The sequence below is a fragment of the Microcaecilia unicolor genome, chromosome 6, assembly GCF_901765095.1.
Source record: "Microcaecilia unicolor chromosome 6, aMicUni1.1, whole genome shotgun sequence".
NCBI classification, from domain to species: domain Eukaryota; kingdom Metazoa; phylum Chordata; class Amphibia; order Gymnophiona; family Siphonopidae; genus Microcaecilia; species Microcaecilia unicolor.
The window spans coordinates 196696866-196841044 of NC_044036.1; the positions used below are offsets into that span (position 1 = coordinate 196696866).

The 144179-nt window shown below is 47.5% G+C and overlaps 1 long non-coding RNA gene across 1 annotated transcript; it reads right to left on the bottom strand.

Moving 5' to 3' along the window:
- Positions 1-3037: 3037 nt before the first annotated feature.
- LOC115473228 lies at positions 3038-101223 on the bottom strand. Its single transcript, XR_003942620.1, has 2 exons — positions 99736-101223; positions 3038-4077 (listed from the first exon to the last, which is right to left on the bottom strand). It is a non-coding gene; the product is annotated as an uncharacterized LOC115473228 (long non-coding RNA).
- Between the last annotated feature and the right edge of the window lie 42956 nt (positions 101224-144179).

Consider the following 144179-nt stretch of genomic DNA (forward strand, 5'->3'; position numbering starts at 1 on the left):
TTCCCCTGAAGCAGCCCGACCCTGTCGGGACTTTACTGGAGTGTGGAGTACAGTGGACGTGAGGCTGGGTTCTTAAAACAGGACAATTCTTCAGCCAAGATAAGTACTCTTTCCAAGCCTTTTGAATTTAAAATTGGATCATTTAAGTCTCCTTTACAAATGTTTTAGAGCACATGGTTAAGCCAAGTGGCATAGGAGTTTTGTGGAGTTTTTTTTGAAGACACATGATTGCTATGGTTCCCTCATTATACAAAAGGCTTGTCCTTTGACAAAGAGGTGTTTCTGTAATACCTGATGTCTTTTTTTCTCCACATTTTTGTGATTGTTGAAAACTTTATTGCCCAGGGGATGCCATAGTTGCTTGCAAACATATTGTATATAAGGTAGAAAGATATATTTTTTGCTGGTAATTGAAATCACCCATTATTATTGTGTTGCCCAGTTTGTTGGCATCCCTAATTTCCGTAACATTTCTACATCCGTCTGTTCATCCTGGCCAGGCGGACATTAGTACACTCCTATCACTATCCTTTCCCCCTTTACACAAGGAATTTCAATCCACAGGGATTCTAAGATGTGTTTTGTTTCCTGAAGAATTTTCAATCTATTTGATTCCAGGCCCTCCTTAACATACAATGCTACCCCCTCCACCAATTCGATCCACCCTATCACTACCAGTGTCCCACTGGTTATCCTCCTTCCACCAAGTCTCTGAGATGCCTATTATGGCATCTTTCAAAGATATCACCAAAACAGGGAAGTTAGGATATCCCGATAGTGAGGTTGCAGAAGAGACTGTAGTAGATCAGGTGTCCTTAAATACAAATCAGACAAAAGATTGCAAATTAATACTGTCAAGTACTGAGCATGATGTAAATAGGAACAACAAGCATAGTTTGAAATGTCTATATGCAAATGCCAGAAGCCTAAAAATAAGATGGGAGAGTTAGACTATATTGCACTAAATGAAAAACTAGATTTATCTCAAACCATGCGCTTTTGAGCGATTGTCAGCCTTCCCTCAGTCTCTAGTTTAAAAGCTGTCTATCTCCTTTTTAAATGCCGATGCCACAGCCTGGTCCCACCCTACTTAAGGTGGAGCCCATCCTTTCAGAATAGGCTCCCCCTTCCCCAGAATGTTACACAGTTCCTAACAAATCTAAAACCCTCCTCCCTGCACCATCGTCTCATCCACGCATTGAGACTCCGGAGCTCTGCCTGTCTCTTGGGCCCTGCGCGTGGAACGGGTAGCACTTCAGAAAATACTACCCTAGAGGTTCTGGATTTGAGCTTTCTACTTAAGAGACTAAATTTGGCTTCCAGAACCTCTCCCCACGTTTTCCTATGTCATTGGTACCCACATGTACTAAGACAGCCGGCTCCTCCCCAGCACTATCTAAAATCCTATCTAGGTGATGCGTGAGGTCCGCCACCTTCGCACCAGGCAGGCAAGTCACAAAGCGATCCTCACGTGTACCAGCCACCCAGCTATCATACATAGAGGGGCATTTTCAACCGGGGATGCCCATCTCTGAGGACGGTGCCATGAAGGGGCGGGGCCAACTGTATTTTCAAACGAGATGGCCAGCCATCTTTCGTTTCGATAATACGGTTGGGGCTAGCCAAATGTTTGAGATGGCCGGCCTTGGTTTTCGCCGATAATGGAAACCGAGGCCGGCCATCTCAAACCCGGCCAAATCCAAGGCATTTGGTCGTGGGAGGAGCCAGATTTTGTAGTGCAGTGGTCCCCCTAACATGCCAGGACACCCTAGGGGGCACTTCTAAACATTAAAAAAAAAATTTAAAATAGCTCCCAGGTGCATAGCTCCCTTACCTTGGGTGCTCAGCCCCCTAAATCCCCACCAAAACCCACTCCCCACAACTCTACACCATTACCATAGCCCTTATGGTTAAAGGGGGGCACCTACATGTGGGTACAGTGGGTTTTGGAGGGCTCCCATTTACCACCACAAGTGTAACAGGTAGGGTGGGGATGGGCCAGGGTCCACCTGCCTGAAGTCCACTGCACCCACTAAAAACTGCTCCAGGGACCTGCATACTGCTGTCAGGCAGCTGGGTATGACATTTGAGGCTGGCATAGAGGCTGGAAAAAAAGTTTTTAAAGTTGTTGTTTTGAGGGTGGGAGGGGGTTAGTGACCACTGGGGGAGTCAGGGGAGGTCATCTGGTCAGTTCAGGCACTTTTTTGGGACTGAAAAAAAGGGACCAAATAAAGTGGACCAAATTCTCGCCAGGAACACCCTTCTTTTTTCCATTATCAGCCGATGGCGCCCATCTCTTAAGCACACCCCGGCATGACCCTGTCCCGCCTTCGCTACCCTTCCGACACGCCCCCTTGAAGTTTGGCCGGCTCCGCGACGGACTGCAGTTGAGGCCGGCCAAAATCGGCTTTCGATTAAGCTGATTTCGCCGGTCTTGAGAGATGGCCGGCCATCTCCCGATTTGTGTCGGAAGATGGCCGGCCTTCTCTTTCGAAAATAAGCTGGATAGACAGCCATGCAGTTGAGATGTCCCAATTAACTCTGGCAGATTGATTTAGCAGTGGCGCTTCCCCTTTCATAGCAATTTTGTGAATGCCGTCCCTTAAATCTCTAATTCTCTATTTTTTTTTCTTTTCCGACTGTGAATCACACTAATGTAACTAGATATCCCGTTGCCTCTTTTCTTTAAATGAAATGCAACTTTGGGAGGAATTTATTCATGATATTTCAGAATTTCCCCACCCCCTCCAAAGAATAAACAGGAAGAGGGTATGTTTTATTTTTGTTTTTTTTTTTAATTAATTTAAGTTTTTTTCAAGCATACACTTGAAGAATGCAATACCGGAATAGGAAATAATAAAACATATTGTTTGACTTAAGTAAAACATTTTCCTTCTTTAGACCACAAATTAAGAGCATTTGTGGGGGGGAGAATATAAATTTCAGGAGAAGAAATTAAATGCAATAAGGAAACAATTAAACATTACAATTTAGCATAGCACTATCACCTGGCATACTATAATACAATCTCTTATCATTAGACAGAAAACCACCAATTACTTTAATACTTTCTTTTGATTTATGAAAGCTTTCAGTTGTTCCGGTTGAAAAAAAGACATATTTTAGACCTAGATATTTTACCACACATTTACACGGATAGTTCAAATAAAAGAAAGCTCCTAAATCTAAAGTGTCTTTTCTTAATGCCAAAAAAGCTTTCCTTCTTTCCTGTGTTTGTCTGGTGACATCAGGATACATCCATACATTTTTCCCATAAAACAGGGATTGTGAGTTTTTGAAGAACATTCTTTTGACAGCTTCCATATCTTGCTCGAAAACAAATGAAATAACCAAAGTTTGCCTTTCAGTATCCTCCGTTATCGAAGATTCCAGAATCTCCGTTAAATTTAGAATATTTTCCTTTGGATCTTTTTGTGTAGGAAATTACTCCAAAGTTTCTCCTTCTTGATTCTTTTTCACAAGAATATAGTATATCCGATTTATTGGGGGAATATGTTCTGAAGAATAATGCAAAGTTTCCACCAAATATTTTGTAAAGATATCAAAAAGGAGTATATCCCAAACATTTAGGAAAATTTAGGAGTTGTAAATTCAATCTGCGATTATGATTTTCTATTTGCTCCAATCTTCTATGAAGTATAGTTTTATCTTTTATCGTCACAACTGAAAAATCTTGGTTTTTTAACATCAGTTTTTATTGCCAACATCTGAGTTGAAGATTCAGTTTTGAATGTTTCAAGCGATTTTGATAGTGAATCAACCGTTGTCACTAGTATGGAAATTTCTTGCGTTGAATTAGTTAGTTTAGTGTCTAGGCTTTGGAGAATTTGCCATATTCGCTCAAAGTAACTGGCTCCTTGGATGGTATAGATCTAACTATAGCCTAGGGATCTAAAAGTCCCAGGCCTCCGCATGCATTTCCCCCAACAGTGCCTCTTACTTGAGGCCTTTCTTCTCCGACTTCGAAGAACTCAACTGCAACAGGGAAGCTGCGGGTGGAGGCGGTGGATTGATTTCCGGGGGAGGAAGAGGGTATGTTTAAATGGTCATTTCTCTCTATATGGGTGAATAAAAAATAAAAATCAGACAAAAGATTGCAAATTAATACTGTCAAGTACATAGCATGATGTAAATAGGAACAAACAGTTTCAAATGTCTATATGCGAAAGCCAGAAGCCTAAGAAATAAGATGGGAGAGTTAGAATATATTGCCCTAAATAAAAAAACAAAATATAATAGGCATCTCTGAGACCTGGTGGAAGTAGGATAACCAGTGGGACACTGTCATACCGGGATACAAATTATATTCTAATAATAGCGTGGATCGAATTAGTGGAGGGGTAGCATTGCATGTTAAGGACAGCCTGGAATCAAATAGATTGAAAATTCTGTTCTATGATTCTGTTAAACAGGCAGGGGAATGGTTGGAACCCACTCTGCTAACAGGCAGGGGAATGGCTGGAACACGCTTCTCATTGGTCTTTCAGGGATTGAGCTGACGTCAGAAGCCAAGATCTACTTAACCTTACCTCTCCCTACAACCTTTGCTTTAGTGTTTGATTACTGTCAGCTGAAGCCTGCTTACTCTCTCTCTGTTTGTGCTAGGGCATTTTCTGTATATGTTGGAGTTTTGCTTACTCTCCTTGTAGCTTGTTGATTCTGTGTGTGTGTGCTGGGTATTCCCAGCATGAGCTTGATTGCCTCACTATACTGCACCTGCGTCTGTTCCCTGCTTGTCTGTAGTAAGCTTGTTCCTTGTATCGTTCTTGTTTGTTTGATTAAGTTTCCTTTCTCTCTGTGTTCCCTTTTTGTGTTAAGCTTAGGCTCTGCTCCCTGTGGTTCTGTCTCTGGTGGCAGCCTCCATGTCCTTGTATTTGCTCTTGCTTGTTTGTATCAGTTTCCCTTTGCTTGCTTAACCTTTGTCTGCCATGTAAACCCTGCTTCCTGCAGTTCGGTGTTTCAGGAGCAGCCCTTTCCCTTAGCCTGTTTCCCCCTTTTGTTTGCTGAGTCTGTCTCCTGATTCCGGTGAGCAGTGCTCCTTATCTGATCTGTGTATGTTAAGGCAACTTTCTCTGTTTGCTTACTCTTCCCTTTACCCTTGAGTGCTGTGTGGCACAGCCTTATGTATCCCTATAAGTAGTTCCCTTTATCCTTGAGTGTTGTGGGGCCAGCCTTGTGCATTCTTGTGTGTGGATTCCCTTTTCCCTAGTGTGCTGTGTGGCAGCCTTGTGTATTCTTATAGGTGGCTCCCCCTTACATTTGTGTCCTTTTTCCTTGACTGCCCTATGGCACAGCCTTGTGTATTCCTATAGAAGCTTCTGTCTGTCGCTCTTTCCCTTGTGTCTTAGATTCAACACTTACTCTAATTCCCCAAATCCAAGCAACCTTCAAGAGCTGCTTCTACTATTTGCGACAGCTACGCTGCCTCTCTCCTTACACCGAGAAGGTAAATCTTGTCCCAGTTGTACATGCCATGATAACATCAAAACTGGATTATTGCAATGCACTATACAATGGTCTGACTACAAAGGGCCTGCACCAGCTCCACTTGATTCAGAATGCAGCAGCAAGACTCATAGAAGGTTGCAAGCGACGTGACCACATCACACCATTTTTGCAAAAACTTCATTGGCTACCAGTACAATACAGGGCTAAATTTAAAACTATATGTCTGATCTTCAAAGCCCTGAAAGGAAATGGCCCTGAGTATCTGAAGAATAGGATGATCCTCCACACATCGCCAAGGACACTAAGGTCCTCCCAAGGACTTTCACTAACTAAACCCTCTCCAAAAGACATTACACGATGTGATACCCGCAAGCGAGCTTTCTCTGGAGTAGCCCCGACACTCTGGAATGCATTGCCTGAAAGGCTCCGCTTAACACAAGACTATCTCTACTTCAGGAAGCGGGTGAAAGCTTTGCTCTTCAACCAAGCCTTTAATGGAAGAAGTAACTAACATGTTAGTCTCACTCACACACACAAGGATTGACTCGGGCTGCACATACTGCAGCGGGACATGTTTATCCACTCCTAGCCTAACTGAGATAATATTTAACCATCTCTCTGACCTCATCTGCAACTTTCTTCAAATCAGTCACCTTACTTTCAAATTCTTCCTACTTTCTTACTCATCTATATGTTACAACTTTGCCTTACCCTTCACTACCAATTATAATGTTCTATTATGTATTGTGTTGTCATTGTAAGTAGTATACCATCCAGCTTATTTTCGAAAGGAGAAGGGCGCCCATCTCCCAAGGGTGCCCAAATTGGTATAATCGAAAGCCGATTTTGGGCGCTTTCAACTGCACTCCGTCGCGGAGACGAACAAAGTTCATGGGGGCGTGTCGGCACAGTAGTGAAGGCAGGACAGGGGTGGGCATGGGACTGGTTAACAGATGGGCGGCTTCAGGCCATAATGGAAAAAAGAAGGGCGCCCATAGCGAGAATTTAGGCCGCTTTTTTTGTACCCCTTTTTTTTTTAGGTCCAAGTCCCAAAAAGGTGCCCGAACTGCCCAGATGACCACTGGAGGGAATCAGGGATGACCTCCCCTGACTCCCCCAGTGGTCACTAACCCCCTCCCACCAAAAAAAAAGTACTTTAAAAACTTTTTTTCCAGCCTTTAAGCCAGGTTCAAATGTCATACCCAGCTCCATGACAGCAGTATGCAGGTCCCTGGAGCAGTTTTTAGTGGGTGCAGTGCACTTCAGGCAGGTGGACCCAGGCCCACCCCCCCCCCCCCCCCTGTTACACTTGTGGTGATAAATGTGAGCCCTCCAACCCCCCCCCCAAAACCCACTGTACCCATATGTAGGTGCCCCCCCCTTCACCCATAAGGGCTATGGTAATGGTGTAGAGTTGTGGGTAGTGGGTAGAGGGTTTTGGGGGGGATTTGGGGGGCTCAGCACCCAAGGTAAGGGAGCTATGCACCTGGGAGGTATTTTAATGTTTTTTTTTTTTTTAAAGTGCCCCCTAGGGTGCCCTGGCATGTCAGGGGGACCACTGCACTACGAATCCTGGCCCCTCCAACAATCAAATGCCTTGGAGTTGTTCATTTTTGAGATGGCTGCCTTCGGTTTCCATTATCGCTGAAAACAGATGCCGACCATCTCAAACCCACCCATCTTTTTCGATAATACGGTTTGGACCGCCCCTTCTCGTATCCGTTCCCGGAGATGGGCGCTCCCTTTCGATTATGCCCCTCCATGCCATATTTTGTATTGTTACTTGAATATTTTTACTGCTGTAATTGCCTACTGCTCATGTTTGATCTATTCTTACTGTACACCGCCTTGAGTGAATGCCTTCAAAAAGGCGGTAAATAAATCCTAATAAATAAATAAAATATCTAGTGCTGTGTGCGTTGCTAGTGCTCCAGTCCCTTTGGGGACCCCTCGGTGTTCTTTCTCCCTTCCCAGTGTATAACTTGGTTCCTGTTCGGCCGTGAGGCCCGCACTTTTGGACTCTGTGCGAGTGGGTCCCCGATAGGCCGTGAGGCCCACCTGAATGCTCTATCTCCCATTTTCTGGTGGTGCTAGTTGTTTGTCCTGTGTGTGCGGGGCTCAAGGGCTCACGACCAGATTAACATTCTGCAGGAAACAAACCACATCTTGAAATCCCTATGGATCAAAATTCCATGTGTAAAGGGGAATAAGATAGTGATAGGAGTGTACTACCGTCCGCCTGGCAAGGATGAACAGACAGATGTAGAAATTTTATTGGAAATTCAGGAGGCTAACACACTAGGCAAGACAATAATAATGGGTGATTTCAATTCCCCTAATATTGACTGGGTAAATGTAACATCAGGGCATGCCAGAGAGGTAAAATTCCTTGACGAAATCAAGGATTGCTTTATGGAGCAGCTGGAACAGGAGCCGACAAGAGAAGGAAAAATTCTAGATCTAGTCCTTAGTGGAGTGCATGATCTGGTGTGGGAGGTAATGGTGATGGGGCCGCTTGATAACAGTGATCATAATATGATCAGATTTTATATCAGCTTTGGCTTAAGTATACATAGGAAATCCAATATGTTAGCGTTTAACTGAGAAGAAGGATGAAAAAAACCTCAGAGGAGCACCTGCAAGGGTCAAAAATTTACATCAGGTGTGGATGCTGTTCAAAAATACCATCCTGGAAGCCCAGACGAAATATATTCTGTGTATTAAAAAAGGAGGGAGGAAGACCAAACGACAGCCGGCATGGTTAAAAAGTGAGATGAAGGAAGCTATTAGAGCTCAAAGAAAATCCTTCAGAAAATGGAAGAGGAACCGAATGAAATTAATAAGAAACAGCATAAGGAATGTCAAGTCTTGTATCCCTCCTTCCTCCCAAGCCAGCATCTCTCCTTTCCACCCCCCACCCCAGCTGCGGTCTGGCATCTTCCTCCTTCACTCCTCAACCCCATTCCCTGCGTCTACCTTCTTTTTTTGTTTTCCAAAAGACAGCAACAGCAGCAATTCCCATATGCTGCTCTGCTGCTGGCACTGGCTTGTTTTCTTTACTGCGGCCCACTTCTCTGATGTAGCTTCCTGAGGTGGGTTGCAGTAGAGAGAAGAAGCTGTACCAATTTCCGTATCATTTATAAATATGTTAAGTAGCACCAGTTCTAGTACTGATCACTCCACTGATAAGGAAGGCAAAGAGGGACTTCGAAAAAAAGATTGCGCTGGAGGCAAAAACAGATAGTAAAACATTTTTTTAGGTATATAAAAAGCAAGAAGCCGGCAAAAGAATCGGTTGGATCACTAGATGACCGGGGGTAAAAGGGGCAATCAGGGAAGACAAAGCCATAGCGGAGAGATTAAATGAATTCTTTGCGTGGAGATCACGTGATGCGGTGAGCAGAGAAGCAGCTTGAGCTGTAGCTCCAGGACACCTGGCCTCATATAAGCCTCCAGTATATCATGTTGCAACATAATTCCTTTCAAAACGTCTGCCAGAGATAGGCAGAGGTGTGCACTATTAATGGACAAATTTGAGAAAACCTCCCCGGCGATGGCACAAAAAACAACGAGAAGAGACAAACTCAGAACAGGGAGTGGAGATCTCAAGATGGCCAACCTGCCGCCACCCGCGGCGCCCACCTTTACTGAAGGACAACTTGAACAACTCACCATGGCTGTGGCTAAGGCGTTCGAACAATGCTGGGACGCACTTATCTTGAAATTGGAAAATTTTCAGACTGGCTTAGATGGAATGGGAATCCGAGATGGAGACTTGAAGACCCAAGTATCGGCTTTAGAAGACGACTCGCGAGAACAGGCCCCAGACATTGCACGCCTTACTACTCAGGTAGCGGACCTAGAAACCAAACTGGAAGACCTAGAGAACCGCTCAAGGCGGAATAATATAAGAATAGTTGGCCTAGCGGAACGCATCCCAGACCAGAATCTAACGACATGGTTGGAAAATTGGTTGGAGAAGGAGTTGGCGATGTCGGACTCTGCGGGCCCTACGGCGGTAGAAAACTTGAAAAACGGAATCGCCCTAGAGTTATAATAGCAAAAATTCTTAATTACCGACATAAAGTGGAAATATTACAGGGATTTCGCTTGGAGGGAAAACTTACAATGTGACGGTCAGAAAGTGTCACGTTTTCAAGGCAGAAACTAGGTTTGTGAGCCCTTGGGCCACTGCTGTGGAGCAGCAGTGGCAGGCAAAACCACCCCACACCAGAGACAAAGCAGAACTCTGACAGGGCCAGCTAGACTTCACCTGCACTTGACCGCCGTTCCTCAGGAGTTGAGCCCCTGGGTGCAGGCGGCCGGCAGGACTTACCGGACAGGGCAGGAACTGAATACCAACTAGGCTGGACAGGGTCTGAGGGTCAGAGGGGAAAGGAATAAACATGGGCAGCAAGGCAGGAAACTGGGCTAGGACTCACAGACAGACAATACTACACAAAGCAGGAAATGGGTAAGCTAAAGGACATGAACTGAAAGCTGACAAGCAGCCACTGAAACAGGGTACAAACACTGACAGAAAAGAGACAGGACTGAAAGCTGCAGAGCAGCCACTAAGCAAGAGACACAGACAAACAGAAACCAGACCAAGAATACAAACCAGAAACCAGACTAAGAAATAAGCAATAAACCAAGTAAAACTACACACAGACTAACTAGAACCGCACAAGAAACCAGACTAGGCAGAAGTGCAGCAAAGTACCAACACACCAGGGACCTTAGACGATGCAAAGGCCAACACAGAAGTTTCCAGCAGGTTAATAAAGCCCATCAGCTGCTGAAGTCTAGCTGCAGGAATCACAAGGCAGCTACGGGTGCTGTTCAGGCACAAACAAGAGAAGCAAGTATGGCAGCCTGGAAGATCCGGACCGGACTGGGTTGAAGTCTGGAATGGGTGACAGTCCATAACAGCCACCGGTTCTGGCCACCAGAGGGCGAGGTGAGCACAGACAAGGAAACATTCACATACGTGACAGAAAGTATTATTCTTTCAAGATTTTTCACAAGCGGTACAGGAACAACGCCGCCAATTGCACTCAATTTGTACAACGCTTGTACACAAAAAGATTAAATTTTTGCTTGCATACCCAGCGATACTAAAAATCTTGATCCAGGGAACCTGGCACAGCTTCAAATCTGGAACAGAGGCAAAGGCATTTCTTACAGAAGGTGGACATCTGGAAAGAACTGATAACAATTAACTATCTGGTAAAATGTATTTGAAGAATGGTAGCATTGTGTGCTTAACGGTGATGGGGATATGGCTGAACATAAGGTAACTTGAATATGTGGGGCCGGGTTCCTTAGCATCAATACTGATCTCGCATTTTCACAGGCAGTGTTGCTGGTGAGGATGGTAAAGGGCAATATAGGGGATGGGAATAGATGGGTAAGGGAGGGGAGGGAAGGGGTGGAAGGAGGGGAAAGGGGGAGGGGAAAGGTAAGAGTAAGGCTAAGAGATGGTTTCACGTCTTGGGACATTCACAAAGAACAAAAGAGAGGTGGGCAATTCCGTAATGGTTCAATTTCTAGGAAATACCACCCCCTGAGAAGGAGAAGGGAGACTCCCAGCACAATACAGTGTATAATTAGAGAGAGGAAACGAATGAAAGAAATCTTATTATGGCTTAGGCCATGCCGGTCCGCATAGTTACTTGGAATGTGGGAGGTATCTCATCCCCCATTAAACGTGCTAAAATCCTGACAGCTCTGCGCAGACATAGAGCAGACATTGCATGTCTGCAGGAAACACGCCTCACTGAGTTAGAGCATATGAAGCTACAAAGAGCCTGGGTGGGAGAAACTTTTGCCAGCTCTTCCCAGGGGAGGAGAGGTGGAGTAGCAGTATTATTCAGAAAGGGTCTGCCATATAGGGCTTCCCTGGTAACTAAAGACACACAAGGGAACAATTTACTGTTACACATCTGGCTGCAGGGACTAGAAATCTATTTATTTGTAGTATATGGCCCAAATAGGCAAGACCCAAAATTTTACCAGTCCTTGCTTCAGACATGTCTTCAAAAAGGAGGGACACCACTGGTGCTGGTAGGTGATTTTAACTTAATCATGGATCCGGAGCAGGATTGTACCAATCCTACTTCGCAGTATTATACCAGATATAGAGCAAATACACGTCCCCTAATAACACAAACATTGGACTTAGTAGACCTATGGCGGGCCCTCCACCCCTCTGAAAAAGATTATACCCCCCGATCCTGAGTCCACGAGACACAAGCTAGACTAGACTACATAATGATAGCTCGCTCCCTTTTCTCTAAGGTACATACAGCAGTGATAGGTCCAGAGGAGATCTCAGACCACGCTCCGGTATGGATGGATTTGGAAACAAAAATAGATGAAGGTGGGGGGCAGAACTGGCGGTTCCCAGCTTACTTATATGGTGACTTATCTTTTCAAAAATATATACATGAGAGGTGGAATGACTACATGATCAATAATGCTGGGCATGAGGATCAACCAACACTGTATTGGTCGGCCTCTAAAGCCGTGCTAAGAGGGGATATCATTGTGTTTGTAAATGTTAGGAAAAAACGCACAGCTGCCAGTATCTTACTTTTAGAGAACCAATTAAAAAAAAGCAAAACAAAGAAATGTTAGGTGCCCATCCAATGCCACACTTGAGATCTTAAAGTCAACACAAATAGCACTTAACACACTACTACACGAAAAAGAGACATATTCACTGTTGTACAGGAAATATAGGCTGAATAGGTATGGGAACCGCCCAGGGCGATTGCTAGCTCGAGTAATAAAGACCTGGGGAGGCCCAAGAACGATAGATGCTTTAAACGATGATAATGGCACAATAACAAATAATCCCCCCAAAATTGCACAAATACTTACCCAATATTTTACGGCCCTGTATGCAAGGGAGAAAACAGTACAACAACAAGATCTCTCGGTATATTTAGCACAAGCTAGGCCCCCCAGCTTGACTATGGCGGAGCAAAATGTCTTAAATGCCCCGTTGACTCTGAAAGAATTACAAATAGCAATAAAAATGTTAAAACTGCACTCCGCCCCGGGTCCGGATGGGTTCTTGGGAGAATATTACAAGTTGCTACCACCTAAGGCCTGGGGAGCTTTACTGACATACTTTGAAAACTCCATAGAGAGGGGTTCCTTTCCTCTCTACGCCAATACAGCGACTATAACCCTAATACCGAAACCAGGCAAACCTAAAGAACAGGCGGAGTCGTATAGACCCATCTCGCTTTTAAATGTAGACACAAAATTAATAGCAAAAATCCTGTCGGAATGCCTGGCCCCCATTCTACCTCGACTGGTCAGACCGGAACAAGTTGGCTTTGTTAGGAACCGTCAGTCGGTCTTAAATGTTAGAAGATTGTTATTGGCCATGGCTAAATGTCAAGAGGATTGGGGGGGGGGGGGGGGGGGGGGAGGCTGCCATGCTGTTAAGCCTGGACGCGGAAAAGGCTTTCGACAAGGTCAACTGGGAATACTTATTTCAAACTTTAGAACATATGGGATTTCTGGGTTGGTACCGGAATGCAGTGCAGACACTATATAGTCATCCTAAAGATGCAATTGTGGCCAATGGTGTAAAAGATAAAGAGTTTAACATCGAACGGGGAACGCAACAGGGGTGGTCCACTGTCCCCTATGCTATTTATACTCTCCCTGGAACCCCTGTTGCAACACCTATATCTGACAGAGGGGGTGAGAAGTGTGCAGGTAGTAGGGCAACATAATAAAGTGTTGGCTTATGCAGACGATCTACTGGTAATAATGTCAGACCCCTACCACTCCCTAGAACCATTGCTAACGACCCTGGAAGCCTATAGACAATTTTCAGGCTTCACGATGAATTTTGGAAAGTCCCAAGCACTGTCAGTGGTAGCAGATGAGTGAATAGATGGGCAAGAAACCTTCCCATTTATATGGGCGATGGGTGTACTAAAATACCTGGGGGTCCTGATACCTACAAACTTAACACAATTGTATACGTATAATATTCAACGTTTGTTAACTGAAACACAGAAGAGTTTGCTTGTATGGGAATCTTTGCCAATAACTTTGCTGGGAAGAATAGCGCTGTATAATATGTTCATAATTCCTAGATGGTTATATGTATTCTAGTTATTACCTTTATTTTTGAAGAGAACGGATGAGCAAAAACTGAATAAAATGCTAAGGACCTTCCTCTGGAAAAAAAAAAGGGCACGTCTCCCCTTGCAGGTTTATAGAGATTTCATGCAGTTTTTCCAACTCGTCAGCTTCGAATATCATTTATGGCACCGGTATCTCTCCCAAAGCTTCCTCAGTGAAGACCAAAGCAAAGAATTAATTTATATTTAAATCTGTTTTTATTGACAGCAATATAAGATAACTGGTACAGTTCTCCAAGGGAAGATACATATATTTATAAATGTCATCCTGTCAAGCTGAAATAATCATGAAATTTACATTTCCTTCCCCCCAACCCTTCCCTCTCACCCACCCAACCCATTCTTATTCTATGGTTCAACTTTTTATGCTTTCATCATCTTATAAGTGAATTCCCCAATAACTAGTCCTTCCATAATACCATGTTCAGGTCATATGATAAGCATCCCAACCTTTCCCTCCCTCTCTTCCTTGATCCCACTTCTCCCCCCTCCCCCACTCTTGTATTCAGGCCATCCCGTCTGACTATCAATTGTTCCAGCCTGTTGAGGATTATCTATTCAATAAACGGCTCCACGCTGCTGGTGTCAAGGTATTCAAAAATGGGCTCCAGCATTGTTGCCACCGTTCTCCTCTGTCTGAAGAGAGGTTTTTTATGTCCATTTGTTCCAGTCTTAAGAGAGTAAGCATCCTCGTTCTCCATTGCTGTATTGTGGGATATCTATTGGTTATCCATTCTGCCAGTATAACTTGTTTTGATATTACAATAGTTTTCCGTATAAAGTTTTTCATGCCTCTCGGGGTATGTGATGATAAGGTGGGAAATCCAAACAACAGTAATGTGTCATAGTGCCACCTCATGCTCCACATTCCGGACACCTGTAAAATCAAGGTCCTCCAGAACTTCACAATCCCCCCGCATTTCCAAAACATATGTCCCAGAGTGGCTTCGTCTGCCCCGCACTTTGAACACGTACCCCATGGGGATATTCCCATGTGAAATGCTCTCCGGGGAGCAATGTATATGCGTAGCGCAAATTTGTATTTCCCAGTGTATAGAAAAAACAGAATGCTTACGAATTGACAGTATATGTTCTTTCAGTTGTTCTGAGGTCAGCTTCAGAGGGAAGTCGTCCCTCCATGCCTTCGCTATCTGTGAGTATTCTAACTCCGGGGTCGTGTCTTTAATATGGCGGTGATGGAACGAGAGCGGTACTTTCTCCTGTGCCTGCAGTGAGAAAGCCTCTGTAAGCTCAACCTGAAGCCAGCTCAACCTGAACATCTTCAGTTAAGTCATTCCATGGCAGAGTATTAACAAAGTGTCAAAGCTGAGCGTAGGGGAAAATGTCTTTGGGCGGAATTGAGTACTCAGCCTGTAATTCCTGGAAAGATTTGAGTTTACCTTCTATTGTCAACACATGTAATAGGTACACTATCCCCTTTCTTTTCCAACCTAGGAAAGCTGGGTATATACAGCCCGGTTGAAACTTTGGGTTATTGCTGATTGTGGGGAAATGTGGGATACAAATGCAACAAATAAAATAAATAAAAATAAATAAACCTAGAGGATGTAATGGGCAATATGACAAATTGAAGAGTAGCAAATCTCCTGGACCGGATGGTATTCATCCCAGAGTACTGATAGAGTTGAACTGGTGGAACTATTGTTAGTAATATGTAATTTATCTTTAAAATCGAATGTGGTACCAGAAGATTGGAGGGTAGCCCATGTAACACCGATATTTAAAAAAAGGTTCTGGGGGGGGGGGGGATCCCAGAAATTATAGACTGGTGAGCCTGACATCAGTGCCAGGCAAAATATTAGAGACTATTATAAAGAAAGTTACAGAGCATATTCAAAAGCATGAATTAATGAGACAAAGCCAACATGGATTTAGTGAAGGGAAATCTTGCCTCAATAATCTATTACATTTCTCTGAAGGGGTGAGCCGGTTGATATTGTGTATCTGGATTTTGAAAAGGCATTTGACAAAGCACCTCATGAAAGACTCCAGAGGAAATTGGGGAGTCATGGGATAGAAGGTAGTGTCCTATTGTGGATTAAAAACTGATTAAAAGATAGAAAACAGAGAGTAGGGTTAAATGGTCAGTATTCTCAATGGTAAAGGGTAGATAGTGGGGTTCCCCGGGGGTCTGTGTTGGGACCGCTACTTTTTAACATATTTATAAATGATCTAGTGATCTTTTTAACATATTTATAAATGATCTAGTGATCGGAGTAACTAGTGAAGTAATTAAATTTCCTGACAACACAAAGTTATTCAAAGTTGTTAAAGCGCAAGAGGACTGTGAAAAATTACAAGAGGACTTTATGAGACTGGGCGTCTAAATGGCACAAGACGTTTAATGTGAGCAAGTGCAAAGTGATGCACGTGGGAAACAGGAACCCGAATTATAGCTATGTAATGAAAGGTTCCACATCAGGAGTCACCGACCAAGAAAGGGATCTAGGCGTCGTCGTTGATGATATGTTGAAACCCTCTGCTCAGTGTGCTGTGGCAGCTAAGAAAGCAAATAGAATGTTAGGTATTATTAGGAAAGGAATGGAAAACAAAAATGAGAACGTTATAATGTCTTTGTATCGGTCCATGGTGCGACCGCACCTGGAATATTGTGTTCAATTCTGGTCACCACATCTCAAAAAAGATATAGTGGAATTAGAAAAGGTACAGAGAAGGGCGACCAAAATGATAAAGGAGATAGGACGACTTCCCTATGAGGAAAGGCTGAAGCGGCAAGAGCTGAAGCGATGAAGCTACAAAATAGTAAATTTAAAACGAATTGGAGAAACGTTTTCTTCACTCAACGTGTAATTAAACTCTGGAATTCTTTGCCAAAGAATGTGGTAAAGCTTAGTGGGGTTTAAAAAAGGTTTGGACAGCTTTCTAAAGGAAAAGTCCATAGACCATTATTAAAAGGACTTGGGGAAAATCCACTGCTTATTTCTGGGATAAGTAGCATAAAATGTACTGAACATTTTTGGGATCTTGCCAGGTATTTGTGACATGGATTGGCCACACTGTTGGAAACAGGATGCTGGACTTGATGGACCTTTGGTCTGTCCCAGTGTGGCAATACTTACGAACAGTGGAGTGATCAGTACTAGAACCGGTGCTACTTAACATATTTATAAATGATACAGAAATTGGAACAGCTTCTTCTCTCTACTGCAACCCACCTCAGGAAGCTACATCAGAGAAGTGGGCCACAGTAAAGAAAACAAGCCAGTGCCAGCAGCAGGGCAGCATATGGGAATTGCTGCTGTTGCTGTCTTTTGGAAAACAAAAAAAGAAGGTAGACTCAGGGAACGGGGTTGAGGAATGAAGGAGGAAGATGCCAGACCGCAGCTGGAGTGGGGGTGGAAAGGAGAGATGCTGGCTTGGGAGGAAGGAGGGATACAAGCAGTTAAGGCTGGTTGGTGGCAACAAAATGCCACTCCAAGAAGAGTGCTGCCTGAGGCCCCCACATCAGTTGGTCTAATGATAGAGCCGCACCTGGTCAGGTTCTACTGTATAGCTGACGTCAGTGGTCACATATTTAGGAGACCAATCGGGCTGGTTGAGAGACCACAGGGAAAGTCCTTAGAATGTCAGCAGTCACATGATGAAGAGACCAATTGGGCAGGTTGAGAGAGCACAGGGAGAGCAGTCCTGAGAATGTCAGAGATCACGTGATGAGGAGACTGATCTGGCAGGTTAAGAGAGCACAAGGAGCAGTCCTGAGAATCTGTAATAGAGCATATACAACAGCCAGATTACATTCACAACTCTAAAGGTAAAAGTAATACACTAAGCATAAAGAATGCCGACTGTGCCTGCTGTAGCCAATGAATGCTTAGTCATTGTCTGTCAAAGGGCTCCAAGCTGCCTCTGTGTGAGCAACTTATTCTCAATTTGCCAACCTTGCCAGTGAACAAAGAATTAAGTGACAGGGCATGGTATTTGTGATGAATGCCTCTGTTCTTTCCCCTTCTAGAAGGGTAAATAGGTGGCAGTGCCCTACACTACATGTACCTCCCTCCTTCAGAATTTTTTTTTAGTTAATAAGCAAAGCAATTTGTAACTGGATGAACTAGCCAAGAATTCTAAAGTAGCATATTTCTTGGGTAATAAAATGCAGGATAATCTAGGTTATAATTAATAAGGGAGCAGAGCATTCTCTCAGGGCCCGCCCTTCCAGCATTCGACATGTATGCGGCGCCAAGTGGGAACTCCTTGGAGTGTCTTTCAGGGAACTGTGGCAGTATTGTTAATATTCCAGGAAATCACAGCATGTCAGCACCTGTAAGCATGTAACAAAAAGATGAGTAAGGGTGGAGAAAGAGAATTTCTTAGATCTAATAGGAATTTCCTGTGAAACTGCAACGTTAAGAACAGCCACATAATCAGAATGAGGGAGGGAAGATGCTTTTTGGCTTTATTTCGCATGGGTGTAGTATGTCTCCAGTAGTCATTGTTAAATCCATTAGCTTTATTAATCCTTTTGGAGCTTGCAGGCAGAGAGCTTGCTGCTGTCTTTGGTTCCAAGCCATTTTGTTTCATTGAAAATCTTAACTCTAAAGAATTAATGAAGTAGGAATGCCTGTTTGTTTTAGCACAAGGATCATTCTTGTCTTTCAAGTCCAGGGCCTTACATGGAATATTGAGAATGGTGGTTCTCAATTCTGGTGGTGGTTCTCAAATCTGTCTTGGGGGACCACGAACAAACAACAACAAGCAGACCAACTTGTAAAAAAATATCCTTTAATTGTACAACTGCCCGATGTGGCCACGTTTCACCACAAGGCTGCATCGGGAGCTTATGATACACTGATGGACCAAACAAACATCAAAACATTTTCAACTGACAAATCAAATCTAAAATGTGGTTGAAACTCACATCAAATTAACATGCATATACAAAAATATGTGTTGAAAATCATTTGTATTTCTCACATGCAAGCACTGTGACATATTTGTGCACAAACCATAAAAATTAAGGAAACCATTTAAAATACATAAAAAACATGCAAAGGTATTGAAATTGAACTTAAGTGGATCAAGGATGAACTTAATAATATAGAAATGGATCACTTCTTCTGACAAATTCAGTGTAGTAGAGTGTTCCAAAACCGTTTACAAATATTTCAAACAAACCAAGCAGGGCACGCTTATGATAAGAGTGACCAGAATTGTTGTGAAATCTTATCCAATATCATGAATAATCTTTTACTCCAAAAAGGACACATACCTAATTGAGGGGTCCTTTTACTAAGCCGCGTAAGCATCTACACGCATCCAACGCGTGCCAAAATGGAGTTACCACCTGGCTACCGCGTGGCTCTTGTGGTAATTTCATTTTTGGCGCGTGTCTGATACACGTGTCTGAAAAATAACTTTTTGGACATGCGTATTGGACATGCGCCAAGTGGCATTTGACGCGCAGGTCATTACCGCCCAGTTACCATGTGAGACTTTACCGCTAGGTCAATGGCTGGCAGTAAGGTCTCAAACCCAAAATGGACATGTGCCAATTTTCATTTTGCCGCACGTCAACATTTTCAGCAAAAATTTTTAAAAAGGCATTTTTTTTACAGGTGCACTGAAAAATGATTCTGCACGTGCCCAAAAGGCGCGTCTACACTACTGCAGGCCATTTTTCAGCGCGCCTTTGTAAAAGGGCCCCAAAGGATAATAAAATACCTCCCCTTAGCAGAATTGTGCATCCAAGACTGCCTATTCAAAAATGAAAACAGTTAGTACTTAAATAGAACACCAGCTTGTAAATTCAAAAGTGAAAAATGGGCTCAGAACCAATTTACCTTCTTCAATCAGCTCTTGGATGACAAGTGATAGCAAACAGCAATCCAGAGCTCCAGGGCAGCTCCTCACCTCTCACAGCAAAGATTCTGTAAACCGCTGTGCTTGAATCAGTGCTCATTTAAATACAGGCTGGGAAGTTCATAGGTCACATGACACACTCTGCTGGTAAAAAAATCTAAAACAGTTGCCAAATGTGTCTCAAAAAGAAGCTAAAATACAAACATTCTGGCAATAATTGTCTGCATTCCCTAACATTGTTGTGAATTAACCACTCATCAGAATGAGTATTCCTTAGTACTTATGTGAATTAGCTATCAGTCCTGCTAATCATCCACTGTATTCCTTAATATTGCTGTGAATTTAGCTATCAGTCCTGCTAATTATCCAGTGTATTCCTTAATACTGCTGTGAATTTAGCTATTTAGCGGATTCTATCTCTAGACAGTCCTGCTAATTAATCGTTTGAATTCCCTAACATTGTTGTGAATTTAACCACTTATCAGAATAAGTATTCCTTAATATTGCTGTGAATTTAGTTATTAGTCCTGCTAATTATCCACTGTATGCCTTAATACTGTTGTGAATTCAGCTATTTAGTAGATTCTCTCTCTAGACAGCTTCCTATTTTTAAATCCTACTAAGCTAACCACCTTTACCACATTCTCTAGCAAAGAATTCCAGAGTTTAATTACACGTTGAGTGATGAAAAAATTTCTCTGATTAATTTTAAATTTACTACTTTGTAGTTTCATCACATGACCTCTAGTCCTAGAATTTTTGCAAAGAGTGAACAAATGATTCATATCTACACGTTCCACTCCACTCACTATTTTATAGACCTCTATCATATCTCCCCTCAGCCGTCCTTTCTTCAAGCTGAAGAGCTCCTGGAGACTCATCCTCGGTGCGAGAGGATATTGAGGATATTGCATTCCCTGGTGTGCTGGTTCTGTCTACAGGATTACTTCCAGCCTCACCAGGGTGATGCTCTCCTTTTATAAGGCCTCCCTTACAGGGGCTGCCAGATTGGAGGTGGGACTTCTCTGTCTCCCACAGCTCCTCCAAGTCTGCTACTCTAGCCTCAAGAGAATGGACTCATTCTCTGAGAGCTAGGAGCTCTTTGCATTGAGCATACACATATGACATCTCACCAAATGGGAGATAATCATACATGTGACACTCAATGCAGAGGAAAAATGATATCTGACCTGATAATTTGTTTTCTTTAGTAGTAGCAGATGAATCCAGAAACTGGTGGGTTGTATCTGCCTACCAGCAGATGGAGATAGAGAGCACTGAAAGAAGGCAGTGACTCTGGACATCCAGCCCCTCATTCCTTCAGTATATATCGTATCCCAAAGCAGAAATGTCACAAAGTAAAATGTCAACAGCCAGGACACAGCTATCTGCTTGTTTGTGTTTATAGATACTGTACCTGAGAAACCTATCTCAAGGAAAAGAACAGCCCCAGAACCAATGGGAGGGATCCTGAATTCATCTGCTGCTATTAAAGGAAAGAAAATTATCTGGTAAGATATCATTTTTCCTTCCATAGCGTCAGCAGCAGATGAATCCAGAAACTGGTGGGATATACCAAAACCACCGGTGGCTACACCAACAGAAGAATATGTTGAAAAAGAAAGATGCGATACTCAACCGAAACCCTACAAAACTCTTGCAAGGAAAGGACACCGAAGTCAGTCCAGAATGCCGACTGTGCCTGAGGCGAAGGAACATGCCATTTCTCAGACAGAGACCACCCTGCCAAGAAGAACGTGGAAACAACCACTACGCTCAGTCACTGTGGTAAAATCAAAGAAGCACTAGAAGATCCGAAAGATGAAACGTCATAGCCAATAATAAAAAAGCCAGAGTCAGACTCTGCTAACATCAGCTAGACTGAACTGAGCAACCAATAAGAAAAATTTTCCTTGCACTAACAAGGAAGAGAAAACCAAAACGACCTGCACAAGACAGACGGAAATGTCCACACAGGCACCCCAGAGTCTGAAAAATCGCAGGGAAGAGAGAAAACTCTACAATGTCTGGATCTCTGAGACTCCACGAGGTAAGGCATAGCCATCAAAAATACAGTTTACAAGGCAGATCCTGCATTGCCCTTAGCAAGAAAGCCCAGTTCCAGAACAGAAACAGATGGCGAAAAACAGGCACGAGAAGGTTGCCTCGAAGAAACTGCCCCAATTCCGAAAGCGTCACTAAGGAAGAGACCCCCTAAAACTTGACCCTGGAAAGGCCAACGCCACCATCAGATCCTGGAAGAAACCGTAAGCTTGCCCTTTCTGCAAATTATCCAGAGACCACCGACAGACGAGCCACAGACACCCACAAGGGCGATCAAGCAATCCACAAAATATGCCTGAAAGACTGCTATCCAAGGGAAAATGCAGTAAAACTGAGCCCTGCAGACGAAAACCACGGGGCTATCCCAAAAGAGTAGGCTTTCCACAACATTGACCTCAAGAGCCAAGCCACAAGCCAAGCGTGAGGGATCCGCTATCAGCATTGGTCAGAGGAACAGAAGATCAGATCCTATGAGACACCAAAAGGATTGGCCCCGAGAAACTAGGCAAATCTGAGAACTAAGGACAGTGCAACCAGTCTGGAGCTCCCCAGAGCGCCAGCTTTGGTACCAACCGATCCATAGAAGGACCCTCTCTAATATCACGGAGAGGAAAACAATGCAAAGCGCCGACACTAACCAAGGCTGCAGAAGGACATCAGTCCCAGGGAAGCCAAGACCCTTCTGTGTACAAAAGAACTAAGCCAACTTGGTGGTCTTCTAGGGTATCAAAAGGCCAATCTGCAGCGCACCCCAGATCTGAGAGAACCAGAAAATGGCTTCAACACCATTCTGATGAAAGAGAAGACAACTGAGAAAAAAAAAACAAGGAGAAGAAAATTCCGACTTGCAAGAGTCTCGGCAAGGAGCCGGGCAATTGCTTGTCTGGCAAATCCGGAATCCACTCAATATCCAACTAAAGACAGGCTCTGGCGGTACATGTAGGCCACTGCCATCGAGATGTTCAAAAGAACAAGAAATGCCTGATCTACCAGGAACTGTAGAAATCCTGTCGAGTACACGTCACAGCTAGCAGAACCGGAGAAAAGGGGAAAAGGATCACCTTGAACTGTGCGGGTGGCATCCGTGACCCCCACCATCTACTGAACATCCCTAGCTGGAGGAGTTGCTATAGTACCCACCCAAGCTGTGACATGTCTAAGATAGCCACGGCAGGTGGTACAGAAAGTCCTGGCATGATAGCCCCACTTGCGGAGAAGCAAAAAACTGCAGTGGGCGCAAAAGCGTTCACACCTATGGCACAACCTGAAGAGAGTGCGCCCTGGGATGGAGCACCAGAAAAGGAAGCCTGGGCCAGAAGACTCGGCCACCTCAAGAGACCGTGTAACTGAGAAAGGAGTAAAATCTCACAGAAATCAGGCAAGAAGGCCCGCCTTGCTCCATTCCACACACCCAGAAAGCACAATGTCTGGAAAGGAACCAAGAGATCCACCGAAAGCGTAGAACCTTCCCCGCACCAGCAAGAGAAAGAGAGAGAACCTAGTTGGAGGTTAGGCGACTCTCCTGTTCCGACTAGTGTAAAACAGCCATGTCGAGGTGACCTCTTGCAGCCACAGAAAGGTCGCCACCACCATCAAAACCAAGGAAAACATGTGGGAAAGTGAAGATAATCCAAAGGACAAGGGGCAAAGCTGAAAAAGCTGTTTCAAGACCAGAAAGTCGAGGCCCAATAAGCATGTAGAAATAGGCTCCCAAGAGGTCTAGAGCTGCCAGAAAACTCCCCCAGGAGCAGTGCAGCCATCACTAGTTAAAGGAGTCCTAGCGGAAAAGGGCGAATTCGCAGGAATTAATTGACCATCAAGAATTAGAGCACAGAAGGGACAGAACCTATTCTAAGGTCCAACTAGCAAAGGAGGTAGTGACTGTGCGCCCCTCGGACAGTAGTATAGTTTGCATAGTCCCCTCCCAAGGAGGTATCAAATCAATTCATTGATTGCTAGTTGCTAGGCGACTGAGGCACCCTGCTACTCCAAGAAGGAAACTCAGACAGGAGAACTCTAATCTGAAAGCGGCCCAGAAAGGCTTGAGAATTTAGAGGGCCGAACTGACCCTGTTCCACGCTAGAGGAATTAGGACAACCGCCCCCCTAATTGACACACAGAAGAGAGGACTGGCGGCCCATAGAAGCCAGGACTCATACCAGCCCGCCACCCTCGCAGACCTCAGTCACCACGAGAGGGATGCTAAGTCGAAAAGAGGCACACAACTAGAAACCAAAACCCATGAAAAGAAGCCTTGTTCCTGGAACACACTTCTACCAACAGCCCAAGCATACAGTAGAAGCTGGAGGAGGGGGAGGAGCGGACTCGTCAGAATCCTCACATGCCCCCGCTGTGTCTTGAAATTCAGTGGACACCAAAATGTAGGCAGAGAGGGAAAAGAACCCACAAGCAGAGGACCCACTGGGCCTGAGCTGCAAGAAATAGCAAGGAATCCATGCAGAACTGAAATATTCAGCACGGCTCAAACCCCCACCGACATACAGAAGCTCACCAAGTCAGGAGATGTGGCATGAGCTGGCACCTGCTGTGTGGCTCGAATTCAGCTGACATGGACCAACCACCAAGTCCAGAGGCGTGGCTGGAACCAAACCATTAGTGTGGCTCAGGAGATGAGGCTGGAGCTACTACCTACAGTGTAGCTTGTACCCAGCTGGCAGATTTCAGTGAGTCAAAGGATGTGGCTTGAGCTATAACCTGAAGAATGGCTTTACAGAAATATCACTCAGAAGGAGACATGACTGAGCCAACCTGTAGAGTGACTCTGGCCGCATAGAGCTCCAAATAGTAATCTGCAATGCCATAGAAAAAAGGCCAGAAAAATGCATAGAAGAAGTCTAGAAATGCCAGCCCAGAATATCCAGAAGTACATTCTACGTTCCCCCGGCAGAGAAGACTTTTGGCGACCGCTGTCACCAGAGTGGTCACATAAGGTAGACAGCACTGACAGGGAAGAGAAAAAAAACCTGCTATGCCTCTCCTGGAAAGAATTGCTATGAGAAGCGAGCCACTGCTCCAAAAACAGACTGTGAAAGGCGACAAGGAAAGCCTTAAAAGGTGTCTGAGCGGTGACCAAGTGCAGACTGACCTAGTTGCCGTTTGCATCTACGAGGTAGGAAAATCCACGCCTCCAAGATACTGAAAAAGAGAGACAACAGTACTTTACAGAGAAGAGCAAAAACCCGAATGCTCATAGGGTCATGTTTTCCTCTAGAGGGGTCACCTTCCTCCCACTAAAAAAGGCTGAGAGGCCAAGAAAGGTTCTTCGAGGCCAAGATCCAAGAAAGGGAGGGGGAAAGGATCTAAACAATCCCCCCTTCAGACACAAAGGCCAAGCACCTACACCACAGAAAGAGGTCCACCAAATGGACTGAAGCAGCTGGAAAACCTTCCAAGAGCCTGGGGAACCTGTGGCAGCCAAGCCAGAAAACACTGTAGGCCGGCCTGGTTAAACAAAAAATAACCACACATCCCCGCTCTCGCTGCCCCCCACTGGAACACTCCCACAAGGTCAGAGCAACCACACAGGAGCCAGCGCCGGTCAAATTCCCCGGCTACACGATCCAGGAAACAGCAGAGAGACGGAGACCCTGCATCCACAGAGGCTGACAAAATGGCACGTTGTCCAGACCCCGTTTGTGTGGGAAACCCTCCCAGCAGAAACTGAAGCTCCTAACCTCATGCTGCTCGTACCTGCAGAGCTGTAAAGGGCTAAAGGACAGCACCTCATTCTGTCATAGGGACAGAGTAAAAGTGCTGCCGCCGCCATAGAGCTGTAAATATAGACCGCGGGGTCAGAAGAAGGGGAAAAACAAACAAACACAACCTAGGAAGGAAGACGCTGCACTTCCAGCGCGGGTCCCAGGAGGCGCCCAACGGTACTCCTAGCTCCCAAGAGCCATTCAGGCACTGGTTTCTGTCAACTTAAATAGGCTGTTGTCTTTTTTTTTTTATTTTAGTGGCTGAAAACACTGCCTCGGAGCTGTTTTGTGTTTTTTTCCTGTGAGGAAGGAAAGAACTGAGCAGTCAGAAACCCAAAGGGAGCATCCTGGAGTAAAGGGAAAGTGTGGGGTAAGGCAGGGACCTGACAAGCAAGTATGCCTTCAAAGCTGGCATCATCAGCCATACACCCCCGGGCTCAACTGGCCAAGACAGCCCAGGAGCCTTTCCCAACAGCTGAATTCAGGAGCTGGAAGAAATCCGTCCACCACCTGCTGGAGATAGCGATATGCTAAAGGAATGAGGGACTGGACGTCCAGGGTCACTGCCTTCTTTCAGTGTTCTCTATCGCCACCTGCTGGTAGGTGAATACAACCCACCTGTTTCTGGATTCATCTGAAGCTGATGCTATGAAAAGACTGGATAGCACCCCTCTCGCTGCTGGACTACTGACTGCATCTTAGTATTATAGAGTTGTTTAATTCTTGAGGTACTAGGGATATCAGATGAATATATACGAGACAGATTTATATGCCTACAACCCCCATTATATGTAAATCTCCCTTATGCATATTCGTTACAGATATCCTGAAAACCTAAATGGCTGGTGGTGCCCCAGCACAGATTAAAGAACATAATAGGGAAAAGGAACACCATCAATTATAGGAAGAAGACACTGCAGTCATGTAAATTCAGCAAGTACACAATAACTTGCTTATGTGGCTGCCCATTGCCAGTTGTGCACTATGCACTTATGCATGTCTGTACAGAATAGTGGTTAGGGTACTTTTGTGAGTCAGTGTTCATTTACGCACCTAAGTGCTAGTATTCTGTCAATTTATGCGTACAAGGAGTGCATAAGTGTGGGCACAGTTATAGAATTGCCCTTCACGTGCCCATCTCATGTAGCTTGAATTTTGCCAATGTTTTGGCAGCCTCCGCTGGAAGTATGTTTCAGGCATCCATCACCTTTTCAGTGAAAACATTTTCTCACATTTCCTTTATGTTTTCCACCTTTCAGATTGAGTCAGACTACTCAGTAGCTTAATGTGCAGTTTCTGGGCTACACAAGCTGTAGTTTCTGTTTTCTTTTCTTCACACTTTTTTTTTTGCTGTATTTTAATCCTTGTGAAATGCTTTGCTTTTACACCTGGATGGCAGGACTGAATTTGTTTTGTAAGGGAAAATTAGGTTCTTACCTTGGTAATTTTCTTTCCTTTAGTCATAGCAGATGAAGCCATTACGTATGGGTTGTGTCCATCAACCAGCAGGGGGAGATAGAGAGCACTCAACTTTTCACAGTGCCTCATGGCCAGCCAGCTCCACTGCCTCTTCAGTATTTGAAGCTTCCAAAGCAGTATGGCAAACCGCAATGGGAATAACATGAACTTTCCTCACAGCGAACGATGGCCCCTTAACAAGGGCATGAACTCAAAAGGAGGGAATGAACACATCCTCCTGGAGGGAATAAACTCGTCCTCCTTATTGTATAACTGGAGGGGATACACGCAACCTCCTGGAGGGAATAAACTCATCCTCCAAAACATAAACTGGAGGGAATGGACTCATCCTCTTATAAGTGAACATGAATCCTGAAGACTGTTTTCCAACTTTCTCCCAAGGAAGGAACTTCAGGAAACATGAACAGAACCTGAAACAGATTCACAGCATACAGACAATCATACAGGGCGGGCTCATGGCTTCATCTGCTATGACTAAAGGAAAGAAAACTACCAAGGTAAGAACCTAATTTTCCCTTCCTTGTCATCAAGCAAATGAAGCCATTACGTATGGGATGTAACAAAGCAATCCCTATATAGGGTGGGAACAGGTCACACCACGCGCTAGCACTTGTGCTCCAAAACGCCATCCCTCCTAGCAGCCACATCCAGCCTGTAATGTCGGGCAAAAGAGAGCTTAGAAGCCCATGTTGCTGCACTGCATATCTCTTGACAAGAGAGTGCTCCAGATTCAGCCCAAGAGTAAGAACTCGCTCTGGTAGAATGCGCCTTAAAGGCTACAGGCGGAGACCGGCCGGCAAGCAGATAAGCTGAAAAGATAGTTTCTTTGAGCCAGCGGGCAATAGTGGCTTTAGACGCTGGAGACCCCCTGCGAGGACCTGATAGCAAAACAAACAGATGATCATAGATCCTGAAAGAGATAGTAACTCGCAGATACTGCAGCAGAGTCCTGCGCACATCCAACAGGTGCAACTGCCCAACAGATTCTGGAAACTCCTCCTTATCAAAGGGGGGCAAGAAAATAGGCTGGTTTAGGTGAAACGCTGAAACCACCTTAGGCATGAAGGAAGGCATGGTCCGAACCGTGACCCCGGACTCTGAGAATTGCAGAAATGGGTCCCTACAGGACAGCGCCTGGAGCTCTGACACCCGTCTCGCCAAAGTAATGGCCACAAGAAAAACGGCCTTTAGTGTCAAATCTTTCTCCGATGCTCATAAGTACATAAGTAGTGCCATACTGGGAAAGACCAAAGGTCCATCTAGCCCAGCATCCTGTCACCGACAGTGGCCAATCCAGGTCAAGGGCACCTGGCACGCTCCCCAAACGTAAAAACATTCCAGACAAGTTATACCTAAAAATGCGGAATTTTTCCAAGTCCATTTAATAGCGGTCTATGGACTTGTCCTTTAGGAATCTATCTAACCCCTTTTTAAACTCCGTCAAGCTAACCGCCCGTACCACGTTCTCCGGCAACGAATTCCAGAGTCTAATTACACGTTGGGTGAAGAAAAATTTTCTCCGATTCGTTTTAAATTTACCACACTGTAGCTTCAACTCATGCCCTCTAGTCCTAGTATTTTTGGATAGCGTGAACAGTCGCTTCACATCCACCCGATCCATTCCACTCATTATTTTATACACTTCTATCATATCTCCCCTCAGCCGTCTCTTCTCCAAGCTGAAAAGCCCTAGCCTTCTCAGCCTCTCTTCATAGGAAAGTCGTCCCATCCCCACTATCATTTTCGTCGCCCTTCGCTGTACCTTTTCCAATTCTACTATATCTTTTTTGAGATACGGAGACCAGTACTGAACACAATACTCCAGGTGCGGTCGCACCATGGAGCGATACAACGGCATTATAACATCCGCACACCTGGACTCCATACCCTTCCTAATAACACCCAACATTCTATTTGCTTTCCTAGCCGCAGCAGCACACTGAGCAGAAGGTTTCAGCGTATCATCGACGACGACACCCAGATCCCTTTCTTGATCCGTAACTCCTAACGCGGAACTTTGCAAGACGTAGCTATAATTCGGGTTCCTCTTACCCACATGCATCACTTTGCACTTGTCAACATTGAACTTCATCTGCCACTTGCACGCCCATTCTCCCAGTCTCGCAAGGTCCTCCTGTAATCGTTCACATTCCTCCTGCGACTTGACGACCCTGAATAATTTTGTGTCATCGGCGAATTTAATTACCTCACTAGTTATTCCCATCTCTAGGTCATTTATAAATACATTAAAAAGCAACGGACCCAGCACAGACCCCTGCGGGACCCCACTAACTACCCTCCTCCACTGAGAATACTGGCCACGCAATCCTACTCTCTGCTTCCTATCTTTCAACCAGTTCTTAATCCATAATAATACCCTACCTCCGATTCCATGACTCTGCAATTTCTTCAGGAGTCTTTCGTGCGGCACTTTGTCAAACGCCTTCTGAAAATCCAGATATACAATATCAACCGGCTCCCCATTGTCCACATGTTTGCTTACCCCCTCAAAAAAATGCATTAGATTGGTGAGGCAAGACTTCCCTTCACTAAATCCGTGCTGACTTTGTCTCATCAGTCCATGTTTTTGTATATGCTCTGCATGCTCTGCCGAAGCGGCTCAAAAAGAGAAGCATGAAGGCCTTCAAAACTAGCCCCAGGTTCCAAGCTGGACAGGGTGCTCGCACGGAAGGCCGCAGCCGAAGCACCCCACTAAGCAACCGTGCCACATCTGGATGAGCAGCTAAAGACACACCTTCAACCTTACCACGAAGGGACGTGAACGCTGCACCCGCAGGGAATTATAGGCCAAGCCTATTTGCACACCATCCTGCAAAAAGTCCAGAATCGGCGAGACAGGAGCCCGCATGGGTATGATCGCTTTTGAAGCACACCAAGACTCAAACTGGCGCCAAATCCTGGCATAAGCCACGGAAGTGGAACGCTTGCGGGCCTGCAGGAGAGTGGAAATGACTGTGTTTGAATAGCCTTTGTCCCTCAATTGCGCCCTCTCAATCGCCATGCCATAAGACCAAAGCGGCAGGCGTCCTCCATGGCTACCGGGCCCTGTGACAACAGGTTCAGTACCAGAGGTAAAGGAAGGGGAGCCTCCACTAGCATCTGTCGGAGGTCCGCATACCAAGGCCTCCTGGGACAATCCGGGGCGATGAGGACCACTTCTCCTGGGTGCAGCCGATTCCGCAGGAGCACTCGCCCTATCAAGGGCCACGGAGGGAACACATATAGTAGGCCCGGAGGCCAGGGCTGAGTCAAGGCATCCAACCCTGCCGAGCGAGGATCTCTCTGTCTGCTAAAGAAGCACGGGACTTTGGCATTTGAACTTGTCGCCATAAGATCCATCACGGGCTTGCCCCATTTGGCACATATCTGCAGGAATACTTCGTCTGCTAGTTCCCATTCTGCTGGATCGATCTGATGCCTGCTTAGATAATCGGCTTGCACATTGCTCTGACCTGCAATGTGAGCTGCCGACAGAAACTGAAGATGCAGCTCGGCCCAGTGGCAAATCTGTTCGGCCTGCGCGGCCAGTGCTCTGCACCGAGTGCTGCCTTGTCGTTATGTAGGCCACTGCTGTCTTGTTGTCCGACATCACTCTGACAGCCAATCCTTCCAGGGTCACTTGAAAGGCCAGAAGCGCCTGAAACACCGCTTTCAACTCCAGGCGGTTGATGGACCATTCCGACTCTTCGGGTGTCCATAGACCCTGGGCATGCTTCCCCTTGCAATGTGTGCCGCAGTCCTTCAGGCTGGCATATGTCACTACTAGACACCAATCGGGGAGCCCCAGCGGCATTCCTCACTGCAGCATGCCGTCTGAGAGCCACCACTCCATGCTGAGTCGGGCCGCAGGGAGCCAAGAAAGTCTGCGTTGATAATCCTGGGACATCAGAGACCATCGTTGAAGCAGGGCAATCTGCAGAGGTTTCATATGCGCTCTCGCCCATGGCACCACTTCTAAGGTGACCGTCATCGACCCCAACAGCTGGACAATGTCCCAAGCTCGCGGGCGGGGCATCCTCAGGAGCAGACGGACCTGATTCTGAAGCTTGCACCGCCTTAGCTCGGGTAGGTATACATAGCCCAAGTCTGTGTCGAACCTGGGCCCCAAAAACTCTAGAGATTGCGAGGGGGTCAGGTGACTTTTGGCCATATTGACGACCCAGCCTAGAGATTTAAGTACTGAGACCACTCTGGCTGTAGCTTGATAGCTCTCTGTTACAGTCTGCTCTGATGAGCCAGTCGCCTAGGTACGGGTGAACCCTGATACCTTCTTGCCTGAGCAAAGCAGCTACTACCACCATTACCTTCGAAAAGGTTCGGGGAGCTGTGGCGAGGTCAAAAGGCAAGGCCCGGAACTGGAAATGTTTTCCCAACACCGCAAACCTCAGAAACTTCTGGTGCGGGGGCCAAATTGGTATGTGCAAGTAAGCTTCTTTCAGGTCTAGAGACGTGAGAAACTCTCCTGGCTTTACCGCAGCAATGACGGAGCGCAGGGTTTCCATGTGGAAATGCCGCACTCTCAGGGACTTGTTTAATTCTTTTAAGTCCAGAATAGGGTGAAAAGACCCACCTTTTCGCGGCACCACAAAATAGATGGAGTATCGGCCGTAGCCGTGTTCGGTGGGAGGTACCGGGAACACGGCCCCTAACTGAATCAGACCTTGCAAAGTCTCCTCTACCGCCGCCCGTTTGGTGACAGAACCGCATCGGGACTCCACAAACACGTCTCTTACTGGGGCGTTGAATTCTATTCTGTAGCCATCTCTGATCAGGTCCAGAACCCACTGATCTGAAGAAATATTGGCCCACTCCTCGGCAAAGAGGGAAAGATATCCTCCGATGACAGGAAGCGAGGAGGGGGCCGGCGCACCATCATTGAGAGGGTCGCCCCTGAACTCCAGGCCTAGAGCCGGTGGCTGCGGAACGCTTGTCCGAGCGAAAGGAGTTCCTCTGCTGGAAAAACGGGCATGAGAAGTGAACCCAGCAGAACGCCCCGGGCGGTACCTTCTAGCTTCACGGAAGCGAGGTCTATAAGAGGAGTGGACCGCCTGGCCCTTGGAGGAAGGCCTCGGCCTATCTTCAGGCAAGCGCTGGGGTTTAGGATCTCCCAGGCCTTTAACAATTTTTTTTCCAACTCCCCACCAAATAGGAGAAGGCCTTGAAAGGGCAACTTCACCAAACTTTCCTTAGAGGCCATGTCCACTGCCCAATGTCATAGCCAAATAAGACGGCAAGCCGCCACTGCTACTGCCATTTGTTTAGCCGAAGCTCTGACAATATCATAAAGGGCATCAGCCAAAAAGGACAAGGCCGACTCCAGCCGCGGAGCCACATCCGAGAAGGGCTCCGCTCCATCTTCGGGCTGTTCCACTGCCTGTTGCAACCACGCCAGGCAGGCTCTAGCAGCATAACAACTGCATGCAGACACCCGAACAGTAAGACCTGCAATTTCAAAGGACCGTTTAAGTGCTGCTTCCAGCCTATGGTCTTGTATATCCTCAGGGCAACTCCTCCTTCCACAGGGAGGGTAGTTCTCTTTGTCACTGCAGTGACTAGGGCATCTACTTTAGGCATTGCAAAGCGAGCCAAATGCTCCTCACGCAGAGGGTATAATTGTCCCATAGCCCTGGAAACTTTCAAAGGTCCCTCGGGGTCAGCCCACTGAGCGGAAATAAGCTCTTGGATGGAGTCATGCAAAGGAAAGGCTCGAGCAGGCTTTTTGGTACTAGCCATCCTAGGATTCACAGAGGAGGCCGTGCCACTGTCAGGCTCTTCAATAGAAAGGACCTGTAGGGCATCTGAAATAAGCGCTGGCAGCTCATCACGGTGGAAAATCCTCACCGCGGAGGGATCATCCATAGGGCCGTGCCTAGGGTCTCTGGCGCCCCCCTGCAGACTATCAGTTGGCGCCCCCCCCTGCAGACTATCAGTTGGCGGCGGCGGCGCCCCCCCCCCCCCCCCGTGAAAATGATCGCTCACCACTTGCCACACTGACAGGAATTGTCAGCAATATTCTTAGAAAGAAATTGCTATACATTGCAAAATAAGATAGCAGATGTAAATTCTCAAAGTGGACATATTCCAAACACTAAAATGAAAATAAAATGATTTTTTTTCTACCTTTGTTGTCTGGTGACTTTCTTTTTCTGATCATGCTGGCCCAGTATCTGATTCTGCTGCTATCTGTCCTCTTAACTCCGTTTCCAGGGCTTCCTTTCCATTTATTTCTTTCCTTTCCTCCTTTCTTCTTCATTTCTGGTCCTCAGCTTCTGTCTATTTTCTTCATCCATGTGCAGTTTTTCTCCTCTCTTCCTTTTCCCTCATTTCATCTCCTTCATCTCTCTTCCCTCCCCTCTATGTCCAGCAATTTCTCCTCTCTCCCTGAGCCCTGCCCTCCCAATCCATGCCCATCCATGCTCCTCTGTCCCCTGCCCCCTCCATTCATCCCTTTCCAGCAATTCCCCTCTCTCCCTGAGCCCTGCCCTCCCAATCCATGCCTATCCATGCTCCTCTGTCTCCTGCCCCCTCCATTCATCCCTTTCCAGCAATTCCCCTCTCTCCCTGAGCCCTGCCCTCCCAATCCATGCCCATCCATGCTCCTCTGTCCCCTGCCCCCTCCATTCATCCTTTTCCAGCAATTCCCCTCTCTCCGTGAGCCCTGCCCTCCCAATCCATGCCCATCCATGCTCCTCTGTCCCCTGCTCCCTCCATTCATCCCTTTCCAGCAATTCCCCTCTCTCCCTGAGCCCTGCCCTCCCAATCCATGCCCATCCATGCTCCTCTGTCCCCTGCCCCCTCCATTCATCCTTTTCCAGCAATTCCCCTCTCTCCCTGAGCCCTGCCCTCCCAATCCATGCCCATCCATGCTCCTCTGTCCCCTGCCCCCTCCATTCATCCCTTTCCAGCAATTCCCCTCTCTCCCTTCCATGACCCCCCCTCGCATCCATGCTCCTCTCTCTCCCATGTCCCAGCCTGGCCCGCCCTCTTCTCCCCCCCCCTTCGCATCCATGTGTCGTTTCTCCCCTGCCCTCCCGCTCCCATTGTTCAACTACCCACCCTCTTCTCTCCCCCCAACATCCCTTTTCTTTTTTTTTTCTTTTTAAATTTACCTCCGTGGCGGTTCCGGCAGCGCAGCGTCAGGGAAGGAGGCGGCGCTCCCGACGTCTAGCCTTCCCTTCGCTGTGTTCCACCTTCTTCTGATGTCATCCTTGACGTCAGAAAAAGGCGGAACACAGCGAAGGGAAGGCTAGAGACGTCGGGAGCGCCGCCTCCTTCCCTGACGCTGCCGGAACCGCCACCACGGAGGTAAATTTAAAAAGAAAAAAAAAGAAAAGGGATGTTGCGGGAGGGCGAGCGAGGTGAGCATGGTGCGGCGGCGCCCCCCAGAGGGAAGCGCCCCCCTGCCATGCTTACCGGGTTAGCACGGCCCTGATCATCCAGATCCTGTGGTAATTCTGTACCAGACTCTGGCTCCTCAGACCACGAAGGCCTGCCAGAACTCTCCGAATCCTCACAGCCCGACCACGGGGGGGGGGGGGGGGGGGGGGGAGGAGGTGCACCACAATCTGAAGGGGAATTAGCCCTTGTACACTTTTCTTTATGCCAATTATCAGGGAAAATAGCCTCAGCGGGCAGTCCCAGGCCAGAATCCACCGGGGGGGACAATAGAAGGGGCCTCAGACGACCCTTGAGGGAGAGCTCTTTTCAGCATGTATGCTTTATGCAATAATAACACAAAATCAGGGGAGAAAAACTCGCCCTGGGCACCCAGATCCCGTCCGGGGCTAGCCGCTCCCTGAATAGCCTCAATTCGAGCCCCCCCCCCCCCGCGCTCAGGGCTCTCCGTCTCTATGGAGGCTGCGCCATGCGGAGAATTCAAAATGGCGTCCACTGCCAGCTCTGAGCGGGAAGAATCATCGCTTGCCATACTCGGGCCGGCTCTTACACCTGTACAGCACGATTTACAGAGCCCGCTGCTGATTTGCGCTTGCCACACCGGGAACAGCGCTTTACATTCTCTGCAGCCATCGCCGAAAATGGCGGGAAAATTCAAAATGGCGGTTTCACGCCAAAAATGCCATGATCGCGGGCCCACCCTGGGGGAGTTAGAAAACACTCTTACCTCACCGGACCGAGTATCAGAGCTCCGGTCCCATAGAAGAATCAAAGGAAAACCTCTGTTCCGTTTACTTATTTATTTAAATTTTCATAAATTTTTACACGATTAACATGCTTCTGTAACACATTGTATAACTTTGAATACATAATACTAAAGAAATCTTAACACAAGGAATTTTCATATATCAAATTATACAATTCCTTAGACCACAACGGGATGTGATGAAATGTAAATTTTAAGGGGCTTTGATGTTAGCTTCAGAACTATATACAAGAACAGTACTGGGCAGACGTCTACGGTCTGTGCCCTGGGAAAGGCAAGGACGAATCAAACTTGGGTATACATATAAAGTATCAATGAGTTTATCTTGTTGGGCAGGCTGGATGGACAGTACAGGTCTTTATCTGCCGTCATTTACTATGTTACTATATTGGGATTTATTAACCGCCTTTATGAAGAGATTCACCCAAGGTGAAGTACAGTAGAATTTAACATCAGACTTACAATTTTGTTAACAGCATAGCAATAGTAAAATAAACTGGTATAAACAGAAATACAATGAAAGAGGAAACCTGAAATGTAATTATAGGACCACCATGAAACAGGATCAAAATTATACACAGGTAACAGCACTGAAATTCAAACAACAAATATATAGTATGATGTAGGTATAATAGTGATGGAATACCTAATAAGCACAAATTAGAACATTAAAATAACATTGCTATGATTCTAATGCTTTTCTACAATACAGCTTACCATATAGATGAGGGGCCAAGTGCCAATATATAGATGGGGACAAGAAGGGTGGTACAGAGTCAGTTGGGATATTTAAATGGGTGGCTAAACTCAAGGTAAATTCTTTGCACAGTTAATCTAGATATAAATCCGCAGGCGAACCTTTTCCGGAGGTGCGAACGAGAGGACATGAAATGAGATTGAAGGGGGGCAGACTCAAGAAAAATGTCAGGAAGTATTTTTTCACGGAGAGAGTAGTGAATGCTTGGAATGCCCTCCCGCGGGAGGTGGTGGAGATGAAAACGGTAACGGAATTCAAACATGCGTGGGATAAACATAAAGGAATCCTGTTCAGAAGGAATAGATCCTAAGGAGCTTAGCCGAGATTGGATGGCAGAGCCGGTGGCGGGAGGTGGGGATAGTGCTGGGCAAACTTATACGGTCTGTGCCAGAGCTGGTGGTGGGAGGCGGGGACAGTGCTGGACAGACTTACACGGTCTGTGCCCTGAAAAGGACAGGTACAAATCAGGGTAAGGTATACACAAAAAGTAGCACATATGAGTTTATCTTGTTGGGCAGACTGGATGGACCGTGCAGGTCTTTTTCTGCCGTCATTTACTATGTTACTATGTTACAACCAAAGATTGCAAGAGGGGGGAGTGATCAGGACAATAGGAGATCCATAAAGAAAAAAAAAAAAAAAGCTATATGGCCTGACCTTAACATTCCCATTAATTCTATGATAATCAGTGTGATAACATTCATATTACTCTTTAGGTTTAGTGGATAGCTTTTTCATTTCTAAAAAAGCTTTAAGGTGTTCTGGGTCGTAAAATATATACTTTATACCCATATATTTAATCAGACATTTACATGGATATGCAAGCAAATATGTTGCCCCCAAAGCTCGGGTCTCCTCTCGAAAAGTCAGAAATTTTTTCCTCCGATCTTGAGTTGTTTTACAGACATCAGGATATACCCAAATTCTTTGACCACAAAAGATTTTCAAAGAGTTCCTGAAATATAGCTTCAACACCGAATTTAAGTCCTGCTCGAAGACAAAAGATACTAAAAGAGTTCTACGTTGCTCTATTTCAGAAAATGATGTTTCTAATATCAATGAAATATCCAAAGGTTCTTGTATAACTTGGTGATCTGAAGGTAGTCTCCTCAGGTGTTCCAGTTTGTCATCACTACCCCCAGGTTCAGCTTGCACAGGAATTGGCAAATAATACTTTTTATTTAAAGGGGGTATAGCTGAAGCCGGAAACAGCAAAATATCTTGAAATTACTTTTTAAACATTTCCGTAGAGCTCACATTTTTTACCCAGGGAAAATTTAACAGTCTCAAATTCAGTCATTAAAATTTTCAAATTGTTCTATCTTCCTATGTATGGTAGTTTTGTCTGTAATCAAAGATTCAGTTATTGTTTTTAAAGTTTTAGCTTCTTGTTGAATTTGTTCCATTTGAGACGCTGTCTCCTGCTTAGTCTTTTCAAAAGAACAAGTTAAAGAATCAATTTTACTCACAAGCTGGGAGGTTTCCCGAGCAGATTTCAAAAGTCTGATTCAATCCTTGTAGTGCCTGCCAAATCACCTGAAGAGTAATCTCCGTGGGAGGGTTGCCTTCCAAAGTTGTTCCCTCGGCGTTCTGGAGAGAGTCAACGCCATGAGAGGTTTGACCACGACTTCCGTACGGGTCTGAATTGCCTCACTCTGTTCTAGAGACGCTGGGCACGGAGGTCGATTATCTGGCGGCGATAATGATGTTTCTAGGTCCGAAAGGACCGAGGCTCCTCCTTCGATCTTCAGCTCGGAATTGCGCACCTTAGTAGTTGGAATGAGCATGGTGAATCGTTCTATCGACTGCTGAGATGGGGAGGAAGTTCGGGCCACTGACGTTTGGCCTTTCACTAACCCCTTTCTTTTTGTATGGGGCATTTTAAAACACGAAAAAGGTAAGGAATTGCCAGCAGATCCGACACGATCGATCAGCACAAACGCTCAGCTCGCCATCTTGACACACCCCCTCGACCCCCCATTTTTTTTTTAACGCTGTGAGGAAAGCAGAGGTAATAAGAACTCTGGAGGCTCAGATGAGTGGGAAAGGCAGGGAAAGGCGAACCAATGTGCCTGCATCCACTGAGTGGGAAAGGACAGGGAAAAGCAAGCTAATATGTCCACATCCACGGGGGCATGGGTAAGGCAGGGAAAGGGCTGACCTATGTGCCTTCAAAGTGAAGCTGCTATAGCCTCTAACACCCCGGCTAACAACTGGCAAGCCAGGAGCCACCCCCAGGCAGATTTTTGTTGGAGCTCGAAGAAGCTGCAGCCACCCTGCTTGGGGAGATAGAGAATACTGAAGAGGCAGTGGAGCTGGCTGGCCATGAGGCACTGTGAAAAGTTGAGTGCTCTCTATCTCCCCCTGCTGGTTGATGGACACAACCCATACGTAATGGCTTCATCTGCTTGATGACAAGGAAAAGACTGCTTTTAGGTCCACTTTTATGTTTTCTTGAGTCTGCTTTGAGTTATTTTTGAGTGTGGTTTAATGATTGTTTTTGATTTTTGTTTTTTTATGTAGTTTTTTAAATGCCATTATGTGCTTTCCTAGGTAGTGACAGAAGAAACATTCTGGGTCCCTGCACCAGAGAATTTCTAGTCAGACTTATGAAGGGTTGGTCTATTCTGGGACAAACGTTCCTTGAGAAGTGATGTATAAACCTGGGTATAGTGCATTTCCTGGGGCTTCTTACTTTCCTTCCTACAGAAAGAAGCAGTAGCTAAGCCAGAAGTTAATTTATGGGCGGGCCCAGGGGTAATTTCAGTGCAGCTATGCATTTCCTTTCCCCTCCCCATGTTAAAAATGGAGAAAGGTAAAATTATGTATCATACCTGATAATTTTCTTTCCATTAATCATAGCTGATCAATCCATAGACTGGTGGGTTGTGTCCATCTACCAGCAGGTGGAGATAGAGAGCAAACTTTTGCCTCCCTATATGTGGTCATGTGCTGCCGGAAACTCCTCAGTATGTCGATATCAAAGCTCCATCCGCAGGACTCAGCACTTAGAGAATTACACCCACGAAGGGACACTCTGCCCAGCTCACCACCGCCGAAACGGGGGAGGGGAATTAACCCAGCTCATCCCCACACAAGTGGGGGAGGGGAATCCGTCCAGCTCATCCCCGCGGAGCGGGGGAGGGACACCACACCCGCCGATGCGGGGGGATCTGGCTTATCCTGCAACCGCAACCGCGGGAGGAGCTGACTGACCCTAACACCGCCGAAGCGGGAGGGGTACAAAGCTGCCCTACAGCCGCACGAAGCGGGAGGGAGTGCCGGCAGAATTTAAATCTCAATCCAGCCCTGTAAAACGGAGGGGAGAGGAATGCAGCAGCTCACTGTAACACAAACTCGTCTCAACTCTTGAAGAATCCAAGTGAAAAAACTTGAACACGAAGTCTTTCTGAAGTAACTGAAGACTAAACTTGAACCTGAAATGCAACCAGAATAAAAACAGTACAGATATCTGGGAGGGGCTATGGATTGATCAGCTATGATTAATGGAAAGAAAATTATCAGGTATGATACATAATTTTACCTTCCATATCATCAAGCTGATCAATCCATAGACTGGTGGGATGTACCGAAGCAGTACTCAACCAGGGCGGGACATTGAAATCCCTGACCTCAACACTGAAGCTCCAAACCGGGCCTCCGCCCGTGCAGCCACAGTCAAGCAGTAATGCTTGGAGAATGTATGAGCCGAAGCCCAAGTTGCCGCCTTGCATATCTCTTCCAAGGAGACGGACCCGGCCTCTGCCATCGAGGCCGCCTGAGCTCTAGTGGAGTGAGCCTTCAGCTGGATAGGCGGCACCTTCCCCGCGGCCACATAAGCCGCTGCAATGGCTTCCTTGACCCATCTTGCCACTGTAGGCTTAGCAGCCTGCAGACCCTTACGAGGACCTGCAAACAGGACAAACAGATGATCCGATTTCCGGAACTCATTGGTCACTTCCAAGTATCTGATGATGACTCGTCTCACATCCAGATATTTAAGAGCAGAGTACTCCTCTGGGTAGTCCTCCCTACGAAAGGAAGGGAGACAGAGCTGCTGATTCACATGGAAGCGAGAAACAATCTTGGGCAGGAAGGAAGGCACTGTGCGAATAGTCTCTCCTGCCTCAGTGAACTGCAGAAAGGGCTCTCGACATGAGAGCGCCTGGAGCTCGGAAACTCTTCTGGCTGAAGTGATAGCCACCAAAAAGACTGCTTTCAACGTCAGGTCTTTCAGAGATGCCCTCGACAAGGGTTCAAAAGGCGGCTTCTGCAATGCTCTTAGCACCAGGTTGAGATTCCACGCAGGCACCACTGAGTGCAGAGGAGGGCGCAGGTGATTAACTCCCTTGAGAAAGCGCACCACATCTGGCTGCGAAGCCAGGGAAGCACCCTTCAGGCGGCCCCTGAAGCAAGCCAGAGCCGCTACCTGGACTTTAAGGGAACTGAGCGACAGGCCTTTCTCCAGACCTTCTTGCAGGAACGCCAACACTGAAGAAATTGGAGCAGTGAAGGGAGAAAGTGAGCCTGCTTCACACCACGCTGCAAATATACACCAAACCCTGGCGTAAGCAGTAGAAGTAGAGCGCTTCCTCGCTCTCAGCATAGTGGCGATGACCTTGTCTGAGAAGCCCTTCTTTCTCAGACACTGCCGCTCAATAGCCAGGCCGTAAGACCAAAGGGGGAGGGATCCTCCATCACCACGGGACCCTGATGTAACAGGCCCTGCTCCACTGGCAGCCGCAGAGGATCGTCGACTGAGAGCCTGATCAAGTCCGCATACCAGGGACGTCTGGGCCAATCTGGACCCACCAGGATTACCCTGCCGGGATGCTTTGCCACCCGGTCTAGCACCCTGCCCAACATGGGCCAGGGCGGGAACACATAGAGAAGCTCTTGAGTCGGCCACTGTTGGAGAAGAGCATCTACTCCCAGGGATCGAGGGTCCCGTCCTCTGCTGAAAAAGCGCGGCACTTGGCAATTGGCCGATGACGCCATCAGATCTAGGCTCGGCTGGCCCCAGCGCTTCGTGATGTCCAAGAACACCTGAGCAGATAGCTGCCACTCTCCGGGCTCCAAGGTATGGCGACTGAGAAAGTCCGCCTTGACATTCATGACTCCGGCAATGTGGGCCGCTGACAGCTGCTCCAGGTTCGCTTCTGCCCACTGGCATAGATTCATAGCCTCCTTGGCTAGAGGGGCGCTCTTGGTACCTCCCTGGCGGTTGACATAGGCCACAGCCGTGGCATTGTCCGACAGGACCCGTACCGGCTTCAACACCAGTACCGGGATGAACTCCAAAAGCGCCAACCGAATGGCTCTGAGTTCTAGGAGGTTGATAGACCACTTTGCCTCTGCAGGAGACCAGAGCCCCTGCGCTGTCCTTCCCAAGCAGTGGGCTCCCCAGCCCGACAAAGAGGCGTCCGTCGTGACGACAATCCACTCCGGGGTCACCAGAGGCATTCCCGCAGACAACTTGTCTGTCTGCATCCACCAGCTCAGCGCCTTGCGCACTGCTGGGTCCAAGGGAAGGCGCACAGCATAATCCTCCGACATCGGAGTCCAGCGCTGCAGCAGAGATTGTTGTAGTGGTCTCATATGAGCCCTGGCCCAGGGCACTACTTCCATCATGGCCGTCATAGAGCCCAACAGCTGCACGTAGTCCCAAGCCCGAATAGGAGAGGCTACTAGGAACTAGTCCACCTGAGCCTGAAGCTTGACAATCCGATTGTCTGGCAGGAACACTCTGCCCACTTGGGTGTCGAATCGAACTCCCAGATACTCCAGGGACTGAGTCGGGCGCAGCTGGCTTTTCTCCCAGTTGATGATCCATCCCAGGGAGCTCAAAAGAGCAACTACCCGGTCCACAGCTTTGCCGCACTCTGCATAAGAGGGGGCTCGGATCAACCAGTCGTCCAGATAAGGATGGACTTGTACTCCTTCCTTTCGCAGGAAGGCCGCGATGACCACCATTACTTTGGAAAAGGTCCGCGGAGCAGTAGCCAACCCGAACGGGAGGGCTCTGAACTGGAAGTGTCGGCCCAGGACTGCAAAACGCAGAAAGCGTTGATGAGGAGGCCAGATGGGAATATGCAAGTACGCTTCCTTGATGTCCAAGGATGCCAGGTACTCCCCTGCCTTCACTGCCGCTATAACAGAGCGGAGAGTCTCCATGCGAAAGTGCCGCACTTTCAAGGCCCGATTGACCCCTTTGAGGTCGAGGATAGGCCGGACAGAACCTCCTTTCTTTGGTACCACAAAGTAAATGGAGTAACGCCCCTTGCCAAGCTGACTTTCTGGCACCGGAACGACCGCACCCAGGTGGATCAGATTGTCCAAAGTCTGCTGCACTGCCACAGCTTTGACCGGAGACTTGCAGGGAGAGAGTACAAACCCGTCTCTTAAGGGTCGGCAGAACTCTAGCTTGTAGCCGTCTCTGATGACTTCCAGCACCCAAGCGTCTGAAGTTATTGTGGTCCACTCGCCCAGAAACGAGGACAGCCGTCCTCCAATCTGCACTGGGGCGTGGACCAAGGCCCCGTCATTGGGTACGAGACCCTGGGGGAGGACCGGAGGGAGCACCTCCGGGACGGCGGTCTCTGCGAAAGGAATGCTGCTTGGGGGAGAAATTCCTCTTAAAGGAAGAGGGGGCAGAGGAACCCGACCTGCCCGGGCGGTACCGACGGGCTTCCTGAAACCGTCCTCTGGAGGTACCGGGACGAGTACTAGCCCGAGCCCTGACCTCTGGTAACTTCTTGCCCTTAGACGTGCCGAGATCGGTCACGATTTTGTCCAGCTCGACCCCAAAGAGCAGCTTGCCTTTAAAAGGCAATCTAGCCTGGCGGGATTTAGAGGCGTGGTCAGCAGACCAATGTTTCAGCCAAAGCCACCGCCGCGCAGAGATTGTCTGAGCCATGCCTTTAGCTGAGGCTCTCAAGACATCATACAGCAAGTCTGCCAAATAGGCTAAGCCCGATTCCAGGGCCGGCCAATCAGCCCTCAAGGAATGATCCGAGGGGGAAGCCCGCTGCACCATAGTCAGGCACGCCCTGGCCACATAGGAGCCGCAAACTGAGGCCTGCAAACTTAAAGCAGCCTCCTCAAAGGACGACCTTAAGGCCGCCTCCAATCTTCTGTCTTGGGCGTCCTTTAGGGCCGTGCCACCTTCCACCGGCAACGCCGTTTTCTTAGTCACCGCAGTGATTAAAGAATCCACGGTAGGCCACAGATAGGCCTCACGTTCACTTTCAGTCAAAGGATAGAGGCGGGACATAGCCCTAGCCACTTTAAGGCTCGCTTCAGGGACATCCCATTGAGCCGAAATTAAGGTGTGCATGGCATCATGCACGTGGAAGGTTCTAGGCGGGCGCTTCGTCCCCAGCATAATGGCAGAGCCAACAGGGGCTGAGGGAGAGACGTCCTCCGGAGAGGAAATCTTCAAAGTGTCCATGGCCTGTAACAACAGGTTGGGCAAATCCTCTGAGCTAAAAAGCCGCGCTGCAGAGGGGTCATCCGCTCCATCCGAGCGGGGATCCGTCTCCTCCAAGGAATCCGCAAAGGACCGTTGGGAGAACTCAGATATGCTGCCCTCATCTACATCGGAGGAGACAAAGTCCTCCAAGGCCTGGGAATCAACCCGAGGGCGTTTACCTCTGGGAACCTCAACCTCTTTACCAGACGAGGGAGCAGGGGCAGCGTTTTGCATAAGGAAGGCCTGATGCAGCAGCAAAACAAACTCGGGGGAGAAACCCCCCAGACTGTGCACTTCCGCAGCCTGGGCTACAGCCCTAGACGCACCCTCAACCGGCGCTCGCAAGAGCGGGGGAGAGACATGCTGCGCATCCAAGATGGCGTCCGGCGCGACACCGCGAAGGAGCCGCGCGGGAAGAACGGCGCTTAACTTTAGCCGCTTTTGTGCCGTCGCCCAAATTAAGGGCGTTCATGGCATTAATGTCTCCAACCTCAAGGGCGGCCCAAGAAGAAGCCGTCCGAGCCGCGTGGCCGGCCAAGATGGCGGAGGCGAGGAGCGGGGGATGGGCGTTTATGGCGGGAAAAACCGCCACGCCGGAGGAAGGACCGGGACATTCATCGGTCACGAAACTGTCACCCAACAAGGGCGAATCAGGCTTTAAGACCCCCGCATCCCCTCTAGAAGCGCTCAAGCGATCCGGGGAGCGACTCTTTGCGCCCTCGCCCTCCGACGCCATATGCCACGAGGAGAAGAATCGGGGAACCCCCTGCCCGCTATAAAAAGGTAAAAATTACCTGCTTGCCGCTCCGAGCTGTAACGACCTGGTGTCCCAGTGAGTAGCTGCAATAAACGTTTAAATAAACGTCGAAATAAACGCCTTTAAGGATGTTCAAAATTTTTTTTTTTTTTTTTTTTTTTTTTAACGGAGCCAGCGGGAGGGGGGAGAAAAGGAGGGACCTGGCACCACCAGGTTTGCACTTGCTCAAAAGAGCCCTCAACCCCAGGCACTCAACAAAGCCTAAGAATTAGGCTTGGAGGCCTAGCCAGAGCTGCTGCTGTGTGTGACCACCACCTGCTGAGATAGAGAACATACTGGGGAGTTTCCGGCAGCACATGACCACATATAGGGAGGCAAAAGTTTGCTCTCTATCTCCACCTGCTGGTAGATGGACACAACCCACCAGTCTATGGATTGATCAGCTTGATGATATGGAATTAGGCCTTACCTGCTAATTTACTTTCCTTTAGTCCCTCCGGACCAGCCCAGACTGTGACTGATGGGTTGTGCACACCTTCCAGCAGGTGGAGACTGAGAATTCTGATTGAACAGAGTGAGCCAATAAGAGCCCTCAGTAGGACTAGAAAGATCCAGTACATCGTACCAAAGCAGGAGAAAAACAGACATGTTCTGTGCGCCTGGGAACCTGAGCAGCCACCAGAACCAAAACACAGCAGCCAGACTCATATTTGGAAAAATGAAATACGAAAGTGCCAAACACCTAAGAGAAAAACTACACTGGCTCCCACTTAAAGAACATATTGCGTTCAAAATTTGCACCCTGGTTCATAAAATCATTCACGGCGAGGCCCCAGTCTACATGTCAGACCTCATAGACTTACCAACCAGGAACACAAAAAGGTCAGTACGCACATTCCTGAATCTCCACTACCCCAGCTGCAAAGGACTAAAATATAAATCAACATATGCATCCAGCTTCTCCTACATAAGCACGTAACTATGGAAATGCAAGTCAAATGCAAAGCGCTGATAAGGAAAGCTAAGAGGGACTTCGAAAAAAAGATTGCGTTGGAGGCAAAAACACATAGTAAAATTTTTTAGGTATATTAAAAGCAGGAAGCCGGCAAAAGAATCCGTTGGATCGCTAGATGACCAAGGAGTAAAAGGGGCAATCAGGGAAGACAAAGCCGTAGCAGAGAGATTAAATGAATTCTTTGCTTTGGTCTTCACCGAGGAAGATTTGGGTGGGATACCGGTGCCGGAAATGGTATTTGAAGCTGATGAGTCGGAGAAACTTAATGAATTCTCTGTAAACCTGGAGGATGTAATGGGGAAGTTCTACAAACTGAAGAGTAGCAAATCTCCTGGACTGGATGGTATTCATCCCAGAGTACTACTACTACTACTACTATTTAACATTTCTACAGCGCTACAAGGCATACACCATTGATAGAACTGAAAAATGAGCTTGCGGAGCTATTGTTAGAAATATGTAATTTATCCTTAAAATCGAGCGTGGTACTGGAAGATTGGAGGGTGGCCAATGTAACACCGATTTTTTAAAAAGGTTCCAGAGGAGATCCGGGAAATTATAGACCGATGAGTCTGACTTCGGTGCCGGGCAAAATGGTAGAGACTATTATTAAAAACAAAATTACAGAGCATATTCAAAAGCAAGGATTAATGAGACAAAGCCAACATGGATTTAGTGAAGGGAAATCTTGCCTCACCAATCTACTACCAGGGCCGGTCTTAGCAAGTGTGGGGCCCTGTGCAGACCAATTTGGTGGGGCCCCATCCTAGCCCAGCCCCTGCCCTAGCCCCACCCCATCATAGCCCCGTCCCTGCCCCATTGATAAGATTATTCAATTTTTAGAAAATTTTTTATTTATGAAATTTCAAATAAAGACAAATGAAGCTAAACTTGTATAGAAAAACTGATTGAAATAATAAGCACAATGCTAGGGTCAGAGGTGCGGACACACAATCTCTCCACTGCAAAACACTATACACAAATTTGTGCAAAAACACACTCATAACCTTACCAAACCATAACCCTTTATCCACATGGCTTTTAGTGAAGCAAGACTTCCCCTTAAAGTTTTTGCTATGAGCTTTTGCCTCTACAGCACGCTGCATTGTATATGTTATGTTATGTTGTAAGGGATTTATAGCCCGCCAACTCCCTCATCTATTCAAGGCATGATTCAACTAAAAAGATACTGATACAATCTTCAGGAATAACAATAGCAAAATTAACACCCAAGGGTCAAAAACTATAACATCATTAACTACAATGAGAGAACAAATGAGTCTTCAAAGCCTTAAGAAAAGTGAAATAACCACTCAAAAGATCAATCCCAACAGAAGGAGTGAGAAAAAATTGCTTTGAATCTAATATACTTAACAGATGGAAAGACCAAAGCAAGAGAATTACATGTCCAAGACTTTGAACTGGTGTTTAAAACTACTACTACTACTTATCATTTCTATAGCACTGCTAGATGTACGCAGCACTGTACACTTGAACGGGAAGAGACAGTCCCTGCTCGACAGAGCTTACGATCTAATTACATCAAACATGATGCCAAATACATTAACAATAATATAATGCCAACCTTTAGGATTTATTTTCTAGAACTTGAAGCAGTAATTTACCATAACCAACTGAAATGTATATTGATTTGAAAAGTTCTTTGCAAGAGGATACAAGTACTACATATAAGTCAAGTTTAAAAAAAAAAAAAGAAAATGTCTCCTCTGGCTTCTTCTATGCCAGGGCTTCCCTGATTGTGGGTCGTGACCCCAAATGATTTTGCGCACATTGCATTTAGGGTACCTCGGCACCTCATTACGATCCACCTCGATGGGGTTGCAGACATTACAGCCTGAAAAACATTAGTAAGAACCGTTCTAGATACTGCACTTCTAGCGGACCTCTGAACCTTGCAAAAGTTGTATCGGGGCACAGACTCAGCAAGATGCACAAGTGCAACTGAAAAGATAAGGGATAGGAGGAGACTCCTCAGTTCCTAGTGCCTGGCACCCCTAAAATACAGAATTACACGTTTAAATAGCATTTCATATCCATTAGAGGAACATGCCAAGGACTTCGGATCCAGCCTTGCTGAAATGCTGCTTTAAACAAAACTGTTCAACCTTTTTTTTCCAAAGAAAGATAATAAGCTAAACCTACAAAAAACATTAGTCGAGCTGCAGAGCTCTGAATCAGCGGGATACCTGCAGCCACCCTCCCTCTGAATTTGAAGTTAGTTACCTCGTCGTCGACATCGGAGTGGCCGGCAGGTAGTAGCAGCAGCGTGAAAAGCGTGTGAGCTGCTGGGTGGCGCTTCGGGAGCCTTCTTTCCCTTCCCTTGTTCAGCTCTGGTCCCGCCCTCAAGAGCTGAACGAGGGAAGGGAAAGGAAGGCTCCCGAAGCGCCGCCCAGCAGCTCGCACGCTTTTCATGCTACTGCTACTACCTGCCAGTCACTCCGACGTCGACGACGAGGTAACTTCAAATTCAGAGGGCGGGGGGACTGGAGCTTGGGCGGTCGGGGTGGGGTGGGGCGGGGCAACTTCAGGCACACCGCGCGAGGCCCTATGCGGTCATCTCGGTTGCCTCGCCCTAAGACCGGCCCTGTCTACTACATTTCTTTGAAGGGATGAACAAACATGTGGATAACGGGGTGCCGGTTGATATTGTGTATCTGGATTTTCAGAAGGCGTTTGACAAAGTACCTCATGAAAGACTCCAGAGGAAATTGGAGAGTCATGGGATAGGAGGTAGTGTTCTATTGTGGATTAAAAACTGGTTAAAAGATAGAAAACAGAGAGTAGGGTTAAATGGTCAGTATTCTCAATGGAGAAGGGTAGTTAGTGGGGTTCCCCAGGGCTCTGTGCTGGGACCGCTGCTTTTTAACATATTTATAAATGACATAGAGATGGGAGTAACTAGTGAGGTAATTAAATTTGCTGATGACACAAAGTTATTCAAAGTTGTTAAATCGCGGGAGGATTGTGAAAAATTACAAGCGGACCTTACGAGACTGGGAGTCTAAATTGCAGATGACATTTAATGTGAGCAAGTGCAAAGTGATGCATGTGGGAAAGAGGAACCCAAATTATAGCTATGTCATGCAAGGTTCCACGTTAGGAGTCACGGACCAAGAAAGGGATCTAGGTGTCGTCGTTGATGATACGTTGAAACCTTCTGCTCAGTGTGCTGCTGCGGCTAAGAAAGCAAATAGAATGTTAGGTATTATTAGGAAAAGAATGGAAAACAAAAATGAGGATGTTATAATGCTTTTGTATTGGTCCATGGTGCGACCGCACCTCGAATATTGTGTTCAATTCTGGTCGCCGTATCTCAAAAAAGATATAGTGGAATTAGAAAAGGTGCAGAGAAGGCCACGAAAATGATAAAGGGGATAGGACGACTTCCTTATGAGGAAAGGCTAAAGCGGCTAGGGATCTTCATCTTGGAGAAAAGGCAGCTGAGGGGAGATATGATAGAGGTCTATAAAATAATGAGTGGAGTTGAACAGGTAGATGTGAAGCATCTGTTCACGCTTTCCAAAAATACTAGGACTAGGGGACATGCGATGAAGCTACAATGTAGTAAATTTAAAACGAATCGGAGAAAATGTTTCTTCACTCAACATGTAATTAAACTCTGGAATTCGTTGCCAGAGAATGTGGTAAAGGCAGTTAGCTTAGCGGAGTTTTAAAAAGGTCTGGTCAGCTTCCTAAAGGAAAAGTCCATAGACCGTTATTAAATGGACTTGGGGAAAATCCACTATTTCTGGGATAAGCAGTATAAGGGAAAATTAGGTTCTTACCTTGGTAATTTTCTTTCCTTTAGTCACAGCAGATGAATCCATTACGAATGGGTTGTGTCCACCTACCAGCAGGGTGAGATAGAGAACACTGAAAACCATAGTGCCTCTAGGACGGCTAGCTCCATCTGCCTCTCAGTATTTTGAAGCTTCCAAAGCAGTGTTAAACCACAAAGTAGCATAATATGAACTTTCCTCACAGCGAACGAACGCCCCAGAACAGGAGCAATAACACAAAGGAGGGATGAACTCAACCTCCTGTAGAAGAACAGAAATACTGAAGACTGTTTTCCAACTTCTCCCAATGAGGGAACATGTCTGCAGGAAAAACTGAACACAAAACAGAGTCAATCAGGGAGGGATCATGGATTCATCTGCTGTGACTAAAGGAAAGAAAATTACCAAGGTAAAAACCTAATTTTCCCTTCCTTGTCATCAGCAGCAGATGAATCCATTACGAATGGGATGTATCAAAGCAATCCCTAGATAGGGCGGGAAGAAGCCACACCACACGCAAGCACTTGTGCTAAAAAAAGCGCGTCCCTCCTGGCAGCCACATCCAGCCTGTACTGTCGGGCAAAAGAAAGCTTAGAAGCCCAAGTTGCTACACTACATATCTCTTGAAGAGAGAGTGCTCCAGTTTCAGCCCAAGAGGAGGAAATCGCTCTTGTGGAATGAGCCTTAAAGGCGTCAGGCGGAGGCCGGCCAGACAGCAGATATGCAGAAAAAATGGCTTCCTTAAGCCAACGGGCTATAGTGGCTTTAGACGCTGGAGACCCTCTGCAAGGACCTGACAACAATACAAAACGGTGATCAGAGGTCCTGAAAGCATTAGACATCTGCAGATACTGCAACAGAACCCGGCACACATCCAGGAGGTGCAACTGCCCAAAGGATTCTGGAAACTCCTCCCTAGTAAAGGAGGGCTAATAGATAGGCTGGCTTAGGTGAAATGCTGAAACCACCTTAGGCATGAAGGAAGGCACAGTACGTACCGTTACTCCGGACTCTGAGAATTGCAGAAAAGGGTCTCGACAGGACAGCGCCTGGAGCTCAGATACCCGTCTCGCCGATGCAATGGCCACCAAAAAGACCGTCTTTAGAGTCACATCCTTCTCTGAAGCTCACTTCAGCGGCTCGAAGGACGAACACTGAAGAGCCTTTAATACTAGCCCCAGGTTCCAGGCCGGGCAAGGGGCCCGCAAGGGAGGCCGGAGCCCGAAGCACCCCTCTCAGAAACCGTGCAATGTCCGGATGTGAAGCCAGGGAGAGGCCAGCGACCTTCCCCCGAAAGCATGACAATGCTGCCACTTGAACATGCAGGGAATTATAGGCCAAGCCTTTCTGTAAACCATCCTGCAGAAAGTCAAGTATCAGCGAGACAGAAGCCCGCATGGCTGTGATCGCTTTAGAAGCACACCAAGCCTCAAACTGGTGCCAGATCCAAGCATAGGCAACGGAAGTGGAATGCTTGCAGGCCTGCAAGAGAGTGGAGATGACCTTGTTAGAATAGTCCTTGTCTCTCAATTGCTCCCTCTCAATAGCCATACCATAAGACCAAAGCAGCATGGATCCTCCATGGTCACCGGCCCTGCGTCAACAGGTTCGGAACCAGAGGCAAAGGAAGGGGAGCCTCCACCAGAATCCGCCGGAGGTCCGCATACCACAGCCACCTGGGCCAATCCGGGGCAATGAGGATCACCACTCCTTGAAGTAGCCGAATTCAGGGCCAAGGAGGGAACACATATAGGAGGCCCGGAGGATAGGATTGAGCCAAGCAAGGATCTCTCCGTCTGCTGAAAAAGGACGGGACTTTGGCATTACGGGCTTTCCCCATTTGGCACAGATCTGAAGGAACACTTCGTCTGCCAGTTCCCACTCCGCTGGGTCGATTTGATGCCTGCTTAGAAAATCGGCTTGCACGTTGCTCTGACCTGCTGTGAGCTGCTGACAGAAGCTTCAGATGTAGCTCGGCCCAGTGGCAAATTAGAGTGGCCTCCACGGCCAGTGCTCTGCACTGAGTGCCACCTTGTCGATTTATGTAGGCCACTGCTGTCGTGTTGTCCGACAGAACTCTGACAGCCAGTCCCTCCAGGGTTTTGTGAAAGGCCAGAAGTGCCTGAAATATCGCTCTCAGTTCTAAGCGATTGATGGACCACCCCATTTCCTCAGGTGTCCATAGACCCTGGGCATAGCTTCCCTGGCAATGTGCTCCCCAGCCCTTCAGGCTGGCATCCGTTACCATCAGACACCAATCGGGAAGCGCTAGTGGCACTCCTCGCCGCAGCATGCTGTCTGAGAGCCACCACTCCATACTGAGTCGGGCCGCAGGGAGCCACATGAGTCTGCGTTGATAATTCTGGGACATCAGAGACCATCGTTGAAGCAGGGCAATCTGCAGAGGTTTCATATGCGCTCTCGCCCATGGCACCACTTCTAAGGTGACCGTCATTGACCCCAACAGCTGGACAATGTCCCAAGCTCGCGGGTGAGGCATCCTCAGGAGGAGACGGACCTGATTCTGAAGCTTGCACCGCCTTTGGTTGGGTAGATAAACAAACCCCGAGGCTGTGTCGAACCGGACCCCCAAATATTCTAGAGATTGAGAGGCGGTCAGGTGACTTTTGGGTATATTGACGACCCAGCCCAGAGATTGCAGTACTGAGACCACTCTGGCTGTGACATGATGACTCTCTTTTGCCGAGTCTGCTCTGATGAGCCAGTCGTCTATGTACGGGTGAACCTGGATACCCTCTCGCATGAGAAAGGCAGCTACTACCACCATTACCTTTGAAAAGGTTCGGGGAGCTGTGGCGAGGCCAAAAGGCAAGGCCCGAAACTGGAAATGTCTTCCCAACACCGCAAATCGGAGAAACCGTTGGTGCGGAGGCCAAATAGGTATGTGCAAGTAAGCTTCTTTTAGGTCCAAACACGTGAGGAACTCTCCTGGCTGTACCGCCGCAATGACGGAGCGCAGGGTTTCCATGTGAAAATGCCGCACTCTCAGAGACTTGTTGACTTCCTTCAAGTCGAGAATGGGCCGAAAAGACCCGACTTTTCGCGGCACCACAAAGTAAATGGAGTATCGACCACAGCCGTGTTCGGCGGGAGGCACAGGGATCACCGCCCCAAGGTGCAACAAGACTTGTAGGGTCTCCTCTACTGCCGCCCGTTTGACGGCAGTACCACATCGGGACTCCAAAAACACGTCTCTCACCGGGGCATTGAATTCCAATCGGTAACCTTCTCTGATCAGGTCCAGGACCCACTGATCCGAGGTAATCTTGGTCCACTCCTCTAGAAAGAGGGAAAGGCGTCCTCCTACAGCTGTAAAGGAGGAGTGGACCGGCGCACCATCATTGAGAGGGTCGCCCTTGAACTCCAGGCCTAGCACCAGCCGCTGCGGATCGCTTTTCCGAGCGAAAGGAGTTCCTCTGCTGAAAACGGGCACGTTGAGTAAACCCAGCAGAGCGCCCCGGGCGATACCTTCTAGCTTCACAGAAGCCAGGTCTAGAGGAGGAGGGAACCACCTGACCCTTGGAAGAAGGCCGCGGCCTATCCTCAGGTGTTTAGCATTCCCCAGGTCTTTAACAATCCTCTCCAACTCCTCTCCAAATAACAGAAGTCCCTGAAAGGGCAACTTCACCAGCCTTTGCTTAGAGGCCATGTTAGCTGCCCAATGCCGTAGCCATAGAAGGCGGCGGGCGGACACCGCCACAGACATCTGTTTAGCCGAAGCTCTGACCAGATCATAGAGGGCGTCAGCTAAAAATGACAAGGCTGACTCCATGCGTGGTGCAACCTCAGTGAGAGACTCCGCACCATCCACGGGCTGTTCCACTGCCTGTTGTAACCAAGAAAGGCAGGCTCGAGTAGCATAAGAACTGCAAACAGACGCCCTTAAGGCTATGCCCGAAATCTCAAAGGACCGTTTTAGCGCTGATTCCAGGCGCCGGTCCTGAATGTCCTTCAGGGCGACCCCTCCCTCTACTGGGAGGGTGGTCTTTTTGGTCACAGCCGTGACTAAGGCATCCCAAAATGGGCCAATTGTTCCTCACTCAGAGGGTAAAGATGCCCCATCGCCCTGGCCACTTTCAAGGGTCCCTCTGGGTCAGCCCATTGAGCAGAAATAAGCTCTTGGATGGAGTCATGCAAAGGAAAGGCTCGAGCAGGCTTCTTAGTACTCGCCATCCTCAGATTACCAGAGGAGGCCTCGCCTTGAACAGGATCATCAATAGAGAGGGCCTGTAAGGCATCATAGATAAGCGCTGGCAGCTCATCGCGGTGGAAAAATCCGAACCGCAGTGGGATCATCCAGATCCAGTGGCAAACCGGCACCTTCCTCTGGCTCCGACCACGGGGGGCAAAAGAAAGGTGCGCCACTCTCTGACGGGGAATTTACCCGTCTATGTTTAGCGTGCATCCAACGCTCAGGGGCATCCACTTCTGACATCTGCTCCAGGCCATCATCAGTCGGAGGGAGACCAGGTAGCAACGCAATGTCAGACACCTGTGGCACAGCTCTTTTCAGCATGAAGGCTTTATGTAAAATAAGCACAAACTCAGGAGAGAAAAACTCAGCCTGACCTCCTGTCTCCGAATTAGGAGCTACGGGGAACGGAGCTTCTCTGGTAGCCTCGGCCCGAGGCGTCCCTCTGCTCACAGACTCCTCCGCAACCGCAGGGGTCGAGCCATGCGGCACTTCCAAGATGGCGCCCGCTGCCAGCTCCATTGAGCGGGAAGACTCATCGCTCGCCATGCTCGTACTGGCTCTACCGTCTATATAGCACGTTTTACAGAGCCCCGCTGCTGATCTATGCTTGCCACAACAGGAACAGCGCTTAACTCCCTCAGCAGCCATCGCCGAAAAACGGCGGAATAAAATACAAAATGGCGGCTTCGTGCCAAAATCACCCCGATCGGAACGCTGTCCGCGGGCCCTCCCTGGAGGAGCTGAGTACCGCTCTTACCACAAAGGACTGAGTCCACCGAGCTCCGGTCACGCTGCACGTCAATAAAAGCCACAGAATAGCAGCGCATAAAAAGCGGGGTTTTTTTTTACGCTGTGAGGAAAGTTGGAGGCAAACAGCTACAGAGGTACTCTGGAGGCAGTAGAGGGTGGGAAAGGCAGTGACAGGGCGAACCTAAATGCCTACATCCACAAGGGGGAAGTGGGAAAGGCAGGGAAAGGGCGAACCCATGTGCCTGCATCCACAATGGGTAAGGCAGGGAAAAGGCGAACCTATGTGCCTTTAAAGTGGGCACCACCAGCCAAAACACCCCAGCTCAACTGGCCAAGCACAGGAGCCTCCCCAGGCAGAAAGTTTCAAGGAGCTGAACAAGCTGCGTCCTACCCTGCTGGAAGATACAGAAATACTGAGAGGCAGATGGAGCTAGCCGTCCTAGAGGCACTATGGTTTTCAGTGTTCTCTATCTCCCCCTGCTGGTAGGTGGACACAACCCATTCATAATGGATTCATCTGCTGCTGATGACAAGGAAAATGTTTTGTATATTTTTGGGATCTTGCCGGGTATCTGTGACCTGGATTGGCCACTGTTGGAAATAGGATGCTGGGCTCAACTGACCTTTGGTCTTTCCCAGTATGGCAATACTTATGTACTTATGAATGCACTATCAAACGCAACGCCAATTAGTGTCAATAATTGCTTAAGTGGTAATTATCAGCACCAAATGCCTTGTTAACTAATTAAGGTCTTTTAATAGGGTGCACTAGAGTTTTTAGCTAGCACTAAACGCTGAGACGGCCATTATATTCCTATGGGCATCTTAGTGTTCAGCACCAGCTGATTTTTAGTACAAGCTAAAAATGCTAGCACACCTTAGTAAAAGACCTAAGTTGCACACGCAAATCCAGAATATAACTGAATTTGCGCACACAGCTTAAGTCATGCTATAAAGAATCCTAAGGATATCGGTTAATAACAATTGGTTTTGATTTGAATATATATGTGCCTACAAGCATTTATATTTTTAGGTGCCCCTATGAACCAAATGCATGCTCATGAACGTGCATCCCTATAAAAAGGCCAATAAGCAATCAAGAAGCAAGTTGACAGGGAAATATCCATAACACAACAGTGAAGGAGAAATTAGGTCTTACCTGCTAATTTACTTTCTTTAAGTCCCTCTGGACCGGCCCAGATCGTGATGGGTTGTGCATGCCTTCCAACAGGTGGAGTCTGAGAATTCAGACTCTACAGAGTGAGCCAATAAGAGCCCTTGCTAGGTAGAGAAAGATCCAGTATATCGTAACAAAGCAGGAGAAGAAACAGAAAAGACCACGTTCTGTGCCCCTGGGAACCTGAGCAGCCACCAGCACCAGATTAATACAGAATCTGTGCCACATGCTTTCTGTGCCCTTCACATTATAGGAACTAAAAGTTCTGAACGAACCTGTCAAGGTTTTTTTGTTGTTGTTGTTGTTGTTTGTTGAAAACAATACCAAGGAACAGTAAATGGACAACACGGCTCTTCATGACCAAACTAAATTATCAACCTGTCGGAAACAAATCAACAGACTGAAGAATGCATGGGAGGGTTCTAGGCGGGCCGGAGGGACTAAAAGAAAATAAATAAGATCTAATTTTTCCTTCCTTAACGTCCCTCCGGACCGGCCCAGATTGTGACTGATGGGAAGTAACAACGCAGTAAATTCATGGTCGGGACCCCAGAAAACCCGCTGTGAGAACATGTGCCCCCAAAACTGAATCCTGATGACTCTGCACATCTAATCAGTAATGCTTCAAAAAAGAATACAAAGAGAATCAAATCGCCACCCTGCAGATCTCTAAAGACAGAACCAGAAAACGTTCAGCCTAAGAAACCGCCTGCCCCATAGCAGAGTGAGCATTGCCTGCCAGGTGGTAAGCAGAAGCTAAAATCTCTTTAAGCCACCTAGAAAGAGTAGGTATAGAAGCCACTAACCCCCTCTGAGCTCCTTCAATCAACACAAACAGACGATCCGTCTGACAGAATTCCTCCGTAACCTTCAAATAATGCTTGAGTACCCTCTTCATATCAAGACTCTTCAGATGACGCTGCTCCTCCAACCCGGAAGAATCACCCAGGACAGGCAAAATCATGGACCGAGACACATGAAAATGACATAAAACCTTGGGGAGAAAGGAAGGGACTGGCCACAATACTACCCGGTCCTTAGCAAATTCCAAAAACGGAGAACAGCAAGGAAGAGAGCAGGGACTGTCTCTCTTTGTTAAATTGTACAGCGCTGCGTAACCCTAGTAGCGCTCTAGAAATGTTAAGTAGTAAGAGCCTGCAACTCCGACACTCTCCTAGCTGAGGCAATGACCACCAGAAAAACTACCTTGAAAGCCAAATCCTTCAAAGTTTAGGACACCAAAGGCTCAAAAGGAGACAGAGAAAGAGCCGAGAGAACCAGATTAAAGTCCAACAAGGGAAAGATCGTCCGCAAGGTAGGCCGCACCAGACCTGCCCCCCTTAAAAAACGGACCACATTTGGATGAGAAGCCAGGGACTTTTCCTGAATGCGCCCCCTAAAACAGGATACGGCCGCCACCTGAACTTTAAGCAAAGTGAGTGCCAAATCCTTTTCCAAACCCCATTTTAAAAAATCCAGGGTCTGTGCCACCAAAGCACGAAAGGGAGAGATACACAACTCGGCACAGTCTCCACGTCCTGATATTTATTTATTTGTTACATTTGTATCCCACATTTTCCCACCTATTTGCAGGCTCAATGTGGCTTACATAGTACCGTAAAGGCAGTCGCCAATTCCAGTATAAACAGTTACACAGTGATGTTGTGGTAGAATGAGGTTCATGTGGAACAGACATATTAGGGAATCATATAGAGGAAGAGTTACGTTATGTCCATTAGGTGCTTTGGTTTCGTAGTGTTGCAGGGTTCAGGTATTTAAGTTGGGTCAGTAGGGTATGCCTTTTTGAACAGGCAAGTTTTTAGTGATTTCTGGAAGTTTAGGTGGTTATACATTGTTGGTAATGCGTTCCATAGTTGTATGCTTATGTAGGAAAAGTTGGATGCATGAGTTGATTTGTATTTGAGTTAAAAGAAGTGGAGTGATGCCTGGACCGAAACAAAGTGGAAACCACATTCACAGAATAACATCTCTTAGTCAACCGTGCCCGCTCAAGAGACAAGCCATAAGACAAAAATTAAACTGGGTCTAGATGAGCCACCGTGCCCTGGACCAACAGACCGGGATCCTCCGGAAATTTGAGAGGAGGCAAAAGGTCAGCATACCAGGGCCTGCGGGGCCAATCTGACGTTATCAAGATCATGCGACCCTGGTGTGTCTCTATCCTTTGAATTAGACAACCTATCAGGGGCCACGAGGGAAAGGCATACAGAAGATCCATCAGCCAGGGCTGCAGAAGCACATCAACCCCCTGCCCCTTCGGGTCCTTTCAGTGGCTGAAGTACCTTGGCACTTTCACGTTGGACGCAGAGATGAAGAGATCCATCATGGCCCGAAATGCACCGCCACTGAGGGCCCACTCCCTAGTGTCATGGTTGTGGCCGTGCCCTTATGTTCAGACCTACTGTTTATCTGTATCTAGCTCTGTGACCTCTCCAGTCTACTTTTTTTCCTGTTGCTGTTCTTCCTGTTAGCCAAGCCTTGCTTTGGTGTCCCTGCTTCATTTCCTACTTGTGACATCATCAGCCTACTCCTTTATAAGGACCCGGGGAGCTTTGCTGCGTTGCCTTTGCAACAGGTCTATTTTCCTTTTCTTGTTGTACTGTTGTTTGATTCTGAGGGAACTGGTCTTCTTGTTAAGCTGTTAGGCTGTGGCACAGCCCTGAGCCCTGTGTGAGTGGTTTTGGTTTGAATCTGTATGGATTACTTTCCTGTTAGGTTTGCTCTCAAGAAAAAAAGCCCTCTTTTGTTTCTCTGTGTGTGTTGTTCTGCTTTAAACCTGTATGGATTACTACCCTGTTAACTTTGCTTCCAAGCAAAGCCCTGTTGTGTTTTTCTGTATGGGGTTCTGGTTTCAACCTGAATAGATTCTTTCCTTGTTATCTAGGCTCTCCAGCATAAGCTGTTTCCTTGTGTGGTTTCCCTTGTTACCTTTCACTGTTCAGAGAACCAGTTGTTACCAGCCCAGCTGCTTTCCTTGATTACCTTGCTCCCGTGCAGCTGGGTGTGCCCTGTCTCTGCCTGCCTTTCCGTTCCCTTCCTGGCTGAATTCTGGTAAGAACATTGTTTGTTTTTCCCTTTGCTTGCTTTATACCTTTGACTGCAGTGTAAGCCCTGCTTCTGATGTGTTTTAGAAGCAGGCCTTCCCTTTAGCCTGCTTTAACTCTTTGTCTGCTGAGTCTGTCTCCTGATTCTTAGCAGTCCTCCTTATCTGATTTGTGTATGTAAAGGCAGCTTTCCCTGTTTGCTTGCTTTTCCCTTTGTCTCTAGTGTCTGTTGTTTGACTCTGTGGCACAGCCTTGTGCATTCTTATGAGTGGCTTCTCTTTACTTTTGAATCCTGTATGGCCAGCCTTGTGTATTCTTATGAGTGGCATCCCTTTACGCTTGAGTGCTGTGTGGCACAGCCTTGTGTATGCTTATGAGTGGCTTCCTTTTACCTTTGAGTCCTGTATGACCAGCCTTGTGTATTCTTGTGAGTGGATTCCCTTGACCCTTGAGTACTGAGTGGCACAGCCTAGTGTATGCATATGAGTGGCTTCCCTTCTCCCTGAGTGCTGTATGGTACAGCCTAGAGTGCATTCTTTTTTTTTTTTTTTTACATTTGTACCCCGCGCTTTCCCACTCATGGCAGGCTCAATGCTGCGGGCAATGGAGGGTTAAGTGACTTGCCCAGAGTCACAAGGAGCTGTCTGTGCCGGGAATCGAACTCAGTTCCTCAGTTCCCCAGGACCAAAGTCCACCACCCTAACCACTAGGCCACTCCTCCACTCCTTATAGTTGACTCCCCTTTACCCTTGAGTGCTGCGTGGCCAGCCTTGTGTATTTTTATGAGTGGCTTCCCTTTTCCCTTGAGTGCTGTGTGGCACAGCCTAGAGTATTCCTTTGAGTGGCTTCTCTTTTCCCTGAGTGCTGTATGGTGCAGCTTAGAGTGTTCCCTCATGAGTGGCTTCCCTTATCCTTGAGTTCTGTATGGCATAGCCATGAGTGTTCCTCTGTGTGGGTGTGGCCTTGTCTTGAATTTTTCCTGTGTGCTTTCTGTTTTGAGCTCTCTTTGTGAGGTTTCTGGTTGTATGAGTGGATTGCTTTCGTTTAGCTGTGACTCCTAGCGCAGCCGTGAGCGGTCTGTGTGGCACGAGTGGGCCATTCTTTCGTTTAGCTGTGTCTACTAACACAGTCCTGTGCATCCTCTCTGTTTGATTCTGTTTGAGTGGGTGGTTCTTCTGTTTGCTGTGACTACTAGCTCAGCCTTGAGCTGGCTCTGTGTGGCACGAGTGGACAGCTCTTCTGTTTAGCTGGGACTACGAGCTCAGCCTTGAGCTACCTCTCTGTGTGATTTCCGTTTGACTTGGGGCAAGATGCACTAAACTAAACGAGCCTTTAACGAGCTTTTAACAAGCCTTTAACGAACAAGTTCTTAACCCTGGCATGTACTAAAGCCCAATTTCTGACGACGGTAGCAGCAAATGAAAATGGAATACAGATGAGCAAATTGTGTAGAAACCCTATTGAAATGAGATGCACTAAAGTTTTCCGCTTGCCCTAACACAGGAAAACTCCGGGAAAGCTAACGGAGAGGTCTGTACCTCTCGTTGGGGCTGCCCGGCTTCAAAAATAATGTTTAAAAAAATCGGGAGGGGGCAAAAACGCTCATCAGGAGCGTCCTTTATGGGCGGCCTTGCCCCCCCCCCCCCCGCCCAAGGTCGCCGCTGCTCCCCGCTCCCCTTGCATTAAAATCGTGACTGTTTTAGGCAGCCCCGGCTCCCCCTCTCTCCCTCCCTTCCTCTCTTTCAGTTTTTTTTGAAAAAACAGCTCCCGCCATCCTCCGCCCCCGTGCCCCCCCGCCCGAGGTCGCCGCTGCTCCCCGCTCCCCCCTGCATTAAAATCGTGACTTTTTTAGGCAGCCCCGCCCCCCCTCTCTCCCTGCTTTTTTAGAAAAAACAGCTCCCACCATCCTCCGCCCCCATGCCCCGCCCCCACCATCCCCCCCTGAGGTCGTCGCCGCCGCTCCCCCCCTCCACCGGGCCCCCTTCCGTCTGAAACCGGGCCTGTGCAGTGCCTGTGTGAAGGCGCTGCACGGTCAAGAACAGCTGATCGCCTCCTCCGAGTCTCCGACGTCCCTCCTTCCTCCTGGGCCCGCCCTCGTCTGATGTTTTTGGCATGCGCAGAGCAGCCAGCATAACGCTTGGCTGCACTTAGAGGTACCTGCTGACAAGCCCAAGGGCTCATCATCCCGGGTTCCGCGACACCTAGGATCTAGAGTGGTGTGACTGAGGAAATCTGCCTGAACATTCTCTACTCCCGCTACATGAGCTGCTGAGAAGTCCTCCAGATGCAACTCCGCCCAGCTCATGAGCTGAGCCACTTCCTGCTCCAATCAAAGACTTCTTGTTCCTCCTTGCTGATTGACATAGACCACGGTCATGGCGTTGTCTGACATGATGCGGACCGATGCGCCTTCCAGTAGAGGATAGAACTCTTAGAGCGCCAATCGTATTGCTCTGGTTTCCAAGAGATTGATCGAGCAGGAGGTCTCCTCCTGCAACCAAAGACCCTTGGCATACTGTCCCTGACAGTGGGCTCCCCAACCCGTTAGGCTGGCATCTGTCATAACTACTATCCACTGCAGAGCATCCAGAGACATCCCCCTGGAAAGCCAGGACGTCCAGAGCCACCAGTGAAGACTGCCTCGCTCCTGCACTGGTAGAGGCAATTTCTGTAGAAGGGAGTCCCTCTGCGGCAACCACCTGGAGAGAAGAGACCGTTGAAGAGATCTCATGAGTGCTCTGGCCCATGGCACCACCTCTACTGTCGCAGCCATAGAGACCAAAACTTGAAGGTAATCCCGTGCGCATGGGAAAGATGTCTGCAGAAACTGACGAATCAAGGACTGCGACTTGAGAATCCTGGCTTGGGTAAGAAACACCTGGCCCCTCTGAGTGTCGAAGCACAGTCCCAGATAATCCAGGGAGACGGCTGCAGACGACTCTTCTGCGAGTTGACCACCCATCCAAGGGACTGTAAGAAATGGACCACCCTCTCCGTGACATGTAGACTCTCACGGTACGATTTTACTCTGATCAGACAATCGTCCAGATAAGGATGGACCAAAATCCCATCCCTCCTGAGGGCCGCTACCACCAGCACCATTACTTTGGTGAAAGTGCGAGGAGCCACTGCCAGCCCAAAGGGCAACACCTGAAACTGATAATGCTTGCCTAGGTGCAGGGGATGAATCGGAATGTGGAGACAGGCTTCGGAAAGGTCTAAGGCTGTCAAAAAGTCTCTGCTACTATGACCGAATGGAATGTCTCCAATCGAAAAGAGGAGACCTTGAGTGCCCGGTTGACTGCTTTGAGGTGGGTCTGAAAGAACCTTCCTTCTTGGGGATGATGAGATAAATGGAACATCGTCCCTGCCGGAGCTCCACAGAGGGGACTGGACAAATAGCCTGGAGGCTGAGAAGTCTTTCCAGAGTCTCCCCAATGACGATCAACTTGAGATGAGACTAACAAGGAGACTCTACAAATGCTTCTGACAAAGGGCGCGCAAATTCTAAGGCATACCCTTCTCGAATAACCTCCAGAACTCACTGGTCAGAGATGATCTGGGCCCATCTCCAGTAAAACTGCGCCAAACGAATTCCTACAGGATCTAGAGGCTGGGCCCGGACACCCTCATTGTGAGGGGCGAGCGGGGGACTGGAAAGACCCCACCCCCAAGTCCCTGCCCCCTCTGCGAGCTCCCCGAAAGGACTGAGTTCTCTGGAAAAAACGGGACCTCTGATTTGGAGCCGCTTTATTCAACTGAAAGCAATGAAAATTGCAACCCCAGCCCAAAAACAAACTGTGCCCAGAAGGCTTTGGCCTATCTTCAGGACGTCTTGGAACCTTTCTCTCCCCCAAACTACGGATTAACTTGTCCAGGTCCTCCCCAAATAACAAGGAACCCTGAAAGGGAAACTTACTGAGCTTAGACTTAGAAGCCGCATCCGAAGCCCAGCCCCAAAGCCAAAGAGACCTCCAAGCAGCTATCCCCAGAGCCATAGATTTGGCCGAGGCCCACAGCAAATTGTACAAAGCATCGACCAGGAATGCTGATCCCATCTCGAGTTTAGCCACCTCAGCATCAATGGCAGACAAATCAGCTGAAGATTTATCAAGAACTCTTTCTGACCAGTGAAAGCAAGCTCTGGCAACTAGGGAACCGCAGACGGACGCCTGTACTGCCAAGGCTGACACATCGAAGCTACTCTTCAATGCCTCCATATGGCAGTCCTGCACATCCTTAAGTACTGTACCACCATCCACGGGCACTGTATTCGCTTGGTGACCGCCAAGACCACCGCATCCACTACATATGGTTTCAAGAGGGATTTGTCACACTTAGGGACCAGATAAGAGACGTACCATTAATTTAGCTGGTCTGAAGGCCGAGTCAGGAACATCCCACTGTGCCTGAATAACGTCTAAGATATCCTGATGCATAGGAAAGGTCTTGCCTGACATACGGACCTCTTTTATTAAAAGATCCACCTTACAGGATCCTCTTCTAAATTGCCTGCCTGAGAAAAATCCTGTCCCTCCAAGGCTGGAATTTCTAAATCTGGGTCAGACACAAGGTCCTCCTCCAGAGCCCAAGCTTCTCTAGACCTATTAGCAGCCACCAACTGACCCTCTGAAGGTCTTTTCCCCGAAGTCCCAGGAGAAGAATTAACCTGCTGCAGCATAAAAGCCTTATACATCTGCAGCACAAATTCTGGATGGAAACCACCATGCAACCCTGTAGGACTGAGGGAAAGACCATCAGAACGAGTCTGGTGTGACTGTGAAAGGACCAGCAAAGAAACAGGCTGCTCCACCTGCCTGGCCGAGCTGTGAAAATGGCAACGGTTCCCACCGAAACTGGGACTGCCGATTTTTTCCTTTATTGCTGCCTCTTTACCCCCTGACAATGGCGCTGGAGACAGCGAAGCTGAAGGACCTGACTCCAAGGGCCCATCAATGGCTGTGCAAAACTTACAACAGCCGCTAGTGCCCAAACCGTGGCGTTGACAAATGGTACAGTGCCGGAGTTTCTCAGCCATGTGAAAGACACAGTGCTTTTTTTTTTTTAACTCGGCACGTCGGTAGTGAGAGGAGAGAGCTGCCAAAAAATACACAGGAGAACCGGTATGCCCGTGTACTCTTAACAGTGAACCCACAAAGCCGCTCACTCTGATTTCTTATGTTCTCTGCATTTGTGCTTTTTCTTTTCTTTAAATAGAAAACGGCTACCTCTCCCTGTCTAGACACTCTTCCCTTGAAGAGGCTAAGGCACAATAGCAACAACAGTAAAAGCCTGTGTAAGGGAGGATTGGGGGGGGAGGGACCCAGCCACCCAGGTGTAATGCCCCCGAGGCTGGAATAGCCTCTGTGGACCTCAGCCTCCACAGGTTCAAATATACAAAACCCGGGTGCACAGAAGGGAAAGGAATAAAAACTCACCAATAAGGAGACAGAGAAGTTAAAAAAAATGAGAGAGACAGAAGGGCTCACCACCTTCCACCTGCTGGAGACTGCGATTACTGGATCTTTCTCTACCTAGCAAGGGATCTTATTGGCTCACTTTGTAGAGTCAGAATTCTCTGTCTCCACCTGCTGGAAGGCATGCACAACCCATCAGTCACAATCTGGTCCGGTCCAGAGAGAGGCTAAGGAAGGGAGGATTAAACGTGAGGATGGGCACTGCTAGAACAGTGACATACAGAACATAAGAACATAAGCATTGTCACACTGGGACAGACCAAAGGTCCATCAAGCCCAGCATCCTGTTTCCAATTCAGGTTACAGGTACCTTGTAAGATCCCAAAACAGTACAATACATTTATATATAACATAGCATAGCTGTCAGATGGAGCTACTTTGCTAGAGTGGTATAGGCAGGGACAACCCAGTAAACTGTGTGGGTAAGATGATCATTATTATGCAGGGGCGTAGCCACGGGTGGGCCTGGGTGGGCCCAGGCCCACCCAGTTTTGGTTCAGGCCCACCCAGCAGTGGAGGCAGCGGAGCGGAGGGAGCAGCTCCGTTCCCGCATCTGCCTCCCTCACTCTCAGGCAGAGGAGACGCTTCCGGGTTAGAAGGAGGCAGCGTGTATGATTCGCTACCGCTGCTGCTGAGTGCTGAGACGGAGGGAGGTAAATCCCGCGATCGTGGCGGTGGTGGGCAGCGTTTGGGAAGCGCTGCCGTGAGAGTGAGGGAGGCAGATGCGGGAACGGAGCACAGCCTGCACTGTAAATTTTTTTTGGGGGGGAGAAGAGGGCTCCGGGCGGGCAGGTGGAATTTCAGGACATGGATGGGAGTGGGAGGGGCGAGAGGAGAATCGCTGATGGCTGGAGGGAGGGGACAGGGGAGAAAAGAGAATTGCTGGTATAGATGGATAGAGGGGGGCAGGGGCAAGAACAGAATTGCTGGGTATGGCTGGATAGGGGCAGGGCAGAGAGGAGAATTGCTGGGGATGGATGAATGGAGGGGGGCAGGGGAGGGAAGAGAATTGCTGGGATGGATGAATGGAGGGGGGCAGGGGAGGGAAGAGAATTGCTGGGGATGGATGAATGGAGGGGGGCAGGGGAGGGAAGAGAATTGCTGGGGATGGATGTATGGATGGAGGGGACAAGCGGAGAGAGAAGAGAATTGCTGGGGATGGATGGATAGAGGGAGGCAGGGGAGAGAAAAGAATTGCTAGGTATGGATGGCTGGAGGGGAGAGGAGAGTTGCTGGACATGCGTGGATGGAGGGGAGGAAAGAGGAGATAGGAAGGTTGCTGGACATGGGTGTATGAAGGGGAGGGCAGGGGAGAGGAGGGTTGCTGGACATGGATGGAGGGAAGGACAGGGGAGAGGAGGGTTGCTGGACATGGATGGAGGGAAGGACAGGGGAGAGGAGGGTTGCTGGACATGGATGGAAGAGAGGGAAGGGAGAGAGAAGAAATGCTGGACATGGATGGAGGGGATGGAAGAGTGAGGAAGGAGATGAGGAAAAAGGAAGAGAGGAGAAAAATTGCACATGGATGAAGAAAATAGGCAGAAGCTGGATCCACTGGACAGTCAAGTCTGCGGAGGACCCAGCTTTTACTTATGGATATAGAGCAAGAAATGAAGAAGAAAGGAGGAAAGTAAAGAAATAAATGGAAAGGAAGCCCTGGAAACTGAGTTAAGAGGACAGATAGCAGCAGAATCGGATACTGGGCCAGCATGATCAGAAAAACAGTCACCAGACAACAAAGGTAGAAAAAAATCATTTTATTTTCATTATAGTGTTTGGAATATGTCCACTTTGAGAATCAGGTGCTCAACATTAAAAGTTTATATTTATTTAGTTATTTATGGCATTTTATCCCACGTTAAACATGAATTAAATTGGAACCTGGGATCATTTAATTTTTTTTTCCTGGAGAGAGTAATGCATTGCCCCCCCCCCCCCCCCAGGCTCTCTCCCCGGCTATAGCCAGCTCTGCAATTTTGAGGGGAGGTGCACAGGTGGACGGGGGGGGGGGGGGGGGTGCAGAGGTGGACCGGGGAGAGAGCCTGTTGTTAAACATATACCACCACACCACTGTCTAGTGCCCACCCATCCAACCTGTTGGCCCACCCAAAAATTGACTTCTGGCTACGCCACTGTTATTATGTATACTATTATTTAACATGGAAGCTTTATTTTAAGTGATTACAGATAATTTGGCAAAGAGTTTGGACCAGTATGAGGTTCTGAACAGTAATCTCACAGTATTCCATGATTTGTGGCAAAAAAAAAGTAGATCTGCAAGCCTCATGTTATTGGAACCAGAATTTGAGATAAATGGTTTGGAAACAAATTTCACTCTCTCTCTCTTTTGTTCCACTTGGATTCTCCAAGTAGCCTCACTTTTCTGTAGGAATGTTTTGATTGTTCTAACATATGTTTCAGAGATACCTTAAGCACTAGAATGCTTTGCTCCTGCCTGGATTTTTTCAAGTTTTCACTAGAAAACATTCTAAGGTTAGTAGTCCTCTTGTCTTTTCTATCCTTTTTCTACCTGCCAAAGGTTGGGCAATCATAGCCCCATCATGGTGCCTGTGACCCTTTCTTTGCAGAAGTTTGCTGCTACCTTTATAGAAAAAACAGCACCTGGTGTTCCCTTAGGGTTAGTTAACAGCCATACCATACCCTGTTTGGCTTTCTGAGAACTCACAAATGCAGGCTCTGCGGAAACACATGTGACTTTACTTAAGGCAGTTAAATAAATAAACCTGGAGCAAAAGGTTCTGATAAGGCATTTGGCAGTAAAACTTGTGTTGTAATACAATTTGCATCACACTGTTGCTATATCCTGCCTCTGTTCTTGTAAGGTAAAAAAGTGCCCAATATAGAAATCTGACATAGATAAAAACAAATATATATGGATACTGGCTGTGGATTCCACAGAAGTCAATTTCCAAATTAAATCTGAGTATCTAAAGTTAAGAAGCAACTGGCATTCTCAGTTTAAATGCTAACACATTGGGTCTTTACTCCCAACGAGTCAGATTTTCAGGATATCCCTAATGACTATGCATGACAGAGATTAGCATGAATACCAGTCTATTTTATGCATCTCTCTTTCATGCATAGTCATTAGGGATATCTTGAAAACCTGACTTGATTGCTAACACCTTCAACACTCTACTTGCACAATATAAAAACAATTGATTTACATTTGTAACCACTTGCTTCTCAAAGAATGACTTTCTGGCCGCTAACAAACATTTCCTAGTCTAGCGTGTCATTAAAATATGTAAAAGAATAACAACTGTACCATTACATACCATTGATGTTTCATTTCACACACTGATACAAACTCTTTGGTGCAGAAACATGTAACATGTCATAATATTTTTTTGGTTCCGCCAATAAATTTACCCTGCCCTTGAAGTCATCTGTTCTTCCAGTTGTTTTTATCCTTTTTGCAGTAAGAACCAGTGCATTTTGTCTAGCAAAAGAGGTGCTGGTACTCAAATGCCAGGCCACCCTTCAGGGGTGGAATGATCATTGAAGGACTCACCCCACAATAGCCAGGACCCCTGCAACCAGTCATAGAATCTATGACAAGGCAGAATCTGTATGTAGAACCTGAGCTCTTTCATTAAAATACGAGAACCATGGGTCGGGTTTAGCAGACAGTGGAAAAGGTGCTGGTACTCAGTACCCCCAAGTACCCCCTCAAAAAAAGCCCTGGTAAGAACTCATTTGAAGAAACCACAGTAGATAACAATCCTTGATACTTCTAATAGCCCAAGTATGATTCTGCTTAACGACTGTACGCTACACAGAAAAGGTGTACAAGGTGTACAATTTGTGGTTAATTCCAAGCTAAAATTCTTAAAGTGCACAGAAAAACTCCAGGTTTCCAGTTCAGCTACAGTGCTTATCTTTGGTTGTATACATAGAAATTTAAAAGAAGAAAAGCTTGTTATATATCCATATATGAAAGGAGCCCCCTTTCAACCAAATATTGCCTGCTGATGTGAAGAGCATTTTAGAATACGCCGTTCAGCACATACAAAAGTGTACACATCTTGGAGCCGAACTGCTCTATGAACTGCAGCCTTACCTTCAGCAGAGAGATCCCCGACTGATAAGATGGAGGGAGAAACAAAATGGCCGCCGTTCGCTCCACTGGCCCTGTGGCGATCGTCGACAGCGCGCCCGACACCTCCGAACAAGCGGAGCCCAGTGGAACGGCGAAGAAACAACAGCCGGCGAAAAAGGCCCCGAAAAAACTGGAGGCAGCACCGGACCCGAAGAAACCTTGAAGGGAGAGCAAAATTTACACGTTCCGGCTGCGTGAACTGCGCGACGCTGACCGACAGCAGCTGTTTGAACTTTTAAGCCATATCGGAAAAAACAGGTGGCCGCGCTTACGCGGTTCGCACCTTTCTTTTTTTTTTTTTTTTTTTTCATTTGTTTAAACTGCCGCCGCCAAAACGCAAGAAAATGGAGGAAATTAAATCTGACGAGAAAATCGCTGTTTAAAGTCACAGATACTGAATTATTTTCTTCTGTTTGTTTTTTTTTTTTTATAACCCCTCAATCATAATAAAACACTGGAGCTGCCTGCTCGTTAGAAGTCTGGGGAAAGAAAGGCTGCTTCTTTGAATTTCCTTTTATTTGATTTAATTCTTTTAAAGCAGCTACCTGTTAAAAGTGGCTGCCTCTCCCAAAGACGGTACACCTTTCCAGAGAAAGGGACGGCCCTTCCCTGCTAAGCCAGGGAGATGGGGAGGAAGGGGGGTGGACTCGAGACACCCGAGTTTAACACCCCCGAGGCTGTCAAAGAAAGAAGAGAAAGGAAACCCTGTCAAGCCTCTAAATAAGATTCCAGGCACAGAAGAATTATCACAAATATCTGTAATATCTAAAGAGAAAAGGAGAGAGACTAATGGGCTCACTTCCTACCTGCTGGGAGACTGAGAAAATACTGAGGCTAAGGTCACATGGCCAGGGCTCCTATTGGCTCTCTAGAGTCAGAGTTTTTTCTCAGTCTCCACCTGCTGGTAGGCGAGCACAACCCATCAGTCCAATCCTGGTCCGGTCCGGAGGGACGCTAAGGAAGGTATCAATTCCTTTCAGACTGATAAACACAGGAGATGTCAATAGTTGAAAGCTGTGAAGAGAGAGAGTTAGGGTTGGAAGAGGAGAAAAATATTCACATTTGTCATTGAATAAACAGGCAGTCAGAGTCTCTCTGTACAATAAAAGAGACTGCCTATATGGGGAACTGTAGCTAGGAGCCTGGTTTACTAAGGCTTCTTCTCAGAGGGACAAGATATTAGAAAATCCTTTAGAAACAAGGCATACTGGAGCTATGGATTTACATGGAGATTCTATATATGGCACCTAGATTTGCACGCCCAAATCCAAATGCATTCTAAAACTACGCACATAACTTAATTGGCCCAACAAGCCAATCAGCGTTTTTTAACAGCACTTAACAAGCAATAATCTTAAATCTCCACTATCCTAGCTGCAAAGGACTCAAGTACAAATCAATTTGTGCATCCAGCTTAAGCACGCAACTGTGGAATGCACTACCGTGAAAACAATGTACGACCACCTTAACTTCCGGAAATCACTAAAGACCAACCTGTTCAAAAGGGCATACCCTACTGACCCAACTTAAGTGCGTGAACCCTGCAACGCAGCAAAACCAAAGCCCGTAATGAACACTATATAACTCTTCCCTCTACGATTCCCTGATGTGTCTCATTCGACTATAACATCACTTGTATTTGTTTAATCACTGGAGGTGGCAACGCCTCACAGTACCATGTAAGCCACACTGAGCCTGCAAAAAGGTGGGAAAATGTGGGGTATAAATGTAATAAATAAATAAATAAATGAGACTAACTAACAATAATTGCAAGTTATGTGCACAACTCGGTAAGATCATTCTATAATGAACTGTGCCTAACTGGTAAAGTGCACAGTTCAAAATAAATGCGTGCAGTTCAAATGGGGCATGTTTGTGGGTGTTACAAAATTTACGTGTGCAGCTATAGAATACAGCCCAGTCTGTCTAAGTCTATGTGCCAGAATTTAAGCCAGGTTTTCGCTAATGTAAATGGTGCATGCAGATTTAGGCGTAATGATATTGACTAAGCGTATTCTATATACCGTGTGTAAATCTTATAGAATACGCTTAGGTGAAACTGAGTTTCAAACAGATTTTTTAGGCGCCATATATAGAATCTGGCCCTTAGTGTTTGCCATCCCTGGAAGACAGGAAGTCCAAGTCATTACTTAATAGAGACCCTTACTAAGAACTTGGATGCATGCATATTAGATTCCAGAGGGCCATGGGAAATTACAGTCAGTGGCACCCAGATATGGACCATTACTTCAGTGGCTGGGTTTGGTGGTTATGAATAATGATTAGACTTCTATGGTCTGTGCCCTGAGAATGGCAAGGCCAAATCAAACTCTGGTATAAAGTATCACATACCTTGTAAACTGAATTTATCTTGTTGGGCAGACTGGATGGACCGTACAGATCTTTATCTGCCGTCATTTACTATGTTCACAGTACCAATGCATGACAGACCTTGATTCTACTTAAACTGAAATGCCAAAGGAGAAAAAAAAAAACACTGCTAGGTAAAAAAAATATATTAAAAGGAAAAAAAAAGGCCATGTGCATCGTACTCTCAGCTGATAAGTCTGAATATTCCTATGAAAAACCTATCTAGCAGTTACATACACCACATTCATGCTGACCATTGCAATATCAGTGCCCTTACTGCAGCAGGCTCTTTCGAGACACCACCCTTGCCCAGAGTTGAAAGCGGGTGTGTGATTTCTTTGGGATGTCTTTCCAGAAAATTCAGGTGATTAACTAAACAGATCCAGACAGAAAAAAATGTCCTTCTTAAATTTGCACATATGAATAAAGGGCTACAAATAAAACGTTGGCAACTCACAATCCCCATTTCCAAAAATTAAAGACACAAATTAAATATTTTATGGAATAAAACTGGGCCACAGCTTTATTTAATAAATTTCAATATATTAATAGTATAATATATGATTCCCTTTTCTAATATCAATATTTTATAAATCTGACTAGATGGTGTCGTACTAGTCAACATGCAAAATACGTGGCTTGGCCATCAATGCCCCTCTCGGTGTCGGCAAGGAACATGCAACACACTAGGCCATCATAAACTATTCATAATATGCACAAATTAAATCCTCAAGTGGTGACAGAAGAGAATTTACATAATCCATGCTCAAATATGAATAATGTAGACTCATTTACATACAAATCCACAGATATCTTAATCTACCACCATGAGCAAATACAGCGACTCACTAGTCTTCAGCTCCCCCTCAACAGCTGTGACCCTGATATCTTTACCAATCTTTTCCAAAATATCCTGAAAATCACTCAATAAAATATTCAGTTTCAGGATGGATGCCATCAGGCCTGTAAAGACCATAACAGTCTACTGTTATCAATTCATGAGTGTACACACAACCACCTAAAGACAATACCAACTTAGGCATTTCGACATTAAGCCTTTTTCTTAAACATTCAATATCTTTAATTTTCTTTGCACCACACCAAATTATCCTAGGAATAATACAGGACCATGCAATTATTATTCCAGGAAACAAATCGTAAATTTACAAAATATTTTTCTTCATTTGCCTAATAAGGTCCGCTCCCTTAAATAAACATAAATGTTGCCTTTTTGCGAATGACACCAAGATTTGTAACAAGCTACTTATAAAATTATTTCGTGTATAAAACTGTGCACAATCAACCCCAAAAAGACATGGGAAAATATTTAAAAGCCAGAGGAAAGATAAATCAAATGCATGAACCTGTAGCCTATAAACCTCTATCAATGCTTAAACTAAAAACTTTCATATACTGAATCATGGTAAAATAGAAGTGAGGCTCACAGATTAAAGAGAGGCAAAGAAATAAATTTGCTTTTGAAGATTCTGTTTATGGATACAACTTTAGTGAACAAGATAAGTAAAATAAAAGTTTTTTGTTATTTCACAATTAAAAACATTTTTGTACTTCATTTCTTTTTACTTCACATTGAACTTTATTTGACTTTCACTTAAAGCATAGGACTGCAATGATTACACATAAGTTGACACTATAAATTATGATCGTATATATAAGAATATAAGAAAAGTTATACTGGGTCAGACCAATGATCCATGTAGTCCAGTATCCTGCTTTCAACAGTGCCAATTCAGGTCACAATTACCTGACAGAATCCCAAACAGTTTCCTCAAGGGAAAACAGGGTCATAACCACTTCTTGTCCTATAGCATTCTAACTTTGTGGATTCTGTTCAATATATTTGTGAGTGACATTGCCGAAGGGTTAGAAGCATAGGCGGTCGGTGGCCCAACTGTTTGGGGAGGCTAAAGGGGGCGGGGTTTGGGGTGGGGTCAGGGGTGGAGCTTAAATCCATAATTGTCTGATAACACACAGAAAAAATAAATAAAAATAAGTCACAATTAATACCTTTTATTAAATTTAGATATTAGATATGTATCATATGTCAAAGAATAAAGTGGTTGCTCAAAGCATATACTAACCACAATCGCTCAACTCCAAAACACTATGCACAACGTTGTGCAAAAACACACTCAGAACCTTACTGTACCATAAATATTATACTGGGCAGAATCTAATACACCAATCTACCACTCATATGGAAAATGCAGACCATCAACAATATGAAACAAGGGATCATAATATCACAATTCTCATGTAGAGCCACAAAACACCCTAATTCATGTTTAATGTATGATAAAATACCATAAATAAGTAAATAAATATAAACTTTTAATGCTGAGAACCTGATTCTCAAAGTGGACATATTCCAAACACTATAATGAAAATAAAATGATCTTTTCTACCTTTGTTGTCTGGTGACTTTGTTTTTCTGATCATGCTGGCCAAGTATCCGATTCTGCTGCTCTCTGTCCTCTTAACTCCGTTTCCAGGGCTTCCTTTCCATTTATTTGTTTACTTTCCGCCTTTCTTCTTCAATTCTTGTCCTACATCTGTAAGTAAAAGCTGGGTCCTCCGCAGACTTGACTGTCCAGTGGATCCAGCTTCTGCCTATTTTCTTCCTCCATGTGCAGTTTTTCTACTCTCTTCCTTTTCCCTCATCTCCTTCCTCACTCCTCCCTGACCCCTCCATCCATGTCCAGCATTTCTTCTTCTCTCTCCCTTCCCTCTCCTCCATCCATGTAATGCAACCCTCCTCTCCATCTGCCCACCCATGTCCAGCAACCCTTCTCTAACCTGCCCTCCCCTCCATCCACCCACTTACGCAGCAACCCTCCTCTCCCCCTGCCCTCCCCTCCATCCACCCACCCATGTCCAGCAACCCCTGCCCTCCCCTCCATCCACCCATGTTCAGCAACCCTCCTCTCCCCTGCCCTCCCCTCCATCCACCCATGTCCAGCAGCCCTCCTCTCCCCCCTGCCCTGAGCCCTCCCTGCCCACCAGCGACTGTTCTCTCCTCTGCCCCCCCCCAGCCATCCGTAGCTTTCGCTCCCCACCCCCACCCCCACCCCCTGGGGTCCTGTCTTTTCCGTCTGCTCTCAACCATCCACGTTCTCCCTCACTCCGACGCCAGCGATTCACATAGAAGCCAGCCATAATCTGCCTGCCTCGGAGCCTCTCCCTCAGACGAGTCCCACCTCTGCATAAGACAGGAAGTTGTATTACAGGAGGCGGGACGCGTCTGAGGGATAGGCTCTGACGCAGGCAGATTAAGGCTGGCTTCTACGTGAATCGCCGGCGTTGGAGCGAGGGAGAATGCTTCACGGAGTGACCATGTTGATAGGTGAGAGCGGCAGGGGCGGGAGGCAGAGACTGGTCATCTGTTTGGGGGAGCGACCGCTCCCCCTGCGCCCCACCTTGGCCAGCAGCCAAGGAAGTCCATGATTTGGCTGGGGAGGCTTTGCCTCCCCAAGCCTCTTATATGGGGCGCCTATGGTTAGAAGGTAAAGTTTGCCTATTTGCGGATGATACTAAGATCTGTAACAGAGTGGACACCCTGGAGGGAGTGGAAAACATGAAAAAGGACCTACGGAAGCTAGAAGAATGGTCTAAGGTTTGGCAATTAAAATTCATGCGAAGAAATGCAAAATGATGCACTTAGGGAATAGAAATCCACAGGAGACGTATGTGTTAGGCGGGGAGAGTCTGATAAGTACGGACGGGGAGAGGGATCTTGGGGTGATAGTATCTGAGTTGAAGGCGACGAAACAGTGTGACAAGGCGGTGGCCGTAGCTAGAAGGTTGTTAGGCTGTATAGAGTGAGGTGTGACCAGCAGAAGAAAGGAGGTGTTGATGCCCCTGTACAGGTTGTTGGTGAGGCCCCACCTGGAGTATTATGTTCAGTTTTGGAGGCTGTATCTTGCGAACGATGTAACAAAAATTGAAGCGGTGCAAAGAGAAGCTACAAAAATGGTATGGGATTTTCATTACAAAACATATGAGGAGAGACTTGAAGACCTGAACATGTATACCCTGGAGGAAAGGAGAAATTGGGGTGATATGTTACAGACGTTCAAATATTTGAAAGGTATTAATCCGCAAACGAACCTATTCTGGAGATGGGAAGGCAGTAGAAGTAGAGGACATAAAATGAGGTTGAAGGGAGGCAGACTCAGGAAAAATGTCAAGAAGTATTTTTTCACGGAGAGAGTGGTGGATGCTTGGACTGCCCTCCCGCGGGAGGTAGTGGAGATGAAAAAGTTAACGGAATTCAAAAATGCGTGGGATAAACATAAAGGAATCCTGTTCAGAAGGAATGGATCCTCAGAAGCTTAGCAGAGATTGCGTGGCAGCGGCGGTGATTGGGAGGCGGGGCTAGTACTGGGCAGACTTCTACGGTCTGTGCCCTAAAAATGGTAGATACAAATCAAGGTCAGGTATACATATAAAGTAGCGTATATGAGTTTATCTTGTTGGGCAGACTGGATGGACCATACAGGTCTTTTTCTGCCGTCACCTACTATGTTACTATCCTGCTCATTTTCGAAAGAGAAGGGCACCCATCTTCCGACACAAATTGGGAGATGGGCGTCCTTCTCTCAGGGTCGCCCAAATCGGCATAATCGAAAGTCGATTTTGGGCGTCCTCAACTGCTTCCCCTTGCTCTTCTCGACTAGATGAAGGTAGATAACGGATTTTATTTAAAGGGGGAATAGCTTCTTGAGGAAAATGCAAAATCTCCAGCAAATATTTTTTAAACATATCCGTCGAGTTTATGCCCGTAGCCATCGGAAAGTTTAATATCCTTAAATTGAGGCGTCGGCTGAAATTCTCAACTTGTTCTAATTTACGACGCATTTTTGTCACATCTGATTAGTAGAAGAATTTAAAGTTTTTACCTCTGTCTGTAGTTGTGTAACTTGATGGGTTCTCTTTTTATTTCTTACATCGATGAGGTTAAAATATCAACTTTAGTGACTAGTTGAGTCGTTTCTTGAACTGAGGTAGTAACCATTGTAGTTAAGCGTTGCAGAGCTCCCCAGATGGATTCCAACATTATCACCACTGGAGCTTCTGTTGCTTCCATTTTTTCCCCTCCACGTCTACATTAGAGGCACTGCCAGCGAAAGCTCGGTCAACAACAACTTCGGATGATACCTTGCTTCCTGCCTCACCTCTAGGAAACGCGGGACGTGGTGGAGGGGTTAGGATCTGGAGGTGCCAATGTTGTTTTGTTCCCCAGAAGGGCCGAATCTCCTTTCTCGGTTCCTTCAGCAGGGGTCTGGCCTCCAACAGGAGAATAAGCTGTTGCATATCGATCTAGCGTCTGCTGGACCGGGGACGAAGTCCTGTCCGATGGCAGTCGGGCTTTCACCGTCCCTTTTCTTTTGGTATGTGGCATTATTAAAGAAAAATCATTGAAGAAACGCCAGCAAACAAACTCTGATCGTTAGCAAACTAGCTCATCCGCCATCTTGACATGCCCCCCGACATCATGTAATTTTATTCTTAATAATAGCCTATACCATTTTGCCCGGTACCGACGTCAGACTCACCGGTCTATAATTTCCCGGATCTCCTCTGTAACCTTTTTTAAAAATTGGATTAACATTGGCTACCCTCCAGTCTTCCGGTACCACACCTGATTTTAGGGATAGATTGCATATTACTAATAGTAGCTCTACAAGTTCATTTTTCAGTTCTATTAATACTCTGGGTATTCATACCATCTGGTCCTGGTGATTTACTACTCTTCAGTTTGCAGAACTGAACCATTACATCCTCCAAGTTTACAGACAATTTGTTTAGTTTCTCTGACTCGCCTGCATCAAATACCCTTTCCGGCACCGGTGTCCCTCCCAAATCCTCCTCGGTGAAGACCGAAGCAAAGAATTCATTTAATTTCTCTGCTATGGCTTTGTCTTCCCTGATCGCCCCTTTAACATCACATTCGTCCAGCAGCCCAACCGATTCTTTAGCCGGCTTCCTGCTTTTAATGTATCTAAAAAACATTTTCTATGTATTTTTGCTTCTAACGCTAACTTTTTTTCAAAGTCCATTTTTGCCCTCCTTATCTCTGCATTGCATTTGGCTTGGCATTCCTTATGTTTTACCTTATTATTTTCAGTTGGTTCTCGTCTCCATTTTCTGAATGATTGTTTTTTGGCTCTAATGGCTTCCTTTACCTTACTGTTTAGCCACGCCGGCTGACGTTTGGTCTTTTTTCCTCTTTTTCTGATATGCGGAATATATTTGTCCTGTACCTCTAGGATGGTGTTTCTGAACAGCATCCATGCCTGATGCAAGTTTTTTACCCTGTGAGCTGCTCCTTTCAGTCTTTTTTTCACCGTTTTTCTCATTTTATCATAATCACCTTTTCTAAAGTTAAACGCTAGTGTATTTGATTTCCTAAGTTCATTTCCTTCAATGCCAATATCAAAACTCGCACCGTTACCCCCCCCCCCCCCCCCCACACACACACACACTAGATCATGTGCTCCACTAAGGCTAGTATTTTTCCTTCTCTTGTCGGCTCCTGAACCAGCTGTTCCATGAAGCTGTCCTTGATTTCATCAAGAAATTTTATCTCCCTGGCGTGTACCGATTGGATATTAGAGGCATCTCTGAGACCTGGTGGAAGGAAGATAACCAGTGGGACACAGTCATACCGGGCTATAAATTATATTGTAGAGATAGGGTAGATAGGATTGGAGGAGGGGTAGCACTGTATATTAATGAGAACCTTGACTCAGATAGGTTGCAAATTTTGCAGGATACAAAACCCCTATTGGAATCTTTGTGGATCGAAATTCCACGTGAAAAGGGGAAAAAAATGGTGATAGGAGTGTACTACCATCCGTCTGGCCAGAACAAGCAGACGGACGCAGCAATGTCAAAGGAAATTAGGGAAGCAAATAAAATGGGCAATGTAATAATAATGGGTGATTACAATTATCCAGATATAGACTGGGTTAATGTAACATTTTTCATTGTGTGCAATGTATTCCACCTCTCCCATCTTATGTCTCAGGCTCCTTGCATTTGTGTATAGACATTTCAATTCATGCTTGTTGCTCAGTTTTATATCACGTTTAACACATGGCATTATTAATATGTTATCTTCTGTCTGGTTATTATTAATTTTAGTTAAGGCCATCTGATCCACTACAGTCTCTTTGACATCCTTACTTACAAGGAACTTTTTCTTCCCTATTTGGGTGATATCCTCAAAAGATACCTTATCCTGAACCATGCGCTTCTGATCGACTGTTGGCCTTCACCCCGTTTCTAATTTAAAAGCTGTTCTAGTTCCTTTTTAAATGTTGACGCCAGCAGCCTGGTCCCACCCTGGATAAGGTGATGCCCATCTGATCGGAATAGGCTCTCCCTTCCCCAGAATGCTGCCCAGTTCCTGACAAATCCAAAACCCTCACCCCCACACCATCGTCTCATCCACGCATTGAGACTCCGGATCTCTGCCTGTCACTTGGGCCCTGCGCATGGAACAGGTAGTATTTCAGAAAATGCTACCCTAGAGGATCTGGCTTTTAGCTTCCTTCCTAAAAGCCTAAATTTGGCTTCCAGAACCTCTCTCCTACATTTTCCTACGTCCTTGGTACCCACATGTACCAAAATGGCCGGCTCCTCCCCAGCACTATCTAAAATCTTGTCTAGGTGCCGCATGAGGTCTGCCACCTTCACACCAGGCAGGCAAGTCACCAGTCGATCCTCACGTCCACCAGCCACCCATCTATCTACATGCCTAATGATTGAGTCTCCAACTACAACAGCGGTTCTATCTTTTCCCCTGCGGGCAGTAATTGGAGACATCCACGGTGCGAGAGGATAATACTGTTGGAAGGTAATTGTATTTTACATGCATTGCCTGTCACCTATTATTTCTCTGTGATTACTCTGTGACCTCTGATGTGAATTACTTAGAGAGGTCACACAGCTATGCAACTTCCTGTGGGGGTTAGATGCAGCAGATGCAGCAGATGCAGCACATGGAGCACATGGAGCTCATGATCTCTCCTAACCTGAGAGGATCTATGGTGGTGTGAGCATCCATTACCATCTAAGCACATGGAAGGAGCTGATAATACAAATGTATAGTAATATGTATATATAAGCCTGTCTGATTATAATCTAACTGCAAACTGTGAGTAAACAGATGTTTTGTTACTTCAACTTTAAAGTGACTCAGCAGTGAATTATTCAGGGGTGAATGAGAGAGAGATGAAGAAAGAAATTAACATTTCTAAAGCTGAAGCTGTGTGTACTAAAATCTGCTAATTATTTACTACAAATAATCCAACAAAAGGGTTATGGGCCCAGGGTCCAGGAATTGAAAAAGAAGAGAAATATTACCAGGCAGAAAAAAAGGCCACATTTTTCTCTTAAGTTTTAAAGGAAAGATTCAGTCTGTCTCTCTCTCCCCCCACACAGCAGACAGAAGGCTAAGAAAATGGCTGAGGGAAGAAATTCACCATTTTTCTATTCTCTCAAGGTGCCTAGATTAACTGAGTTTAATTATCGGCAGTGGGAATTAAGATTCATATGTCTCCTTCGAGCAAAAAGATTAAATATATGCTTAGACCAAGACAGAACAGCTGAAAATATGGCTGAATGGGACAATGCAAACTATTATGTGAAGTGCATGCTTTTGGAAGCTCTCTCAGAGAAACAAGCCATATTAGTGGAGGGAAAAGATACACCAAAGGACATTTTATATAAACTGAGAACTATGTATGCAACTACATATGCAAAGCAGCAACCAATTTGGTTAGCAGAGTTGAATGAAACCAAATTAAGGGATAAAAGTAAATGTAATGATCACATTATGCATCTTATGTCTTCATTTCAAAAGCTAGAACTTTCTGGAATTCCCATGTGTGATGCATTGAAAAGAGCATTTCTTTTTACCTCACTATCAAAGAAGTTTGATGTTTTTAGGTCTGTAAATGAGGCCATTGAAGGGCAATCTTTTGAACAGGCAACATCAAAACTAAGGCAGGAATGCATAATAAATGATTCTGAGGAGAAGTGTTCTCAAAGTCAGTCAGAGAGAAATGAAACAAATTTCTTGGCAAAGAACAGAGGAAGGCGGAGCTATGGGAAAACTCCACCCAAGGGCAAGCTGATTTGCTACTCATGTGGAAAGGAGGGACATGTATCTAAATGGTGTAAGGAAACACAAAACACTCCCTCTAGCTCACCTAAGCCAATGGAACTAAAGAATTTTCAAACCAGGAAATGTATGAAGGACAAAGATAAACACAAGGGCTTTCTAATGGCAGAAAAATCTTTGACTATGGTAAATAATAATTCAAATGAAAGTACTTGGATTTTGGATTCGGGGAGCACATGCCATTTAACCAATTGTAAGGATTTCTTTCAGGAAATGTGTCCAGAGGAAGGTATTCTTAAAACTGCAAACGCAGGGACTGCTCAGATCCAAGCAAAAGGAATTGGATTCTTAAAATGCAAAGTGTCTAATGAAGTTAAAGAAATTCCTGTAAGTGATGTCTTGTATATTCCCCAAGCAGTTTGCAATATGCTTAGTGTATCTACATTAGATAAGAAGGGATTTGTGATTCATTTTGAAAACAGTAAGTGCACAATCTCTAAAAATGATGAAGTGTATGCTGAAGCTTTTATGCATAATGATGTTTATAAGCTGAACATTTCAGGTGAAGCCTCACATATGGCGCAAGTAAGGAAGAATGATGGTAAATGTAGTCTGGAAATCTGGCACAGCCGCCTGGGACATCGTGATTCTAAGGTGATCCAGGATCTTTACAGTAAGCAACTGGCCACCGGCATTCAGATAAGTGCAGATGCTGGTAAAATGGAGAAATGCATAGACTGTGTTACTCAAAAAGGTGTGAGACCCTCATTTCCTGCATACACAGGAAATAGGAGTAATAAAGTACTGGACTTAATACACAGTGACTTATGTGGACCGTTTAATATCCCATCATTGGGAAATAACAGATTTGTGCTAATATTCTTGGATGATTTCTCTAGATATTGTGTGGCCTATTTGCTGAAAGAGAAAAGTCAAGTCACAGACATGCTGAAGAAATACGTAGCCATGGTGAGCAATAAATTTGAAAGAAAACCAAAGGTTCTTCAGACCGACAATGGTGGTGAGTTCACTTCACAAAGCATGCGCACATTTCTAGAACAAGAAGGCATTCAGCATATCACAACAGTAGCTTATACACCAGAGCAAAATTCTGTTGCAGAGAGAAAATTTAGGTCACTTGTGGAAATAACCAGATGTATGCTGTCAGATAGCAATCTCCCTAAAAGACTATGGGGGGAAGCCATTCTCACAGCAGTGTACCTACAAAACAGAATGCCAACTAAAGGCGCTGAGCGCACACCACATGAGACATGGCATGGTAGGAAGCCAAACCTGTCACACATAAGAACATTTGGAAGTACAGCATATGCTCATGTACCAAAGCAAAGAAGGCATAAGCTGGATTCCACAACAGAAAGGGGCATTTTAGTTGGCTATGCTCCAGGACACAAAGGATATAGAATTTTGAATCTGAAAACTGGCATTGTTGGCATAAGACATGTTACATATTTTGATGAAAACAAAAGGGTTGATAAAGGCTGGATTATCCCAGATGAGCCTTATCATCCAGAATATGAAACTAGAACCATAATAGACATGCCAGTGTATATAAATGCCATACCAAGGCAGATGTCTGAAAGCAACTCATCTGTATCTAACGAGGAACAGGCAGAGGAAACAGACACAGAAAGGATCATTGAAGAAGACAGTACAGTTGGAGAAGGGGAATCAATTGGAGAAGGACTCTCAGATTTAGAGGATGCGGAAAGGTCAGACCAACCTGTTGTCAGACGCTCATCCAGGGAAAACAAGGTGTTCCACCCCCAAGACTGTCTTACCTAACAAAGTCAGCAGAAGCTCAAGAGCCCTTAACATGGGATGAGATTGAGAAAATGCCAGCAGAAGAAGCTGCTGAATGGCATAAAGCTGCACAAGAAGAAATTGATGCATTGGATAAAAATAATACTTGGATTCTTACAAAATTACCTCCTGGCAAGAAAGCTATAGGATGCAAATGGGTATTCAAGTTAAAAAGGAATGCACAAGGAAAAGTGGAAAGGTATAAAGCAAGATTAGTGGCAAAGGGATATCTTCAAAAATATGGAGAAGATTTTGATGAAGTGTTTGCACCTGTAGTGAAACACACGACAATAAGAACACTTCTGAGCATTGCAGTCTCAAAAGGCATGCAAGTCAAACACATTGATGTGAAAACAGCGTTCCTTCATGGAGATATAACTGAAGACTTGTACATGGAACAACCAACAGGTTTCATAAATACAAAACAAAGACAGCTAGTGTGTAAATTAAACAAAGGTCTTTATGGATTAAAGCAAAGTGCAAAATGTTGGAATGAAAAATTGCATGAAATATTGACAAATTTAGGATTTAAGCAAGGTGAAGCAGATAAATGCTTGTACACTAGGTGCACAAATGGACAATATGCATACATTTTAGCTTTTGTTGATGATCTGCTCATTGCAAGCAAAAGTGAGCAAGAGTACAAGGACATTGTAAAGTGTTTAAACCTCAATGTTGAGATAAAAGAACTGGGTAATGTGTCATACTATCTTGGTATAGAAATTGAGAAACAAAATGATGGTTCTTATCTTCTAAGCCAGAAGCAGAAAATAAATGAGCTTATTGAAAGTTTAGGTATGCAAGATGCCCAAGTTGTAAGCACTCCCATGATCACTGATTTTCTGAAGGATGAAACAGTAAGAGAACCTTTACCAGATAACATCCAATATAGATCAGCCATAGGTAAGCTTTTATATCTAGCTACCACATACAGGGCTGATATAGCAAATGCAGTAGGAATTTTGAGCAGAAGGGTCAGCTCACCTACCAAATCAGATTGGACTGCAGTTAAAAGGATGGTAAGGTATTTAAAGGGTACCATTGATTGTAAATTAAAGATTTCAGCCAATAGTAATCCAAAACTAATATGTTACTGTGATTCAGATTGGGCAGGGGATCATTCTGACTATAAATCCACAAGTGGATATGTGTTTATGTATGGAAATGTACAAATTTCATGGGCCAGTCATAAACAAAGTATTGTGAGTTTGTCTTCTACAGAAGCTGAATACGTGGCTGTATCGGAAGCGTGCAGAGAACTGATGTGGATTGAAAAACTTTTGCTGGATTTTGGAATAGCTGAAAAGAGACCAATCCAGATAATGGAAGATAATCAGAGCTGCATCCGACTGTCACAGAATGACAAGGTTCAGTCACGCACCAAGCACATCGCAACGAAATACCACAACGTGCGAGAGTTGGCGAAAGAAGGGGTCATCAGTCTACACTATTGTCACACCAGTGAGATGACAGCTGACATCATGACCAAACCGTTACCCAGAGAACATTTTGTGAATCTGCGTATAAAGCTTGGACTTTGTATGAATAAATAATTGCATGACAGTTATGCATGAGAAGGGGTTTGTTGGAAGGTAATTGTATTTTACATGCATTGCCTGTCACCTATTATTTCTCTGTGATTACTCTGTGACCTCTGATGTGAATTACTTAGAGAGGTCACACAGCTATGCAACTTCCTGTGGGGGTTAGATGCAGCAGATGCAGCAGATGCAGCACATGGAGCACATGGAGCTCATGATCTCTCCTAACCTGAGAGGATCTATGGTGGTGTGAGCATCCATTACCATCTAAGCACATGGAAGGAGCTGATAATACAAATGTATAGTAATATGTATATATAAGCCTGTCTGATTATAATCTAACTGCAAACTGTGAGTAAACAGATGTTTTGTTACTTCAACTTTAAAGTGACTCAGCAGTGAATTATTCAGGGGTGAATGAGAGAGAGATGAAGAAAGAAATTAACATTTCTAAAGCTGAAGCTGTGTGTACTAAAATCTGCTAATTATTTACTACAAATAATCCAACAAATACATCCTCTGGTGGGCAGGTCCTGGGTACAGGAGTACTTCCTACTTCACCAGGGCAATGCTTTCCTTCTAAGGGAAAAGGGAAATGGGACTTGATATACCGCCTTTCTGAGGTTTTTGCAACTACATTCAAAGCGGTTTATTTATTTATTACATTTGTACCCCGCGCTTTCCCACACATGGCAGGCTCAATGCGGCTTACATAGTAACACTATAAAGAATTACAAAGTCGAAGAATATACAGTTTGTGGTAAACGCAAAATTAATGGGGTTAATGGATAAGTAAGTTGAACATAGGAGGAATTGAGTTTAGAAGGAAATGAGGAAATGAACGTTGGGAGGTAGGCGTAGAAAGATGGAAAGGAATGGATATGGGGTAGCAAAAAGGATAATGGGAAACATGGTCAATGTATACATGGTTTACATATATTCAAGTACTTATTTTGTACCAGGGGCAACGGAGGGTTAAGTGACTTGCCCAGAGTGTTATGACCTGGTGAATGTGAGCCCTTGTGCCCCGACTGAGCACGGCGAAGATGAAGTGGCACCGCACTCGATCAGGCAGCCAGACAACCCCTAGCTTCACCTGGGGAGCGACCACCGTTCCCTGGGAGTTGAGCCCCCAGGTGCAGGCGGCCACCAGGACTTCTGGAACCGGCGGGGTTGCACAACCGCTGACCAGGCTGGCAGGCAGGCAGACACAGTCCAGGAGCAAAGAGTCAGTGAAGCAGCAAAACAGAGAGCAATCCGAAAGTCTGGGCTGGCAGCAACACAACGCGTGGTCAGTAAACAATACAAGGTCAGGAACACAGGAAACCACTGGAACAGATGAAGACCACAACCTCTAAGCGAATAGAAGCCGAAGCATGGAAGGACTGGAAACAGGGCTTTAAATAGAGCAGGAATTAGGCTCAACCATGAGCAGCTGTTCCAAGATGGCTGCCCCCATCAGCAGAGCTGCCTACATCCAAATATGGGCTTCCTTCCTGACCTCGTTACTCCAAGATGGCTGCCCCCTCCTGAGCTAGCCAAGATGGCTGCTCTCCATGATCCAACCCGGATGACGGCTGCTAGGTAGGAAACAGAAACCAACCCATCCTGGAGAAGTGTAGCAGAGCGTAACACAGAGTTACAAGGAGCTGCAGTGGGAATCGAACTCAGTTCCCCAGGATCAAAGTCCGCTGCACTAACCACTAGGCTACTCCTCCACTCCAGGGACTTAAGAAAATATTAAACAATAGTGGAGAAAGAACTGTGACTTGTGGGACCCCACAGGTCAGTGTCAATGATGCAAAAAAAGATATGAACCATGTTAGAGCTTGGCTGCCTATGTCGCGTTCCGTTAAATGAGAGATGAGAAGTTGATGATAAGATCGAAAGCCATCGAAAGATCTAATGCTACCGGTAAGGCCACATGTCCCTTATCTAAAGTGCTATGAACTTTACTTATGCCCAGATGATCTAATGCATCACGCTGTTCCAAACAACGTTCTAAAAATAATGCTGGAACAGCGCGGGGCTTTACTGCCCCTATGATGAAAAATAATAGCATGCAAATTTATGCGCGCTATTATCTCTGATCGTAGGGTAAAGTGCGGGAGGACTGTGCCTGAACGCATCTCCCGTACTTATTTGACAGGTCCGGGCTGTCAAAAGCCCAGATCTGTCAAACACTGGGGCTGGAGATCCGTGGAACCACAAGACCCCAAACAGCAAGGTCCTGGTGGCCTAGTGCCCCACCAAACCCTAACCACAAGCTAGCGACATGGGGGCTGGAGGTCCGGTGGATCTCCAGTCCCTCCAACCCCCCTGACACAAGTTCTCAGGGGGCTGGAGATCCTAACCCCCCCTTTGCATCCCCCCCCAAAAGCACTGGTGACCCAGTGGGCTGCAAATCAAGCCTCCCCAACCTGGTGGTCTAGTGGCCCTCTTCTCCACCCCCTTGTACCTTTATTGGAGGAGGGAGGTACTACACTCCCTCCACTTCCAGCACCGTATTGAAAATGGCGCCCAGCCCTGCCCAGTGCATTCTGGGATGTGCTAGGTGGGGCTTCACACCATATGGAGTACATAAGTACATAAGTAATGCCATACTGGGAAAAGACCAAGGGTCCATCGAGCCCAGCATCACGTCCACGACAGCGGCCAATCCAGACCAAGGGCACCTGGCAAGCTTCCCAAACGTACAAACATTCTATACATGCTATTCCTGGAATTGTGGATTTTTCCCAAGTCCATTTAGTAGCGGTTTATGGACTTGTCCTTTAGGAAACCGTCCAACCCCTTTTTAAACTCTGCTAAGCTAACCGCCTTCACCACTTTCTCCGGCAACAAATTCCAGAGTTTAATTATACGTTGGGTGAAGAAAAATTTTCTCCGATTTGTTTTAAATTTACTACACTGTAGTTTCATCGCATGCCCCCTAGTCCTAGTATTTTTGGAAAGCGTGGACACTTCACATCCACCTGTTCCACTCCACTCATTATTTTATATACCTCTATCATGTCTCCCCTCAGCCGTCTCTTCTCCAAGCTGTATAGCCCTAGCCTCCTTAATCTTTCTTCATAGGGAAGTCGTCCCATCCCCGCTATCATTTTAGTCGCCCTTCGCTGCACCTTTTCCAATTCTACTATATCTTTCTTGAGATGCAGCGACCAGAATTGAACACAATACTCAAGGTGCGGTCGCACCATGGAGCGATACAATGGCATTATAACATCCTCACACCTGTTTTCCATACCTTTCCTAATAATACCCAACATTCTATTCGCTTTCCTAGCCACAGCAGCACACTGAGCAGAAGGTTTCAGTGTATTATCGACGACGACACCCAGATCCCTTTCTTGGTCCGTAACTCCTAACGTGGAACCTTGCATGACGTAGCTATAATTCGGGTTCTTATTTCCCACATGCATCACCTTGCACTTGCTCACATTAAACGTCATCTGCCATTTAGCCGCCCAGTCTCCCAGTCTCGTAAGGTCCTTCTGTAATTTTTCACAATCCTGTCGCGATTTAACAACTTTGAATAACTTTGTGTCATCAGCAAATTTAATTACCTCGCTAGTTACTCCCATCTCTAAATCATTTATAAATATATTAAAAAGCAGCGGTCCTAGCACAGACCCCTGAGGAACCCCACTAACTACCCTTCTCCATTGTGAATACTGCCCATTTAACCCCACTCTCTGTTTCCTATCCTTCAACCAGTTTTTAATCCACAATAGGACATTTCCTCCTATCCCATGACCCTCCAATTTCCTTTGTAGCCTTTCATGAGGTTAAACGCCTTTTGGAAATCCAGATACACAATATCAACCGGTTCCCCTTTGTCCACATGTTTGTTTACTCCTTCAAAGAATTGAAGTAAATTGGTCAGGCAAGATTTCCCCACACAAAAGCCGTGCTGACTCGGTCTCAGTAATCCATGTCCTCGGATGTGCTCTGTAATTTTGTTTTTAATAATAGCCTCTACCATTTTCCCCGGAGGGACTATATGGAGGGACTATATTGTGGTGGTGGAGGTGGGGGGGGGGGGGGTTCCTTCTCCTGCGGGGCGGGGGCTGTAATGGGGGGGAAATGGGGCCCCTGCTAGCATGCAAATGGATGCTGAATATGGCTCACCATTCCTACCCAATGGTCTGCAAACCCTAATGCCCGCTCCGAGCTGGAGTTGGGTTTGCCATGGACAGCACACCAATGTTTGGCATGCTGCCCACTGATCATTGGGGAGGAATATGTTTAGTATACATTTCCTACTTGCGCTAAGAGTCCTGTTTAGCATGCATTTGCATGCTAGTTGTGGTCAGAGCCCTCAAGTGCGTTTCATGCACTCGGCGGCTCTGATCATGGGGCAGTAGCAAACGCAGGCGTTAGTATGGCGCTGATAGCCTCTAGCGCCTGCATTTGCTTCTAATCATCGGCCCATTAGGAACTAAGTGATTATAGTCTCAGTACTGTATCTTATTCAAAATCCAGACTGTCTAGGATAAAGGAAAATTTTGCTTTCTACGTATGCTACTAACTGAGAAAAGACAGTTTTCTCAGCTATTTTGGATTTTTTAAAAACTCAGTTGTGAGACTGGTCTGTAGTCGGAAGAGATTTCTGGGACTATAGTTGGATTCTTTAAGGTGGGGATGATAATAGCAGTCATAAGGATGCAGGCACTGAGCCTGTGCTTAGATTTATCATCAAAGGGAGTGATGGTAAGAAGACCAAGTGTGGGGAACTTGATCCACTGTGATGAAACAGAGGGTAGGTGACAGGTTGTAACATGCATTGTAGTAATTACAGTCTTCTGTAATTTTATATAGCATTTCCTCACAATCCCATGCACTGCTGATTAGGGCAGCTGAGCGGAACACCTAGAATAGACTTCCTGAGTGAGATGATTATGCTCTCTCCTATTCAAACGCAAGCGATAAGCTTACCTTTTTGAGGCTACTTTTAATGCTTAACTCCTTATTTATTTGTTCAATATCCTCGTTTGGTTAATCATTCCCATAATAAATTAATCTATTTGTGCCATTTGTTTTTAATGCTTAACCCCTTTTTCATTTGTTCAATATCCACGTTTGGTTAATCATTCCCATAATAAATTAATCTCTTATTTATGCTATTTGTCTTTCTTGAACAGATTCTAAGCTCTGTCGAGCAGAGACAATCTCTTATGTGTTTGTCTACAGCGCTGTGTATGTTTAGTAGCGCTTTATAAATGATTAGTAGTAATAATAGTAGAGAAGAGGAATGGATTCTGGTGAAGAAGATTCCGTAAGAAAATGGGTCATTCCATGCCAAGTGGTCTAAAATTAAAAAAAGTTCTCACCATCATGCTCTCCAATTTTGTTCAAATTTTATCTGTTGCGCGAATCAGGTGTTAAACAAAGTTTCCCAAAATTTGAGGTCTCTAACTGCAATAGTTGCAGATCTAGACCCCCTTTTCTGAAAGGTTGTCAGACCATGAGCGCGCGACATTTACCAAAATGCCATTTTTGGGGTCTAATAAAATCCAAACACATTTATAAGAATGGCTAAAAAATTCAAATCCTATACAGTTTTTTATGCTACTTCCGATGAAATACATTTTAACATTATGGATGCAAAATCCAGTCAAACAAGTTGACTCAAAGTGTGCATCAAAACTGGTCAGGTCTCATCGGAACATATTTGGACCAATATCCAGACCGCAACAACTTCCATGCAAACAAAGATATGGACTTGAAATTTTGAACAAGCATTATGCTTGTGCTGGACATAATACTGCCAGATTTGCAACTAACCAGCATCTATAACCGCCCTGCAGCATCTCTTCAAAGTTGGCACTATCAGCACAAATGGTAAAATGTACCAAAGTTCAAAGCCAATTATTAAAAAAGAGTCTGCCTGAATCAGCTTGTGAACAGTATCATCTGAAAGAGAAAATTGTGCTCTACAACACTGATATGTTTTTGTTTTGGAATGCCACCCTTAAGTAGCCATTTACTCAGGTCAAAGTATGTTATATTTAGTATGCTTGATGCGCTAATTTTTCTTCATTTCTAGGAAATTGAGTCTTAATAGTCGCTTAAAAGTATTGATATAATTATTTATTCATTCGTATTTTATTTGTTGATTGTCCAGTCGTTTATTGTGCACTGTTATGGTGGATTGGAAACGTTTGTGAAACGTCAGTTGAACAGAAAGATGCTTTCATAAGCTTTATGCATCCTCATGGTCCCGCTACTTCATTTTATTGGCCGGTAAGACATGATACTTGCTGGATCCCAGAACAACTTATCATTGCTGTTATTCCAGCTCCATCAGTGACATCATCTGGTCGGCAATATAGTTTCCCTGAAACCGTTCTCTTGCAGATCAATGATGCTTTCAGAATGATGAAGTAACTGAAGAAGGCAGGCTTGGGAACCTGCAGTGAAGTACTACTACTACTACTACTTAACATTTCTAAAGCGCTACTAGGGTTACGCAGCGCTGTACAATTTAACATAGAGGGATGGTCCCTGCTCAAGGAGCTTACAATCTAAGAGACAAGTGAACGGATAGTCCAATAGGGGCAGTCAAATTGGGGCAGTCTGGATTTACTGAACGGTAAGAGTTAGGTGCCGAATGCAGCATTGAAGAGGTGGGTTTTAAGCAAAGACTTGAAGATGGGCAGGGAGGGGGCTTGGCGTAAGGGCTCAGGAAGGTTGTTCCAAACATAGGGTGAGGCGAGGCAGAATGGGCGGAGCCTGGAGTTGGCGGTGTTGGAGAAGGGTACAGAGAGGAGGGATTTGTCCTGTGAACGGAGGTTACGGGCGGGAACATAAGGGGAGATGAGGGTAGAGAGGTAGTGAGGGGCAGCAGACTGAATGCATTTGTAGGTAAGAAGGAGAAGCTTGAATTGAATGCGGTATCTGATTGGAAGCCAGTGAAGTGACCTGAGAAGTAACTGAAAAAGGCAGGCTTGGGAACCTGCAGTGAAGTAACTGAAGAAGGCAGGCTTGGGAACCTGCAGTAAAGAAACAGACAATCAGGCTTGGGATCCTACAGTAAAGAAACCCACAATCAGGCTTGGGATCCTGCAGTAAAGATACCCACCCGTGGCTGTTCCTGCATGGCTATCGGGCGTGGCCCCATAGGCGCCCCGTATAAGAGGCTTGGGGAGGCTAAGCCTCCCCAGCCCAATCGTGGACTTCCGTTGGCTGCCCTCACAAACGCAGCACTTTTGAACAGGCGGCGCCGGCGCGGGGCTGTGCTGCTGCTCTTCAGTTGCTACTCGCTGTGCAACACCTTCCAGTGGATCCAGTACGGGATCATCAGCAACATCTTCATGTGCTTCTACAGGTCGAGCGCGCTGGCCATCGACTGGATGTCCATGAGCTACATGTGCACGTACATCCCGCTGCTCTTCCCCATGGCTTGGCTGCTGGAGCGGTGGAGGCTGCGGGTGATTGCGCTGGCCGGCTCGGCCCTGAACTGCACGGGGGCCTGGGTGAAGACGGGCAGCGTGCGGCCCGACCTGTTCGGGGTGACGCTGCTGGGCCAGGTGATCTGCTCAGTGGCCCAGGTCTTCATCCTAGGCATGCCCTCGCAGATTGCCTCTGTCTGGTTCGGCTCTCACGAGGTGTCCACGGCCTGCTCCCTGGGCGTCTTTGGGAACCAGGTATGGCCAAAAGATCGGCAATCAGAACTGGCGCTGTGTACGATAAGTAGTAGTAGTACATACAGCCAATACTTCAAAAACAAAGAAAAATATCTTGGCAGCCCGCAAGTTTTTAACAAGCACCAAACCCTCAAATTAAGCACTTAAGCTTTTTCAATTAGAGATTTATTCTGCATTAACAATATTGCATTTTGGAAAAGGCAACAACAATTTGTTTTCCATGTCATTTCAGGGTTTGGTATCAAAGGGTGGGATGACAAGATATTTTTATATTTAAGGTTGCAAAATAAAGTTTTGTGTTTTTAAAATATTGGGTGTATATATAGTGATTTATGATATGAGAGTTAATACTTGTACAGGGTGATTATTTTATTGTTACTTATTTTTTTTTTTCTGTGTGTTGTCAGACAATTATGAATGCAAGCCCCTCCCCTGGCCCCACCCCTAACTCCACCCCCTTTAGCCTCCCCAAACAGTTGGGCCACCGACCGCCTATGCGTGGCCCCTATGGCGATGGGGATGCTGGTTTCAATGTGATAACCAGTAATGGCTCAGCCATCATGGACCAACGCAATACATCGCACACACAAAATATAACATACTTTGATCTGAGTAAATGGCTACTTAATGGTGGCATTGCAAAACAAAAACATATCAGTGTTGTAGAGCACAATTTTCTCTTTCAGATGATACTGTTCACAAGTTGATTCAGGCAGACTCTTTTTTAATAATTGGCTTTGAACTTTGGTACATTTTACCATTTGCGCTGACAGTGCCAACTTTGAAGAGATCCTGCAGGGCGGTTATAGACGCTGGTTAGTTGCAAATCTGGCAGTATTACGTCCAGCACAAGCATAATGCTTGTTCAAAATTTCAAGTCCGTATCTTTGTTTGCATGGAAGTTGTTGCGGTCTGAATATTGGTCCAAATATGTTCCGATGAGTCGCGACCAATTTTGATGCACAATTTGAGTCAACTTGTTTGACTGGATTTTGCTTCCATAATGTTAAAATGTATTTCATCGGAATTAGCATAAAAAACTGTACAGGATTTGAATTTTTTAGCCACTCTTATAAATGTGTTTGGATTTTATTAGACCCCAAAAATGGCATTTTGGTAAATGTCGCATGCTCATGGACTGACAACCTTTCAGAAAAGGGGGTCTAGATCTGCAACTATTGCAGTTAGAGACCTCAAATTTTGGGAAACTTCGTTTTAACACCTGATTCGCGCAACAGATAAAATTTGAACAAAATTGGAGACATGATGGTGGGAAGGTTTAGACCACTTGGCATGGAATGACCCAAATGTGTAAATTGGGGACCAACAGGAGGGGGCCATTTGGTTTGGGTCTCAAATTAAGACACTGGTGATGGATTGTCAGTTGAGCCGGTGCTTAATTGTATATGTATAAGTCAGTGACACCAACCTCTTAAAAAGCCATACTTATTCACATAACTTAGGCCTGCTGTTTCTGTGGCCTAACCTATGCACTGAAGTTATGTGGATACCCTAGAGGGAGTAGAAACCATGCGAAGAGATCTCCAAAAATTAGAATAATCAAAGGTCTGACAGTTACAATTCAATAGCAAAAATCAAAATCTAGAACAGCATAGTTCAATCCACAAAATATCAACATTTACTGCTCTAAAAATTAAGAGAGACCACCAATAAAAATTACAAGGATAGACATTCAAGATGGCGCCTAAGCAGGACGTGCGATACGGACACTCCTAGAATTTTCTTTTTAAAATGTATATTTCTTATCATAACCATGCCGAAAAGGAAAGGAAAGCCGTGGGGACCACCCCTCCCGAAGCAGATTCCTTCCTTACCTGGGCAGCAGTCCTTGTCAGCATTTTTGGTTTCAACCCAGAACGCAGACGTTTCCATTAGCGGGGCTGGGAAGAGCCCCGCTCAGGAGGGCGAGTTGTCGCTCAGTCCGCTGGGACCCTTGACCCCTACGCTGCCGTACACATCCGGAAAGGCTGTACCGAACCCTGATGGTAAGGTGGATTCGAAGGAGTGGCGCTCTCCGGATGTATCTGCTATGCCTGATATGAACTTGGGGCTGGCACAGGGAGCCCTGCGAATGCCAGAAATGCAGCAGCTTCAGAGAGCATTTTCCATCTCACAGATAGGCTGCAGAGAATACCTTCTCCTGCTTTAGACTTAGCCTGGCCTCAGAATGACATCCTATAGTATATCTCCTATCAAACTGAGCTCTCTTTTTCATCAAGCACTGCCATTTCCTCCCCTCACCCTCCCCACTGACAGTTTGAACTTCGTGGGTGTGGCTTGGATCTCTTTCAGGGAGAGAAAACTAACAACTTATAGCAGCAGCTTCAGAGAGCATTTTCCATCTCACAGATAGGCTGCAGAGAATACCTTCTCCTGCTTTAGACTTAGCCTGGCCTCAGAATGACATCCTATAGTATATCTCCTATCAAACTGAGCTCTCTTTTTCATCAAGCACTGCCATTTCCTCCCCTCACCCTCCCCACTGACAGTTTGAACTTCGTGGGTGTGGCTTGGATCTCTTTCAGGGAGAGAAAACTAACAACTTATAGCAGCAGCTTCAGAGAGCATTTTCCATCTCACAGATAGGCTGCAGAGAATACCTTCTCCTGCTTTAGACTTAGCCTGGCCTCAGAATGACATCCTATAGTATATCTCCTATCAAACTGAGCTCTCTTTTTCATCAAGCACTGCCATTTCCTCCCCTCACCCTCCCCACTGACAGTTTGAACTTCGTGGGTGTGGCTTGGATCTCTTTCAGGGAGAGAAAACTAACAACTTATAGCAGCAGCTTCAGAGAGCATTTTCCATCTCACAGATAGGCTGCAGAGAATACCTTCTGCTTTAGACTTAGCCTGGCCTCAGAATGACATCCTATAGTATATCTCCTATCAAACTGAGCTCTCTTTTTCATCAAGCACTGCCATTTCCTCCCCTCACCCTCCCCACTGACAGTTTGAACTTCGTGGGTGTGGCTTGGATCTCTTTCAGGGAGAGAAAACTAACAACTTATAGCAGCAGCTTCAGAGAGCATTTTCCATCTCACAGATAGGCTGCAGAGAATACCTTCTCCTGCTTTAGACTTAGCCTGGCCTCAGAATGACATCCTATAGTATATCTCCTATCAAACTGAGCTCTCTTTTTCATCAAGCACTGCCATTTCCTCCCCTCACCCTCCCCACTGACAGTTTGAACTTCGTGGGTGTGGCTTGGATCTCTTTCAGGGAGAGAAAACTAACAACTTATAGCAGCAGCTTCAGAGAGCATTTTCCATCTCACAGATAGGCTGCAGAGAATACCTTCTCCTGCTTCCACCCACCCTACCCCTCTACCCACCCACCCCTAGAGTGACATGTCTTATATAACCTCCCTATCAACCCACTCATTACTTTACCTCACCCATTTCTATTCTTCTATCACCTTCTCCCACTACTCCAACCAGAGTTACACCTAATCACACTGACCACCCTTCAACATCTTCTGTCCTTCTGTGACTGTTCTCTTGTGCTTGACTGCTTAAATATTTTAAATTTAAATGCTTTACTTTTTGTCTATTAGATTGTAAGCTCTTTGAGCAGGGACTGTCTTTCTTCTGTGTTTGTACAGCGCTGCGTACACTTTGTAGCGCTCTAGAAATGTTAAATAGTAGTAGTAGTAGAAATTACACCTGGGGAAACCATTGAGATATCGCCGGTAACAGCTACTCAAGAAGAAGGTAAAATTATGTATCATACCTGATAATTTTCTTTCCATTAATCATAGCTGATCAATCCATAGACTGGTGGGGTGTGTCCATCTACCAGCAGGTGGAGATAGAGAGCAAACTTTTGCCTCCCTATATGTGGTCATGTGCTGCCGGAAACTCCTCAGTATGTCGATATCAAAGCTCCATCCGCAGGACTCAGCACTTAGAGAATTACACCCACGAAGGGACACTCTGCCCAGCTCACCACCGCCGAAACGGGGGAGGGGAATTAACCCAGCTCATCCCCACACAAGTGGGGGAGGGGAATCCGTCCAGCTCATCCCCGCGGAGCGGGGGAGGGACACCACACCCGCCGATGCGGGGGGATCTGGCTTATCCTGCAACCGCAACCGCGGGAGGAGCTGACTGACCCTAACACCGCCAAAGCGGGAGGGGTACAAAGCTGCCCTACAGCCGCACGAAGCGGGAGGGAGTGCCGGCAGAATTTAAATCTCAATCCAGCCCCGTAAAACGGAGGGGAGAGGAATGCAGCAGCTCACTGTAACACAAACTCGTCTCAACTCTTAAAGAATCCAAGTGAAAGAAGAACTTGAACACGAAGTCCTCCTGAAGTAACTGAAGGCTAAACTTGAACCTAAAATTCAACCAGAATATAAACAGAACAGATATCTGGGAGGGGCTATGGATTGATCAGCTATGATTAATGGAAAGAAAATTATCAGGTATGATACATAATTTTACCTTCCATATCATCAAGCTGATCAATCCATAGACTGGTGGGATGTACCGAAGCAGTACTCACCCAGGGCGGGACATAGAAATCCCTGACCGCAACACTGAAGCTCCAAACCGGGCCTCCGCCCGAGCAGCCACAGTCAAGCGGTAATGCCTGGCAAAGGTATGGGCCGAAGCCCAAGTTGCCGCCTTGTAAATCTCTTCCAAGGAGACGGACCCTAAGCCGCTGCAATGGCTTCCTTGCCCATCTTGCCACTGTAGGCTTAGAAGCCTGCAGACCCTTACGAGGACCTGTAAACAGGACAAACAGATGATCCGATTTCCGGAAATCATTGGTCACTTCCAAGTATCTGATGATGACTCGTCTCACATCCAGAAATTGAGAGCAGAGTATTCCTCTGGGTAGACCTCCCTACGAAAGGAAGGGAGACAGAGCTGCTGAATCACATGGAAGCGAAAAACAATCTTGGGCAGGAAGGAAGGCACTGTGCGAATAGTCACTCCTGCCTCAGTGAACTGCAGAAAAAACTCTCGACATGAGAGTGCCTGGAGCTCGGAAACTCTTCTGGCTGAAGTGATAGCCACCAAAAAGACTGCTTTCAACGTCAGGTCTTTCAGAGATGCCCTCGACAAGGGTTCAAAAGGCGGCTTCTGCAATGCTCTTAGCACCAGGTTGAGATTCCACGCAGGCACCACTGAGTGCAGAGGAGGGCGCAGGTGATTAACTCCCTTGAGAAAGCGCACCACATCTGGCTGCGAAGCCAGGGAAGCACCCTTCAGGCGGCCCCTGAAGCAAGCCAGAGCCGCTACCTGAACTTTCAGGGAACTGAGCGACAGGCCTTTGTCCAGACCTTCTTGCAGGAACGCCAACACTGAAGAAATTGGAGCAGTGAAGGGAGAAAGTGAGCCTGCTTCACACCACGCTGCAAAGATACGCCAAACCTTGGCGTAAGCAGTAGAAGTAGAGCGCTTCCTCGCTCTCAGCATAGTGGCGATGACCTTGTCTGAGAAGCCCTTCTTTCTCAGACGCTGCCGCTCAATAGCCAGGCCGTAAGACCAAAGGGGGAGGGATCCTCCATCACCACGGGACCCTGATGTAACAGGCCCTGCTCCACTGGCAGCTGCAGAGGATCGCCGACTGAGAGCCTGATCAAGTCCGCATACCAGGGACGTCTGGGCCAATCCGGACCCACCAGGATTACCCCGCCGGGATGCTTTGCCACCCGGTCTAGCACCCTGCCCAACATGGGCCAGGGCGGGAACACATAGAGAAGCTCTTGTGTCGGCCACTGTTGGAGAAGAGCATCTACTCCCAGGGATCGAGGGTCCCGTCCTCTGCTGAAAAAGCGTGGCACTTGGCAATTGGCCGATGACGCCATCAGATCTAGGCTCGGCTGGCCCCAGCGCTTCGTGATGTCCAAGAACGCCTGAGCAGATAGCTGCCACTCTCCGGGCTCCAAGGTATGGCGACTGAGAAAGTCCGCCTTGACATTCATGACTCCGGCAATGTGGGCCGCTGAAAGCTGCTCCAGGTTCGCGTCCGCCCACTGGCATAGATTCATAGCCTCCTTGGCTAGAGGGGCGCTCTTGGTACCTCCCTGGCGGTTGACATAGGCCACAGCCGTGGCATTGTCCGACAGGACCCGTACAGGCTTCAACACCAGTACCGGGATGAACTCCAACAACACCAACCGAATGGCTCTGAGTTCCAGGAGGTTGATAGACCACTTGCCTCTGCAGGAGACCAGAGCCCCTGCGCTGTCCTTCCCAAGCAGTGGGCTCCCCAGCCCATCAAAGAGGCGTCTGTCGTGACGACAATCCACTCCGGGGTCACCAGAGGCATTCCTGCAGACAACTTGTCTGTCTGCGTCCACCAGCTCAGCGCCTTGCGCACTGCTGGGTCCAAGGGAAGGCGCACAGCATAATCCTCCGACATCGGAGTCCAGCGCAGCAGCAGAGATTGTTGTAGTGGTCTCATATGAGCCCTGGCCCAGGGCACTACTTCCATCATGGCCGTCATAGAGCCCAACAGCTGCACGTAGTCCCAAGCCCGAATAGGAGAGGCTACTAGGAACTAGTCCACCTGAGCCTGAAGCTTGACAATCCGATTGTCTGGCAGGAGAACTCTGCCCACTTGGGTGTCGAATCAAACTCCCAGATACTCCAGGGACTGAGTCGGGCGCAGCTGGCTTTACTCCCAGTTGATGATCCACCCCAGGGAGCTCAAAAGAGCAACCACCCGGTTCACAGCTTTGCCGCACTCTGCATAAGAGGGGGCTTGGATCAACCAGTCGTCCAGATAAGGATGGACTTGAACTCCTTCCTTCCTCAGGAAGGAGTTCAATGGCAGAGCCAACAGGGGCTGAGGGAGAGACGTCCTCCGGAGAGGAAATCTTCAAAATGCCCATGGCCTGCACAAACAGGTTGGGCAAATCCTCTGAGCTAAAAAGTTGCGCTGCAGAGGGGTCATCCGCTCCATCCGAGCGGGGATCCGTCTCCTCCAAGGAATCCGCAAAGGACCGTTGGGAGAACTCAGATATGCTGCCCTCATCTACATCGGAGGAGACAAAGTCCTCCAAGGCCTGGGAATCAACCCGAGGGCGTTTACCTCCGGGGGCCTCAACCTCTTTACCAGACGAGGGAGCAGGGGCAGCGTTTTGCATAAGGAAGGCCTGATGCAGCAGCAAAATAAACTCGGGGGAGAAACCCCCCAGACTGTGCACTTCCGCAGCCTGGGCAACAGCCCTAGACGCACCCTCAACCAGCGCTCGCAAGAGCGGGGGAGAGACATGCTGCGCATCCAAGATGGCGTCCGGCGCGACACTCCGCGAAGGAGCCGCGCGGGAAAAACGGCGCTTAATTTTAGCCGCCTTTGTGCCGTCGCCCAAATTAAGGGCGTTCATGGCATTAATGTCTCCTACCTCAAGGGCGGCCCAAGAAGAAGCCGTCCGAGCCGCGTGGCCGGCCAAGATGGCGGAGGCGAGGAGCGGGGGATGGGCGTTTATGGCGGGAAAAACCGCCACACCGGAGGAAGGACCGGGACACTTATCGGTCACAAAACTGTCACCCAACAAGGGCGAATCAGACTTTAAGACCCCCGCATCCCCTCTAGAAGCGCCCAAGCGATCCGGGGAGCGACTCTTTACGCCCTCGCCCTCCGACGCCATATGCCACGTGGAGATAAATCGGGGAACCCCCTGCCCGCTATAAAAAGGTAAAAAATTACCTGCTTTCCGCTCCGAGCTGTAACGACCTGGAGTCCCAGTGAGTAGCTGCAATGAACGTTTAAATAAACGTCGAAATAAACGCCTTTAAGGACGTTCAAAATTTTTTTTTTTTTTTAACGGAGCCAGCGGGGGTGGTGAGAAAAGGAGGGACCTGGCACCAGCAGGTTTGCACTTGCTCAAAAGAGCCCTCAACCCCAGGCACTCAACAAAACCTAAGAATTAGGCTTGGAGGCCTAGCCAGAGCTGCTGCTGTGTGTGACCACCACCTGCTGAGATAGAGAACATACTGAGGAGTTTCCGGCAGCACATGACCACATATAGGGAGGCAAAAGTTTGCTCTCTATCTCCACCTGCTGGTAGATGGACACAACCCACCAGTCTATGGATTGATCAGCTTGATGATATGGAAGTTGCTTCTTGCGCATTGGTGATTCAATCTCTGGTTAGACCTCAAGAGGTGTCGCTGGAGTAAATCTGGAAGGCCTTGGAAACTCTTCATAAGGTCTGTACCTCATTTATCACTTTTTCTCTGAATAATTCCTCACAGATAAACTCTTTAAAAGGACAAATGGAAGGGACATTTAAAAAGCAAGCTAACTTGGAAACACAAATTGAAAAAATAACTCAACAACAAGCTCAAATTTCAGGGGACCAGATACTAATTCACAGGAAAATAGAGAACATGGAAAATCAATCAAGAAACCTGAATTTACGATTACTGAATTTTCCAAAATCTCAATTTGTTGCTCCTAAAGATATGTTTGCTAAATTTTTGAAAGAAGTATATAAATATTCTGAACAATCATTACCCCCACTTCAAAAAATTTATTACTTGGAAACGAAAATCCCCCCACAACAAGATATTTCTAAACAGGATAATCCACCTGAAAAACTGGATTTAACAAATTTTCTCGAACAGTCGATGGAAAATACAGAAACTAGAGCAACTTTAATTGTATCGTTTGTCTTTTTGCAAGACAAAGAATCTTTGTTGAGACTTTATTTCAAAAATATTCATCCAGTATTTAAAGGAAGCAAGGTCTCTGTGTTCCCAGCCATTGCTCGTTGGACTCAACAAAGGCGGAAAAAATTCTTGGATATGAACAGGAATCTTTGAATATTGGGGCTATTTTCCAATTACGATTTCCTTGTAAATGTATTTTTTTTTTAATACATTTGTACCCTGCATTTTCCCACTCATGGCAGGCTCAATGTGGCTTACATGGGGCAATGGAGGGTTAAGTGACTTGCCCAGAGTCACAAGGAGCTGCCTGTGCCTGAAGTGGGAATTGAACTCAGTTCCTCAGGACCAAAGTCCACCACCCTAACCACTAGGCCACTTCTCCACTATTTTGATATTTAAGCAGAAGAAATACGTACTTTTTGAACCTGAACAATTGCGGTCTTTCCTGGATATGAAAAGGGACCAAGGTCCAGCCCAAATATAGAGTCCCCTTAGAAATTTATGGGAAACCACTGCTTGTTTCCTTTAACTTTATATATAGTAGCACCAACTTCCTTTGGTATTATGTACTATCTTGAATCTACCCTATTTGTGGACTATTGTATCCAGTTTTGGAAGTAATGTCTTATGTCGTTTAATTTTCAATTTGAATGTATTCTTATTTAAAAACTGGTGTATCCTGTCAAAGAAATATTCTTTGTATTAACACTTAAAAAAATAAACAAATTATTACACAAAAAAATTGCAAAAAACAAGACTCAATTGCCCTGGGTGAGTCACAGACTTTTACATTACACAATATTGTATAACAACCCTAAAAGGCTACTCTCATTGGCTTCTATAACGTTGTAAAAACAGTAGTGGGAAACATCTAGCACTACTGAAAAAAAAAACAGCCTTTAGATAGCATTAAACAACCGGTGTACTCTCAACTTAATTTTTCAGTAATGTTACTCAATCAAACAGTTCCATAGGATAAAGCCTAGAATGCCAAAAAATATATATATATGCTCCACTTACTGTATAGTAGGATATCCAGCTTTCCAACTTTGATGACTTTGTGGCTATCCAAACCGAGCTGTCCAACATGGAAGTCGCCACTAGGCTCAAATCCAAGACCCCAACAAGGGCCCCTTTGTTTTGCTGAGCTGCTTCAGGAGGAAGAACTTTCCAAAAACAAATTAGTCACAAGATGGCGACAAGCTTGATAAAGAAAGCCAAGATTGACAGCGAGCAATCAGAATCTTCAAAGATTCATAAAGAGATAGGCACCCACTCAAAAGAAAGCTTCCCATTCAACAGGACCATTAAGGCCCACTAGAGCCAACATCTGCACTTGGTAAATCCACTTCTGTTCTCGCTGTCGGACACCCTGACGCTGTTTATCCGGTATATGATCAATACCAATGCATCTTAAGTCTTCAAACTGATGTTTATGCAGCAAACCACAAGGGCAACGCACTATATATATATTTATTTTACTTTGCTGCTATTACAGTTCGTTTTCCAGTTGAGTTGAATCATCTTCTGGACCCTTCTCCAGCACTGCACAGCAATCAGGGCCTTCTGCCCAGGGTGGGGATGGGCTCTGCAGTGCCCAGATTGAAAGAAAAAAAAGTTTTTATATTTAATGCTGTTTAATTTACTGTGTTCAGTGCTGTGATACAACTGCCATTAGCAGTACATCATCATATTTAATAAAACACACACACTTAAATATTTGTAGTCGCAGTACTTTTTAGTCAGAGTATTATATTAGAAACTTGTTTTTTTTTACTGTTACTTGGATAAATTTTAAATGTTTTTCATTGTACTCTTTACTTTGATCGTAGGGGTGCGTGAAACTTGTGTCTGACACTGCAGAACTATTATTACTGTCTACTTGGCAAGGAGGAGAGGCTGCCTACTGAGTGTTGCCAAAATACATATATCTCTATCTATCTATATATATATATATACACACACACAAGTTTGCTGTCATTCTTCCAGGTTGTTATTATTACCAACCTCACTTTTATAGTGACACACGTTTAATGGTCTCCATTTTGCTTAACGTTCTGACAGACGCATTGCAGCTTTATAAACCCTGACTACAGCACTAAAACACAAGGACCATCCCTCAGGTTGTTTTAAATGAACATCATTTTCATTGAGATAACGTTCTTTGTATTTGCGTACAGCCGTGTGGAAGTACATTTTACAGCGAAAGCTGCCAATCCTGTCTTAACCGGTTTCAGCACAAGGGGCTAAAATTCAATTGCCAGAGATGTGAGCACAATACAAGATGGAACTGGTTTATTGTCACTGTGACACACACAAACAACAAAACGCGCTGTTAGGAACAGAAGGAGGAAAACCGAACAATCTGCTGTGACTGATGATTGACGCTGCTGTGACTGTCAGTGTCTAAACGTGAGAAGAAGAGATCATTGCGCGCACGCGCCGAAACCAGCGCGAGAAGTGAACTAACCGTCTCTCCTGTCCTTCCAGACCAGTCCTTGTTGTCATTTTCCCAGAACTTAGGCACACTGAAAAACTGCCCAGCCCAGTTCTTGGGAAATGCTCGAGAGCTCCGCGGCTCCTCTGATTGGCTGGTCGGGCGGCGCGTGCCAAGTCAACCCCGCAGTCCCCGCCCCGATCTGGCTTTCTTGGAAGGTGTCAGCCTCGTCGGCCTTCTTTCTGGTGAAGTGTGGCCAAAAGAAAATGAGCTCCTGCCCCGGGGTCGAGAGTGACTTCTTCTAGAAATATTTTCTTTTATTCTCCTACTTTCACCAGTTTTTAGACAAAACACCGAGGCAGAGGCGGCGAACAGGAGGTTTACCATTCACATGTAATACAAAATTAAACGTTCTACTAAGGGGGGGGAACAACAGTAAGGCGTTACGAAACAATTTATAAGTCTGAGCAGAATAGCGCTGTAAAGAGACGAGACAAAGAGTCAGGATAAAAAAAGGCAGAAAGGGATAGAATGAGAGCAAATGGGAGGGGGGAGGGGGGAGAGAAGCTTGCAGCTGAGGCTGTGACCCAGGGTGTACACTATTGAGTGAATACCTCCAAAAAGGTGGCAAATTAATATAATGTGTGTACAGTCCACATTACCCAGCCTCTGACCTCACCTAGGCCACAGGTTAAGCCTTTTCACCCACCTCCCCAGGCCAGCCTCTCCTCTCCCTGTGGGTCCAGCACTGCTCCTTCACCTGAAAATGGCAAGACCAATATGAAGTATCATTTCATACCATATGTAATGATTTTATCTTGCTGGGCAGACTGCATGGATCATACAGGTCTTTATCTGCCGTCATCTACTATGTTATCTCTCTCCTTCCATATCATCATGCTGATCAATCCATAGACTGGTGGGTTGTGTCCATCTACCAGCAGGTGGAGATAGAGAGCAAACTTTGCCTCCCTATATGTGGTCATGTGCTAAACTCCTCAGTATGTTCTCTATCTCAGCAGGTGGTGGTCACACACAGCAGCAGCTCTGGCTAGGCCTCCAAGCCTAATTTTTAGGTTTTGTTGAGTGCCTGGGGTTGAGGGCTCTTCTTGAGCAAGTGCAAACCTGGTGGTGCCAGGTCCCTCCTTTTCTCCCCCCTCCCGCTGGCTCCGTTTAAAAAAAAAAAAAAATTTTGAACGTCCTTAAAGGCGTTTATTTCGACGTTTATTTAAACGTTTATTGCAGCTACTCACTGGGACACCAGGTCGTTACAGCTCGGAGCGGACAGCAGGTAATTTTTACCTTTTATAGCGGGCAGGGGGTTCCCCGATTGGTCTCCACGTGGCCTATGGCGTCGGAGGGCGAGGGCGCAAAGAGTCGCTCCCCGGATCGCGTGTGCGCTTCCAGAGGGGATGCGGGGGTCTTAAAGTCTGATTCGCCCTTGTTGGGTGACAGTTTCGTGCCCGATGAGTGTCCCAGTCCTTTCTCCGGTGTGGCGGTTTTTCCCGCCATAAACGCCCATCCCCCGCGGCTCGCCTCCGCCATATTGGCCGGCCACGCAGCTCGGACGGCTTCTTCTTGGGCCGCCCTTGAGGTGGGAGACATTGATGCCATGAACGCCCTTAATTTGGGCGACGGCACAAAGCGGCTAAAGTTAAGCGCCGTTCTTCCCGCGCGGCTCCTTCGCGGAGTGTCACGCCGGACGCCATCTTGGATGCGCAGCATGTCTCTCCCCCGCTCTTGCGAGCGCCGGTTGAGGGTGCGTCTAGGGCTGTAGCCCAGGCTGCGGAAGTGCACAGTATGCGGGGTTTCTCCCCCGAGTTTGTTTTGCTGCTGCATCAGGCCTTCCTTATGCAAAACGCTGCCCCTGCTCCCTCGTCTGGTAAAGAGGTTGAGGCCCCCGGAGGTAAACGCCCTCGGGTTGATTCCCAGGCCTTGGAGGACTTTGTCTCCTCCGATGTAGATGAGGGCAGCGTATCTGAGTTCTCCCAACGGTCCTTTGCGGATTCCTTGGAGGAGACGGATCCCCGCTCGGATGGAGCGGATGACCCCTCTGCAGCGCGGCTCTTTAGCTCAGAGGATTTGCCCAACCTGTTAATGCAGGCCATGGGCATTTTGAAGATTTCCTCTCCGGAGGACGTCTCTCCCTCAGCCCCTGTTGGCTCTGCCATTATGCTGGGGACGAAGCGCCCGCATAGAACCTTCCACGTGCATGATGCCATGCACACCTTAATTTCGGCTCAGTGGGATGTCCCGGAAGCGAGCCTTAAAGTGGTTAGGGCTATGTCCCGCCTCTATCCTTTGCCTGAAAGTGAACGTGAGGCCTATCTGTGGCCTACCGTGGTTTCTTTAATCACTGCGGTGACTAAGAAAACGGCGTTGCCGGTGGAAGGTGGCACGGCCCTATAGGACGCCCAAGACAGAAGATTGGAGGCGGCCTTAAGGTCGTCCTTTGAGGCGGCTGCTTTAAGTTTGCAGGCCTCAGTTTGCGGCTCCTATGTGGCCAGGGCGTGCCTGACTATGGTGCAGCGGGCTTCCCCCTCGGATCATTCCTTGAGGGCTGATTGGCCGGCCCTGGAATCGGGCTTAGCCTATTTGGCAGACTTGCTGTATGATGTCTTGAGGGCCTCAGCTAAAGGCATGGCTCAGACAATCTCTGCGCGGCGGTGGCTTTGGCTGAAGCATAGGTCTGCTGACCACGCCTCTAAATCCCGCCTGGCTAGATTGCCTTTTAAAGGCAAGCTGCTCTTTGGGGTCGAGCTGGACAAAATCGTGACCGATCTCGGCACGTCTAAAGGGCAAGAGGTTACCAGAGGTCAGGGCTCGGGCTAGTGCTCGCCCCGGTACCTCCAGAGGACGGTTTCAGGAAGCCCGTCGGTACCGCCCGGGCAGGTCGGGCTCCTCTGCCCCCTCTTCCTTCAAGAGGAACTTCTCCCCCAAGCAGCATTCCTTTCGCAGAGACCGCTGTCCCGGAGGTGCTCCCTCCGGTCCTCCCCTAGGGTCTCGTACCCAATGACGGGGCCTTGGTCCACGCCCCAGTGCAGATTGGAGGACGGCTGTCCTCGTTTCTGGGCGAGTGGATCACAATAACTTCAGACGCTTGAGTGCTGGAAGTCATCAGAGACGGCTACAAGCTAGAGTTCTGCCGACCCTTAAGAGATGGGTTTGTACTCTCTCCCTGCAAGTCTCCGGTCAAGCTGTGGCAGTGCAGCAGACCTTGGACAATCTGATCCGCCTGGGTGCGGTCGTTCCGGTGCCAGAAAATCAGCTTGGCAAGGGACGTTACTCCATTTACTTTGTGGTACCAAAGAAAGGAGGTTCTGTGCGGCCTATCCTCGACCTCAAGGGGTCAATCAGGCTCTTTAGCATGGAGACCCTCCGCTCTGTTATAGCGGCAGTGCAGGCAGGAGAGTTCCTGGCATCCTTGGACATCAAGGAAGCGTACTTGCATATTCCCATCTGGCCTCCTCATCAACGCTTTCTGCATTTTGCAGTACTGGGCCGACACTTCCAGTTCACAGCCCTCCCGTTCGGGTTGGCTACTGCTCCGCGGACCTTCTCCAAAGTAATGGTGGTCATCGCGGCCTTCCTGAGGAAGGAAGGAGTACAAGTCCATCCTTATCTGGACGACTGGTTGATCCGAGCCCCCTCTTATGCAGAGTGCGGCAAAGCTGTGAACCGGGTGGTTGCTCTTTTGAGCTCCCTGGGGTGGATCATCAACTGGGAGGAAAGCCAGCTGCGCCCAACTCAGTCCCTGGAGTATCTGGGAGTTCGATTCGACACCCAAGTGGGCAGAGTGTTCCTGCCAGACAATCGGATTGTCAAGCTTCAGGCTCAGATGGACCAGTTCCTAGTAGCCTCTCCTCTTCGGGCTTGGGACTATGTGCAGCTGTTGGGCTCTATGACGGCCATGATGGAAGTAGTGCCCTGGGCCAGGGCTCATATGAGACCACTACAACACTCTCTGCTGCAGCGCTGGACTCCGATGTCGGAGGATTATGCTGTGCGCCTTCCCTTGGACCCAGCAGTGCGCAAGGCGCTGAGCTGGTGGACGCAGACAGACAAGTTGTCTGCAGGAATGCCTCTGGTGACCCCGGAGTGGATTGTCGTCACGACGGACGCCTCTTTGTCGGGCTGGGGAGCCCACTGCTTGGGAAGGACAGCGCAGGGGCTCTGGTCTCCTGCAGAGGTAAAGTGGTCTATCAACCTCCTGGAACTCAGAGCCATTCGGTTGGCGCTTTTGGAGTTCATCCCGGTACTGGCATTGAAGCCTGTACGGGTCCTGTCGGACAATGCCACGGCTGTGGCCTATGTCAACTGCCAGGGAGGTACCAAGAGCGCCCCTCTAGCCAAGGAGGCCATGAATCTATGCCAGTGGGCGGAAGCGAACCTGGAACAGCTGTCAGCGGCCCACATTGCCGGAGTCATGAATGTCAAGGCGGACTTTCTCAGTCGCCATGCCTTGGAGCCCGGAGAGTGGCAGCTATCTGCTCAGGCGTTCTTGGACATCATGAAGCGCTGGGGCCAGCCGAGCCTAGATCTGATGGCGTCATCGGCCAATTGCCAAGTGCCGCGCTTTTTCAGCAGAGGACGGGACCCTCAATCCCTGGGAGTAGATGCTCCTCTCCAACAGTGGCCGACACAAGAGCTTCTCTATGTGTTCCCACCCTGGCCCATGTTGGGCAGGGTGTTAGACCGGGTGGCAAAGCATCCGGGCCGGATAATCCTGGTGGGTCCGGATTGGCCCAGACGTCCCTGGTATGCGGACTTGATCAGGCTCTCAGTGGACGAACCTCTGCGACTGCCTGTGGAGCAGGGCCTGTTACATCAGGGTCCCGTGGTGATGGAGGATCCCTCCCCCTTTGGTCTTACGGCCTGGCTATTGAGCGGCAGAGTCTGAGGAAGAAGGGCTTCTCAGACAAGGTCATCACCACTCTGCTGAGAGCGAGGAAGCGCTCTACTTCTACTGCTTACGCCAGGGTTTGGCGTACCTTTGCAACATGGTGTGAAGCAGGTTCACTTTCTCCATTTACTGCTCCAATTTCTTCAGTGCTGGCGTTCCTGCAAGAAGGTCTGGAGAAAGGCCTGTCGCTCAGTTCCCTGAAAGTCCAGGTAGCGGCCCTGGCTTGCTTCAGGGGCCGCCTGAAGGGTGCTTCCCTGGCTTTGCAGCCAGATGTGGTGCGTTTCCTCAAGGGAGTTAATCACCTGCGCCCTCCTCTGCACTCAGTGGTGCCTGCGTGGAATCTCAACCTGGTGCTAAGAGCCTTACAAAGCCGCCTTTTGAACCCTTGTCGAGGGCATCTCTGAAAGACCTGACGTTGAAAGCAGTCTTTTTGGTGGCTATCACTTCAGCCAGAAGAGTTTCCGAGCTCCAGGCACTCTCTTGTCGAGAGCTTTTTCTGCAGTTCACTGAGGCAGGAGTGACTATTCGCACAGTGCCTTCCTTCCTACCCAAGATTGTTTCTCGCTTCCATGTGAGTCAGCAGCTCTGTCTCCCTTCCTTTCGTAGGGAGGACTACCCAGAAGAGTATTCTGCTCTCAAATATCTGGATGTGAGACGGGTCATCATCAGATACTTGGAAGTGACCAATGATTTCCGGAAGTCGGATCATCTGTTTGTCCTGTTTGCAGGTCCTCGTAAGGGTCTGCAGGCTGCTAAGCCTACAGTGGCAAGATGGGTCAAGGAAGCCATTGCAGCGGCTTATGTGGCCGCGGGGAAGGTGCCGCCTATTCAGTTGAAGGCCCACTCCACTAGAGCTCAGGCGGCCTCGATGGCAGAGGCTGGGTCCGTCTCCTTGGAAGAGATTTGCAAGGCGGCAACTTGGGCGTCGGCCCATACCTTCTCCAGACATTACCGCTTGACTGTGGCTGCTCGGGCGGAGGCCCGGTTTGGAGCTTCAGTGTTGAGTTCAGGGATTTCAATGTCCCGCCCTGGGTGAGTACTGCTTCGGTACATCCCACCAGTCTATGGATTGATCAGCATGATGATATGGAAGGTAAAATTATGTATCATACCTGATAATTTTCTTTCCATTAATCATAGCTGATCAATCCATAGCCCCTCCCAGATATCTGTACTGTTTATATTCTGGTTGAATTTTAGGTTCAAGTTTAGTCTTCAGTTACTTCAGGAGGACTTCGTGTTCAAGTTTTTTCACTTGGATTCTTCAAGAGTTGAGACGAGTTTGTGTTACAGTGAGCTGCTGCATTCCTCTCCCCTCCGTTTTACGGGGCTGGATTGAGACTTAAATTCTGCCGGCACTCCCTCCCGCTTCGTGCGGCTGTAGGGCAGCTTTGTACCCCTCCCGCTTCGGCGGTGTTAGGGTCAGTCAGCTCCTCCCGCGGTTGCGGTTGCAGGATAAGCCAGATCCCCCCGCATCGGCGGGGTGGTGTCCCTCCCCCGCTCCGCGGGGATGAGCTGGACGGATTCCCCTCCCCCACTTGTGTGGGGATGAGCTGGGTTAATTCCCCTCCCCCGTTTCGGCGGTGGTGAGCTGGGCAGAGTGTCCCTTTGTGGGTGTAATTCTCTAAGTGCTGAGTCCTGCGGATGGAGCTTTGATATCGACATACTGAGGAGTTTCCGGCAGCACATGACCACATATAGGGAGGCAAAGTTTGCTCTCTATCTCCACCTGCTGGTAGATGGACACAACCCACCAGTCTATGGATTGATCAGCTATGATTAATGGAAAGAAAATTATCAGGTATGATACATAATTTTACCTTCCCATGCGGTCCTGAAGAGCTCACACTAGTTACCAGGGTCCTGTAGGCAAGACCTGGGCGGCCAAGAGACCTAGCTGGGCCCCAGAAAGGACTGGACCATTGCGCCTCACCCACTCGGACTGCTGCACCACTGGAGGGATGAGGCCCAGCTTCTCATTTGGATTTCTTCAGCTGCTGTTTTATTGCCAGCTGATCACAAGGCACATGTGAGCGTATAGGTATGTATTTAATGCAATACAGCAGGGTGGGAGAACGAGGGCCAAACTAAGCTGTGTCCTGCCTCCTCCCCCTTTGCATTTTTCTGATTGCAGATGCTCTTTGTGCAGCAAGAAAATTGGTAGGGGCCGTGGTCTCTGTGACCCTCTCCATGCAATACAGACACATAATAACATGGCCAACTAGCACCACTTTGAAAATGTGATCACTACTCCTGCCCTATTTTGATTGACAACCCTATGGATGGCATAAATGGAGTCCAGGAAGAAGGGGGACATAGGAGAAGGCCAGAGTGAGGGATTGAGTGGCAGTACTGGGTTTTGTAGTGGAGGAGAGTAAGGAAGGTTCAGTGGCAGTGTTGGGTTTTATTTGAGTGGGACGTGGGACTCCAGGGGTTTTCATTGGTGGGAAGGCTGTGGTGGTGCAGTAACTTTCTATGGCAGGGGAGGACCCATAATTTTCTTTTGTTTTTTCCCTTTATTTTTTTTTTCAGTGTGATGTTTATTTAATTTTTATGAAATGAATCAAAATAAACATTAAAGAAAACTAATGAAATAACAGAAAAGAGCAAACAACAACAACAACAAAATAAGCTCCAAGGGCTCACAAACCTAGTTGCTGCTTTGAAAACCTGACACGCTTCTCGGGTGCTGACTCTCTGTCAGGCTCTCAAGGAAAGTCTGGAATCGTGAGCCCTTGGGCCACTGCCGAGGAGCGGCAGTGGCAGGAGAATCAACCCAACAAGAGACAAGGCAGAACGCAGACGGTCAGATACAACCAGGACTGGAACAGCCGGACTGAAGCTGCAGCTGAGGCAGAGCAAGCTGGAACAGGCAGGGCAGGAAACAGCAGAATAATCCAGGAAACCAGCAGGGTTAACAGGTAGGCAGTAATCAGTAGAATAATCCAGGAAACCAGCAGGGTCAAAGGCAGGCAGTAATCAAGAGAAAAAAAACAGAACCAAACAGAGTCTTGGGCAGGCAGGAATCAAGAGAACAATCCAGGAAAACAAGTAGGGTCAAGCTGACAAAGAAAGCTTTCAGGGCAGGAACCGCAACAGACCAACAGGGACAAGAACTTCACCGAAGACCTCTGTTGCCAAGGCAAAGTAGAAAGTTTCCAGGTGGTTAATAAAGCCCATCAGCAGCTGAGGCTCAAGCTGCAGAAATCTCAAGGCAGCTAAGGGTGAGGCTAGCTGACAAACCTCAAACCAAGTCTGGAGGGCTAGAATATCTGGACCGGACTGGAATGAAAGTCTGGAATGTGTAGGGAGACAGCAAGACAGTCTATGGCAGCCACCAATTCTGGCCACCAGAGGGAGAGGTGAGCACAGCCAAGGAAAACAGTCACAGTTGTGACACTCTCTCGACGCCCCGGAGCTTCCGGCACCGTGTGTCGAAGGAGAACGATGACGGTGCTTCTTTGCCTTCGCTCGACACCTGTCATTGAGACTCCTCGGTACCAATGAGAAGGACATGGAATCCTCACGTCTCGGGGCCGTTTCCGACGAAGGTCAGTCCCGGGGGGCCTGTATAACAGGAGGCCTCGAGGCAGGTGGAGACCCACTCGATGCCTCACTGCTCCCAGCGCGAGTTGGTCTCTCAGCAGCCATTACCTCTCCTCCCGACGCCGATGCTCCTTTCGATGTTGATGCCGACGTCGAAGGACCGAACCGAGCCCCAAAAAGTTTTTCTCATTGGGCCTCTCGAGACGCTTGGGTCAGTTTCTTCATACGAAGACACAGACTACAAGCAGCTGGGCTATGGTCGGGCCCAAGGCACAGGATACACCAGGCGTGGGTATCTGTACCTGAGATGGTCCGGTTGCACCGAGTACAGCGTTTGAAGCCGCTGGGTGTCTTCGATGACATGGAAGGGAAAATGGCCTCGGCGAAATCAAAAGATGCGATTGTGCCTGATAAAAGAAAAAGGGCACAAAAAATAAGGGAATAACCCGGTCGCGACAAAAAAACAAAGGAAGCTTGAAAGGGAATAAAACTAAATACACTACAGATAACTTCTTTTTTTTTTTATGACAATAAAATAAAATAAAGAAAAAATTAGGAGAAAAAACTCGAAGATTCTTTCCTGGGCCTGAGAGGAGCGCAGAAAAAAAACTACCACACCTCAACGTGAAGAAAAGAAAACTGAGGGGACATGCTCGCGCGACAGGTGGGAAGTCATCTGCACATGCGCAGTATGGGCTGCTCGCGCGCCACAAGACTCTGGCAAAACTTTTATTTTTGCAGGGGAAAAATTTGCTGTTTCCTGGGCCGACGCGGACGTCGACCCACTTGTGAGAATAAGCAGCCTGCTTGTCCTCGGAGAAACACCATTATATTGTTATAGTCTGATAATGTCCATCTATTAAACTTGCCCAAAAGTTTAATATACTAACTTTAAAAGACTGAGCCCTTTGTCCTGCTATTCTTCTTTTCCCATGTCTGGCTGTTGTTGCTCCTCCATACCTCAGATACCATGCCTATATCCATTCTACTGGCCTTTTATTTTCTGATTCCCACCCCCTTCTCCTTATTGGTTTATTTGTGCCTCTCCCCTCCTCCCTGCCAGTTTTCAGTTCTTCTAGCCACCTTCAGCCTCTGCGGAGCCTAGCAGTGGAAACTCCTTTCTGCTACCTAACTGTAGCTTGTGTGATGTGTGTAGTGTATCATAGGGGACGGTCACGGGGCACCGGAGAAGGAAAGCTGTGGGATTGCTAGTGGGCGACCTCAGAGTCAGTTTGCATTTTCTGAGCAGTTCTGCCCTGGTGATTGTTTACAGGTTATGACGACTAATCCCAAACCAAACAAGACATTAAAGTCTATCTGCACCAGCCTGTTCCAGTCCGTCGGATCCAGCTTCTTCCAGCTTGTTCCTGACCTTCTGTCCAGCCAGTCCCAGTCCATCTGATCCAGCTTCTCCCTGCTCGTTCCAGTCCATCTGCACCAGCCTGTTCCAGTCCGTCGGATCCAGCTTTTTCCTGCCTGTTCCAGCCACCTACTCCAGCCCGCCTAATCCAGCTTGCTCCAGCCCGCCTGATCCAGCTCCCCATGCTCGTCCCAGTCCATCTGCTCCAGCCTCCGTCGGATCCAGCTCTTCCTGCTCGTCCCAGTCCATCTGCTCCAGCCTACGTCGGATCCAGCTCTCCCTGCTTGTTCCAGCCACCTGCTCCTGCTGTTCCAGCCCACCTAATCCAGCTTGCTCCAGTCAGCCTGATCCAGCCCTCCAGCCATCTGCTCCTGCTGTTCCAGCCCGCCTAATACTGCTTGCTCCAGTCAGCCTGATCCAGCTTCTCCAGCTTTCTCTTGCTCGTTCCAGTCCATCTGCACCAGCTTGCTCCAGCCCGCCTAATCCAGCTTCCAGTCCATCCGCACCAGCTTGCTCCACCCCACCTGATCCAGCTTCTCCTGCTCATTCCAGTCCATCTACACCAGCCTGTTCCAGCCCGCCTGATCAGCTTCTCCCTGCCTGCTGCCTGCCCCAGCTGTTCTAGCCCATTTGATCGAACTTATCCAGCCTGCCTGATCCAGCTTGTTCCAGCTTGTCCAACTTGCCTGCTCACTCACTCCCTACCTCTCTCACTACCTATGGCCCCCATTCACATTCTGTTCCTCACCCTATCCCTCCCCAATCTCTTCCCCCTCCCTCTACTCTATACCACACGAACTCACTACCCATCCCCCCCGTCCTGTTCAATACTGCAATACCCTACCTACCCCTATCCCCCACCACCTCACCATCCCTATTGTCCTCCTCCTCCTTCCTAGCTCTCAACCTCCAACACCTCCTTCCTGCCATGAACCCTTCCCCATTCCTCCTCAGCGCATCCCACCTTTGGCGCCCTACCTCCCCCACCCTTCTCCGCTCTCTCTTGCTCCTCCTGCTCTCCGCGGGAGACATCAATCCCAACCCAGGTCCACCACACATGTCCTCGTCTCATCTATGCAAACGTTCCCACGATATCTCCAATCTCATCTCCATTCCCCTCCTCCCCCCTTCCTCCCTCCCCTTCTCGTGTGCCCTGTGGAATGCCCACTCAATCTGCAACAAACTTACCTTCACCCATGATCTCTTCATCTCCCTTTCCCTCCATCTGCTCGCCCTAACCGAAATCTGGCTCACCCCCGACGACTCTGCCTCAGTCGCAGCCCTCTGCCACAGAGGCTACCTTTTCTCCCATTCGCCCCGCACAGCTAGCCGCGGTGGCGGTGTTGGCCTACTACATTCGCCCTCCTGCAGTTTTCAACCCCTCCTCCTACCACAGTCTCACTGCTTCTCATCCTTTAAAGTCCATTCCATCCGTCTATTCTACCCGCTACCACTCCGAGTTGCAGTCATCTACCGCCCCCCTGATAAGTCCCTCCCTTCCTTCCTTACTGACTTCGATGCCTGGCTCTCCGTTTTTCTTGAGCCCTCATCCCCATCCCTCATTCTTGGTGACTTCAACATACACACGGATAACCCATCCGACTCATACACTTCTCAATTCCTTACCCTAACCTCCTCCTTCAACCTCCAACTGAGCTCCACCACCCCTACTCACAAATCTGGTCACTGTCTTGATCTCGTCCTCTCTTCTACCTGCTCGCCCTCTAATCTCTGCGTCTCTGCTCTTCCCATTTCTGACCATCACCTGATCACATTCACACTTCATCACCCTCCCCCTCAGTCCCGCCCAACACTAACCACTACCTCCAGGAATCTCCAGGCTGTTGACCCCCCCACCTTATCCGCTACTATCTCTGATCTCCTCCCGTCCATCACGTCCTCTGAGTCTGTTGACAAGGCTGTTTCCAATTACAATGCCACTCTCTCCTACGCCCTTGACACCCTTGCACCATCTGTTTCCCGTCCCACAAGGCGCACTAATCCCCAGCCCTGGCTTAACCCTTGCACCCGTTACCTTCGCTCCTGCTCCCGATCGGCTGAACGCCTATGGAGGAAATCCCGCACCCATACTGACTTCATTCACTACAAATTCATGCTATCCTCCTTCCAGTCCTCCCTATTCCTCGCCCTCATCGTCTCTTCGCCACCCTCAACTCCCTCCTCAAAGTGCCCTCCGCTCCCCCCCCCCCCCCCCACTCTCTCCTCAATCACTGGCCGACTACTTCCGCGACAAGGTCCAGAAGATCAACCTCGAATTCACCACTAAACCTTTTCCTCCTCTTCATCCTATCACTCACTCCCTCAACCAATCAACCCAGGCCTCCTTCTCTTTTCCTGATATCACCGAAGAGGAAACTGCCCATCTTCTCTCCTCGAAATGCACCACCTGTTCCTCAGACCCCATCCCCACCAACTTACTTATCACCATCTCTCCTACTATCACCCCCCCCCAATCTGTCATATCCTCAACCTCTCTCTCTCCACCGCAACTGTCCCTGACACCTTCAAGCATGCTGTAGTCACACCTCTCCTCAAAAAACCTTCGCTTGACCCTACCTGTCCCTCCAACTACCGCCCCATCTCCCTCCTACCCTTCCTCTCCAAAATACTTGAACGTGCCATTCACAGCCGTTGCATTGATTTTCTCGCCTCTCATACCATCCTCGATCCGCTTCAATCTGGCTTTCGCCCACTTTACTCGACAGAAACGGCACTATCCAAAGTCTGTAATGACCTGTTCCTCGCCAAATCCAAAGGTCATTACTCCATCCTCATTCTCCTCGACCTATCCACCGCTTTTGACACTGTCAATCACGACTTACTTCTTGACACTCTGTCCTCTTTTGGGTTCCAGGGCTCTGTCCTCTCCTGGTTCTCCTCTTATCTCTCCCATCGTACTTTCAGAGTACACTCTCATGGTTCTTCCTCCACCCCTATCCCGCTCTCTGTTGGAGTCCCTCAGGGTTCTGTCCTTGGACCCCTTCTTTTCTCTATCTACACCTCTTCCCTGGGCTCCCTGATCTCGTCTCATGGCTTCCAGTATCATCTTTATGCTGACGACACCCAGCTTTATCTCTCCACACCTGACATCACTGTGGAAACCCAGGCCAAAGTAACGGCCTGCTTATCCGACATTGCTGCCTGGATGTACAACCGCCACCTGAAACTGAACATGGCCAAGACTGAACCTCTTGTCTTCCCACCCAAACCCACTTCTCCTCTACCTCCTCTCTCTATTTCGGTTGATAACACCCTCATCGTCCCCGTCTCATCTGCCCGCAACCTCGGTGTCATCTTCGACTCCTCCCTCTCCTTCTCTGCGCATATCCAGCAAATAGCCAATACCTGTCGCTTCTTCCTCTATAACATTAGCAAAATCCGCCCTTTCCTCTCTGAGCACACCACCCGAACTCTCATCCACTCTCTCGTTACCTCTCGCCTTGACTACTGCAACCTACTCCTCACTGGTCTCCCACTTAGCCACCTATCCCCCCTTCAGTCCGTTCAGAACTCTGCTGCACGTCTTATCTTCCGCCTGAACCGATACACTCATATCACCCCTCTCCTCAAGTCACTTCATTGGCTTCCGATCAGGTACCGCATTCAATTCAAGCTTCTGCTACTAACCTACAAATGTACTTGATCTGCAGCCCCTCCTTACCTCTCAACCCTCATCTCCCCTTACGTTCCTACCCGTAACCTTTGCTCTCAAGACAAATCCCTCCTTTCAGTACCCTTCTCCACCACTGCCAACTCCAGGCTCCGCCCTTTCTGCCTCGCCTCACCCCACGCGTGGAACAAACTCTCCGAGCCCATACGCCAGGCCCCCTCCCTGCCCATCTTCAAATCCCTGCTTAAAGCCCACCTCTTCAATGTCGCCTTCGGCACCTAACCTCTACACCTCTACCCAGGAAATCTTGACTGCCCCAACTTGACATTTCGTTCTTTAGATTGTAAGCTCCTTTGAGCAGGGACCGTCCTTCTTTGTGTATTTTGTACAGCGCTGCATAACCCTAGTAGCGCTCTAGAAATGTTAAGTAGTAGTAGTAAGTAGTACTATGGCAATGGTAATTTTCTAAAGAAAAAAAATCTGTGCTGAGGGTAACGGCAGGGAAGGATTTAAAGATTTTGGCACCCATAAGCAAGGCCATTTTCCAGAGAGTTCCCCAAGATTGTAGAGCCAAATGAACAGCAGAAGTGCCACAATGACACTCCTTTGAAGCAGCACATTCACATGGCCCTAAAGTAAGTGGGAACAGGCTCCTCTTTACCCTGCGTATTTGGTGCCTTCAAAATTTGGCATCCTAGGCAGTTGCCTATGTTGTCTGTTCCTGAGTCTTGCCAGTAGTACAAGCCTCCAATTTCCACTCCAGGAAGATCACAAGATCACCACTGGGTATGTGAGTCATGAACACAGTCCCCTTTTCTAATAGTGTTCTGGTCAGGTGCAAGAAATATAAATTTGCTTTTGAGAACCAGAAACCTTGTCCTGTCCCTGACAACTAGCTACTGATTAATAAATTATGTAGTGTGAATTGGATGCCTTTGAAGCAACCTCTGGTTTCTAACTGACTGAGCTAAACTTGAATAGTCTTAAATGCAAAATAAAATCTAGACCACTCTGCAGGTCCACTGAGCCACCTAGTTCTTACTGTCAACTTTCTGTTTTTATACTACATATTCTCCGAAGACAAACAGGCTCCAATATTCTCACAAGTGGGTGACACCGATCCGCATTGCCCAGTCCGACATTTTGCCAAAGTAAAAAACAGCTTTGTGGACCCGGCCCTGAGGCAACGTTAGGATTCGACATCGTCCTCGTCAGCACTGTGAGCCTTTGTGACATGCTTCAGGCAAAGGCCAAGAAGCATCATCATCGGTCACCCTTGACACATGGTTCCGGGAGCTCCCAGGCATCGAAGGATTCTACACACAAGAAGCATTGGTGCCAGGATGATCACTCTCCCTCCATACAGGAGGTGCTGATGCGCTTGTCTCCAAGCAGCTGAGATCCTGCTCCCGCATCGCCTCCAGCAGTTCTGCAACCTGCGCCTCAACTGTCATTCCAGCTTTTCCAGGCCTTGCTTCCTGAGCTGATGGATGGCCTTATGCAGCGGTGTGCATTGGTATCGTGGTGTGCCTGCCACACCTCCTGCTCTGGCAACATCTGGCCCTCAGCTTGCAGTTTGGCTTCCAGTGCTGGCGCTGCTTGCAGCCCAGGTGTTGACTGCCACCCAACTCGGTACCTCTTCAACGTCAGTGGAGGAAGCTTCACCGGAGTTGAGACGGGAGCCAGCTTCTCGATGCTGCTCTTGAGGACGTGGCTTCTCTGCATCCCATAAGGAGGTACTGTCCAACACTGAGGAGGAGCATTATGGGATTCAGAGGAAGATCCCAGACACTTTTCCTCAGATGAGTCTTATGGGATCCCCTCTGAACCCTCCCAACCACCTGAAAGGAGATGGTTTCTGCCGGAGAGCCTTTCATTCCCATATTTTGTTAAGGAAATGGCCGACTCCATTCCATTTCCTTTAGAGGTGGAGGATGAGCCCAGGGCCAAGATGCTTGAGGTCCTGGACTACACATCTCCTTCTAATGAATCTGTGACTGCCCCTCTCTATGAGGTACTCAAGGAAGTCCTCGTCAGGAACTGGGCGTCCCCTGTTGGTCCCTGTTGTGCCCAAGATTGACACCCAGTATCGGATCCACAGTGAACCTGGATTTGTTAGGCCTCAGTTGCCTCATGATTCCTTGGTGGTGGAGTCCGCTTTCAAAAGGGCCAGGAGTACTAGGGACTATGCCTCGGCGCCCCCAGGCAGAGAAGCTAGAACCATTGATTCTTTTGGGAGGAAGATGTACCAGTCTTCAATACTGATCTCCCGTATACTTTCTTACCAGCTCTTCATGAGTATTTACTTGAGAAACTCGGTGAGACAGTTGTCAGATTTGGTGGACATGCTCCCTCTGGAGCAAGCCAAGCCTTTTTGCCAGTTGGTAAAGCAGCAGAAGGCGTGTCGAAAGTGGTTGGCCAGGGGCACTTACTACACTTTGATGTGGCATCCATGATCTCTGCTCAAAGTATAGTGATGCGCAGACTTGGCTTCGAACATTCTGTTCAGCAGAGGTTGGTGGATGCCCCTTGCTGAGAGGATAACCTTTTTGGAGAGAAGGTTGAGAAGGTCGCTGACCAAATCAAGAAACACACTGATACCATCTCTTCTCTCTCCTGCCGGGCACCTTCTGCACCCACCTCCTCATATAGGAGGTTTTATGGCACGCTATGAAGCAGTCCCTACTACTATTCTAGGTGTAGGTACACTCCTGTGACTCAGGAACAAAAGAACAGGAGAAACCTCTATGATGAATCAACTCGATGCACAAGGAGTAGAGGCTGACCACAGACTAGACCAACTCAGGAGATAATGTTGATGAAAACACTTTATTGATTGTTCAAGGGACCCTCCTGTGGCTCATTAGCCTACTCAGGCTCAGTCCCAGCGCGCTCTTGCTTTGACGGGGACACACAGACGGTTTGAGCCTACCTCCCGGAGATGTGAGCGGACAATCTTTTCTCACTAACGTCCATGGTTCGTACCTTTCAGCAGGTCACAGCTTAGCAGATGTTGAGACTGTTGGACCACATGACTTCCACAGTGTACGTTACGCCCATGGCACGTCTTACGTGAGATCAGCTCAATGGACCCTGGCTTCTAAGTGGTATCAAGCCACAGGGAGTCTAGAAGATGTCATTCAAGTGTCTCCAGAGCTTGTACACTCTCTACAGTAGTGGACCATTCGATCCAATTTGACTATGGGACTGCCATTTCAAATTCCTCAGCCACAAAAAGTGCTGATGACGGATGCATATCTCCTGGGTTGGGGAGCTCATGTAGATGGGTTTCACACTCAAAGTTCCTGGTCCTCCTAGGAAACGAATCTTCAGATCAACCTCCTAGATCTTCGAGCAATCTGGAACGCTCTAAAGGCTTTCAGAGATTGGCTGTCTCATCAAATTATTCTTATTCAAACAGACGATCAGGTTGCAATGTATTACACCAACAAGGAGGGGGGCACTGGATCACGCCTTCTGTGTCAGGAGGCTGTCCGGATGTGGCACTGGGCTCGCCAACATGGCATGTTGCTTCAAGCCACCTATCTGGCGGGCGCAAACAACACCTGTCGGCTGAGCAGGATAATACAACTGCAAGAGTGGTCTCTCGATATGGGTGTAGCTCGCAAGGTTTTCTATGGGGAACCCCCCCTTGGTGGATCTTTTTGCCACTTAGATCAATCACAAGGCCCCTCAGTTCTGTTCTAGGCAGGGCTGGTCTTAGCAATTGTGGGGCCCTGTGCAGACCAGTTCGCTGAGGCCCCCCCCCCCAGTCCCACCTAGCCCTGCCCCCACCTAACCCTGCCCCTTGTTGACAAGATATGTTTTAAACATTTTCTTTTATTTCAAATAAAGACAAATCAAGCAAAACTTGTATACAAAACTAATTCAAGCATGAAAAATGCTATACTCGGAAACCTTTGGGTTTAAAAAGCAAAACCATGTGCATGTAAGGATTGGATAAATGAATTAAAATGAATCCCCTTAATATGTAATACTTGGTAGCAATAATGAAACAGTGATTGAATATTTAGATAGTAAGTAGCCTGAGCCAACAGATTTATTTTCCACTGAACATAATTAACTTTGTATGAACTTGGCTGCTAATAGTGTGCTGAACTGGACAATGTTGGCACATTTAGCTACACCCTTTTACCAGTAATCATTGAAAATATTGCACCAGTACAGGAGAAGAAAAAAAAACCTTTTTTTTCCATTATAAATAATTTCTGGAAGCTGTTACAGCTCCAGTCTACCCAAAATGACACATACCAAATTAGAATACAGACTCTGCATGCAGCACAATACAAGAAACAGAAAGAAACACATTCTATACATTGCAAAATAAGACAGCAGATGTAAATTCTCAAATTGGACATATTCCAAACACTAAAATGAAAATAACAGGATTTTTTCTACCTTTATTGTCTTGTGACTTTGTTTTTCTGATCATGTTGGTCCCAGTTTCTGATTCTGCTGCTCTCTAACTTAGGGGGGCAACTGAGAGGGTAAAAACTGTACAAAAGTCATGGGCGTTGTTCAAAAATACCATCCTGGAGGCCCAGGCCAAACATTCCGCGATTTAGAAAAGAAAGACGGAAGTCCAAAAGACAGCCGGCATGGTTGAAAAGTGAGGTGAAGGAAGCTATTAGGGCTACAAGAAACGCCTTCAGAAAATGGAAGAAGGAACCGTCTGAAAATAACAAGAAGCAGCATACGGAGTGTCAAAGCAAATCAAGGCGCAGATAAGGAAGGCCAAGAGGGATTATGAAAAAAAGATAGCATTAGAGGCAAAAAAAACATAGCAAAATTTTTTTTCGGTATATTAAAAGCAGGAAGCCGGCAAAAGAATCGTTTGGGCCGCTGGATGACCGAGGGGTAAAAGGGGCGATCAAGGAAGATAGAGACGTAGTGGAAGATTTGGGTGGGATACCGGTGTCGGAAATGGTATTTCAAGCGGACGAGTCGGAGAAACTTACTGACTTCACGGTAAACCTGGAGGACGTAATGGGGCAGTTCAGCAAACTGAAGAGTAGCAAATCTCCTGGACCGAATGGTATTCATCCTAGAGTACTGATAGAACTGAAAAATTAGCTTGTGGAGCTACTGTTAGTGATATGCAATTTATCCTTAAAATTGAGCGTGGTACCGGAAGATTGGAGGGTGGCCAATGTAACGCCGATTTTTAAAAAAGGTTCCAGGGGAGATCCAGGAAATTATAGACCGGTGAGTCTGCGTTCGGTGCCGGGGAAAATGGTAGAGGCTATTATTAAAAACAAAATTACAGAGCACATCCAAGGACACGGATTACTGAGACCAAGTCAGCACGGCTTTTGTGTGGGGAAATTTTGCCTGACCAATTTACTTCAATTCTTTGAAGGAGTAAACAAACATGTGGACAAAGCGGAGCTGGTTGATATTATGTATCTGGATTTTCAAAAGGAGTTTGACAAGATACCTCATGAAAGGCTACAGAGGAAATTGGAGGGTCATGGGATAGGAGGAAATGTCCTATTGTGGATTAAAAACTGGTTGAAGGATAGGAAACAGAAAGTGGGGTTAAATGGGCAGTATTCACAATTGAGAAGGGTAGTTAGTGGGGTTCCTCAGGGGTCTGTGCTAGGATTGCTGCTTTTTAATATATTTATAAATGACTTAGAGATGGGAGTAACTAGCGAGGTAATTAAATTTGCTGATGACACAAAGTTATTCAAAGTCGTTAACTCGCAACAGGATTGTGAAAAATTACAGAAGGACCTTACGAGACTGGGAGACTGGGCGGCTAAATGGCAGATGACGTTTAATGTGAGCAAGTGCAAGGTGATGCATGTGGGAAATAAGAACCCGAATTATAGCTACGTCATGCAAGGTTCCACGTTAGGAGTCACGGACCAAGAAAGAGATCTGGGTGTCGTTGTCGATAATACACTTAAACCTTCTGCTCAGTGTGCTGCTTTGGCTAGGAAAGCGAATAGAATGTTGGGTGTTATTAGGAAAGGTATGAAAAACAGGTGTGAGGATGCTATAATGCCATTGTATCGCTCCATGGTGTGACCGCACCTTGAGTATTGTGTTCAATTCTGGTCGCCGCATCTCAAGAAAGATATAGTAGAAATGGAAAAGATGCAGCGAAGGGCGACTAAAATGATAGCGGGGATGGGACGACTTCCCTATGAAGAAAGACTAAGGAGGCTAGGGCTTTTCAGCTTGGAGAAGAGACGGCTGAGGGGAGACATGATAGAAGTATATAAAATAATGAGTGGAGTGGAACAGGTGGATGTGAAGCGTCTGTTCACGCTTTCCAAAAATATTAGGACTAGGGGGCATGCGATGAAACTACAGTGTAGTAAATTTAAAACAAATTGGAGAATATATTTCTTCACCCAACACGTAATTAAACTCTGGAATTCATTGCCGGAGAACGTGGTGAAGGCGGTTAGCTTAGCAGAGTTTAAAAAGGGGTTAGACGGTTTCCTAAAGGACAAGTCCGTAAACCACTACTAAATGGACTTGGGAAAAATCCACAATTCCAGGAATAACATGTATAGAATGTTAATATGTTTAGGAAGCTTGCCAGGTGCCCTTGGCCTGGATTGGCCGCTGTCATGGACAGGATGCTGGGCTCGATGGACCCTTGGTCTTTTCCCAGTGTGGCATTACTTATGTACTTATGCTCCCTTAACTCCACTTCCAGGGCTTCCTTTCCACTTATTTCTTTACTTTCCTCCTTTCTTCTTCATTTCTTGCCCTGCATCCATAGGTAAAAGCGGGGTCCTCCGCAGACTTGACTGGAGGAGGTATAGAGTGGATCCAGCTTTTGCCTATTTTCTCCAGCAATGTGCAGTTTTTCTCCTCTTTTCCCTTTCCCTTATCTCCGGAAGTATGCATCTCCTTCCTTTCTTCCCTCCCCTCCATCCATATGCATCTCCTTCCTATATCTTCCCTATATCTTCCCTCTCCTCCATCCATGTCCAGCATTTCTCCTCTCTCTCCTCCCCTCCATCCATGTTCATGTCACTTCATCTCACGTCCTCTCTCTTCCCTCCCCTCCATCCATGTCCAGCATTTCAACTATCTCCTCTCCTCTATCTGTGTCCAGAATTTCTCTCCCCTAAATCCATGTGCATCTCCTCCTCTGTCTTCCCTCCCCTCCATCCATGTCAGCATTTCAGCTCTCTCCCCTCCCCCATCTATGTGCATCTCCTTCCCTCCCATCTGTGTCAGAATTTCTCCTCTCTCCCCTAAGTCCATGTGCATCTCCTCCTCTATCTTCCCTCCTCTCCATTCATGGCCAGCATTTCTCCTCTCCCCCCCCCCCCATCCATGTGCATCTACTTCCTCTGTCTTCCCTCCCCTCTATCTGTGTCCAGCATTTCTTCTCTCTCCTTTCCCCTCCATTTGTGTGTGTCTCCTTCCTCTGTCTTTCCTTCCCTCCAGCATTTCACCTCTCTTCCCTTCCCCCCACTCCATCCATGTCCAGCATTTCTCCTCTCCCCTCCCCTCCATCCATGTGCATCTCCTTCCTGTCTTCCCTCACCTCCATCCATATCCAGCATTTCTCCTGCCCTCCCCTCATCCATCCATGTCCAGCAACTCTCTCCCCTGCCCTCCCATCCATGTCCAGCGATTCTCCTCTGCCCTCCCCTCCCATCCATGTCCAGCGATTCTCCTTTGCCCCCTGTCGTCCCCTCTCATCCATATCCAGTGATTCTCCTCTGTCCCCCGCCATCCCATCCATGTCCAGCGATTCTCCTCTGCCCTCCCTTCAATGTCCAGTGACTCACCCCAGCCCCCAGCTTACCCCCTTTTTCACCCCCAAGTTTCAGTTTCAACCCCAGCCCCCACCTGCACCCTCAGCTTTCCGACACTCCTCCTGTCCAGCCACCCTGCGCTTAAAAAGTCGCAGTGGCAGCAGCGAAAGCAGCAGGCTCGCTTGCCTCTAGCATTCCCTTCTCTCACAGTATCCCGCCTTCGTGGAAACAGGAAATTGCATCACAGAAAGGTAGGACACTGAGAGAGATGGGAATGCTACAGGCAAGCAAACCTGCTGCTTTTGCTGATGCTGTCGCCGCTGCAACTTTTTGAAAGCAGGGCGGCTGGAAGGAAAGGAGGGCTGTCAGAAAGCTGAGGATCGAATGGTGGGGGAGCAAGAGGAAGTGCTGCGGGGCCCCTGAAGGAGTGGGGTCCTGTGTGACGGCTTGTGTCATCCCTGCCTAAGACCAGCCCTGGTTCCAGGCTTCAGGCCCACAGCAGGCTAGCGTCAGATGCCTTCCTCCTCAATTGGGGGACAGGTCTTCTCTATGTGTATCCTCTGATACCTTTAGTGGGAAGAACTTTGTTGAAACTCAAGCAAGACCGCGGAACCACAGTTCTGATCACCCCATACTGGCCACAGCAAATATGGTTCCCTCTTCTTCTGGAATTATCCTCTGAAGAACCATGGAGATAGGAGTGATTTCCGACCCTCAACACCAGGGCCGGTCTTAGCAAGTGCGGGGCCCTATGCAGACCAATTTGGTGGGGCCCCATCCTAGCCCCGCCCTAGCTCCGCCCCATTGATAAGATTATTCCATTTTTAGAACATTTTTTTATTTATGAAATTTCAAATAAAGACAAATTAAGCTAAACTTGTACAAAAAAAACTGATTGAAATCATAAGCACAATGCTATCATGAAACCTTCCCTCCTCAGAAATTATTCAGTTCAAGTCCACTGCAATTAGTAGTTCCAATTCTCATAACAAAGGAGAATAAAGGAAAAATATTAAGAAAAGATTCAGTACTTTCAAATTCCCCTATTACTCTGTAACCCATATATGCAATAAAATAAAAATGAAATGAAAAGATATACAATAAAATTAAGTGATGTGTAAAATATAATGTACAATATAAAAACATATAGACCACCAAGGTATTAAAATTGTTTTAAAATATATACCACAACTCTCTGACTCAAGAAGACTCCGACTCTGTCTGTCATCCATAATTGTCTGACAACACACAGAAAAAACATAAGTAAAAATAAATTAGTCACAATTAATACCTTATACACCAATATGCCAGCCATACGGAAAATGCAGACCATCAACAATATGAAGCTAGCAAGGGCTCATAATATCACAATTCTCATGTAGAGCCACAAAACACCCTTTTAGAGGTAGTGTGTCATGATTTAGGCTCTACACCCTTTCTGATGTTTAGTGCCACCTTAGTAAGGCCAACACACAATCTCTCCACTGCAAAACACTATACACAAACTGGCAGATGACGTTTAATGTGAGCAAGTGCAAGGTGATGCATGTGGGAAAAAAGAACCCGAATATAGATAAGTCATGCAAGGTTCCACGTTAGGAGTTACGGACCAAGAAAGGGATCTGGGTGTCGTTGTCGATAATACACTGAAACCTTCTGCTCAGTGTGCTGCTGTGGCTAGGAAAGCGAATAGAATGTTGAGTATTATTAGATAATGTTGGGTATTATTAGAAAAGGTATGGAAAACAGGTGTGAGGATGTTATAATGCCGTTGTATCGCTCCATGGTGCGACCGCACCTTGAGTACTGTGTTCAATTCTGGTCGCCTCATCTCAAGAAAGATATAGTAGAATTGGAAAAGGTGCAGCGAAGGGCGACTAAAATGATAGCGGGGATGAGACAACTTCCCTATGAAGAAAGACTAAGGAGGCTAGGGCTTTTCAGCTTGGAAAAGAGACAGCTAAGGGGAGACATGATAGAGGTATATAATATATTTAGTGGAGTGGAACAGGTGGATGTGAAGCGTCTGTTCGCGCTTTCCAAAAATACTAGGACTAGGGGGCATGCGATGAAACTACAGTGTAGTAAATTTAAAACAAATCGTAGAAAATGTTTCTTCACCCAACGCATAATTAAACTCTGGAATTTGTTGCCGGAGAACGTGGTGAAGGCAGTTAGCAGAGTTTAAAAAGGGGTTAGACGGTTTCCTAAAGGACAAGTCCGTAAACCACTACTAAATGGACTTGGGAAAAATCCACAATTCCAGGAATAGCATGTATAGAATGTTTGTACGTTTGGGAAGCTAGTCACCAGGTGCCCTTGGCCTGGATTGGCCGCTGTCATGGACAGGATGCTGGGCTCGATGGACCTTTGGTCTTTTCCCAGTGTGGCATTACTTATATATGTAAAGACTTCAGTCATATCTTAAAAGAATTCCTCTTTTATTTTCATACAACACAGTTCATCTTTCTTCCATTACATGATGCTATTTCCTCCTTCAACATTAACACTTGTTAATATTCACAGGGTTACTACACAAGGATTCCTTCTTTGATTTGTCACATAAAGTTCACATTTCAGTCATTAACCCTTGTTAATATCCACAGGGTTACCCCAAGGATTCCTTCCTTGACTTGCAACATAAAGCTCACAGCAATTCAATGTTATCTTCCTTTTCTCCACCCAGCCGGCAGTTTCACTCTCTCTTCTGCCTCAAACTCTGGGTTACTTTCTGCCACAGCCTCTTCCCCAACTGTCTCAATTCATCTCTTCCACTACCACTCAGTTTAGGAAAGACAGCAGCCAGCAAACCTCTCCCCTTGGCTCCTCTAGACTGAGCCCAAGCAGACACCTCCATTCCTTCCTTCTCCCTCTCCCCTGACCTGTGCGGTTTTTCTAGCATAAAAGGTGCCGACACTCAAATGCTAGGCCACCCTTCAGAGATCGAGTGATCACATAGGGACCCAACACACAATAGCCAGGCCCCCCTGCAACCAGTCAAAGAATCTATAACAAGGCAGAATTGGTGTGTGGGGCATGAGCTTTTTCATTAAAACTTGGGGATCATGGGTCAATTTTAGCAGACAATGAAAAAGGTGCCAGTACTCAGTACCCCCTCAAAAAAAGCCCTGCCCCTGACTCTTCCACTTTATCCCATTCCATCACCTCCTCCTCCCACTCAGGCTCCCCCAGCTGTTCATCATTACCCTGATTGGAACTCATCTCCCAATCCTGCTCCTCCTCCCCACTGCTTGCTCCTGCTGTTTTGGGTCAGATGCATTATGGGGTCGGTAGTTCCTAGCCTTATCCCTTCCTTCCCCTACTCTTTTACCCACCAGGGGGCGAGCTTCCTGCTCATATGGAACATGTGCTTGCCTCCTCCGCTCTTTCATTTTTAGGTATAACTTGTCTGGAATGTTTTTACGTTTGGGGAGCGTGCCAGGTGCCCTTGACCTGGATTGGCCAGTGTCGGTGACAGGATGCTGGGCTAGATGGACCTTTGGTCTTTCCCAGTATGGCACTACTTATGTACTTATGTACTTCATGGGTCGCTCTCGCTTTCCTTGTGACCGTCCTCTCAGTAACCCCCCACAACATGCTATACCACTTTGTATTTCTCAGATCCAGAAGTGGCGACTGTCACTATGGCATTATGTAAGCCACATTGAGCCTGCAAATAGGTGGGAAAATGTGGGATACAAATGCAACAAATGATAAATAAATACCCGATGCAAAAGCCAATTTGGTCAGACAGTCTTGGAGAATTTGTTTGGTGTGTAGAATCTAACTCCATCCTCCTAGGCCCCTGCTTTTCTGTTCCAGGCTGCACCTTCACAACAGACCTGCTTTGATTGTTTTGGTTCATGTTGGCCTTGTCATTGCAAGTCTGTGGTAGCCTGGTAGCTAGGGATTCCAAGATGTAAGAATCACTGTCCTACTTGTCCTCAGAAAAAGCAAAGTTACTCACCTGTAGCAGATGTTCTCCGTGGACAGCAGGCCACAAATTTTTACATTCCCTCCCACCTTCCTTAGGGGTAGAATTCTCTTAGCTATTTTACTGTACTGATGGTCCTGCACACTCACGCTGGGTGGGAAGGCATACATGTGCGATGGGATGCTGCCAGAAGCTGCTTAAAGACTCTCAGGAGAGAGACCTTGGGGTGTTGGTGTCTGAGGATCTAGAAGGATGCTAGACTGCATAGAGAGGGGCATAACTAGCAGAAGAAAGGAGTTGTTGATGAGGCCCCACTTGGAGTATTGTGTTCAGTTTTGGAGGCCGTATCTTGCTAAACATGCAAAAAGACTGGAAGCGGTGCAAAGAAAAGCTACAAAAATGGTCTGGGATTTGCGTTGCAAACCATATAAAGGACAGACTTGCTGACCTGAACATATATACCTTGGAGGAAAGGAGAAACAGGGGTGATATGATACAGACGTTCAAATATTTGAAAGGTATTAATCCGCAAATGAACCTTTTCCGGAGATGGGAAGGCGGTAGAACTAGAGGACATGAATTGAGGTTGAAGGGGGGCAGACTCAGGACTAATGTCAGGAATTATTTTTTCACGGAGAGGGTGGTGGATATGTGGAATGCCCTCCCACAGGAGGTGGTGGAGATGAAAACGGTAATGGAATTCAAACATGTGGGATAAACACAAAGGAATCTTGTTTAGAAGGAATAGTTCCATGCAGGGCTGATCTTAGGCAGAGGCGACCAAGGTGGCCACATAGGGCCCTGCGCCTAAGGGGGCCCCGCGCGGCACGCCTCAACTCTGCCTTGCCACCAGACCGCCGCTGCTCGCCTGCCCTCCACCCATGTCCAACAACGTGACTCTCCTCGTTCCCCTGCTCCCCCTCCCTCCAGCCACCTGAGCCCCCCTCCCGTCTGAGCCCCCCTCCTTCCCGACCCGCCAAACGACCCTCTTCTGCCACCCGACCCTGCCGGCACCTCACCTGACCCAGCATTTTTTAAAAATCTCCAAGCGGCGGTGCTTGCGTCTGAGTAAAAGAAGAAAAAACGCTTCGCAGTTCGTCCATCGGCCAGTCTTCCCTCATGTCTCGCCCATGCGGAAGTTACATCAGAGGGCGGGACATGAGGAAAGGCCAGCCGACGGACGAACTGCGAAGCGTTTTTTCTTCTTTTACTCAGACGCAGGCACCGCCGCTTGGAGATTTTTAAAAAATGCTGGGTCAGGTGAGGTGCCGGCCGGGTCGAGTGGCAGAAGAGGGTCGTTTGGCGGGTCGGGGAGGGGGGGCTCAGACTGGAGGGGGGCTCAGGTGGCTGGAGGGAGGGGGAGCAGGGGAACGAGGAGAGTCGCGTCGCTGGACATGGGTGGAGGGCAGGGGGGACGGGGGGGTTACTGGACATAGGTGGATGGCAGGGGACGGCAGGGGGGACAGGAGGGTCGCTGGACATGGGTAGATGGAGGGGAGGGGGTTTCTGGACATAGGTGGATGGCAGGGGAGGACAGGAGGGTCACTGGACATGGGTAGATGGCAGGGGAGGGGGTTTCTGGACATAGGTGGATGGCAGTTGGCAGGGGGGACAGGAGGGTCACTGGACATGGGTGGATGGAGGGGAAGGGGGTTTCTGGACATAGGTGGATGGCAGGGGAGGGCAGGGAGGACAGGAGGGTCGCTGGACATGGGTAGATGGCAGGGGAGGGGGTTTCTGGACATAGGTGGATGGCAGGGGAGGGCAGGGGGGACAGGAGGGTCGCTGGACATAGGTGGATGGCAAGGGAGGACAGGAGGGTCACTGGATATGGGTAGATGGCAGGGGAGGGGGGTTTCTGGACATAGGTGGATGACAGTTGGCAGAGGAGGGCAGGGGGGACAGGAGGGTCGCTGCACATGGATGGATGGAGGAGAGGGGGGTTTCTGGACATAGGTGGATGACAGTTGGCAAGGGAGGGCAGGTGGGACAGGAGGGCCGCTGGACATGGATGGATGGAGGGGAGGGGGGTTTCTGGACATAGGTAGATGGCAGGTGAGGGCAGGGAGGACAGGAGGGTCGCTGGACATAGGTGGATGGCAAGGGAGGACAGGAGGGTCACTGGACATGGGTAGATGGCAGGGGAGGGGGGTTTCTGGACATAGGTGGATGACAGTTGGCAGGGGAGGGCAAGGGAGGACAGAAGGGTCACTGGACATAGGTAGATGGCAGGGGAGAGGGGTTTCTGGACATAGGTGGATGACAGTTGGCAAGGGAGGGCAGGTGGGACAGGAGGGCCGCTGGACATGGATGGATGGAGGGGAGGGGGGTTTCTGGACATAGGTAGATGGCAGGTGAGGGCAGGGAGGACAGGAGGGTCGCTGGACATGGGTGGATGGAGGGGAGGGGGTTTCTGGACATAGGTGGATGGCAGTGGAGGGCAGGGAGGACAGGAGGGTCACTGGACATGGGTGGAGCAGTGGCGTAGCCAGACCTGACATTTTGGGAGGGCCCAGAGCTAATATGGGTGGGCACTATGTATATATATGTGTGAGTAGTTTTTTGGAGGATCCTAAATCATTTTTAATAAACAGTCTGCCCAACAGCTGTCCTACAGCAACATAAACCACATACATATTCGGAACCTATGTTGCAAACCTTAAAACCACCATACCGAGAATAGAAAACACTCAGGACCTATAGAGCAATTCTACCATACCATAAGCAGTTATTTCTATGAGTCACACAAGGAAAAGGAAAGCATCTTAAACACTACAGCGAGCACTAGAACATCAATTCACCTATTGTAAAACGAAACCAGATCTTCCCTTTCATCTTTCACCATTTTTCTTTTATCCCTCCTTTTCTTTCCTTCCTTTCCCCTCTTTCCCTTCTCTTCCATTTCCTTTTTTGACCCTTTCCACTTTCCTGTCCTCATTTCTCTCTCCCCTTTTTCTTCTTTTTACCCTTTCCATCCTTCCCCCTTTTTCTTCTTCTTTTCCCTCCTCACCTTCCCTTCTCTCTCCTTCCCCCTTTTCTCCTTTCCTCTACCACCCTTTCTCCTTCCCCTTCTATCATGCCCTTTTTCATCCACTTTTCCCTTTCCATCTCCCTTCTTTCCTCTTCCCCTCCTCTTCTCTTTTCCATTCCCTTTCCCCTTCCCCTCCTTTTCTCTCTTTTCACCTAGTAAAGGGCCACCAAAACAGACACCAGATGCAGATGTGATTCCATATGCCCCAATGAAAGGAGAGTTTAATTTTACTTCCATTGAATTTCAGTATATTCCATCTTTATAACACCAGGCTTCCCAATCCCAAAGGCAGATTACAGAAACAGTTAAGATCAAGGAACATTCTCACAGAAATTTTGCAATGTGTATTGTTTAGAACAGCATAGAAAAATTAGCATAAAATACAGAGAATTATAACTGCTGTTTCTACCAGCTAAAATCACTTTTAAGCTGTTTCTCCGAGGACAAGCAGGCTGCTTGTTCTCACTGATGGGTGACGTCCACGGCAGCCCCTCCAATCGGAAACTTCTCTAGCAAAGTCCTTTGCTAGTCCTCGCGCGCACTGCGCATGCGCGGCCGTCTTCCCGCCCGAAACCGGCTCGAGCCGGCCAGTCTTCTTTTGTCCGCACTCGGTACGGTCGTGTTTCGCCGTGTCGAGCCCCGGAAAGTCGACCTCGCGCGTCCAAATTTATTTTTGACGTGTTTTTTCTTCGGAAAAAGTCTTTAAAGTGTCAGGAAGTGCTTCGAAAACCCCCCCCCCGGGTTTCAGACCACCCCTTCCCGTACTTCCAGCTTTTTGCCCCCGATAAGTTTTCTTTCGTCGTCGGGGTAGGCCTCTTTTCGGCCTCGGTCGAGATTTTCTCCCTTCTAAATTTTTTGGTGCTCTTTTTCCGTCATTTCGGATTTTGATTTCGCCGGCGTGATTTTTCCGCCCATGACATCGAAGCCTTCCAGCGGCTTCAAGAAGTGCACCCAGTGCGCCCGGGTAATCTCGCTCACTGATAGACACTCGTCGTGTCTTCAGTGTCTGGGGGCCGAGCACCGCCCTCAGAACTGTAGTCTGTGTTCCCTGCTTCAAAGGCGGACTCAGGTAGCGAGATTAGCCCAGTGGAACGTGTTGTTCTCGGGCTCTTCGTCGGCACCGGGATCTTCGAGTGCATCGACGTCGTCAGCGTCCAGACCATCTTCCTCGGCCGCCACTGTATCGAGTGCATCGAGGCATCGGGCCTCTGCATTGGCGCCAAGGTATCGGGCGACTGCATCGACGTCGGTGGTACCGGGACCTCGTCTGCTGATGTCGTCGGACGGTGGTGCATCGTCAGGAGTGCAGGTGAGGGCTGTCCATTCCCCTGCTGGTGGCGGTGAGCTTTCGGGTGGGTCTCCTCCTACCCTGAGGGCTCCTGCGGTACAGCCCCCCCCGAGACCGACCTCCTTCGGCCTCGGCCCCGAGGAAGCGACGGCTGGATTCTACGTCCTCCTCGTCGGTGCCGGGGAGCTCCGGTGACATGCTTCGGAAGAAGTCGAAGAAGCATCGACACCGGTCGCCTCCCCGCGTCGGCACCGAGAGCTCTGGGTCGCCGAGGGAGTCGGCACCCAGCAGGCATCGGCACCGAGGGGACCGCTCACCCTCTGTTCAGGAGGTGTCGATGCGCTCCACTCTGGACAGCCCGGAACAGCCTCCTCGCCCGGAACAGGTTCTGATGTCGACGCCTGCATCGACCTCTTTGCCTTTCTCTGCAGCCGCTCTGAACGAGAGCCTCCGGGCCGTTCTCCCAGAGATTCTGGGAGAGCTGTTGCGCCCTTCCCCTCCGGTACCGGCGGTGCTTGCGCCTCCGGTACCGTCGAGCGTGGCGCCGGCTGGCCCATCGCCCGGGGTGAGGTCCCCGACGTCGGTACCGCGTGCGGTGCCGACTGCGGCCACCTCCCAGGAGGGCTCCCCGACTACGTCGGCGGAGGGAGCTTCGCCGATGCGGGCGAGGGAGTCTACCTCTCGACGCCCCCATCGTGGACGTGGCTCCACGGAGTCGAGCCGGGCGAGGTTGCAGACACAGGTTCGTGAACTTGTGTCTGACACCGAGGGTGAGGCCTCGTGGGAGGAAGAGGAAGACCCCAGATATTTCTCGGACGAGGAGTCTGAGGGTCTTCCGTCTGATCCTACTCCCTCTCCTGAAAGGCAGCTTTCTCCTCCTGAGAGTCTGTCTTTCGCTTCCTTTGTCCGGGAGATGTCTACGGCCATCCCCTTCCCGGTGGTTGTGGAGGACGAGCCCAGGGCTGAAATGTTTGAGCTCCTGGACTATCCTTCTCCACCTAAGGAAGCGTCCACTGTTCCCTTGCACCATGTCCTAAAGAAGACATTGCTTGCGAACTGGACCAAGCCACTAAGTAATCCCCACATTCCCAAGAAGATCGAGTCCCAGTACCGGATCCATGGGGACCCAGAGCTGATGCGCACCCAGTTGCCTCATGACTCTGGAGTTGTGGATTTGGCCCTAAAGAAGGCTAAGAGTTCTAGGGAGCATGCTTCGGCGCCCCCGGGCAAAGACCCTAGAACCTTAGACTCCTTTGGGAGGAAGGCCTACCATTCTTCTATGCTCGTGGCCAAAATTCAGTCGTACCAGCTCTACACGAGCATACATATGCGGAACAATGTGCGGCAGTTGGCGGGCTTGGTTGATGCTCTTCCCCCTGAGCAGGCCAAGCCTTTTCAGGAGGTGGTCAGGCAGCTGAAGGCGTGCAGAAAATTCCTGGCCAGAGGGGTGTATGACACCTTTGATGTTGCATCCAGGGCCGCTGCTCAAGGTGTGGTGATGCGCAGGCTCTCATGGCTGCGTGCCGCCGACCTGGAGAATAGACTCCAGCAGCGGATTGCGGACTCGCCTTGCCGTGCGGATAACATTTTTGGAGAGAAGGTTGAACAGGTGGTAGAGCATCTCCACCAGCGGGACACCGCATTCAACAAGTTCTCCCGCCGGCAGCCTTCAGCATCTACCTCTACAGGTAGAAGATTTTTTGGGGGAAGGAAGACTGTTCCCTATGCTTCTGGTAAGCGTAGGTACAATCCTCCTTCTCGACAGCCTGCGGCCCAGGCTAAGCCCCAGCGCGCTCGCTCTCGTCAGCAGCGTGCGCCTCAGCAAGGCCCCGCGGCTCCCCAGCAAAAGCAAGGGGCGAGCTTTTGACTGGCTCCAGCAGAGCATAGCCGACATCCAAGTGTCAGTGCCGGGCGACCTGCCAGTCGGGGGGAGGTTGAAAGCTTTTCACCAAAGGTGGCCTCTCATAACCTCCGACCAGTGGGTTCTTCAAATAGTCCGGCAAGGATACACCCTCAATTTGGCCTCAAAACCTCCAAATTGTCCACCGGGAGCTCAGTCTTACAGCTTCCAGCACAAGCAGGTACTTGCAGAAGAATTCTCCGCCCTTCTCAGCGCCAATGCGGTCGAGCCCGTGCCATCCGGGCAAGAAGGGCTGGGATTCTATTCCAGGTACTTCCTTGTGGAAAAGAAAACAGGGGGGATGCGTCCCATCCTAGACCTAAGGGCCCTGAACAAATATCTCGTAAAAGAAAAGTTCAGGATGCTTTCCCTGGGCACCCTTCTCCCCATGATTCAGCAAAACGATTGGCTATGCTCTCTGGACTTGAAGGATGCCTACACACACATCCCGATACTGCCAGCTCACAGACAGTATCTGCGATTTCAGTTGGGCACACGCCACTTCCAGTACTGTGTGCTACCCTTTGGGCTCGCCTCTGCGCCCAGGGTGTTCACAAAGTGCCTAGCTGTGGTAGCAGCGGCACTTCGCAGGCTGGGGGTGCACGTGTTCCCATATCTCGACGATTGGCTGGTGAAGAACACATCCGAAGCAGGAGCCCTGCAGTCCATGCAGATGACTATTCGCCTCCTGGAGCTACTGGGGTTTGTGATAAATTATCCAAAGTCCCATCTTCTCCCAGTGCAGAAACTCGAATTCATAGGAGCTCTGCTGGATTCTCGGACGGCTCGCGCCTATCTCCCAGAGACGAGGGCCAACAACTTGTTGTCCCTCGTCTCGCGGGTGCGAGCGTCCCAGCAGATCACAGCTCGGCAGATGTTGAGATTGCTGGGCCACATGGCCTCCACAGTTCATGTGACTCCCATGGCCCGTCTTCACATGAGATCTGCTCAATGGACCCTAGCCTCCCAGTGGTATCAGGCTGCTGGGGGTCTAGAAGACGTGATCCACCTGTCCACGAGTTTTCTCGAATCCCTGTATTGGTGGACAATCTGGTCCAATTTGACTCTGGGACGTCCTTTCCAAATTCCTCAGCCACAAAAAGTGCTGACCACGGATGCGTCTCTCCTGGGATGGGGAGCTCATGTCGATGGGCTTCACACCCAAGGAAGCTGGTCCCTCCAGGAACGTGGTCTACAGATCAATCTCCTGGAGTTGCGAGCGATCTGGAACGCTCTGAAGGCTTTCAGAGATCGGCTGTCCCATCAAATTATCCAAATTCAGACAGACAACCAGGTTGCCATGTACTATGTCAACAAGCAGGGGGGCACCGGATCTCGCCCCCTGTGTCAGGAAGCCGTCAGCATGTGGCTCTGTGCTCGCCGTCTCGGCATGGTGCTCCAAGCCACATATCTGGCAGGCGTAAACAACAGTCTGGCCGACAGACTGAGCCGGATTATGCAACCTCACGAGTGGTCGCTCAACTCCAGAGTGGTGCGCCAGATCTTCCAAGCGTGGGGCACCCCCTTGGTGGATCTCTTCGCATCTCGAGTGAACCACAAAGTCCCTCAGTTCTGTTCCAGGCTTCAGGCCCCCGGCAGACTGGCATTGGATGCCTTCCTCCTGGATTGGGGGGAGGGCCTGCTGTATGCTTATCCTCCCATTCCTCTGGTGGGGAAGACTTTGTTGAAACTCAAGCAAGACCGAGGCACCATGATTCTGATTGCTCCTTTTTGGCCGCGTCAGATCTGGTTCCCTCTTCTTCTGGAGTTATCCTCCGAAGAACCGTGGAGATTGGAGTGTTTTCCGACCCTCATCACGCAGGACGAAGGGGCTCTTCTGCATCCCAGCCTCCGGTCCCTGGCTCTCACGGCCTGGATGTTGAGAGCATAGACTTTGCCTCTTTGGGTCTGTCAGAGGGTGTCTCCCGCGTCTTGCTTGCTTCCAGGAAAGATTCCACTAAGAGGAGTTACTTCTTTCTGTGGAGGAGGTTTGCCATCTGGTGTGACAGCAAGGCCCTAGCTCCTTGCTCTTGTCCTACACAGACCCTGCTTGAATACCTTCTGCACTTGTCTGAGTCTGGTCTCAAGACCAACTCTGTAAGAGTTCACCTTAGCGCAATCAGTGCATACCATTACCATGTGGAAGGTAAGCCGATCTCAGGACAGCCTTTAGTTGTTCGCTTCATGAGAGGTTTGCTTTTGTCAAAGCCCCCTGTCAAGCCTCCTACAGTGTCATGGGATCTCAATGTCGTTCTCACCCAGCTGATGAAACCTCCTTTTGAGCCACTGAATTCCTGCCATCTGAAGTACTTGACCTGGAAGGTCATTTTCTTGGTGGCAGTTACTTCAGCTCGTAGAGTCAGTGAGCTTCAGGCCCTGGTAGCCCAGGCCCCTTACACCAAATTTCATCATAACAGAGTAGTCCTCCGCACTCACCCTAAGTTTTTGCCAAAGGTCGTGTCGGAGTTCCATCTGAACCAGTCAATTGTCTTGCCAACATTCTTTCCCCGTCCTCATTCCTGCCCTGCTGAACGTCAGCTGCACACATTGGACTGCAAGAGAGCATTGGCCTTCTACCTGGAGCGGACACAGCCCCACAGACAGTCCGCCCAATTGTTTGTTTCTTTTGATCCCAATAGGAGGGGAGTGGCTGTAGGGAAACGCACCATATCCAATTGGCTAGCAGATTGCATTTCCTTCACTTACGCCCAGGCGGGGCTGGCTCTTGAGGGTCATGTCACGGCTCATAATGTTAGAGCCATGGCTGCGTCGGTAGCCCACTTGAAGTCAGCCTCCATTGAAGAAATTTGCAAAGCTGCGACGTGGTCATCTGTCCACACATTCACATCTCATTACTGCCTGCAGCAGGATACCCGACGCGACAGTCGGTTCGGGCAGTCAGTTCTTCAGAACCTGTTTGGGCTTTAGGATCCAACTCCACCCCCCGAGGGCCCTGTTTGTTCTGTTCCAGGCTGCACTCTCAGTTAGTTGGTAAATTTTTTAGGTCAATCTCAGTATGTCCTCGCCGTTGCGAGGCCCAATTGACCATGGTTGTTGTTTTGAGTGAGCCTGGGGGCTAGGGATACCCCATCAGTGAGAACAAGCAGCCTGCTTGTCCTCGGAGAAAGCGAATGCTACATACCTGTAGAAGGTATTCTCCGAGGACAGCAGGCTGATTGTTCTCACAAACCCGCCCGCCTCCCCGTTGGAGTTGTGTCTTCCCTTGAAGTGTATTGTCTTGCTACATACTGGACTGGCCGGCTCGAGCCGGTTTCGGGCGGGAAGACGGCCGCGCATGCGCAGTGCGCGCGGGCGCGCGAGGACTAGCAAAGGACTTTGCTAGAGAAGTTTCCGATTGGAGGGGCTGCCGTGGACGTCACCCATCAGTGAGAACAATCAGCCTGCTGTCCTCGGAGAATACCTTCTACAGGTATGTAGCATTCGCTTTTACTGATGTTCAGTTTTTATTTCATGATATTTACTTAAATCTAGATACAGGAAACTTTTAAATAAATTAAAAAGCTGTCAAATAAGTAAAAAGAAAACAAAATCTTAGGAAGGAACACCTCATCTTCTGTTTTCTCCAACTTCCTGGCTGCCCTGTCTGTGCTGTGTCGGGGATGGGTCGGGTGAGCTTCTGCAAGTGCCACGGAGGTGGACTTGACCCGACCCATCCAATTCCAGGATCCATCATCCACCCACCCAGTAGCCCACACCACACATGCAGTCAGCACCCGCAGCGGGAACTGTGTCGGTGGTCGCCTGGTCGCAGTCCCTACCTTAAGAAGAAGAGGCTTCAGTTGTTTGATGATGACATGAGTCAGTCAGGCAGAGGCTGAGCGTCAGTCTCACCTCACTCAGCCAACAGGCCAAGCCAGCGCCGCCACCGCCGTCGTTGTCAAACAGCTGGGCTGCAAGGCAACAGTGAGTGCAGCCTGCACCACACACTGAGCTGGGCAGGCCGTGTGCTGAATGCAGAATTGCAGATTAGGACCTGGCTGACTGGGCCTGTCACGGGAGACAGGCACCTGGAGCGTGGGGTGTGCGGGCAGCTCACAGTGGCAGGCAAGTGAATCGCGATGCAACGATAATGATCTGGTTATCCGAGGCATTCTGTCTGTGGTACCATGTGGCAGGCGGCAGTGCAGCGCATGTTCATAGGCGCCACGTGCAACTGCCAGGGGAAATGGTGCTGCCACACAGCGCATGTGCACATAGGTGCCTTTTTTTTTTTACAAATTTGGGGGAGCGACCGCCTTAAAAAAAATCTGTGAAGCCGTTTGACAGGCAGCGCTTCGCGTCTGCCCTGCGTGCTTTGCAAAAGAAGGAAATCGTTGTACGTGCAGGATGTCAACGTGCTGCGACGTCAGACTCAGTCTGAAACTGGAAGGGATGCAGGCAGGCAGTTTTCAATAGCACGAGGATGGAAGAAGAACTTAAAACAAGACCTCGGCTGGGCTGGCGGGGGTTGGGGTCCCCCGCCAGCTGAAGTAACATTTTTAAAGGCACCGGACCGGAGGAAACGGACCTCGGCGGGGGTGGGTGACGGCGGTAGGCGGGGGAGGGTTGACGGTGGTAGGGGGGTCCAGGGCGAAATCTGCGGGGGCCCAGGCCCATGTGACCCCACGCAGATACGCCCCTGGTGTATAAGGTATTAATTGTGTCTATTTTATTTTTACTTATTTTTTTCTGTGTGTTGTCAGACAATTATGGATGACAGACAGAGTCGGAATCTTCTTGAGTCAGAGAGTTGTGGTATATATTTTAAAACAATTTTAATACCTTGGTGGTCTATATGTTTTTATATTGTACATTATGTTTTGCACATCACTTTATTTTTTTATATATCTTTTCATTTCATTTTTATTTTATTGCATATATGGGTTACAGAGTAATAGGGGAATTTGAAAGTACTGAATCTTTTCTTAATATTTTTCCTTTATTCTCCTTTGTTATGAGAATTGGAACTATTAATTGTAGTGGACTTGAACTGAATAATTTCTGGGGAGGGGAGGTTTCATGATAGCATTGTGCTTATTATTTCAATCAGTTTTTTGTACAAGTTTAGATTAATTTGTCTTTATTTGAAATGTCATAAATAAAAAAAATGTTCTAAAATTGGCAACCCATTGGAATAATGAGTTAACCCTGAAACTTCGGGGGGAACAACTAAAGACTTATGTGTTGAATATTCCCAGGGTGACAGAGAGTGTGACGCTGAGAGAAACTCTTTACAAATTTGTAATGCGCATGTATTTTTCTCCGCATAGGGCGATGAGGGCGGCAATGCGGACAGATGACACTTGTGCGAAGTGTGCTCGCTCCCCGGCGGGCCTTGGGCACATGTTTTGGCAGTGCCCGTGTGTCCTGGATTTTTGGAGACGGGTGGCTAGACATGTGTCGGCTATTTGGGGCTAATTGGAAGCCCCATGCCTCTCAGTTATTTGATCTTTTTAAGCTGCTGACGCCTGGAGTAGTGGGGCTTAAACCCTTCTTGAAGAGAGCGACCCTTATGGGCAAGAAAGTTATACTTCATCAATGGATAGTAGCAGAGCCCCCAACTCTCCAGCAGTGGAGGTCTAGGATGATTTCTTTGTGTGCACTGGAGCGTAGGGGGGTGGGGGACCTAGCCTTACCTAAAGGTGATGCCTTTTGTAGACGGTGGGCACCTTTCTGGGATTCTTTGACCCCAGTGGCGCGTAGCAGGATTTTGAATTGCTGATTGGTACACCATGGTGATTCCCCGGGGGGGGGGGGGGGGGGAAGAGATAGGGGGGTTGGGGTGAGTGCATAGGGAGGGATTAGATGGGAGAGGGTTAGGTTTGTGTTTTAGAAATCGGAGGTGCTGGTGGGTTTTGCACTTCTGTTTAGAGGGTACAGATCATCCTGTAACTGTGAACTGTTTACTGTTGTACGGCTATGAGGTATTGTTATGTATTGGATGAATTTGCTCTGTCAATGACAACAATGATTGAATCCAAATTGATGCAACCACAAAATTGAAGATGACGAAGATGACCCCTGTTAGAGGCAGCAGTATCGGGCAAGGGGCCATAAGAGTCAAGGCCCTTTGTGGTAGGTTATGTGGACTGGTTTATTCTTTAGCTGCTGCAACATTGTGCACGACCCTACCAAATTGGTTGTGGGTGAGTGTTGGATGCGGGAAGGGATGGGGTGGGAGGTGGAGGGGATAAAAAGTAAAACTGTTAGGTGATATTGGTAGTATTGTTGACATGTTGTGTGTGCCGTTTGTTTTTTATTTGAATAGTTGTACAAGTGATATTATCACCAATAAAAATGATTTAAAATAAAAACAAATGTTCTAAAAATGGAATAATCTTATCAATGGGGTGGAGCTAGGGTGGGGCGGGGCTACAGTGGGGCGGGGCTAGGATGGGGCCCCACCAAATTGGTCTGCATAGGGCCCCGCACTTGCTAAGACCGGCCCTGGTTCCATGGAATCTTAGCGGAGATTGGGTGGCGACGCCAGTAATTGGGAAACAAAACGGGAGCTGGGCAGACGTCTACGTTCTATGCCCAGATCGTGACTGAATAGATAGGTATAGGCTGGAGTGTAAATTTTAAGCGCTTCGAAGTTAGCTTAAGAACTTAGTACAAGAACAGTACAGGGCAGACTACGGTCTGTGCCCTGAGAAAGGAAAGGACAAATCAAACTCGGGTATACATATAAAGTATCACATACCATGTAAAATGAGTTTATCATGTTGGGCAGACTGGATGGACCGTACAGGTCTTTTTCTGCCTTCATTTACTATGTTACTATGCTACACAGAATGTTGGGTAGCGTCTGCACTGGGGCTCCATCGGATGACATTACCCAGATGTAAGCATTCATGTCCTTCTGCCCTCGGAGAACATCTGCTACAGTTGAGTAATTTTGCTTTACACACAGAACAGGGCTTTTCTAAGATTATGTGACACACAAGTACATAAAAGTACATGCATGGAAAAGTGTGTGCCTACTTTAATGTGATCTGGATATAGACATTTTTGGGTGTGTAGTTGGGTAGAGTGGAGGAGGAGGTGGAGCTGCAGCGTATGTATGTTAAAAAAAAAATACACAAGTACAAGCGTAGTGTATATGCACACATTTATACCATCTGCAGAGCAAGTGTAAATGTGTGTGTCAGCATTTTTGCAATGTTGGGGCTGGGTCAGAGAGCCTTTTTTATAAAGATACACAAGCTTAAAATAGTCATCTTTTTGGACTTTTTACATAGGCATCTTGTTATAAAGTCAAGCCACATATTGTATATACAAATAAACTCATTTAGGGACCAGAGGTAATAACTAGTTCCCATCTATAGGGTAGGTGCACGACTTTTGTTTAGAAGTCTTTCTTTATATAGTCATGCTAGTATGTTATTAATCAGTAGTGTCATGTTTGTATTAACTGTGTAGTGCAGTGTGGTGAAAATGCAGTGTTGTGTTTGCCAAAAGACTTTGCTCCCTTAAGGGGCAAAGAGATCTGCTTGTGATTCTTTTAGGGGTACTGTGACCACCTTGTTATGCAGCTCATTCAGGCCATAATGTACACAGAGAACTGAATGATTAACAGAGATCAAACAGGGGCATGGAGTGAAAAAGAGGCTCCTGGCCAAAAGAGCTTACAGTCAATAGCTGGAAATGATAGTGTTTGAGGTGGGATTTGGAGTGGAGGAGTAGTCTAATGGCTAGTGCAGTGGGCTTTGAGCCTAGCGACCTGGATTCAATTCCCACTGCAGCTCCTTGTGTCCTTGGGCAAGTCACTTAACTCTCCATTGCCCCAAGTACAAAAACAAAGACTGTGAGCCTTCTAGGGACAGAGGAAGTACCTGCGTATAAAGTGTACAGCACTGCGTACATCAAGTAGCGCTATAGAAATGATTAGTAGTAGTAGTGTTTGAAGACTGTTTAAGTTTGATCTTTTGTGATTGGTTGTTTTCTGTCCTATCTACAATGGAGTTATTTTAATTTATGTTGATATATATATATATATATATATATATATATATATTTATTTATTTATTTTTGTAAACCACTTATACCCTTTTTTGGTGTTGGGCAGTATAATAAGTTTTAATAAACATAAACATAAACATAGTGTAGATGAAAAAGAAACATTTAGTAGATCAGTGCAAGGTTGCCGGCACTGTGATGGAGACTGTTGGGAGGGAATATGCAGTTATAGGATGTACTGGTGGGCATAGAAGCACCCTGGATTGGGCACACATGTCTGATGGTGGGATAGGTACAGGATACATATTTATATCTAATACCCAAGAGATACAATAAACAGTCCAGTCAATATTCAGTCACTGGTAGTCAGTGTTTTCTTAAAACATTGGCCACTGCTGATGTAATCAGTGTTGGCCCCTATCTTAGTACCAGCCCTGAATATCTGGGTGTTTGGCAGTGCCCAGAAGTTATCTGGGTCCAGCCTAGATTCAGTGCTGTACCTGGAAACTAACTGGCATAGTTAGGATTGCATTATATTTATTTACTAGAATATATTTACCTCCCGCGGCATTGTATAGCAAGAACAATCTGGACATAGGAAATAGACAATTGCAGCAGAAAAATATTAAATAACAGTACATATTCTGCTAGATTCTGTATAGGTTGCCCAAAGTTAGGCATGGATAGGGCGCGGATAATAGATCTGCATGTAAACTAGCTAATTAGCTGATAATTATTGCTGTTAAGCGCTAACTGGCAGTCATTAATAGTTATATGCAGATCTTCCCTATACCCCTATAGGGGACCAATGTAACGCCAATTTTTAAAAAGGGTTCCAGGAATGATTCAGGAAATTACAGACCGGTAAGCCTGACTTCAGTGCTGAGCAAAATGCTGGGAAATTGCTTTTAAACTTGGAGAAAGGTAGAGTTTAAGTCTCAGTGTCTTTATTTTTAAGTTACTCTGCTTATTTAGCAAAGGCAATTTAAGGAAAGTTTGTTTGTTTAGCATTTAAAGTCTCTATTACATTTTCATAGGCTATGAGGTAAGTGACTTTCCTAGAGTTTACCATAGCATCAGTGTAGAGCAGAGCTGATAGTAACAGGAAACCTCAGTTTAGAGTTTAATTCCCTCCTACCCACCCCTGGCTTGATCTTTGATTTATAGGCCCTTGAACCAATTAGAAGGCTAGAAAGTTAATTAGAGCATCTCTATCAGCCAGTATATTAGCTCGTAGAAATAGTCTACTTAGGTCTATGGAAAGGAACTAATACAAATAATTTTTACCCCCCCCCCCCCCCCCCCATTAGCATAGCCTATAATATAACTAACAATTGTAGGGGACTTCAGTCTACAAATTCCTACTCCATTAGCAATGTAAAAAATTATCAATAATAAGATGCATACAGCAATCCAGCAATGAGATAGAGGCTATCCAGTCCTTTGCACTGTCAAATGTTTGACAGTTGGTGAGAGGTCATATGTGTACACTTGGTGCAAAGAGCTTCTAGCACTTAGAGAATGTGTCCAATCCCTGGAGGCTAGAGAAGCAGACTTGGAGAAGCTGAGGAAGACAGAGGGGTATATAGAGGAGGCCTCCAGTCTGGCAGTCTCTGTGCTTCTATGGAGGAGAAAGGTCAAATGAAGGGAACGTATCATCTTGGAGAGGCCGGAAGTGATCCTGTAGCCAGGACCTGCCCCCCAGGGGATGCAGTATCCTCTCGTACTGAGGATGTGTCTCCAGGGACTTTTGCCTAGGAGGAAAGCATAAAGACAACCGTATTAGTTGGAGATTCAATCATTAGACATGTAGATAGCTGGGTGACTGGTGGACGTGAGGATCGCTTGGTTATCTGCCTGCCTGGTGCAAAGGTGATGGACCTCATATGTCACCTAGAAAAGAGTTTAGATAATGCTGAGGAGGAGCCGACTGCCTTGGTACATGTGGGTTCTAACAACATAGGAAAATGTGAGAAGGTTCTGGAAGTCAAATTTAGGCTCTTAGAGAGAATGCTAAAATCCAGAACCTTCAGGGTAGCACTTTCAGAAGTGTTCCCCATTCCGTGCACAGGGCCCAAGAGGCAGGCAGAGCTCTGAAGTCTCAATGCATGGATGAGACAATGGTGCAGAGAGGAGGGATTCAGATTTGTTAGGAACTAGGCAATATTCTAGAGAAGGGGGAATGATCCGAAAAGATAGACTCCACCTTAACCGGGATGGAACCAGGCTTCTGGCACTAACATTTAAAAAGAACAGTGGCCAATCCAAGTCACAAGTACCTGGCAGAAACCCAATTAGTAGCAACTACCAATCCCAGGGTAAACATTGGCTTCCCCCATGTCCATCTCAATAACAGACTATGGACTTTTCCTCCAGGAAATTGTCCGAACCTTTTTTAAACTCAGATATGCTAACCATGTAGAGTAGCTTTTAAATTAGTAAAAGGAGGGAAAGTCACTCAGAGCACATGGTTTGGAGTGAGGTATCCTTAAAGAATACTATTATAACAGGATATTTAGGGAATCCTAATAGAGTGTCGCATTCTCGAGGACCTTGGCATACTGTCAGGCTTCTTCCCCGGGAGCACTGGGTTCGTGAGTCCTTGGGCCACTACCGTGGAGCGGCAGTGGCAGGCAAGATCACCTTCAAGGTAGAGATGAGACAAGACTGGATCGAAACCCCAGACTGGAGTTCTACACAGGAATACACGGAACTGGAACGCACCGGACTGGTACGCACTGGAGTGGAACCGCTGAACTGGACACACTAGAGTGGCCCCACTGGACTGGAACATACAGGAGTGAAACCCGCTGGACTGGAACACACTGGAGCGGAACCCACGGGACCGGAACCCACTGGACTGGAACACACTGGACCTAGGCTTCACCTATGCTTAACCACCTTTCCCCGAGGGTTGAGCCCTCAGGTTCGGGCGGCCGGCAGGACTTACAGGAAAACCCGGAACTGGAACTTGCAAGCAGGAACAGCAGGGAGGATCCAGGAGTGCCCCCTGGCACCTAGGCGAAGGCAAGGCAGACAGGCAGGGAATGTCCGGGTTCCGTCAGTAGGCAGGTTTAAACACAATGACTAGTAAACTGTACCCAAGCTAATAGGAACGCTATGCCCAGGCAAACCAGTCATACACAAGAAACATACACTAAGCAAACTCAGGAGACTTAGTAAAGCTATACCCCAGCTAACAACAAAGCTGTGCCCAAGTTAACAAGTCATACACTGGAGACACACACAGAGAACTAGCAAAGCTATACACAGGCTAACAAGCCAAGCCGTGCCTAAGCTAGCTAGTCAAACACTAGGAACGAACACAGAACTAGCAAAGCTATACACAGGCTAACAAGCCAAGCGGTGCCTAAGCTGGCTAGTCACACCCTAGGAACAAACACAGAGAACTAGCAAAGCTATACACAGGCTAACAAGCCAAGCGGTGCCTAAGCTGGCTAGTCACACCCTAGGAACAAACACAGAGAACTAGCAAAGCTATACACAGGCTAACAAGCCAAGCGGTGCCTAAGCTGGCTAGTCACACCCTAGGAACAAACACAGAGAACTAGCAAAGCTATACACAGGCTAACAAGCCAAGCCGTGCCTAAGCTAGCTAGTCAAACACTAGGAACGAACACAGAGAACTAGCAAAGCTATACACAGGCTAACAAGCCAAGCGGTGCCTAAGCTGGCTAGTCACACCCTAGGAACAAACACAGAG